This window comes from Micromys minutus, assembly GCF_963924665.1.
Source record: "Micromys minutus genome assembly, chromosome: 2".
Lineage (NCBI taxonomy): Eukaryota > Metazoa > Chordata > Mammalia > Rodentia > Muridae > Micromys > Micromys minutus.
Window position 1 is genome coordinate 27,343,941 of NC_137971.1, and position 144,179 is coordinate 27,488,119.

Sequence of the window (144,179 nt, forward strand, 5' to 3'; positions counted from 1 at the left end):
CTCTTTGGAACACATATCCCCCACCAGCTGCTGGGAAGATCGCTCCTAATAGCTCACAGCTGCATCCCTCACTGGGAATTGTTCTTGGCCCTAGGATGTCAACTCATCCAAAATCAACCGCCCCTAGGAAAGCCAAAGACTCCCTGTTTCAAAGATACTAGTTTCACCCCTACTTTGGTTCAGAGCTATTCAAAAAGGTCTTTCCAGCTCTAAGTAACCCCCCTCCAGGGTTGGGAATGTGGCTGCAGATGCATTTGGGGTCAGACTCGGTCTTGCACAGTGGATATCTCCTTTATGGCCTTACAGGACCATCTCCCTAGAGAACGCTCCCATTCATATTCAGCAGGCAGCTCTCAGAGTCTATTTCCAGGCGACCCTAAGACCCAAGATATTTTTATCAAAATACAACAAAGAAGAGAGTCACAGAGGGTTTTACAGAAGAGAACCTACTCTATGGGCCATTGTAATGCAGATACATGTCCTTACTAATTTGTGCAAACCCATAAAGCTGTGCACAATAAGTCCCACATGTAAGCAATGAACCTGGATTGGTTGTGGTGTGCCAAAATAGCTATCTCAAGTGCATCACCCTAGCTATTAACTGGGGGAAGGCTGCACGTGTGCTGGGGAAAGAGATTATGGGACATCTGGGTACCTCCTCCTAGTTTCATTGTATACCTAAAATCATTCAAAAAAAGAAAGGAAGGAAGGAAGAAAGAAAGAAAAGAAGGAAGGAAGGAAGGAAGGAAGGAAGAAACTAAATCTATTTAAAAATACTAATTAAAAATGTTTCTGAATAATGCAATTCATGGGCTTTTTAAGTTCTCTATTTAAAAAGTTTATGCTAGTTTAGAAATAGAATCATGAGGCATTATTTCAAAAGAGTCAGAGTCTTCCCTGAGCTACTCTGTGAACGTTTATTTCAATCTTTCATCTTACTTTCCTTCTTAATATCAGAATGTGATTCCCTTAAGTGTATGTGAATAGATGCTTCCACATGAAAGTATCCTTATGGAACAAAGTGCCGTGTACAACTAATATTTTGAATGAAATTCTTAAAAGTGAATGAGGCATCTAAATAGCTTAAATGATATCACTAAGGGGCAATGAATTTAGATTAGATCCATATGCATTTGCTTCGGAGAATGAGAATACAATCTGGCCCTCTAAAGTTGATTTGCACACACACACACACACGCACACACACACACACACAGAGTTAAGACTCAATTCTGTACTCTCAGAGGATGGTCATCTCATTCACAATAGCACACCACTTACTTTAGTATTGTCCATCCGCCCACTCACACCACTGTTCACTCACATTAGGTTCCAAATACCATTAAAAATCTAGGGAAAAAAATCTAATCTCTCCTCAAAAAGAGTGAACTTTTCCTTCTTCCACTGGGCCAGGTGTGTGGCTCATTTCTGTAATTCTGGCATTCAGGAGGCTGGGACAGAAAGGTCACAGTCTGGGGCTACCGTGCTCTACAAAGCCACCAGCCTGGCTTTTATGGCTAGACCTGGAGGGGAAAAATAGAGGAAGAAGAAGAGGAGGAAGAAAAGGAAGAAGATGGAGAAGAAGAAGAAAATTTTTTTCCTAGACAATAAAGAGAAAAATGTGCCAAAGATTCTAAAAACAGTTTCTAACATCTTAAGGAACAGCACACTGTTGAATAAGTGGTCAGCCACCCAAAGTTATGACTTTAAGAAGACAATGCTTCAATTATACATCAGCCTTGAATGCTTCTTTAAAATAAGGCTTACCATACAACTTAGAGCAACTTTTATGTTCAATGGAGATCTGGAGTACTAATTAATACATGGATTTTTCAATCCACACCTTCAAAACTTTAGGAGTAAGTCTTGAAGTAGAACATTGTAGGTATGCTGCCTCCCTTCCCATGAGTAAATGCTGGGTTATTGTGATGAGACCAAAAAAAAAAAAAAAAAAAAAAAACAAGATGACCTACCTACAGAGGCTGGAGGTGAAAGCTCATTGAACATTTCTGGCCCACACAGCTTCATATTCTGCCCTCAGATGGGCATTAATGTAGCCACCAATGAAAGAAAAATGGACAGTTGGGGCTAGTGACTTTCTGTACTATAGATTTACTTTTATGAAGATCAGTGCTCTATCTATAGTAATTAGATTTTTTCTCTAAGCACTTATAGTTTAATATGATTCTATGTATTTAATAGAAGACATGCAAGAGAGGAGACTGCACCAAGTCTAGGGAAATACAGTGTTTATTTACATGGCAGTCCTTCTAGTAATTCCAATTCTATTTTTTTCTTCTTAATCTCAGATTGGGTTTTCTTTAAAATCATATAAACTATTTAATTTAAATAGCGTCATTAGTAAGCAGCGAGCCTAGGTTTACATTTACCCTTTTGAGTATAAGAGTGAGATAACCCAGTCACAAAAGAACAGACATAATATGCAGTCACTGATAATTGGATACTAACTCCAGAAAGCTCTGAACACCCCAGAAACAACTCACAGGCCATATGAAGCTCAAGAAAAACAAAGGCCAAAAAATGAAAGCCTCAGTCCTTCTTAGGAAAATAAATGTATAGCACCCTCTCAGAGTGTGGTACACCTGGACCTTAAACCATTAATAACCCAAGAGCTAAGAATATAGCCTTGTGGCAATTTTTGGTATTCAAAGATCATTATGCTTAATCTATACTCACCAAGAAATCTGTTTCCATGTTACATTCTGTCCTACATGTATTTTATGCTTATGGATTAGGGATTTCAATGCATGCTATCAAACCTCTAAAAGAATTAAGTACTGACATAAAATATTCATATAGTGTTATGCCAAAATGTCTTTAAAAATCTGTATATGTATCCCTCTTTTTTAAAAAAAATAATAAAGTTGTAAGAGAGAGGAAAAAAAAAAAGAGTCTCAGTCTGGCCATCTTGGTTCAGTAGTGCATCCCCAAATATATAATCAGAAACAGTGAACTTTTCGTGGACAAAGATTTCAGTCACAATGGTGTAATTTATGTGTAAAAGTAAAGATAAGCCAAATGAGCAACGCTGGGGAAATAGTTACTTAAATTCCACTATGTCCTATGTTTTTGAAGACTTCAAATCAGCATAGAAGGTTACTAAGTCATTGTGTTGCATGAACAAAGGAGAACATACATGGGCCTGAATCTGATGTGGTGTTAACTGTCTAAAAAAATATGCACGGGCTCACCATTATAGTTGAGTGATTGCTGTGAAAAACACTGACCAAAGCCAACTTGGGAAGACAAGTGTTTATTTGGTTTGCACACGCCAATCACAGTCCATCATTGAAGGAAACCAAGTCAGGATCTCTGCAGGATTGAAGGCACATGAGACCTTGAAGAAACATCACCAACTGGCCTGCTCTCCACCACCTGCTCAGCCTGCTTTCTTATACCACCCAGGACCACTTGCCCAGAGGTAGCATCATCCACAGTGGGCTGAGTCCTCTCACGTCAATCATTAATCAAGAACACACCCCCTTACACTTGCTTACTAGATCTCCAGATGTATTTTCCCAGCTGAGGTTGCCTTTTCCCAGATGCCCAAGTTTGTGTCTAATTGACAAAAACTAACCAGTACATCAACTAAGTAGCAACAACCAACAAGAGAGAAAATAATACAACATCAACAAGCTGGAGTCTTAGAGCTGACAATTTATGTGACCTTAACCCTTTCCCTCTAACCTGTCTGCATGTGACGGGTTACAATGAAATAAAGATTATGAACTTTATACAATAATTCAACTCTTTTTTTTTTTTTTTGACTGAGCTCAGAGATCTTCCTGTCTCTGTCTCCTGGGTGCTAGTATTAAAGGTGCACATCACCTGGGCTCAGCAATAATTCCACTTTCAAAGGTGATTAGGGATAGTCAGTGGAGGGCTTGTCTATGAATGTCCAGGAAGTAAGAAAGTCTGTTCTTCCACTGAGTTTCAAAGATCAAGGTCATAGAGCTAGAGAGATGGCTCAGTGGTTAAGAGCACTGACTGCTCTTCTAGAGGTCCTAAGTTCAATTCCCAGCAACCACATGGTGGCTCATCTGTAATGGGATCTGATGCCCTCTTCTGAAGGCAGCTATAGTGTATTCATATAAATAAAATAATAAGTAAATCTTTAAAAAAAAATAATCAAGGTTACACAGGGGAGGAAAACCTGGGAGCCAGAAGTGAGAAATGAGAAAACCTTGGCCAGCCTTAGCAGCCTTATCGAGCTCCTGTGTCTGGGTGGGGGTGGGGCTGGGGAGAGACAGGGATGAAGAATTGAGCTGCTGAACCGACTGAAATTTAATTTTCATTACACAGAGGAAAGAGAACTCAATCCGCTATTTTGTTGATACAAAAACCGCCATTGGTTGTGACATGCATCATTAATTTGTGTCCCACTAAGAAAGAAGTTATGTCTCAAATGGATCTATGAAACAGTCCATTCTCCGCTCTTAAAATTTTTATTTTGTTTTTGCTGAAATTCTCTGTCGGCTTTTTGGGACATAGATTTTTACTACATGTCACTGTGACAAATATATATAAAAGGGAAACTAAAACTGATTGAGAAATCTATGGCATAGATTCATATAGATTGTATCCTAAATTTGTTTTTCTCCACACTTGTTATGATGAGACAAAGTTTATAAACTCTATGCGATAATCCAACAACCCCCACCCCAGGTGGGAAATACAATGTTTCTCCACTATCCTTATTACTGGGTCCAGGTTCTCTTCCACAGTTTTTCCCGCCATCCTAATAAGACTAATGTGGGTGCAGTTTTGATGGGGACTTTCGTTTACCTCAGTAACAAAGTGTCCTGTCACCTCCTACACTCACTATTTCTCTGAGCACATTTCTGAGGAGACCATGACTGAGAAGCAACTCCTGGAAACAGCCACAAAATACCTAATAATGCGTGTGCATTCCCCTTCTCTTCCTCATCTTTTTGCATGTTGCTAATTAATTACAAACTTTTTCTAAATGCATTTTCATTTATGTGTGTGTCTCACATGTGTGCAGGCGCCCAAGAGGCCAGAAAGAGGGCATCAGATCCTCTTGGACTAGCGTTCGCACATACACAGGCAATACCGACTATGTTAGTATTGCTAGTAGGACAGGTAGTAATTCCAACATTTTCTCAATGAGCTCCTGCATCCAGAGATACTCACTCTTACATTGGACTTAACTCAATGTGGCAATTTGGGGGGGGGGGGAGATTGCTTTTTCTACACACCAGAGCTCACAGAATGAAACTGTGCCTATTCCACTGGTTGGGCTCTCCAAAGCACAAAGGGGAGCAGTTTGTGCTGTTGAAAGGCATCCAGCTGAGAGTTTTATAAGCAGTCTGCCTCGGGATAAGATCTAGTGTGGCCTAACCATATCTGTAGAACTGTGCCCTTTGAGCTGTCGCTGTGAATAGGCTTCACACAGGAAGTGTCACAGAGCCCATCTTTTTGTCCCTTCAGAGAAGACATTTCAACCTGGCCTTTGGTCTTCTACAGAAAGCAATCATAACCTTCTCTTCAGAATGTAGCTAAGCATAGGATAAAACAAAACCAGACGAACAAGCGAATGAAACACAGGGGGAGAGCATACAGAGGTGAGGTTAGCAGCTCCACCTCAGAGTCCAGTTGATAAGAGCTTGGGTCCCAGATTTGATTTGCATATTCTATGAGAAGTCACTTTATCCCTGCTTGACAGAAACTAAGTAGGTAAAAAATCACTTCTTTCTCCTACAGAAAAGTCCGCATACAGTCATAAAGACACTGATAGAAAGCAATGAGCTATTCTGAGCAGGCAGAACACGCTAAATACTAACAGGAGAGTTGGGGGGAAGCTAGGATGAGCTGGAAGACACTAGAGCAGAACTCTCACCTGAGGCCACTTGGAACCAAGTTTTCCAAAGTCCCTTGGGGAATAGAAATTGCTGGTCACCATCATAAGTCTGTCCTGTGGATGCATACTGGTTAAATCCACCAAAGTGTTGCCTTAACAACCTGATTGAATCATCATCCGACTCCTTTATCATCACGAAGTCCTCAGTCCCTCAGAAGCTCTCCAGGGACTCACCCCGTCTGTCCTTCGGAGTTGATTCAGATAGGAAAACCAATCCCCTTTGCCAAAGGTTGGTTTAAGAAGCTGTGTCTCTAGTTGAGCATGCAACTCCTTCTACTAACTTTTGAGATTTCCCTAAGTCAATCTGTGATCTGTTCATTCGTCTGAGAGAAAGCAGCAGCTACTCTGTAGGAATGAATATATAAATACAGCCCCTGTCCAGACAGACCAGACGCAGGTCAGCAAACCCTTCGTTCTATTACAGAAACAGTGCTCTTCGAATGTGAGAAAACAAATCATGTTCTGCGAGAACAAAGGGGATTAGATTTAGAGAGCCCACCTAGGGAAGCCTGCCTGAGGATAATGTTTACAAAGGTGCAGAACCAGGAGTGAAGAAGGGGGAGAAAGTACCCCCAAGACAGTAAAGAGCTACTGTAATTGGATTCCAAGAGTGAGCAAAGGCAGGGGACTCAGGGGGAGACTGAAAAGGTGCAGGGTCACAGGCAGAGTTGAGGTTGAAGCCAAAACACAGCTGGGCTAATTTCTAAGTACAATGAGAAGGGCTAGGAGTCTGATTTAGTCCGATTTACCTCGATTAATGTCCTAAAGGCCTTATTCAAATCGAGGCCTTTCTAGGGGTGTTGGGGTGGGAGGATGCAATATGACCCACTAGGTGGCTATTTTAATTCTCCAGCATGAAGATGGGGGAAGACAAGCTGTGTCAGCAAGATACTGTGGCCATGAAGGTAAGGGTCTTGGGAGAGATTTGGAGGCAAACCCCTCACAGATCTCCTACTTAAAACAACTGACCCTCTGCGTGAACATTTAAATGATGTAGGGCAGGGGGGAGGCAGGGAGTAAAACAGCTTAGGAAACAGGTGAGGAAAAAATTCCATTTTAGACACATTTGAGGCACTATGCAAAGCTGGCGTCCCACCTGCTTTCCCCAGGCTGAGCACCCCCTCCCCCCTTACACATCTCTCTGGTTGTCAGTGTCCGTGCACCCAGGTACCTCCAGCAGTAGAAACTGTCTTCCTCTGTGGCTGGTTCTACTCTCTAATCTTCACCTCTTAAAAATCTTCCACTCTCTCCCCACCCGGAGTTTACTGCCAAGCTATTTGTTGTTGATTTGAACTGCCACTCAACAGCTCCGAATTCAGAATGAAAACCATGGGTTCGCTCACTCCGGGATTTTTCACTCTGACTCGGCCATTCACTGGTTTTGTGAGAAATTGAACGAGGCCTTTAATATCTCTGGAGCCTCAATTTCTTTTCCTGAAAAGTCAGAGTCAGCCCCACGGTGACAAATACAATTAGTTATGTGCTCGATATCGATTCTACTTTCATTGTCCTTTCTTTTTTGTTGTTGTTGTCAAATGTTTATTTACCTTCCTATTCATTGGTGTTTTGCCTGTGTGAAGGTACCAGATCCCCTGAACCTAAAGTTACAGACAGTTGAGCTGCCATGTAGATGCTAGAAATTGAGCCCAGGTCCCTGGGAAGCAGCCACAGCTCTGAACCACTGAGTCATCGCACCTCTCCAGCCCCTTCATTATTCTTTCTTACAGAACTTTACATTTGCCCAGAATAAAAGTGGGTCCAGTTGGCATGCTTAATTTCTGAGCTTCCTTCCCTAAGCTAGAGATTGCCCAGTGACACTGTACAGGTGGATATCAAAAAGAGGGGAATGTGCTGAGGTTTTGGACCACCCTCTACTTCTCTTGTGCACATACTTTTTATGTCCTCTTCCCTCCTCCTCCTTCCCCTCATTTCTCCTTCCTTCTCTTCTCTCTTCCTCTCCCTCCTCCTCTCTCCTTTTCTTCCTTCTCAACTTTCTCTTTCTCCTCCTCCTTTTCTTCCCATTTTGCAATGGAAGATATTGTTCTACCAGCTGACATTGAACTTGAAACCCTCCAATTTCAGCTTCAAGGCCAGGACTACAAATGTGTCCCAGCAACCCCAGCCCCTCATCCTTCTTCGTCTTGCCTTTTAGAAGTAATCTTCGAAAGGGCAGGAGCTACACCTAAGGTTGAAGATCACTAGGCCAAAACACAGATCATGAGTCCTAGACGGCTCCAGCCAGCAACAACAAATCCCTAACAAATAGGTACCTTCTTCAAGCGTTGACTTGATACCTATCAAACAATGTTTCCAGGAAATTATCCTGTTCTTGTACCTTGACCCTCAGTAGACAACTTATGGCCTTAAGGATTCCCAGGCTTTGTCAATCCGTGTCTGTCCATAACAGGTATGAAATAAAGACATTGACCAGGTGTGTGTATGTGCATGTGCGTTCAAGTGCATATGAGCGTGTGTGCATACTACAGTCTCTGTATCTATTTATCTATCCACTGATGAATACTTAGACTGTCCCTACACCTTGACAACTGTAGACAGTGCTACAAGGACGGAGAACAGGCACAGTTCTTCCTGAGGTGGAAATTTCACTTCTCTTGGGTATGCATCCAGCAGAAGGATGGCCAGGCCATGTGGTAGTAAAATTTTTACTCTGGTCTCATTGTTTCTTTTTTTTAAAAATATTTGTCTTAGAGGCCTTTCAGGGAGGGCCTGTTTTTTCATGACTGGAAAAAAAACAAAACAAAACAAAAAACCCTAGATGGTGTTTGGGGATAATTTTGAGATCACTGTTTTTCATACTGTTGAGATCAGACTATACCCTGCTATAAGTTACTCCATATTGTATAAAACAGTGTTTTTTTTTCCAGACTGTGCCTTGCCCAAAGACTCCATTTTACAAGCAGTTTTTTACTCCATTTTGAGGGTGAAGGATGATGGTGGTTCTTGGTGAACCCACAAACAATACCATTTGCCTGGCACAGACTGAAAAATGCCTTCCTCTTGGAAGTGGAATAGGAGTAACTCTGCACATTAACTGAGGTGGGTGGAGACTAAGGGGGCTACATGAACACAAAAATCATACCAGAGAAATCAGGCCCAAGAACTTACTGGTTATACCAAATCAAGCAAAGGGTGTAACTCCCTCACTGGACTCCATAAAGTATCCATTTAACACTGCTAGGAACAACATAGTATCTAATACTCGGTGTGTGCATGTGTGTGTGCCTGAGGATTGACAGGCAGGGTTTCCAGTACCTAGAGTTTCAGCTCAGCTTGATCCCCTACTGTGATGTGGCCTACCCAACTGCCATCTGCCTGCCTGGCTACTCACCCTTCTGGACCTGAATCCGTCTGTTCTGGACCTGGTCCTGCCCGTTCATCTCTGTAGTTGGCTCCATCCTCTCTCTCAATACAGACTGTCCCACAGCCAGGTCTCAACAGCAACAGTTTCTTCCCTGGGGCTGGTATGTGCTCACTACCTCATTCATACCTTGCCTTTACATCAACCCGTTTTCTAAAACCTCTTGAACCTCTGTATCCTTTCTAACCTGCTTTCTCTCTGTAAACTGCATTTTGCATACATATTTCTCTGTGCTGTGCGATGGGAGAGTGAATGCTAATAATTCAGACTGGAATAAAAGAACCTGCATTTGCCTCAGTCAGATTAGCAGTGTAGGCAGGATTGAAATTGCTGGGATTATCATCATCCAATAAATACTGACACTGAAGAAAAGCACAAATATGTTCATCTGTGTATCTGACAGGGCACGCTCACACCACAGACGCTAACCTTTCTCAGAGGGGCAGGCATCAGATGGTTTTCATGATGTTCACAGACTTTAAAGAGCTCTCTGCTGCTTTTTTTTTTCTCTCCCTTTAGCTCCCACCCCACCCCAACCCCCAATCAGAAAAACACAAGATCTGGTGCCCCTTCCCCAAAGGAAAAAGTCAAATAGCACTAATGCTCTAGGAACATCAAAAGCATTGCAACCGGCAAACCCCCACCTTTGGAAATAAAACTGCCAGTGTCTACATTTGAGTATGGGAGCCAGCTCATGGGTATGAGAAGCAACAGACACTTTGCCATTGAGTCAAGCCTCTGACAAGCGCTCCTTAATGAACCCTAATTTGCACAGGGATCTGAAACTTTCCACACTCTTACATTTCATCAGCTGCTTTCAGTTACTTTTAAAGGAACACATTTTTTAATGAGAACTTTCTGATGGAGAATGCAGGGCAGATGGAATTCTTTGAACAATTATTTCTTTTGTTGGTGTCTCTCCCCCCCCCCCCACATACACACAGGACCCACTTGCAATTAAATAAAACAGTAATTAAAACGAAATTCACTCAAAAATTATTGTTCTGGCAATCACCTCCGGGATCCTTCATTCTTTCTTTTCTCTACGAAGAGAATACCTTATCAGATATCCAATCTAAGCCTTTGATTTTTCTAGTGTGGAGACATAAATTGGAAATATTCTGCAAACTTATGATTATAAAGTCTTCGTAATACAGTGAAAATCCAAAGATATAAGGCCATAGGATAGCTGAATTCTCTTTAATTTTTTTTAAATAAAAAGCTTGCACATATTTAGAACACATTGAAGAATTTAGTAGCAGAGTTTAACAGGCATAGGCTGACACGTCTCTCCTAGAGCAGACTTGAATAATTTAGTCAAATTTGCAATAGCGAAAGTACCTTTCTGTGTCTTTCTAAACTGAAAAAGACTGTGCTTAAATCTGACAACTCCTCAGCTGACTCTTTGAGGTAGCTCAGTTTGCTTCAAGGATGACTACTCTTCCTTGACCCTTCCTCCTCTTCCCTCCCCCTCCCTTAACTCCATGTTCCCCAAAGGCACCATCAGCTTCCAACAGTAAAATAGAGCTGTTTCCAGGGCAGAGGTAGACGTTTCAAGCCCTTGTGAGCTATTCAGCAAATTTCTCATTTCCTCTCCTTTTCTCCCTTTATTTAAACTACCATATTTTTTTTCCTTATTATCTTGAACGAGGCCTCCTGATGTTTACCCCCCTGCTAACCATCCACACAGATGTCCCTTAGGGCAGTTAGTGAACCAATTCCAGCTCCCCTGACTCTCCTTGACCTCCCAGAGGCATTTCTGAGGTTAATCCCTACTTCCATTCCTAGATCCCCATTACAAATTGTAATGTAAATATCTCACATACAGGATATCTGATATTCTACCCCTGTGAAAGAGTCGTTTGACCCCCAAAGAGGTCAGAGGTCACAACCCACAGGTTAAGAACCAAAGCATGAAAAGCTACTCAGTGAACTGGGCTCTCAACAATGCCTCCAGGTCCAGATGAATCCTAGCAAGAAAACCCTTGTAAGTGACTTCTGGCTCACCTGAGCTCGACTATAATGTACACATGCATGTGGAGGTCAGAGGTCAATATCTTCAATTTCTTGTCTACCTTAGTTGTTGAAATAGAGTCTCTCACTGAGCATAGAAGTCATCAATTTGGGTCAGTGAGTTTGAGGATCCCCCTGTCTCTGTCTTTCCAATACTAGAATCAGAGTTACACAACCACGCCCAGCATTTTACTTGAGTTCTGTGGATTCAACCTTAGGTGCTCCTGCCTAAAAACCTCATTCCCTATAATGTATTTTCTCCTTTCCTATTTTGTTCTTTCATTTGCTGAGAGCTTGAACAAAGGTTAAGAGTGATTTCATCACCGTGACTAATTTGACAGTCGGGGGACACATGGGAGGCAGTCCACCCAACATAATCGATTGTTTCCTATAAGCATCTGATAAAACGGAAGAGAGTCATGTCTCTAGTTAGGAGAGTGAAGAGATCTAGACATTCCCTTTTGGCACCACGAACTTCCTTTGACAATTCCATCAAGTCCTCCTTAAGGAGAAAGCTGAAGTAAAAAGAACTGTTTGATGAGAAAGATGGAGCTTTAAAATTCTCCTTGTCTTCCTAAGGATGGATTTCCTGTGCCACCAGTATTTTATGTTAAATCTATCCCATTTGAGACAGGATCTCACTGTGGAGCCTGGCTGGCCTGGAAACTTATTACATAGACTAAACAAGTCTCAATTTTTGGTTACATCTTCCAGCATGCTAAAGGTGTAGGCATATACTACTACACCTAGCCCACCAGGTCTGGTCGCAGGAGCTCTTAATCTAATCCATATAAAGGGTGATATGGTGATTTGAGAGTGCTGACAGAGATGAGAAGGCTTGCAGATCCCTTATAAGAGAGAGACAGAGACAGAGAGAGACAGAAAAAACCAAGAGACACCAGGAACAACAGACTCATTGCATTCTTAGGACTTGCCTGCTCTTCTCAATATAATTACTCTCCCTGCACCCCCACCCCCAGCTCTATCTGGCTCCCATCCACTGACTACTCTGTGCCTTACCCGCCATTCTTCCCCAAAACTTGAACTTGTGTTTGGCGTCTTCAACCTCTAACTTTGCCTAAGATCTTCGACCTCTAACTTTGTGTATGATCTTCATTCCCTAACTAATTTAGTCTCTTGTTTAATTAGATTTTGTTTAAACACGAGATTGCTTTGCCTGCACCTACATATGTACATACTCAGTACCAACAGAGGCCAGAATTGGGTACTGAGTCCCCTTGGAACTAAAGTTACAGATGGTTATAATCCACCCTGTGGGTTCTGGCAAACAAACTCAGGTCCTCTGCAATAACAAAGAGAGCTCTTAACCACTGAGCCCTCTGATACAGTCTTTCAGCGACCCAATTCTTCCTTATTGGGAGAGAAAAGTGATTCACCCTGTAAGAAAAGCATGTTGTAGCTAAGTGTGGTGCTTTGTGCCTACAATGGCAGCAAGTGGGAGGTTGAGACAGGGGGATATTACCACAAGCAAAATACAAGCGACAAAAAGGAAAACCACCTGGAGCAAGGTTACAAACCTGGCTATGGCAGGCTAGGTAGCCATGTATGTATGTGAGATGTGGGGGACAAAAACGGGGTAAATGACCATATCCGTGAGAATTCATCCTAAACAGTTTCTCCTTGGAGAAGGAACCTGTAATGGGCAGCTGTGAGTTGTCATCAACCCAGATGATGAAGGTGGTGTAGACTCTTGAATGTGAACTGACCTCTGCTCCCCCACAAGGTCACTGCAGGGCTTTTCTCTGGTGAGCAAAGTAACAAGGGTATTCTGAATTTCTTCCTAATTTGGAAACTTTGCCTACATAGTTTATTTCAGGGGATTATTTTTTTACCTGGAGGTCTTAAATACCAGATTGAACACAAAGCAAGTTCTTTCTAATCACAAACTCATGGAAAGGTAGTTCAGCTTTGGTGAAGTAGGAGGAAAAATTAGTTACCCCCCCCCAATAGACACATGCATAATCCATTAGCCTTATATTTAGTTAGAAAATTCTGTGATCAACTTCATGGAAATAGTTGTGAATTAGGCACATTCATCAAACAGTGTCCACAAGAAAAGCATTTGCCCATAGCTGTTGGAACATGCTGGGACTTAGCTCTAAGAATCAGGCACTAAGGACAAATGTATATCTGGAATAGTTCAGAATCAAATCCCTTTTAAAAGAACAAATAATCAAAATGTGGAAATGGTGCAAGAACCACATTTGGGGAAAATTGGCTCAACTCTGCCACTGTTGAAAATGACAAGAAGTCCCAGTGTCTCATCTGCTGTGTAGCAGGCAGAGTTGTTGGTGTAACAGGCAGTACTGTTAGTATAACAGGCAGTGCTGTTAGTGTAACAGGCAGCATTGTTGGTATAACAGGCAGTGCTGTTGGTGTAACAGGCAGCATTGTTGGTATAACAGGCAGTGTGCTGTTGGTGTAACAGGCAGTACTGTTAGTATAACAGGCAGTACTGTTAGTGTAACAGGCAGTGCTGTTAGTGTAACAGGCAGTACTGTTAGTGTAACAGGCAGTGCTGTTAGTGTAACAGGCAGTGCTGTTGGTGAAATTGGCAACATTGGTGTCATGGTTGCTACTTGTTGGTTTCATAATTTCCAGTGGTTACAACATGTCACTGTCACCTAGACCAGGACATAGAGCCTTGGCAAACTCCTGTTCTTGAGGAAGAATTAAATTTTTGACAGTGATAAAGATAGATTTTCCTTTCCTTTCCTTTCCTTTTTAGATACAGCCTTTTATACAGCCCATCCTGTATTTTTAAACCCTCTATCCTGTTGCCTTTGGAGAGTGCTGAGAACACAAGCATGCCCAACTATGAAGGCATTTTTCTCTTTCTTAGCTGGTCCCGAGACGAGAAATCTAGAGGAAGACAGAAATGTTATTGTGGTTTATGGCTTCAGAGTTTTCCAGTCAATGATCACTTGGTTATTTTATTTATGAACCTGTTGTAGGACAGAACTTCATATCAGGAAGCATACGGTGGGACAACGCTGGCCACTTACTTCAGCATGAAGAAAAAACAAAGGAGAGAGGTGAAGGGAAGAGAAGAAAAGACACCGTAAAGACCCACTCCCTTCCAGTAGGTCCTAAGCTACCTCTTAAGCAACCATCACTATCCAAAATCCCATCCAATAATAAACTCATTAGTGAACTAACCCACTGGTGAGGTCAGATCCTTTATAAGAAACTGTACCCTAACAGCAGATCAGCTAAGGATCGGTACTTTGGGGACATGGTGCTTGGGAGAATTTCATATCCAATCCATAATGTAGAAGTAAAGAAGAACAAAAATATAACCCAAACATGATACAGATGTCTACATAGACATCAATGCCACATGTGTGTTTACATGGTGAATGAATGAATTACATTAGCATCTAAGGGCATCCATCTTTGCTATACGCACTTGGGGGTCTGAACTCTCTAGCTACTGAACTAACAAAAAATAGAACTTCAATAAAGGACAACATTTTACTGTTTCCATGTGACATCCCTGTCTACTTAAAAATTCAAAACCCGGTGAGAGGACATGGGAGCAGGGCAGAGTAAAGGGACAACATCTCAAATGTAAATACAGAGTATCTAATTTAAAAAAATGTAAAAGAAAAAAAAAAAAAAAACCTCAAAACCATTAATGAAAAGAACTACTGTGGATTTAAAAAAGAGAAACTCATAAGGCAGACTGAAAGATGACAAGAAGGAAATTTCCCGGAACACAGCAGCAAACATACCGTGGAGTTGGCTTGAGATGCCAAACTGAACACAGATGATGTACTAGTCCTCACACCCCGGCTTTTATTTATATTATAAAAATAAATGCTTTGGATCATGAAAAGAGGAGAAAGCCTCATCCATAATTAGAAACCATGAGTAATAGTTTGAAAAAAAAACAAATATGAAAGAATAACAGTGTGAAGAACAGAAAAGAACAGGACAGGAGAGCCCTAACTAAGGCTGAATGAATGAATACACGTCCAGGTTTGGTTAATAAGAAATTTCATTGACAATCAGATAGATTGTCAATTCGCATAGAGTACTTGAAAATTGAATCCAGAGGAACTTTTAAAAAATGATGTTATGAGCAAGTAGAACTTAGTTTATGCATTCTATGTAGAACACGCTTTGTGACCCTACAATGGTGGATCAAAATAAAGTGGACACAAATTTTAATGGTGCATATGTAACCATTGGTAAACTCCAACACACATTAAAATTTTAAAGTGGAAGAAATGAACCTTAGGAAAAGGTTGTAAGTGTAGGTAGCAAAACTCTTTAGAAACTACCACATTAATTAAACAAAAAAGATAATCTGAATGTTCTTCAAAATAAAAATATAAGACAGTCTCTTGTCTTGGCAAATATTAACTATTTTACTAGCGGCACTAATAAATAAAACTGAAAAAATTGAGACAAGGTCTCGGTTATGTAACATTAACTGGCCTGTAACAATCCACAAAAAAAAATCTATGTGCTTCCACCTACGGAATGCTAGGATCAAGTCATGTGACACCCCCACACCCCACCTTTACTTCCAGCACATGAGAGGCAGAGGCCTGAGTATTTCTTGAATTCATCTTATGTTCTAATATTATAGATAAGGTTGCCCTTAACAACAGCATATACATAGCTCTTTCATTACTGAATTAAATTTATGGAGTACAGTTCCAAACATGAGCTAAATGTGCAAGGGATAAAAAAAAAAAAAAAAAACTAGGAATGTTGTTATAGTTGTTGATGTCCGTTGTTGTGGCACTTTCTTAATGTCCTCAGACTATGCCAGTTGGCCAATGATTGTAATAGTACCCTCACAAGATTTAAAATGTCACCTCCAGGCTTCTCCATTATATCCCTTCTGGATTCTATTTGAGTTTTATAGATTTTCCCCCATAATATTCATATTTTCATATTGTCTCTTGTGTGACTCATCTGAGGACAATTCCTTGGTAATAAACTAGCTACAAAAACAAAGAAGAAGAAGAAGAAGAAGAAGAAGAAGAAGAAGAAGAAGAAGAAGAGGAGGAGGAGGAGGAGGAGGAGGAGGAGGAGGAGGAGGAGGAGGAGGAGGAGGAGGAGGAGGAGGAGGAGGAGGAGGAGGAGGAGGAGGAGGGGAGGAGGAGGAGGAGGAGGAGGAGGAGGAGGAGGAGGAGGACACCCTTTTAAGAAGTCCTTCCTAAGGTCATGCCGATGACTGTCATCCATGTCACCACCAAAAGTCATGAGGATGTCCATGGTCTGTGCTGCCATCTGAAGCCATGTTGATTTCTATGGCCCAGTCTGCCACCAGGGAATCATACTTATATTCATACCCCATGTTGCCTCCAAGGCCATCTTGGTGTCCTGGCCAGTGCTGCAGCCATGGATCATGATGATGTCCATGGCCCCTGCTGTAGCAGAGGGCAGTGATGCTGTCCATGATGTGTTCTGTCACCAGAAACCATGCTGAGGTCCGTGGCACACACTGATACCAGAGGCTGTGTGGATGGATGTCTGTAGCCTGTGCTATCACCAGAGACCACGTAGAAGTCCATGATCTGTGCTCCTGCTCACTGTAAAGGGCAAGGAAGCTACTTTTGCAGTGGTATCAATGATTGCAGATTCACAGTTGAAAAAGAGAGGCATAGAAGGCTTCTGTGACGACCACTACCCCAACCCTACCCTCTAAAGACATAACAGCCTAGAGAGAAAGCTATCAAAGAGAACTCTTTAAAACTGTGATAAGGATGCTGAAGGGTACCTTTCTACAATTGATAGCCTTCTAGTGGAAGTGAAGAGGTAGAAGAACTCAGTTTTCTTCAAGGAGCTGGCCACTGGGTGTTTAACCATGCTCCACTGAGAATATAAACAACACAAATTGGACTTTTTTCCTTCCTATCCTTGAGAGGGGGGTTCACAATGGTGGGGGGCAGACCTGGGAGGGCTGGGAAGTGAGTGTGATCAGGGTACATTACATAAAATTCCCAAGTAATCAATAAAGACAGTATCTTGAGGGACGAAAAAGTTCTTTCTAGCCAGGCAGAGGTAGCACACACCTTTAATCCCAGCGACTAGGAGGCAGAGGCAGGGGTACCTTTGAGTTCAAGTTCAGCCTGGTCTACATAGTGAGTTCCAGGATAGCCAGGGCTGCAGAGCGAAACTCTGTCTCAAACAAACAAAAACACAGAGGCACACAAAAGTTCTTTCTAGACTGTGGGTATGAAATGACATTCTATATGTTTGAGAACATAAAACTAAGGTCCTAGACATGAGGAGTCTTTCCTACATTTAAGGCAGGGAGAACTGACAATTGGACTGACCTTCCAAGCCTGCCCAGGGTTGCTTCCAGTCCAAGTAGCATCTGGGCAAATTAGGGGGAAAAATGACTTCTTCATAAAGTGTCAAGCCCAGACTGTAGACCTGAGGCTCAGTGAGCAGAAAGCTCAGTTCCTGTTTTGGTTACTTCTCTCTTGCAGAGACAGAACACCTAATGAAAACCGCTCCAAGGAGCAGGTGTTTATTTGGCTTGGAATACAAGGCATATAGCCCATCATAGCGGGGAAGGCGTGGCAGCCGGTGGCTCCGTGCATAGTAATGAAAGTTTGAAGTTTGGTGAATCAGAAAGCTGTATTCAGGCAGGAAATGGGGTGTGTTGTAACCCTCAAGGCCTGTCTCCTAATGGTCTACTTCCCTCAGCTAAGCCTCACCGGCAGTGGTTCTCAACCTGTGGGTTGCAACTATTGGAAAACACATATTTACAATGGTCTTAGGAGCCCCCAAACATTTGTTTTCATTGTGACTTCATAACAGTAACTTTGCTACTAAGTGGTGTCTCAGTTCCTAAGACCTTTAGAAATATGGTTTCCAATGGTTGTGACCCACATGCTGAGAAAAAAATGAAAAATCCACAAGGCCCTGAAGCAAGGCCACTACTTGAAAACCAAGTGTTCATATTCCGCATTAAACTGTTCCAGGCTTTATTTTGTCTGCTTGTCAGTGAGCAATCTGACTTTACTTTTTCAACCTGAGTCTGTGTGTATGCAGAAATCCTGGTTTTTCTAAAACAAAACAAACAAACAAAGCCTTTCGCTCTATGTGAAAGATTTTGTTTGAGGAGAATGCCACTTCTGGCTCTTTCCTCAGACTTGAAGGACACCCTGGGCTTAAGGAAATTAGTTTCTATGAAGGTCCCAGGAGTCCAAGGTCAGGCCCCCTGAAAGTAAGCATTGCTTGTGGTAGTGCTTCTGGTTACTGAGAACAGAGGACATGCTGCTAAAGCTGTTCAGTAGTCTGAGGAGGCCCTCAGAGGCTCTCCTTCCTGTCAGTTTTAGCATGTTCAAAGAATGCTCCGGGCTGAGGCCACAGCTCAGGAAGGAAGTACTTGCTGAACGTGCTTGAGAACCTGAGCTGGGATTCCCTAGAAACCAAGTAAAATATCAGGCTCTGTACAGTGAGCATCTATTTCCAACTCTGGGGAGGCAGGGACAGAAGGACACATGGGGGCTTACTGGTCACCTAGCCTAGTCAAAATGGAGAGTTCTAGGTTTAGTGAGAACCTCTGTCTCAGAAAACACGGTGGAGAGTGATAAAAGACACACTCAGTGTTGAAATGTGGCCTCCACACACCCACACATGGTGGACACACCCATAAACATGTGCACACACACATGAAAACATATATATGCATACACCATATATAGAGGGAGAGACTAAAAGAGCTCTCTATCTCCATTTCTTCTCATCCTTGCCCACTGGCCTCTTGCTGGTCCCCCTTCTTCTTTCGGATGTAGACAGACACACGTTTGCACATCAACAGGACATGCTCTCATCTCTCCCAGATGAAGGTAAACATCCTATCTGTCCTTTCTTTGCCTCTTGACAGCTGGATTTCTAAACAGTGTCTGTGCTATGATTAGAACATCTGTGCTCGCTTACCCCATACAGTTCATATTTGGAGTCAAACAGCCCTGTGTTGGTCTTAATGGGTTGGACCTTCAGGAAAGATTAAGTCATGGGTGCTTTCTCCTTACGAATGGGTTTAATAACCTTACAAATAAGGCCAAAAGGAGTAGCTTTGCTTTTTCCACAAATTGAGAGCATAAAAGGCACCATCTATGAGGAATGGGTCATACATGGAATGAGCTTGGACTTCACAGGCCCCATTCTCACGAACCCTGCTTTCTGGTTTTTATAAACTACGGAGTCTGGGACATTTGTTACATCAGCATGACAGACACACATACTCTGCTTCACCACACGTTCATTCACCAGCCTGTGGTAACCAGACTCCTGCACAGACTATCAAATCAACTTAACTCCTTCACTGGCAAACCCACTGGACAGTTTTCAAGCCTTATTTATCCTGACCCTTCGAATCACTGGTTGTCTTTCTGTCCTTGAAACCTTCTCTTTTTCGGTGCCTATGGTTCTGCCACATGAACGAGTATGTACCATGCAGATGGGACTCTAATTTTACCTTGTTTCCCAAGTTCCTAAAACAGTGATCTACCCACAATAGACTCAATCAGTATCTGATGAATTGATTGTTTATTCTTTCCCAGCTCAGTTGCTTATCTGCACATTGTCAGTCTCTCCTACCTCAGCATCCAACCAGTGTTTAGCCTCAGCTTTGAAAGACCAACCAACCAAATACCAGCTTCATTCTTACTTCTAGACTCCCTGAACTTGTACTTAAACAATCGTCATATGCCTAGATAAGATTTCTATTGCTCTGAGAGGGAAAAAAGCTTTACAATACCTTGCGGAGGAAAGGGTTTATTTCACTTTTACCTCCAAATCATATTCGGGCAAGGAGGACAGAAACCTGGAGGCAGGGACTGATGCTGGACCATGGAGGAGGGCTACTCACTGGCTGGCTCCTCATGGCTTTCTCAGTATACTCTCTGATACACCTAGGACCATCATTGCCTAGCCCCTCCCACATCAACCATCAATCAAGAAGATGTTCCACTGCCTTGCCCATAGACCAGTCTAGAAAAAGCATTTTCTCAGTTGAGGTTCCCTTTTCTAAAATGACTCTAGCTTTTGTCAAGTTGACATAAACCTGGATGGCACATCTACTATATCATGCCACAGACATATAGAGGTAAAAAGCATTCTATTTTGATGTGTTGTTAATTTCAAAATACTCATTTTTCTGTATGATGAAAATGTTGAATGCTATATACATATATATATATATATATATGTATATATATATACATATATTTTATAAGCTCATACCAGGTCCAGTCTCTCTGACATAGACATACACACACACACACACACACACACACACACACAGAGAGAGAGAGAGAGAGAGAGAGAGAGAGAGAGCGAGACTACCCATTAAAATATGCATAGTACTATAAGAACAAAATTATGTATCTGAGGGTATAGCTCAGTTCCTAAAGTGCTTACCTAGCATGCACTAACCCCTGTGTTCAATTTCCTGCATTACATAAAAATCCAGGCTTGCTGGCATATACCTATAATCTTATTGTGGTGGTTTCAGTAAGAATGGCACCCATAGGTTTATATATTTGAATGCTTGGTTTCCAGTTGGTCAACTGTTTAGGAAGAACTAAGGATTATAGCCTTGTTGGAAGAGGTGTGGCCTTGTTGGAGGAGGTGTGGCCTTGTTGGAAGAGGTGTGGCCTTGTTGGAGGAGGTGTGGCCTTGTTGGAGGAGGTGTGGCCTTGTTGGAGGAAGTGTGGCCCTGTTGGAGGAGGTGTGGCCTTGTTGGAGGAGGTGTGGCCTTGTTGGAGGAGGTGTGGCCCTGTTGGAAGAGGTGTGGCCTTGTTGGAAGAGGTGTGATAAGTAGGGATGGGCTCACACTAGGCCATCTTTCTGGCTCTCTGCCTGCTGATTATGGATCAAAATGTAAGTTCTTACCTACTTTACTGCTCAAGCGCCATGACTAATTGTGCTTGCTGCCATGCTCCCTACCATGATGGTCATGAACTCAGCCTATGAAACTGTAAGCAAGCACTCAATTAAATACCTTTTAAAAAGTAAGCTGCCTTAGTCATGGTGTTCCTTCATAGAAATAAGAAATGTGACTGAGGCACCAGTCTTTCTGATAGATGGAAATATCAATAACTAAAGATCGAAGTCACTCCAGGCTGGTGAGTTTGGGGGCCAGCCTGGGCTACATGAGATCCTGCCTCAAAATGAAAAGAATAAAACTGTAAAAATAGAATGCTGTTTCATGTACAAAAACTACTAAAATATTTTACGTATTTAAGTAAGAAAATAAGTTTCAGAATTGGGGAGGTTGCCCAGGGAGTAAAGTATTTGCTGTATAAACATGGGGCACTGAGCTCTTCAGATCTGTGATATTCATGAAAAATCCAGACCCTGACATGGGTGTCTATCTCACAACCAGAGAGAGGGGAATAGATCCCAGGGACTCCCTGGTGAGCCAATCTAGCCAAAGTACTGAGCTCCCGGTTTAGTGAGAAACTCTGTCTCAAAAGACAGAAAAGCCACTGAGGATATCCCAGTGTCAAATTCTGGCATCTCCGTGCGCGCACACAAGAGAGTGCTCCTGCACACGTGCATGCACCTCACAAAGAAAGAGAGAAAATATAGTTCACAAACATTAACTTATTTATATAGTTCACAGATGCAAGTGCTGTTTGGTGTTTTTAGCAAGAATAATCACACACTAGACCAGAGCATTTGCTAGTGGCACACAGCTAAAAACTCAACATTCAGACGTCTGTGACAGAGGGTTCATGAATTCAAGGCTAGCTTCAGAAACAGTGAAATCTTTTTTTTTTTTTTTTTTGAAGAAAAGAATACTTTTAATTAAATTTAATTTAAAAATCATATGAAAATACAAATAATAGAAGTCAAAATAATGATAAGATATAGATTTCAGTCTCTGTGGGGTTTCTTGGTAGACTGACATTCATATAAAAATAAAGTCACTTTAACAAGCATGTTTAGTTTTCCGCTAATTAACTGCATTAGACCACGAATCTTTAAAAAAAGCAGTCCTTTGGGGGATCCTTTCATGTCTTGTGAGCATAAATTAAACAAACAGTGTCAACTTTGCCACCTCAAAGATTCACAAATAGGAAGCCCTCCAAATTCTACATGTGATCCACAATGGAAACAGAAGAAAATACACATCAGACATAAAGAAGCAAACAGAAAACAATAAGGTACTCCGAAATAGTTTACTCCTGTGGGCATTTGAATGAAAATCCCCCAGCCCAGGTACTTGAACACTTGGTCCTCACTTGGAGGCGTTGTTTGGGGTGAGGAGCTTTGTTGATGGAGTGCATCAGTGCGGCCATTTGAGTATTTGGGAATTTGAGTATTTATAGCTTCCCTCCATTTCCAGATCGATCTCTGCTCCTTCCTTGCACTGTAACTTGCTCTCAACTTCCTGTTCCTATTGCCACGCCTACTACTTGCTGCCATGCTCCCCTGCCCCCACCAAGGTGGACTCTTATTCCTCTGAAACTGTAAGCCCAAATAAACTCTTTTTTCCATGTGTTGCCATGGTTGTGGAATTTTATCACAGAAACAGAAAAGTAACTACTACAGAAGTACATTATCAAGAGTGAGGTATTTACATGAAGAACCTAACCAAGTTGGGTTTTGGAGGAATATAAGGCTTTGGGAACTTTGGACTAGAGAAGCGGTTGCATGCTACAAGCTGAACAGAAACTCATATTAGTAGCAGCCTGAAAGGCACTGGGGAAGAAAGCAATGTAGTCTGCAGAGGTCCAACTTAAGAGGTTTCAGAGGGCACTAGCATTCACAACTGGGCTAGAGGCCATTTGTGTGACATTTCCACCAAGAATCTGGTTGCCTCCTGCCCTGATCCTAAGAAAGTGCCTGGGACTAAACTTAAAAGTGATGGACAGATTTCTTTGGCCCGGGACATTTCAAGAATCTGTGGTGTGGTTGTTACAGATAACTCTTGTGCAGTTGGACCCTGGGAAAGCAGTAGAAGGACTGAAAGGAATTCTGTAGTTTGTAGAGACATAGAACACTGGAAACCTTAATGTTGCAGTCAATGCATGTGCTGAAAGAGGAGCTGAAACTGTTAAGGACATCAGGGTCATTAGGATAAGCCTTCTATGAACTGAATGACAAGAAGGGTGGCCTTGGGGACAGGCCCCACCCAGCTAAGCCTCCTAATTGTGAATTGCAGCCTGAGAAGTGTTATCTCTAGGAAGCACTTGAAGAAATTAGCTGCTGCTAGGGGCTGGAGAAATTGCCCCAGGGTTAAGAGGTTTAAGAACTGTTCTTCCAGAAAGTGGGTAGGGTTAGTTCCCAGCACCTACATGACAGCTCTTCTGGCCCCAGTGGGCACCAGCACACCTGTGGTGCACAAACATACAGACAAACACCCATATGCATACCATAAAGAAAATAAAATGAGCATTTTTTAAGCTGTTGCCAATGTGAGTCAAGGGTGCCAGGATCCACCCTAAGTTGACAATGGAATTTGGCAGTGTTGTCTACATAGTGCTGACTTTAGATGTATGGACAGAGATGAGGGTGAAGGAGTAATGGGTCTTCTTCCACAGTTTGAGAGAACCGAGGAGGCCTGGTGGTGTGTGGCAAGAAAGTCCCTATGTAAAGGCCCTGAGAGGCCATTACATAAAGCGGTGAAAGTGAAGCCTGGATTTCAGTGGGGACTTAACCTGTGTTGGAGATGCCAAAGCCATAGGATATCTGCCAAGGAGAGCTGTATACATGGGAAAGAGCCAGCCCAAGAGCAAGGTATGCTTTGTAGGTAGCAAAGCTAGAGGGGAAGAGCCATCTACACCCCTTGGTTCCAGAATTGGAGCTAAGAGAGTTGATGTTTTACTTGCTGGGTTCCAATCTTGCTTTGGTTGTTATTTCCTTATTATGCCTCCATCTCTCCCTCTTGGAATGATAATGCATATTTTGTGCCTTTTGTATGTTGGCAGTGTGTAATTTGCTTTTTTATTTACAAATGGTTACAATGAAGGGATTGTCTTAAACTGGGCATGGTGTGCATGCCCTTAATCTTATCATTCAGGAGGCAAAGGCAGGCAGATCTCTGTGGGTTCAAGGCCAGCCTAATCTACACAGAGGGTTTCAGGACAGCCAGGACTACACAGTAAGATTCTAACAAAGAAGGAGAAGGGGAAGTTGGAGGTGAAAGAAAAAGAGGAGGAGCAGAAAGAGAAGGAGGAGGAACAGAAGGAGAAGGAGAAAGAGGAGGAGGAGGAGCAATAAGAGGAGGAGGAAAAGGAGGAGAAAGCTGATTGCTTTGAGTATCAGAGAGACTTTAGACCTTTAAAACGGTGTTGACAAAGAGAAACTATAAGGAAATTTTAAGTTGAACTAAAAGCAATTTGCATTGTGGTATCACCACGAGCCTATGGAGTGTCATAGAGTGAAATGTAGTGGTTTGGCAGAAAATTCTTCCATAGGCTCAAGAAATTGAACAGTTGGTCATTGCCTGGTGGTGCTCTCTGAAGGACTAAGGAATCTTTGGGAGGTGGGTCTTTGCTGGAAGAAATATGCTACTGGAACAGGCCTTGAGGGCTTGTAGTTTTGTTCCACTTCCTGATCACTTTCCCTCCATACTAACATTTTAAGATATGAGCTCAGCTTCCTGCCCTTATTGCCATGCTCTTCGGCCATGATGAACTCTGATCCCTCCTGAACCATAGCCCTAAGAAACTCTCTCTTTGATGTCTTGCCCTGGCAATAATGTTTTATCACAGTAACAGAAGCATAAACTAATATCCCATTGACGTCAACCAAAACGACAAGAAAGATAACTCAATATTGCCAATATGCACATCTATCCTTGGCCACAGAGACAAGTGAGGGCAAATATTAGGAAGGGATAATTTACTCGATAAGGTTTTCAATTTTTACACAAGGAAATAGTAAGAATAGTTATACTTAAAAATAAAAATCCAGAGCCATGGTGGTTGCTTAATTGTGAAAGTAAACTGAGCAGAGTCTTGGTTCCAGAACCTACATGTCATGTGGATATAGTAATTCCAGCTTCGGAAGGCAGACACAGAAGTTACCCAGAGTGAGCCAGCTAAGGAGACTCATCAAAGCATTGAGCTCTGGACTTGACTAAGAAACTTCTCCTCAATGACCAAGATGAAAGAAAGATCAAAGTTGATCACTGATACCAACCTTGGACCTCCACATATACAAACACACATGTGCCACCCACATGTATATGTCTATATCCATGTGAATATGAACACACATATGAAAAGGAAGAAATAAATGAGAATTTAAACTTTATTTTTATATGCTTAGAAATTGGTTTCATGAAAACTTGTTGGTTTGAGGCCAAATACTGATTCTAACACTGAGGCAGTTAGAAAAATTGTTTAAGAACCTTCCTCTGTTTGACAACTGGACGCATATTGATTTCTCAATGAGAAACACAGCAAGGAGACAAAGGTGTTAACACTGCAATCATCAGAAAGCAGACTGTAGGACAAGACAACCTAGTTTCTTCCACAAATCAATGTAATCCTTAAAGGGATGTAGCAGGGAGGGGTAGAGGTTGTGGGTGTGTGTGGGAAACATGGCTCACAGATAAATAGAGGCAATCTAAAGAGAAAGAAATTTTCTCTTCCTCTCGGGACTGTTACTGCCCATGGCTTGTTCAAGAAGCAGCCTGGGGAGTTATCCTTCCTCCCTTACTATGATTTGTCATTTAGATTCCCAGCACCCAATCCTACCCTTCCCACTTCCTTCGGATTAATAGGCTCCTTTTCCAGTGGGTGCTTTGCCAGGGCAGGCAAGACTTTCTCTCCTTCCTTCTCTGTCTACCTTCTCATCAGATTGTCAATCCGCATTATCTTGCAGCAGGAGAGCTGGGCAGAAAATCACAGTAACACTTGTCAATTCTAGTTAGTGTTAACCGTTGGTTACTGGTCAGAAACATGAGGCTGCTTCTAAATTAATTCCCAAATACTTCCCTGACTCACACTTACACCATATTCACCATATCTGTGGTGCTTGACCCCAGAGAACCGAGCATAAGTTTCTACAAACTCAACCCCTCGTGTCTCAAATATCCCCATGCAAAGTGATTTTCTGCCTTGATCCCCACTCACCCTTTCTCTTGCATGAGCCTACTCTATTTGAAATAGGTCAAATGTCTTCTTTCTGATGTTCTCCAGAGCACAGAATAGTTTACAAGGGCTGCTCTACAGAGTGTACAATAGGCAGCTGCTTGGGCACAGTTCGTACACTATTGATCCTACACCTGTCTCCCAGCCACCTGACCTCTCATACTTTCCCTCCTCTACTCAAAGTGCATATAACTTCCCTTCCCAGGTTTCCCTTCCCCAGCCCTGAGTAAATCTGGCCAGTGGAAGATGTAAAAGTTCCACATCTTAGAAAACCAAAATCATGTTCCCCTCTCCCTCAGCTTCCTGCGGTGTTCCAGACATCACAGAAATCGATGTCTTATCTGCTTATCTGCTCCTTGGCTCTTCCTCCCTCCAGGACCAACTCTACCAGTCAGGTCCCATGGTAGTTCTCCTTCCCATTACATAATCCTGATGCCCATTGCCTGTGACCCTGCCTTAGGGCAGCAGCAATTTCGTCTCTTACTAATCTTCAACTTGTTTGCCTCCCCATGTTTAAACTGCAGTTTGGCCACATGGCCATTTAGCAAATTAATAGTGAATTTCACACTAGGGACTATGACCTTTCCAGCCACCAGTTTTTGACTAGGTTTACAGTACCACTTACAGGTTGCTCGCTCTTGTGGAGTAGAGCAGAGGAGCACTCTGTTATTCCATTACAACTCGCCACTATTGTTCGACTGAGCATGTCCTGTCAAGCTAATCATCAGTGTAGCTTACTCTGTTCACACCTGTGTGAGACTGCCAATGACTGTGGTATTTTAATGAGAATGTCCCCTCCCCTATAGGCTCATATATTTGAAAGCTTGGTTTCCAGTGAGTGGAACTGTTTGGAATGGATTAAGAGATGTGGCCTTATTGGAGGAGGTGTGCCATATGCAAGGTATACCCCACACGAAAGGTATTTCTTCCCTCCTCAACGGGCATGTGTCTTCCCACCTCAAGACTCGGGTCACAGGTGTGCCCTCCATTTCCAGACTGCAGTTCATTCCGGGTATAGTGAAGCTAACAACCAACATAGTTACCACAATTCGTTCTCTGTATCTCCCTCCCCAGGCTCAGGAAACATTAAAGAAGAGGGCAGGGAAAGAGGATGGGGAATATGTAGCAAAAAGATACCTCCTGGACATGACATTTTCATTATGCTCATGAACTCTCTACAGTTGTGGATACTCACCCAAGGCCTCCACAATGCTGAGACTGTTAACATTTTATCTTGGAGGGTGGAAGGGCTCAAGAGGCCCCACTTCTCCCGAAGAGACAGGTGATGGTGGCTGGGGAATGGGATATCACTTCCTTTAGTGATATGAGAGAAAAGAGGAAAGGATGGAGTAAAAATGGCTAAGATTCATTGTATGTATGTGTGAAAATATCAAATAATAAAAGCCTTTATTAGTGCTTGTCTTAGTCAATGCTTTATTGCTGTGAAGAGCCACCATGATCATGACAGTTTTTATAAAGGAAAGCATTTAATTGGGGTTGGCTTACGGTTCACAGGTTTATTGTACATTCATGGTGGGGAAAGTGGTGGCACTGTAAGCAGACATGGTGTTCAAGAATAGCTGGGAGTTCTACATCTCTATCCTCAGGCCACAGGAAGAGGGAGACACTGGGCTTGGCTTCAGCTTCTGATACTTCAAAGCCCACTTCCAGTGACACACTTCCTCCAACAAAGCCACACCCCAACAAGGCTACATCTATTCCATTAAGGCCTCACCTAAGCATTCAAGTATATGAGCCTATGGGAGCCAATCTTATTCAAACCACCACAGTGCTTAATAAATATTTGTATAGAAGAATAAATAGACTCTGTTAAGGTCAGTTGTAAGTAAGCAAAAACACCTATAATCTCTACATTTTAAAGAGTTATGTGACTGAAAGATTCTAATCTGACACGCCAACAGAGAGTTCCAAACAAAACTGAGATCCTGTGTACAGGCTGAAGATTCTTCTAAACTCACCCTGACCCCTGGCCTCCTTTACTAAGACCAACCAATATCCCATTAAAAAGTTTCAGCCACAAAATAGGCATTCTTTCCTTGTGATTCATATTACCCAGAAGCCTTTAGTTTCCCAGAATTTGTGTTAAGCAGTAACTTTCAAAGATGATTATGTTTGCCAACAATCCCTGGGGCACCACTTTACATTTCCCTGAAACAAAGGGGATTATTCTGTCCATATTTCTCTTTTCATCTGCCTTTCGCATACATTAGCTTCCCCGCTCTGACATTACGTACCAGCGTGCTTGCTACACTGTGAGAATGACTCCATTATCTTTAAAAACTCAATTTCCCCATAAAATTTTTAGATTTCCTTTTAATTGCTTTATGTGTACGAGTGTTTTGTGTGCACATGTCTAGGCACCAAATGCACGCTTGATAACCGGAGAAGGTGGTGAGCCTCTCTATGGGCGCTATGAATTAAACCTGAATCTTTCACGCCTGTCCTTAACCACTGAGCAAATTCTCCAGCCTAAAGCCACAGTTGCAATTAAGATTTTTAACATCTTCACAAACATCATTTTGTCCAGCCTTCTGGGAAGTACTTTACCATTCATTTTGAGACATCAAGCCTGGAGCACCCAGGTATAATATAAATAAATACATAGGAATTTGATTTTGACCAACTCCCAGTAATTATGTACTAAATTGTATCGGCTTTCTTCCTCATCACAAACAATACCCTTTGAACTCTGTTGAAAGGAAAAAAATGGTATTGTGGTCCTTAGTGATCTAATCAGGTTCCTGCTACTCTCTGCCGATAACTTAGCATTGCTCTTCTCTGGCTTTATTTTTTAAGTTGTTTGAATAACTTATCTGTCACTCCCACATATAGGTAGGTACGTCAAGATTCTAAGTTTCCTACAAAATCAGTCCGAATACAGACATCTCTTCTCTGAACTGTCTGTGATACTATCTTTCTGTCATCAGTGTGGTCTCTTCTCCATATTCTGCATCACATTGTAGTTACTACTGCATGTGTTTTAACTTTGTTACCATACTTTGAATTTTTTTACAAAATTACACATCCTCTTTTTGTGTCCTCCTTAATGGACCTATCCCTAAAGAGTCTATACTAAGTAAATGGGTGCTTTATTAAGAGCTAGAGAGATGGTTCAGGGGTTAAGAGCACTGGCTATTCTTCCAAAGGGCCAGGGTTCAATTCCCAGCACCCACATGGCAACTCACATCTGTCTGTAACTTCAGTTCCAGATCTGATGCCTTCACACAGACAGACATACCTACAGGCAGAACACATGTACATAAAATAAAAATAAAATTTAAAAAAACTTTAGTAAATAATTAAGATAATTAGGGCAAAGCCTTTATTGCATTTGTGCTGCATCTGATATACAACAAAACCACCCTTATTCTCTGGGTCAGGAATATACATTCTTCGCCTAGAAAACATCTTACTTATCACAGATTTATAAGTCTTATGAGAATAGAGACCATTATTTTCTTCTATGTCCTTTATGCTTAATAGTCCTCAGTTTCTCCTCTCTCTCTCTCTCTCTCTCTCTCTCTCTCTCTCTCTCTCTCTCTCTGTGTGTGTGTGTGTGTGTGTGTGTATCTGTTAAACCTTCAAGATCTCAGTCAATGTCTTTCAAATGACCCTCCTAACATTCTTAGGAGTCTATGTCAAGTGCTACAGGTATGCGTGCTTTCACAGGCATACACATATTAGGTGTACATACCTTTCTTTTCACATAATTCCCATTTTATAGATAAGAAAACTCGAGGTCAGAAACCTTTAGATGATCAAGTTACAAGCATTTTGAACATCAGACTTTGCACTCCATAGACATCTACTCAAAACACCACAGTGCTTCGTCATTTCAAGAGGCTCAGAACTCCCTTCCGTTTCTAGAAGCAGAAGCTGGCAGCACTGGCTCTGTCTGTCTTCTTCTGTGTACACTCACACTCCATCCCTTACCTTGTGCACTGTTCTACCTGGAAGAGGCTTCTGCTGGTGGTAAGAACTTTCTTTCTGGCCTTGGGCAGCCATGCTTCATTTTCCCATATGTGAACTAAGAATGTAGGCTTATATCCTTCAATTTGGGTAGTTTTGTAATTTCTCCCAAAATACATACACATTCCAAGCCAGGTGAAGTATTATACATGTTTGATCTTAGCACTCAGGAGGCAGAGGCAGGTAGATCTCTGTCTACATAGTGAATTCCAGCCAGAGCTACACAGTGAGACCGTGTCTTGGAAAAACAAAATCCAAAGCGCATACATATGTCTACGATTTGTGTCTCTCTTGTGTTAAGTACCTCCTTTCTTTCTTTTAATTTGTTTGTTTACTTTCAATTGGTGTTTTGCCTACATGTATTCCTCTGTGAGGGTGTTGGATGACCTGGAACTGGAGTTACAGACAGTTGTGAGCTGCTATGTGGGTGCTGGGAATTGAACCTCAGTCCTCTGGGAGAGCAGCCAGTGCTCTTAACTGCTGCCTACCTCTCTAGCCTGCCACCTCCTTTCCAACAACTATTCAGTTAGCCTAGATTCGTTAGTTTACTCTGCCTTTTTCAAATGTTGCAAGCAATGTACCTTTACTGTAGGGATATCAGATAACACAGTATTAAAAATATTGATAAATAGAAATACCATCATAAGGAGAATATTGTTAACTATTAACACTGAACTTTCAATTTTTATCTAATAAATATATTTTTATAAATTATTTGAATATTTTAATAAAATTATATTTATATATTTCCTTTAAAAGCCTAGTGCTTTTGAAAAATAATAGGTATTTTCAAAGAATAAAGTCTAGTGTGTATTCAAATAAAACCTGTCTATTCTATTCTTCTGTCTAGATATGAATCCTCCCTTATCCTCGAGGTCTATAAGCTTCTAATTGATTTACCAAACCCCATGTACATATACACTGAGAGATTAAGAGGAATAATTAATAATGAAATATAACTGTTACAGAACAGTTACAGTGTAACAATATACACTTACAGCGCTGTGAGCATCTTTACTGGTGCACTCTGGGGCTTTCCTGGATGAATTAAGAGTGACCCACGTGTTAGTTTTGCTGTGCTTCAACTGCTGAACTGATAAACATGACAGTTATAAATGACCAGTGAGCAGAGGGTATCCGGATACATTACTCAAGGGCTCTGCACATTGCAGCCAAGATGGAAGAAGATGGCATGAGATGTTATCACAGCACTCAGAATGGTGTGGAATTTAAAACTCAGCTGTTGTTTATTTCTGAAATTTTCCAGTTAGTATATCCAGACTACACTTGATCATTTAGAGCCTGTGGCAAAATTCTGGGACAGTGGAACTGTGGAAAGAAAAAATACAGGTACAGTGGACTTCTACGATGCTGTGTGTCCCATCTCTGATTAATGAAGGACTCAAAACCTACTCGAGTCAGTTCTGAATCTCCGTTATAGAATGAACAGTTTTACATGCTCTTTCTATGATGAACACTCCCTCTGACTGCCTTCCTCTACTTGGAGCCTAGCCAGTTAGGTAGAAATGAGATTTAGACGGTTGGCGATGGTGGTTTGTTTTTGTTTTTTTGTTTGTACCAGTCTTATATTGCTGTTAAAGAGTCATGTTTGTAGGAGACATGTGTAAACCACAAAAATCTGAAGATGTGAAAACCAGGCTATTTCAGAACACAAAAGGGAATGGATAGGCAAGTTCTTGCTGGGTTGGATGGAGCAAATGGAACTTCATCCTCTGAGAGAGAAAAATTTTAAAAGGGTTTAAGGTATAAGGAAATGAAGAAGTAAAGCAGGGCTGGAAAGATGGTGGGGGGAGGGCATGAAAGCAGTTCTGGGGATGCAAGCACTGGCTGCCTTTCAAAAAATTCAGATTCGACCACCCCCACACCACCTGCAACCACACAGCAGCTCACAAACATCAGGAATTATAATTCCAGGGGTTTCCCATGCCCTCTTCTGGACTCCACAGCCACCAGGCACACACATGACCCATAAACATACATGTAGGTAAAACATCTATATACATAAAGTAAAACAATAAAAACAAGTTGAAGGTGGAGTGAGAAACTGTGTGTTAAATCCCTACCAAAAAAGAAAGTCAGTGTAATATCTAAAAGTAAGAATTGTTTATATGCCCACTCAGAGTGTGGTACACCTAGACCTTAAATCATTAATAACTCAAGAGCTAAGAAGATAGCCCTGTGGCAATTTTTGGTATTTAAAAATCATTATGTCTAATCTATACACACCAAGAAAACTTTGACTGTTTCTATGTTACATTTTGTTTTACACATACTTTATGCTTATGATAACTAGTAATATTTCAATGCATACTATCAAACCTTTAAAAAAATCAAGTACTGACAAAAAATATGTTCATACAGTTTTATGCCAAAATGCTTTTAAAAATCTGTACATGTATCTCTATCTTTTTAAAATAAAGTTGTAAGGGGGAAAAAAAGAATTGTTTATATGGGATTTAGAAACAAGGAGTTGAGGATCAAAGGAGATTTACCCCAAATAGCAGGCGTAAATTGTCCTTGAATTTTCTTACTGATCCTGGGTACCACTGAAACTTCTCTTAAACCCAGCTGGAAGGCTGACAGTGAACATATCCCAGTGTTACTGGAAGTTCAAGGCTAGACCTCTCTGCCTTGCATCTGGTAAGGATGGAAAACTAGTCTGTTTATTGTGTTCCTAATTTTGTCCTTCATCACAGGAAGGCAGTTCTCTGGGTCCAGCTTACCATTTGTTTGGCATGATGGCCACTCTTAGTATATCTCTTATTGGGAACAGCCTCCCGTTCTCTTTGTAAAATGTTGGCACTGAGGCCATCCCTATTTTGAAAGTTTCTCTTCTGCCTTAATGTTACCCCTAAGTTACTGAGAAGACAAAGGAAATTCCAGGCATGTTTTTTCTCTTGGGTGCTGGGTGTCACACCCATGTGACAGGACATCTCCCACACGAGCTCTGTTTTTATTACTATCTTTTTAAAGGGATTCTCTCTCTCTCTCTCTCTCTCTCTCTCTCTCTCTCTCTCTCTCTCTCTCTCTCTCTCTCTCTTTATTAGTTCTTTGAAACTTCTGTATGTATTTTGATCATTTTTAACTGGCTTCTCTTACTCTTTCTAATTCTGGTCCCCATCCTCTACCCACCCAACTGTGCTTTTCCTTTTTAACCCACCAAGTTGTTTCTGCTTCTTATGTTCGCTTGGAGGTGATGTGGGGTCTTCACTAGAGTATGGCCAACCTTTGAGAAAACTGACTCTTTCTCTCCTAATAGCTATAAATTACCAATAATTCCTTAAGTATGGTTGTGGGCTCTGTGCTGTGATTTTTGTCTGGCTTGAGCTTGCTAGCATCTTATTCATGCCGTCACAACCATTGTAGTTTCAGAGGTGCAGATGCCCTGCTGTGTCCAGAAAACAGTTTCCCTATATTCATCTGCGGCCTCTGACTCTTACAGTTTTCCACCCCAGTTCCTAAATGATTCTGAGCCCTGGAAAGAAGAAAAGTAATTTAGACATCACCTTTAAGCCTGATCATTTCAAAGAGATCATTATTCTCCACACCTTGACCAACTGTGGGTCTACTGAGAAAAAAAGAAAGAAAGAAAGAAAGAAAAAAAGAAAGAAAGAAAGAAAGAAAAAAGAAAGAAAGAAAGAAAGAAAGAAAGAAAGAAAGAAAGAAAGAAAGAAAGAAACATCTCTGATGAAGGCTGAGAGATACAATGTTATGTGTGTAACAATTTTATTAGGAGTCTAATACCTATCTATGTAGCAGAGGGGGCTCTGCTATAGGATCTTCTCTAGCAACAAGTTATTTGCCCTAATAATGTTGCTAAATACCTGCTTTAACTTGTGCAGTGGGATTTAAATCCACAGAGTTCACAACTAGATAAGGCTGGTGATTACTTTTCTCCTCTGGTCACATGAATAGCACCTTCCAGCACTTTGAAAACTAGTCTGTGAGACAAGTTACTTACCAAGAGCAATTTACAGATTCAATGTGATCCCCATTACAATTCTAATGCAGTTCTTCATAGAAACGGAAAAATATAACCTTAAAATTCATATAGAAACATGAACAACCCAACATAGCCAAAATAAATTTGAACAATTAAAAAAAACTGCTAGAGGTATTATTATTCCAGATACCAAATTTATGATAAAAAAAAACACCTGTGGTAATAGGAACAGCATATTACTAGCATTAAAAACAGATCCATTGATTAAAAGAATAGGCTTGAGGATGCACATATAAGTCCATACTCCTACAGCCAGCTGATTTTTGACAGAGAAGCCAAAAATATTTTAGCAAAACATACAGTGTCTTCACCAAATGTGCTGGCTAACCTGAAGAACTACAAGGAGAATGAAACCAGATTCTTACTTCTCATTGTGCACCAAACAAGTACACCAAGACCTTAACATAAGAGCTGATGCCATATATCTGATAAGGGGAAAGTCAGCAGTACGCCTGAACTTGTTAACACAGAAAGCACATTCTGAGCAGGACCAACAATTACTAGATAGAACTTCACAAAGCTTCTGTCAGGCAAAGGACACCACCAATTTAGAAAAGATACCACCTACAGAATGGGGACATTAGCCCGTCTGACAAAGTGTTGGTGTCTAGAGTGTACAAAGAAAATTAAGCATTAAAGAAACAACCCATTTTTAAAATGTGGAAATTAAAAATAGAATGGGTCATGAAACTAGACAGAAATACAAATGGCTGAAAAACATTTTTTAAATGTTCAACATCCCTAGTTATCAGGAAAATTCAAATTAAAAACTTTGGGGGGGGGGGATTTCATCTTACCCCAATCAGGACGGCTAAGATAAAGACCTAAAAACCAAAACAACACACACACAAATGGTGGTATAGATGGGTATAGGGAAAGGGAATACTTATTCATTGCTAATGTAAATTGGCACAGCCCCTATGGAAATCAGTGTGAGAGTTTTTCAAGACCCTCAAAATGGATCTACCATATAGGATCCAGATATACCACTCTTGGATACCTATAGAGACCCAAGAGGCTCCACATCCTACTATAAAAATGCCTGTTCATCCATATTCATTACTGCTCTATTCATAGTAGCTATGAAATGGAAACAGCCTTAATGTCTACCCATCGCCGGATGGATGACGAAAATGTGTACATTTACACGATTAAATATTGTTCGGGCGTTAAGAAAAAATGAAGTTTGAGGTAAACGGATGGAGACAATTATTCTGAGTGAGGTATTCCGGACCCAAGAAGTCAAACCATATGCTTTCTCTCATTTGTGGATGTAAGGGTTGAGTATTCAGATACACATTTCATTTGAAATACTCACAGAGGCTGTGAGGAATAAAATGCAGTGGCATAAAATGGTTAAAAGAAATAACAGAAGAGGTAAATGGGGAGGGCGAAAGGCAGAGTAGATGAGGGTGCACAGGAGGAAGACATCACATGGGAACCTACCATTGAGAAGTTTCCCACCCTAGCGTTTGACTTCCATGGTGTCATAAATTACCTGGTTCCTTCGGGGGTCCACAGTTTTATAGTCTCTGTCTGGTCCCGTTACACCAAAACTATCAGAAATTCCATGAATTTTGCAGAATGTCATTGGCCCCATTTCTTGGTTTCAAAACAAGTAAGTTTGGGTTATTTTGGTTTTTATGTCTCTTGGTCATTTTACTTCTGAGAAAAGCCTCAGAAGCTCATATTCATACTAGCTAGTACCCTTCCAGGAAGTTAGTGACGACTGACTTAATTCTCCTAACCAGGCATCACTCATGTCCCAATATTCTTATAAAAATTGTGACTCTAAAGTATATTAAAAAATAAACACTTTCAAATTAAAAACAGCTTATGTTCTGGTGCATGCTAGATAGCATCCCCTGGTTCTATTTTTGACTCATTTGTATACTGTTAATAAAAATGTTTCAAATTCTAATGCACACAAAACTTGCCTACAAAAATTAAATTTTCTTGAGTCATGAAAAGGAATAAAATACAATGCATGAAATTTTAAAACATCATGCTAAGTGAGAGAAGGCAGACACCAAAAGCCATATGTTACATGACTCTATTTATATGAAATGTCCAAAATACAAATCTACAGAGAGATGAAGTAAATTATTAGTTTCCAGGGTGGTGAAAGAACATAGGGGTGACAACTCATATACACAGATAGTGTAAATGTTTTGAAATTAGAAAGGAGTGGTGACTGTGCTTCACTCTACACATTAATATAAAAAATATATAACTATATATTACAACTCAATAAAAAAAATCTAGTGACACCTTCTTGGGGCTTAAGACCTGCTGACAAATTTCAAGTCATAGTTACACAGAAACTATCACATTGATAGCTATATGGAAGATATCACTTCCTAGAGTTATCAAATTTATAGCCTTTTATTCCAATAATGAAATGGATACATTAGAAAATGGTCCAAAATGGTGTTCTGAAATATATGTAATATTATCATTGTCAAAGAGAAAAAAATGTGCATCACTATAAAATACCTTTAGGCAATGCATGAAAATTGATAGCAGTAGTTGTCACAAACGTATAACAAGATGATGGGCTCTTGGGCTATGTGTTCTGATTTTAAGTGAGGAATAAAGTACTTCCATAATAATTTGATATTATATTAATATAATTACAGCATAAGTCAGACTTATAAGTGTTCTCTCCAACTATAATTCTGTGTCTATTTTTATTGTCGGTTCTATTAGCTTTTGTTTCATATAGTTGACATTCTGCTATTAGATGTACACACATTAAAAGTAGCTATGGCTTCTTATAATCCTTTACCATTAAGATCTCCTTAAGCCTTTTAACATTCCTTGTTTTCAACAATGTGGCATTTCAGTTTTCCGGGTTCACAGTGACATAGTATTGCTTTCTCATTCTTCCATTCTGAACCCTTCTGCCTTTTTATGAGAGTGTGTTTGTGTGTGTGTGTGCGCGAGTGTGTGAGAGAGCACACATGCCTGTGTGTATGTATGTATATGTGGCACATGTGTGTAGGTAGATATGTGTCTACAGAGGTCAGAACGGGGGTGTTGTATTATTTGTAGTACCAGTTACAGGTATTAGTGAGCTGCCCATGTAGGGCTCTTACCTTCTAAGTCATCTTTTCATCCTGTTCTCTGCATTTCTATATAAAAAGCCAATTATAGACAGCATATAATTATGGTTTTTCTTTTTCTCCAATCAGATACTTGCTGCCTTTTAGTTGAATGTTTTAAAATATTTGTTCTTAGTTTTTATTGAGATGATCAGATTTTAAATGACTTCATTAGTATTGTTACATGCCTTATGTTCCCCTTTTTATTTTCTTGACTTCCTTGGATCACTGTGGTATTTCTTTTTAATCATTGCATTTATTTTCACTAATTGCTATGACTTCTTGTTCTCAATGCAGTGTTATTTTTAGGTCTTGCAATATATGTTAAAAAATCATAGTTATCTACAAATTTTATATCACCTTAAATACAGTGTAAGCACGTAACAATTGCATACCTTGTATCCTCTGCCTATTTTTTGTACCTCTGCACTAATTATGTCATAAATTTTATAGTATATCATCACTCATCAATATTTCATTTTATATGTAAAATTTGCTGGCCATATTGCTGAGATTTCTGATCAAATCAAAACACAGATGTTTATTAAAACATTTATTAAAATATTTTTGTGCTGCACATGCCTGTGCACACAAAGACACCAGAAAAGAGTGTCTTTTTCCTGCATAACTGTACATCCTGTTCATTTGAGGCAGAGTCGCTCCCTGAACTGGAAACTCATGGGTTTGCTTTCATTTTTGTTTTTTTCTGGGCTGGCAGCCAATGAGCCCCCTGATCCTCCTGTCTCTGTCCCCATGAATGCTGGTGTCACAGGTATACCTAAGACTGTGTCCAGCATCTACATGAACCTGCAGCCTTTAGTAGCATGTTCCTACCTACTGAGCCATCTCTTCACAAGGAAGTATCTTCTAAATGAGAAACTTAAGCAAACTTCTTGCAATACTGAGAGTGTACTGCAGACACTTAAGACCTTAGTAGGACAAGAGAAAATCTTATTTAGAAGGAATTCTGCCAGCTTCTGATTATGATGGTCATTTCATGTGGCAATGCCACTGTGTCATGAATGTCCAAATATTTGGTTAGACATTGTTCTGAGAATGTGTGTGAGCATGTTTCTGGGTGATATTAATGTCTGAATGGTGGTCTGACTGATTTAATATGCGTGGAATTCACAACCTGTTTAAGGCCTGCAGAGAATAAAAAGAATTTTACTCGGTGTGGTAACTTAAGTTTCTAAGTTCTAGTGCTCAGAAGGCTGAGGCAGAAGAATTGTGCAAGGCCAACCTGGGCTACACAGTGAAAGTCTGTCTTACAAAGACAATACAAACACAAAAGTAATACATGTATGTGCACATCACATCCCCCAAAGAAGAAGTTTTGTATTTATTTTTGGATAGTTTGCTTGTTTTTGTTGTTATTTGTGGGTTTGGTTTTGGTTGATTGGTTTTGTTTGGTTTTTATTTTTGTTTGTTTGTTTGAGACAGGATCCCTTTACATAGCTCTATCTCTATGTAGACCAAGCTATTCTTGAACTCATGGAGATCTACCTGCCTCTGCTTCCCAAGTGCTGGGATTAAAGGTATATGTCACCATACATACACCCTTGGTTTTGTTTTTAATAATGAAGAAGTCATACTGCCTGTTCCAAGCTGGGATGATGTTCAATCTTTAAGATAGTACCTATGCTAGCAGCTTTTCTATTCCTATTCCTTGGTAGATTTGCCAGTCTATTTTGCAATCTTCCAAGCTTTTAGAAGATTTGGGGGGAAGGTATATCTATATCTGTATCTATCTATATCTATATCTAATCTACATATCTATCCCATGGGGCCTATTTATCTGAAGAACACTAATACAATTATATTTCAAGGAGATTGAAATTTTCTTTTCTTTACCTGTATTCTTTATTTTAAGCTTTATTTTCAATTATGTATGTGTAGATGCATGGGCATCTACAGAGGCCAGAAGAGGCTGTCAGATGAGCTACCTGACATCTATTGGAAACCAAACTCAGGTACTGAAAGTGTGGTAAAATGCTTTTAACATCCGAGCCATTTCTTTTGTGTTTTGCTATTTCTAGTATTTTTTTATTCATTTGAAGACAAAAGAACAAAACCATCTTCTATTGTAACAAAGCATCAGAGAGCCCGTGCACTGGTTGCTAGTTGCTAAGCTAGAAAAGTGTTTTGTGACACCATCATTGCTGTCCATAGGCATAGTGTTGGGTCACTGACTAAAGTTTCATATGTTTAATAGCAGAGAAGATGTAAAATTTGTCTTCAGGAATGAGAAAATTAATGTACTAGAAATATCTATTTCTGATATTTTGAACTAATGTCTAGAAAGATTAGGAAGTCCAGCTGTATGTTTTACCTTGCAGTATTCAGCTGCAAGAATATAGCCACCTGGACTACATGTTAAGTAGCACTACATGACTACTACTACTTAGCCACACATGACTGAATGCTATGAACAGAAAAGAAAAATGAGCAATCAAGCTGTAAGGAAGCAGAGGCAAAATCAAATGTTTATGATTTTAGTTTTATAAAAGAAGTAGCAGTCATGTCTAAATGCAGTTGCAACAGAAAGGATTTCTTTTAATACAAAGATTTAAAACTAGAAATATTGGTAGACCACCCCCCCCACCCCCCGGAAATGATCCAAAAGAGAATTAAGTGTTATAAACAAGAAAACAGAGATTATTCATCAAACATGATCTGCTTTGGAAAGAGAGGCTAAGAGATGGAACACAAGACAGGCAGTAAAACATGGTTCCGGCCCTGGGCCATCCAGACATATAGCATATGTTATATGTCCTCCTCATATAACACAGTACTAGTTTTCTCACAAGGAAAACTTCCCATGTCTTCTGATGCATGTGTGTATTTGGGTTTCTCTGATCTCAAAGAAAAGGCTTAGATTTTCGTTTTTGTCTCTTAGATGTGTTCTTTGTCTTCCAACATGTTGTATATTGCAGGGATTGCAATAGGGCTTGTTAACCACAAGAGAGGCGATTATGCCCAGTGTGTTACATAAAAACGGTTTCCAACTGTCTTATATAAGTATTGCAATAATATCCATCTGTCATGTAGCATGCTGTATACGTGATCACACAGGAAAATACCATTTGAGGTGACTTTAACATGGCCTGGACCACCAGCTGGTGCTCACTGAGTTGTTCTCCAGCATTTTTAAAAATGCCTGCTAACAAACATATCAAACCTTTCGATTTTTTTGGAATCTATGTTAAATATACCTGCTTTCACTATGCAGAATCGATCTGTCTAGAGAGAAAAGGCATTCTTTTTTCTTTCCGGTGTGCCTGAACTCTCTCCTATTGCCCTCAACTTAGCAGACACTGTTGCTCATGATTCTGAATGTCCATTTTAAAATTCTTCAGCACTCTGAGAAAGCATTTTCCCTAACCTTTTAGATAAATATGTTTGTGTTTGTTTCTCTCAATCACATCTCTAATACCATTCATGTTCACAGCATGGCCACAACTCCTGAACAATGCTGAGACCCTTTTCAGAAAACAAGTGACATCTGTTGCCAGTAATAGAATTCCAGCTTTTCATAATATTCCAATATTTTGTAATATTTCAGAATCCTGGAGCTGCCAATATGTAAAGTCTTTTCTAGTAAGCTCAGTGGTGATATTAACAGGTATGAGATATATGTATGTATACATAGGTGCATATGCATATTTGCATTCATGCATATATAATGTATAAAAGTGTGTAGTCATTGGGGAGATGTACAAAACTTAGTGTGATAGTTACCCTTGATTGGGATCTGGAATCAACAAAAGACAAGCTCTGGGAAGGTGTCTGGGGGCATTTCCAGAAAGAATTAACTAAAGGGAAGAGAGTCCTTGAGTGGGTGGCACCTTCATGATATAGAGATTAGACAGAGGTTAAGACAGTGCTGCCTAACTGCATGACCCTAGCTGCATGACCCTAATTTCATGACCCTAACTGCATGACCCTAACTGCATGACCCTAACTGCATGACCCTAGCTGCATGACCCTAACTGCATGACCCTAACTTCATGACCCTAACTTCATGACCCTAACTGCATGACCCTAACTGCATGACCCTAGCTGCATGACCCCAGCTGCATGACCCCAGCTGCATGGTGCCTATCCTCATGGTGCCTACCAGCATGGTGCCTACCCCCATGGCACCTATCAGCATGGCACCTACCTGCATGGTGCCTATCCGAATGGTTCCTACCCGCATGCCTCCTTCTGTTGCTGCTGCTGCTGCTGCTGCTGCTTCATCTTCTGCTTCCACTGGACTCCAGCTTCTTTAGCATTCTACATGGATTGAAGACCCTAGAAATCTTCTAGACCATCAGCACCAGATGGAGACTGCTGGAGGCACCCAGCTTCCAATACTGAGCTGGGTTCTCAGCCTCTCTAGCCTGAACCCATTCCACAGTCTCTAAACAAATCTACTGAATCCTTTTCTTTTTTTAAATAAGTATTTATTTTTATGTATACGAGTACACTAGCTTTTTTCAGACACACCAGAAGAGGGCATCAGATCCCATTACAGATGGTTGTGAGCCACTATGTGGTTGCTGGGAATTGAACTCAGAACCTTTGAAAGAGCAGCCAGTGCTCTTAACCTCCGAGCCATCTCTCCAGCACCTGAATTTCTTTTATAATCTATCTATACATTCTGTTGGTTCTGTTCCTCTAGAGAATAACACCAAAATACGTATTGCTCACCGAACCATTTTTCCCCAAATAATTAATGAATGAAGTAACAAAACTGAATGTGAGTACAGATCTATTTCTAGAACAAGATAGGGGAATAGCACAAAAAGTTCATCATGGTTTTCTGATTCCACATTGCAACTTTTAGGAAACTTTAGCTGGACATGGCAGTGTATGCTAGTTATCCAAGCGCTTGAAAACCAAGACAGGAAGAAGGACTGTGGCTTTAGGTCAGCATAGGCAACACGCTGGTCTAGTAAGTCCTAGACCAGCCTAAAGTCTGAATATATATTTTATGCGCACACACACACACACACACACACACACACACACACACACATTTTGGTTTCATATGTGTTTAGTATTAGTAACAAAGCCTATTTAAGGCATTACAACAGTGCACAAGGGTGCTGAGAACTGGGTCTGGGAGCCATTGCTAACAACACAATTCTACCCAATCCAGTTTGCAGCCTTGCTTGAAGAAAACAAGCCCAATTGTTTAGGAATATACTTGTGTATGTTAGGAACATACACAATTAACCGAGGTTTGGCCAGCAAATGGACCTCTTGGGTTATTTGGCATTCCAGCACTGTGACAAAATACTTGAGATAATAATCAACTTAAAAGGAGTTAAACTATATTTTAGTTTACATTCATCATGATGAGAACACGTGACAGAGGAAGAATGTTCACAATGGCCAAGAAGCAAGACACAGATAGAAAAGAGACTCTTCAGGGGTACACCCCAAATGCTGCAATATTCTCCCATTAGACTTCACATACTAAAGGTTCCAACACATCCCAACAGCACCACAGGATGCAGATAGTGGCTTCAGCGCATGAGCCTTTGTATATGTTCAAAATTGAAACTATAATTCTTGGGTTTAGATCCTGGCTCTGTCAGGCACCAGGTCTGTGATGCTCAACAGGTTATTGAACCTATTCCTCTGGTCCACATCTATAATATAGATGGAATCTACTTCCCATTTATAAGAATTAAATGCAACACTTGAACATTTAAAGCAAAAATTAGCAAAGACATTAAAAGAAGATCACCTTGTAAAACATACCGTTTTGAGGGCTAGAAAGATGGCTTAGTGGGTTAAGGGTAGCGGCTGCTCTTCTAGAGGACAAGGGTTCTATTTTCAGCACCCACATGGCAGCTCACAACTGTCTGGGCTCTGTGGATACCAGGCACCATGTGATACACAGACACACATGCAGGCAAAATACCCATATACATTTAGAAAGTTAAAAAGAAAAAAAGAGAAAGTTATATGGTTCTGATTTACCAAGGAGAGTTACTCTAAGGCCTTGAAACTCTCTACTCCTTAATTAAAAAGCCATTTCTCAAAACACAAATATTGCTCAGTTTTGCCCAAACTTGCCTTAATGTTTTCTCAGCCAACCAGCACAACACTGCCCTTTTACTCCTATAATATTTTCTAATGAAAAGCATATAATACATGACAGGTTGGTTTCTGTATGACATCTATATTATTTTTTAAAAGTCATGTTTGGAAAGGTCTGGCTGCCACAGCTTCATCAAAGAGCGACAGCCAGCAAGCAAAACTATCACTGGGTACCAACTCTGGAGATGAATTTTGACCATGATCTAGTGGTAACTTGCTAGGTTAAATTGCTTCCACTGCAGTTATACAACTTAATGGACCCAAGCAAGACTGTGAATGGAGAATTTGAACATGCTTTAGTGATTTAAGACTATATAGCATCTTTACAGGAAACTGCTACCATCACCACGACAGGGCTTAAGATGATGCAAATTCCTGACTCAAGGCAAATAACAAGCAGCAGGAGCTTCTTCATCTAAGTCTCTGGCAACCACATAAAAGTACTAGGAGTAGTATTTTATTAAGTACTCTAGCTAATTACAATCAGATACATTTTGCTTTTCAAAGCTACAGCCCCCTTTAAGATTATCAAGCAATTCCTGACCACATGTAGTGGATGTGCCGCTTGGTCTTCATGTGGGTCCTGAACAACTGGAGCAGGGATGGGTTGGGGGGTAAGGGGAGGCTGTCCCAAAAAGCTGTTGCCTGTGCACGGGATATGTTCTACCCAGGGGTATCTCCACCCATTCAGAGAAGAGAACAGGGGATGGGGAAGTATTATGGGAGGGGCTAACTGGGAAGGGGCAGGGGGTGGGACATAAAGTAAATAAGTACTTCCTCCCCATTGACTATCTGGAAACGGACCACCGGGAACTCTCAGGGTGCAGGTACCAGGGCATTGACTGGGAACAGGCTGTTCTGGCACTCATCTGTGCCCAGAGCCAGAGCCGGTCCACCGGCATCGGAGCTCAAGCCTACCCACAGAGAACTGAACACCCAGGAACAATCTCCCTCCTTAGCCTATGGGTCCACAAGACAGACAAGCTCCAGTCAGAGACGAAACGATCACCTAGGATCACAGATAATAAGAAGGCAAGAGGCAAGAGCAAAAACCTAAGCAATGGAAACCAAGACAACCTGGCAACATCAGAACCCAGTTCTCCCACCACAGCAACTAGTGTATATCCCAACATACCAGAAAAACAAGATTTGGACTTAAAAATCATACTTCATGGTGATGATGGAGGTCCTCGAGAAGTTCATGAGTAACTCCCTTAAAGAACACACAAACACTACCTCAGAGTAAAAGGCTGAGAAAAAAAATTTCAAGCAAATGGCTCCAAGAAACAAGCTTAAATAGCCATTCTAATATCCAATTAAATAGACTTTTCAACCAAAAGTTATCAAAAAAAAAAAAAAAAAAAAAAAAAAAAAAAAAAAAAGAGATAAGGAAGGTCACTTTTTACTCATTAATAGAAAAATCTATCAAGAGAAACTCTCAATCCTGAACATATATGCTCCAAATACAAGGGCACCCACATTCATAAAAGAAGCTCTACTTTAGCTCAAAACATATATTGCACCACACACAATAATAGTGGGAGACTTCAACACCCCACTCATCAATGGGCAGATCATGGAAGCAGAAACTGAACAGAGACACAGTGAAACTAACAGAAGTTATGAACCAAATGGATTTGACAGACATCTATAGAACATTTTATCCTAAAACAAAAGAATATACCTTCTTCTCAGCACCTCATAGCACCTTCTCTAAAATTGACCATATAGTCAGTTGCAAAACAGGCCTCAACAGATACAAGAAGACTGAAATACTCCCATGCATCCTATCAGATCACCATGGACTAAGGCTGGTCTTCAATAACAACAAAATCAACAAAAATACCACATACACATGGAAGCTGAATAATGCTCTGTTCTACTCAATGATAACTTGGTCAAGCAAGAAATAAAGAAAGAAATTAAGAATCTTTTGGAATTTAACAAAAATGAAGGCACAGCATACCCAAAAGTATGGGGTGCTATGAAAGCAAGACTGAAAGGAAAACTCATAGCTCTGAATGCCTCCAAAAAGAAACTGGAGAGAGCATACACTAGCATCTTGACAGCACACCTAAAAGCTCTAGAACAAAAAGAAGACAGATACACTCAGGAGGAGTAGATGGCAGAAAAATAATCAAACTCAGAGCTGAAATTAACCAAGTAGAAACAAAAAAGAACCATATTTTAAAAAAATTAATAAAACCAGGAGCTGGTTCTTTGACAAAATCAACAGGATTGATAAACCCTTAGCTAGACTAACTAGAGGGTGCAGAGAGAGTATCCAAATTGACAAAATCAGAAATAAAAGGGGAGATATAACAACAGAAACTAAGGAAATTCAAGAAACCATCAGATCCTACTACAAAAGCCTATACTCAACAAAACTGAAAAATCTAGAGGAAATGGACAATTTTTCTAGACAGATATCAGGTGCCAAAGTTAAATCAGGATCAGATAAACCATCTAAAAAGTCCCATAACCCCTAAAGAAATAGAAGCAGCCATCAAAAGCCTACAGACAAAAAAAAAAAGCCCAGGACCAGATGGGTTCAGTGCAGAATTCTATCAAACCTTCATAGAAGACCTGGGGTACAGAGCCAAAGAACTCTCAACTGAGGAATACCAAATGGCCAAGAAGCACCTAAAGATATGCTCAACATCCCTAATCATCAGGCAAATACAAATGAAAAAAATCCCTGTGATTTCACCTCACATCAGTCAGAGAGGCTAAGATCAAAAACTCAGGTGACAGCAGATGCTGGCAAGAATGTGGAGAAAGAGGAACACTCCTCCATTGTTAGTGGGATTGCAGGCTGGTACAACCAGTCTGGTGGTTCCTCAGAAAATTGGAAATAGTACTACCTGAAGACCTAGCTATTCCAGTCCTGGGCATATACCCAAAAGATGATCCAACATATAACAAGGACACATGATCCACCGTGTTCATAGCAGCCTTATTTATAATAGCCAGAAGCTGGAAAGAACCCAGATGTCTTTCAACAGAGAAATGGGTACAGAAAGTGTGGTACATTTACACAATGAAGTACTACCCAGCTATTAGAAATAATGACTTTATGAAATTCCTAGGCAAATGGATGTAACTAGAGACTATCATTCTGAGTGAGGTAACCCAGTCACAAAAGAACACACATAGTATGCACTCACCGATAAGCGGATACTAGCCCCACAAAGCTCTGAATACTCAAGAAACAATTCACAGACCTTATGAAGCTAAAAAAGAAGGAAGGCCAGAATGTGGATGCTTCAGTCCTTCTTAGAAGGGAGAACAAAATACTCAAGGGAGGAAATACAGGGACAAATAGAGGAGCAGGGATTAAAGAAAAGATCAAAGACTGCCTCATCAAGGGATCCACCCCATATGCAGCCACCAAACCCAAACACTATTGCTGATGCCAAGAAGTGCTTACTAGCAGGAGCCAGATATGGATGCCTCCTTAGAGATACAGTTGAGGATGCTTGCAGCTAACCATCAGACTGAACACAGGGACACAATGAAAGCTAGAGAAAGAACTGAAGGAGCTGAAACGGTTTGTAACCCCATGGGAAGAACAACTTATCAACCAACCAAACATACCACAACTCCCATGGACAAAACACCAACCATGGAGAGGCCCATGGTTCCAGTTGCATATGCAGCAGAGGATAGCATTGTCTGGCATCAATGGGAGCAGAGGCCTTTGGTCCAGTGAATTTTCCTAGTGTAGGGGAATGCCAAGGCACTGAGGTGGAGAGGATCATTTGGAGAGGGAGCACCTTCATGGAAGTAAGTTGGGGGGGAAGAGGGGTGGGAGTGAGGGAAAAGGGGATAACATTTGAAATGTAAATGCAGAGAATACCCAATAAAAATTAATTTAAAAAATAAAAGATTTTCAAGCCATTCTTAAAAATAAATATTTTATCAAGTTATCTTCAAGTTTGTTGGCTGGACTCTTCATTACAACTCTTGAGCTTCCATTTAGTATGCTCTTATTTCAGATACCATAATGTTTAGTAATAACATAATTTTGTCTGTTGAGACTATATTTTCATGTAGTTGTGTATTTATAATCATATTGCAATAAGATTATTACACAATCATTACAATAGCTGTTTGTGTCTGTCATTTGATTTAGCCTAATCATTTCCATCTGAGAATTCCTGTAGTCTGGCATTGCTAGATTGTCTTTTTCCTTGTTGATCTCATTTTCCTGGTTATTCCTAGTTAGGAAACACTGAATGGTGTACTGTGTACACCAAAGGTCCTGTTAAAATTCTCAGAAAAGAATTGGATGGATGGATAAAATCAACTGGTAAACTCAGATTGTGAGGGTTTTTTTTTTTTTAAGATTCATTTATTTTATGTGAGTACACTGTTGCTGTCTTCAGACACACCAGAAGAGGAATTCCACTACAGATGGTTGTGAGCTACCATGTGGCTGCTGGGAATTGAACTCAGGACCTATGGAAGAGCAGTCAGTGCTCTTAACCACTGAGCCATCTCTCCAGCTCCCAGATTGTGAGTTCTGTCTCACCTTTGAATGGTTGCTTCATCATCTGCATGTTTGAAACTTTGGGTGTGTTCTCTGGGCTCTCTCTAAATACATTTCCCTTGAGCAATGTATTTAGGTATATGAAGTCCCAAAATTGGAAGTAAAAAGAAATTTCTAGTTAGTTTGGATTTTCCCCAGTGACCCACCTTTAGCCCCGCCATGCTCTTTGGCTCGTGTATTGGTTTTTTTTTTTTTTTTTTTTTTTCTGCCCCTCAAGCCAGAGAACAGGATTCCCATTTTAGCTAATCACAACACCTCTGCTGTACCAGGCTATATGTGGGACCCGACTCCCGTGAAAAACCAAGATAAAGGAATAAGACCTAGACATATTTAACCTTACAATTACTTTTCATGTTTAGTGTAGAGTTTGGTTTTTTTGGGGGGTGTTATGGAGGATAAAAGCTTCTATTGGGGTGAGGAAACACACATGGTAAGGCACAGAGAGAACCTCTGGAAGGCAGAGGGAGACGGAGACTGAAGTCCTGTTTCTCCCAGGGGTCTAGGAGTTTTAAGAGCCTTTGAAGAATCTTCTTCCACTAATTTAGGTTTGGTCAGATTGAACAAAAACAAATAGTGGCCATAATGTGCCCATAACTTTTTGGTAAACTTGTCCTGATGTGGCCTCAGCCTTGAACTTGTCAGAATAGCCTATCAGCAAGGGGCCTACTGTCAAGAGAAAAAGCCCACCAGGCCCTTAGGCCTTTGTCTCAGGTCAGGAGTATGAGAAAGGGTGATGTTTGCCATCTTTCCCTATGAGGGCAGTGCCAATGGGAAAGTTATGTGGACTTGTCTGGAGAAGTTCCCAGGCATTTACTCCTTAGGCAAGACTTTCATGGAACAGTCAATTACAGCTACACTCAGATCTACCAAAAAAAACTTAGGCCGGTCTAGATATAGAAAAGATGGTTTTCTCTGACCTCCTCTTTCTACAGAGTTTTGGTACATGGTACAGTCAGCTGCACGGTTACATTTCGTCTTACAAAATAAGACTTTACGTTACTCAAGGAATTTTCTTCATTAACTTGGTCTCTTAATCCCTATGAGGTTGTGATTGAAGAGACCAACTTCTAAATTTAAACTAGTGAAAGGCCTCTCAAACTTGAGCTATACTAATGGTTTTCTCCACAGTATCCATTTTGCAGTGGACAGCAGTGGCAAAGAAAATATACATCACCTTGCTTATGACCACGCCTAGCAAGGTTCTTCAGATTCTTGTGATCTTTCACTAAAAAGGGCAAAATTACCCACAACTTTTTTTTTTTTTTTTTTGGAGACAGGATCTCTCTGCAGAATTCTGAAAATCCCAGAAATTACTATGTAGACCAGGCTGGCCTTGAAGACATGAATTGCCACCCCAAGCTTCTCTAACAATTTTCTGAGCTACTCTTCAGTAGGAATTAAAATAGTACTAGCAGTCTTAGTTGTGTGTTAAAGACTGTCACTCACATAGGTAGTTCCAAGGATGCAGTCACCAATGGCTGCCATGTTTAGGACCATAAGTTAAGTGTATCAAAGCCCCCTACTCTCTCTTCAGAGGCACTCAGACTGCTGCCCCTCTGTTATCCCTTTCAGCTTGGAGTAAGTTAGAAAGATGTGCCCCCAACGCACCTAACAGTAGTTAGGATTGGCTGAGAAGCAATATGGAATTAGGAGAGCTAGACTAACCTTTGGTTAGTAGATTTTTAGTTGCTATCTGTGTGGAATGATTCAGTGGTTTTATTATGCTTACTTAGATCAGACCATGAGCTCATCTAAGTATTTCTCCAAAATTCACCTTCCACCATTTATCCTGCGATCTGCTCTGCCATCCTTTCATGGTGTCCTGGATGGCTAGCTTTGTTCCCACATCAAACAGTTGCACTCGCTGTTCCCTCTAGATAGTCTACAAGCTTTTCTGGCTTTTACACTAGAGCAAATTTAACTGGGGGTATGTAACAGACTTGCCGAGTGGCTAGTTAACTGAGGACCATTCACTTTAGACAATCTGGGTATTCCAGTTCAAACAAAAATAAAGGGCATTTATTTAATGGATTTCACACCACATTAGCAAGTCAGAGTTCAACTTCTGTCTCCTGATATATGCCATTATATGCCTTATCAATGGACCCTGTCAAGAATGTTACAGCTTGAAAGATTAAATATCTTTTTAAGGATTTGCTTTTATGTGGATGAGTATTTTTCCTGTACTGTATGAGCAGGCAAACCCATGGAGGCCAGAAGAGGGTGTTGGATTCCCAGCAACTTGAGTTTCTTCCATAAGGCTGTATGAGCTGCCATTCGGGTGCTTCTTATCTGTTTTGTGTTTGATTTTAAGAGACAGGGTCATACTATGGCAGAAACCAGTGTTCTGGGTTCAAAACCAATTCCTTACTACCTGGCTGTGAACTTTCGTACTTAGTATTTTTAAGGTTTCAGGAATGAGATCACCTTCACCTTAAAGGAAGGTAAAAGATACTTTTCACACACAGCAGACTCAAAACCACCAGGCTACGATGCCCCTGCACCTCTGGCATCCCCTATTCTGTAGTCTGGGCTCTCCTCACTTGTTTCCTGCTTCACATGCTCTTCTTACTTCAGCTTCAGCAGTTTGATTTTTCCCCTTGTGCTGCCATTTTGTCTTCCAGGTAAAGAACCTGACTTACCACAGAAGTCCTATAAATTCTAAATGAGTCTTCAGGCTTTGAGGTTGTTTAACTTTTTAGAGATTCAATCAAGTTTCTTGAGACTTTCAAGTTGCCTCTTAGCCAAGATTTCATACCTGAGAAAATCGTGTTCATTCTGATGTTCTTACTAGATTTTTGAAGTCTTCCCTATGGACAGTTGACATAGGGAACTTTTACCTCGTACCTACATTTTTACCAAAGAGTAAGACATTCACACACACAGACAACATATATATATATTAAAAAATCACTTATAATCAGGAGTGCTGCTGCACCTGGGAGACTAGGGCTATAAAGGAACATGCATTGCAGGCCAGGGCTATATTGTGAGTATAATGCTAGTCTAAGTACCTGGTCTCAAAACAAGCAAAAAACAAAACAAAAAAAAAAAAAAAAAAAAAAAAAAAAAACAAAAAAAAACAAAAAAACCCCAAGAACACTTAGAATCTTAAAATACAATCTTTCCACCAGCCAATTATTTCTACCATAAAGAGGTCTGATTGCTCTCGTGACTTATAGTAGCTGTACCCACTGAAGTACTTGTTAAAGAATAGCTTGTATGGGCAGATAAGATGAAGGCTTTTGCCAAGCTTGATTCCTGGGACTTCCATAGTGGAGGGAGAGAACAGACTCCTGACAAGTTGTGCTCTAACCTACACAAAGTGCCACGGTAAACATTTGCATATGCATAAACACAAATGTAATAAATTAAGTAACAAAACAAAAAAAAAACAGCTTGTGGCTCCATTGTTAAGGTAGTTACATAAAAGGGTTTCCCACCAATAATATTCTAGGAAAAACATTAAATAAAATTAAAAATTTTAGTTGTTTTCCTATTTTTGAGATAATGGAATTTAACCACATAATTTCTTACTTTCCTCCTTCTAAGCCCTTCCATATACCTCTCCTTGCTCACACTAGCTTTGTTCATTAACTACTGTTACATGTTTATATGTAATATACATATGCTCAATCTGTTTAACAATGCTACTTGTGTTTTCAGGGTGGACCAGAGTGTACTGGATACATAGTATGCTTTTCCGAGGAGACTTCCACTCAACACTCCCCAGTTCCCTGAAATTCTTTAACATACACTTTGTTGAATTGTAAACACATTACTTTTCGAAATCCAATAGTACAAGTTCAGGAGTTGTACATGAACTTTAAATTAAAGAAGGACCAGAGGGGTTTTATGATAATTTTTCTAAATTTACATATTTTTCTCACACCTGGAAACTGTAGGTTTTATATCCTTTCTGAACAAAGACGTCTATCAAATTATTTTAAAATCAATAATTAAAAAAAGAAGTCAACATTTTCTTTCAAGATTTCCTCCCTGAGGATCGGGGTGATGGCTCGTTTCACTGGGCAAAGTGCTTGCTTTGCAAGTATGAGGACTAGAGTTAGGATCCCAGCACTACACGTGTGCACATGTACACACAGAAACAAATCAAAGACTTGATCTCAGAGAAAGGATCCTGTCACTACCAAAATGGCAATGATGTCATGAATATAAAAGTTTTAAATGTCGATTGTATCAGATTATTAAACACTTTTGGATGTAATGTTTCAGAGGGGATTTTACCTTCCTGTGGAAATACTGCTTCTGATATTTAGATGATGGTATTTTTCCAGATGTTTGGTTATGAGTTAAGAACTAATATATATAGCACCAGGCCATAAATCATACCCTTATCCTGAGTAACTCAAAATTTATAACTCATTTTCCGTCAACAAATCATAAATGAAATGACTCTTCATTATAAAAATGTTTAAGGTCAAAATAGAACTTTTAACTTCTGAAAAATGACTGAGTGTTTTTGAAACACAGACATGGAACACAAAAAAGTTAACTCTGAGAATAAGCTTTACCAAACCAATTTAGACAATAGAATGGTCATGGCTACTTAGGATGGGATTACTATAAATTCGCCTTAAATACACTAAAGCATTTCAAAGTCTGAGTAAAGTTTTGTGGAGGTCTCTGGGTGCATACTACATCCGTTTACTGAAATCCCACATGCCTGCTGAATCCATTCCCAAATACCCTATTCAACATAGCAGTCACTCCACTTTAGGGGCACATTTACCTTTGTTCTACTTTTCTTGCTAGGATGCAAACACTGCAGACAGAAAACTGCTGTTCATCCAAGTGCACGCCGAGCCGAACATCCACAATGCCTGACGTACCACAATAACTACTCATCAAAAACATTTGGACATCTTACAGCCTGTTAATTGAACAAACTAGTCTAAATATGTTGGGTTTTATTAATTCCCTTTGCTGCTCAAGAAAGCTCAGTTTTTCACAGCATATTGGTTAGAATGTCATCCCAAAATAGTAATGTTTCTTGCTTGTATTGAAAGGGGGTAGAGGAAGAACCTCTGAAGTTCCACTGCAGGTACTAGCCATGACACACACCATATGTCACTGCAATGGGGGGAGAAAGACTTGGGAGTTCCTCTGCACTTTCAAGGCCATTTCGCTCGAATGCTCCAGTAAACAATCTAAGTTCTGATGATGGACCAGCAAGGGAGCCCATCTCCCTTTGGAGATGTGTGCAATGTACCCACAGCTTTTACAGAGTTTACTCTAATGGAGTATAACCTTTTCACCAGTAAGAACAGGATATGCCTCTTTCACTAAATAACATAGTCCAAATACCTGTTACACACAGCAGGAACTGATACTCGTTGTATGAATAAAAAGCTAAGAAACAAATCATGAAAAATAATGAACCTTTTTAATTGTTTAAAGAAAAAAATATTCTCCACAGGAAGGTATTTCTAGTCTTATGTCCATTGGTAGCCAAACGGAACTTCATAAAAACACTTCCACAACTCCAACTTTGGTTTAATGTACAACTTTGATATATCTCATTAATGCACACATCAAGAGGCTAACAAATTCATTAATATTCAAGATCATCCAAAATTAACATTTTATTACAATAAACTGTAAAATCCCAGTAGGAAAACTTTACTTGAACCGAATTTCATCTCTATTCTAGTACTTTCAAAACTAATTCTCCCATACACACCCCACAAATAGACACACACACATACACTCACAATATGCACACTTGCAAACTCAATAAAAATGAGGACCATTTAATGGAGACAGAAAATAGATACTAAAATGCTATTTTTAAGTAGGAGTATCATTTAGAAAACTGCACAGAACAGGCAGAAAATCTCAAAAATATACATGACAGCCAGTAAGTAAACACATTAAACATTAAGACTTTTACCGTAAGCTGGATCACTACAAGCCTTGCTCTATTCTGAATCATCTAACCATTGTGACAGATAAGATTCCACATGAAAAGACATAAATTATTTTTAATCTTAAAAAACAAAAATATGAACCCTTGTTAAACATTTCATTTAAAAATATGCAGCTTTATTTTAAATTTAAAATTCAGTATGCTCAAATATGGCAGTTAATGTCTCCCACATACGTAAAAGTTTAAGGTAACACATTTTTTTATAAATTATAAAATGTTTTTAGCTAAATGTTTCATGAAAATTCTCAAATAACTGTCAAGAGTTTGTCCTGTTGTAAGCCCACCAGAATACTAAACATTCGGAGCTAAAAGGTAACAATTTGTGAAATCTTAAGATTCTTGTGTGATACAAGTCACAGAAGCACATATATAAAGACAGCTGAGTGATAAGTCAGTAGTAGTTCTTGCTTTTGCCTAAGGGGCAATATTGATGAGCAATAGTTTGCAAACCACAAGAGGAATTGAAGGGTGACCAAGTTCACTACTCGGTGCTTCACACACCACGCTTCAAAGAGAAACATCCACAGCGAGCTTGCTCTGCTAAACCAATGTAACTTGTATTAACCGATTCACCCATCATCCTCATGCCAATAACAAACATTCAAATCGGCCCAAAGAACTGGCAAAGTCTCTCTGTAGTGCACATGTCCCATACCCGCTCCACAAAAGTGATCCAGTCACTGTTCATCTCCTAAAACCTAAGCTAACAGGCTTTGGAGACATGCACAGTACAAATTTTAGTTTTCAAGAGAACATGTACATGAGTAAACAGAAAAATGATTGCTTAGTCACTAAAATATATTACTAAGGGGCATGTCTCCAAGGACATGAGAATTGCGATGTTATATTCAGAAAGTGTCTACAGAGCCACTAAGAGCCAGAGAACTGTTACTGATGACACTATCCTGCCGTCTTCACACTGTTTAAAGCCACCCACTTAGATCCTGAGACCTGTATTCCACAGTGTAAGAACTATACTAGTAGACTTCCTGTTGCAATGTAATTCCATAGGAAAATCAGCCTCTTAAGGCTCCTACTTAAACAATGTTCCATTACTGTCCATGCAGACTTTAGGGACCCAGACTGCACTGGGTACTATCGTTTCTACTCAGCAACATTTCTCTTGGCCCTAGCCACAACGTTAAATAAAATCCACATGCAAGCCATTTAAGACTACGCTTTAGATGTACCACAAATTATCTAGCAACGTGTAAAGGAACTCAAAGTTTCAAGTTAGAAGTAAACCAAATGGGCTTACAGGTCTGATTCCCTTCAGAAGCCTGCATGTTAAACACTGGTGATTTTTAAATTCTCAATGGAAATGGTGATGGCATTCACTGAACCAAGTCAGCATAAATTACAGTACAATTGGGACATGATCTAAAAGCAAAATGCCAGGAAATTCCTTTTTTAAAATATCATCAAAATATTATATAAATCAAAATACCTTTCTATTCAAGTTTTCACCCATCAAACTAAGAATTCTAAAGAAAATGTATGAATACATACAATCTTCACGTTTCTTTACACAACTGCATGCTACTCAGCTTATTTCTTAAGATGGGTCACAGACAACTTCATGTAACATTAAAATTCCACATTAATGGCCTGCTTACTTCTAAAACATCACAAGTCATCTTACTGTTTCATTCAAAGGACATGCCTTAGTCTTTAAGAATATTAGAAGGGAGATTATATTTGAACCCCACTACTCTGGACAAGTCCTGATGAACCTCCCATGTACTGATGGCCAACTGCAGAGTTAAACAGAAAGCCACAGCAGACCAGAGACATCAAGCCCATTCTCAGGGTGGGGAGTGGGGGCTATCTTCAGACATCGGACTTGATAAAAGAGAAACAAGCACCATTTTCTAAGAACCTTGAACTGTTTACTGTGCCTGGAATAACTTATTAAGTGATGACTAAGGCTTAAAGTGCTCTTCTAAACCATGAGTAGACAGGTATGTGTCTACCAAGATGACAGAAAGATGCTTTGTTTCGAAGGACAGCAAGGAGGGGGGAAAAATAGATAAAACATACAGGAATTTTGTAATCATATTTGTCTGCCCATTACTGAACATTTTAATGGACTTAAGCAATTTGAATTATAAATACTCTCATTTAATAAAACACCCACACAATGACAAGAATGAGACTTTAATCAGTTTTAAGTGGAGTTTATAACACTAAGAGATAAAGGGTTGTTAACAAACACAGTAACAAATGGACATCTGATTGGTATGAGGCATTATCCTGTACACGTCATACTTGTGTATCCTCAGTGCATAGCATTTACACACAGAGCCACTGCTGCACAGCACAAGAGTATCTGAAGAGGCTGAATCAGGGTAAGGCTGTTTTACAGACTGGATTGTTTTAGTATATATATTCTATATGAAAACAGATCGAACTTTTGAAGTGGCAGGTATAGAAGGCAACTCTGCCAAATACTAGAGTAAAAGCCCCCAGTTTAGTGCACAGATCCACCCCTTCCATCTGCATGCATGACACATTAACAGTATTTAAAGGTAAACGAGGCACTTTGTGGCAACCACAGCCATCGTTAGGAACATATTGCACAAATTTTCTAAAACTAAACATGTAACTTGTAACCTACTTTTATTTTTAAAGCTGAAACATTTGATGCTGCCGGTAAACTCCACTTAAGTTTATAACCTGTGCCACAGCAAAGAACGGTGACGCTATTTAATTCAACTATCCTTTTACAATTATGGCAAAAAATGTCCAAGAGGAATTACAGAGGACTTGGGATGTACGGGGCCCAACTGTAAGCCTTCTTAAAGGTGATGCCTTCAAGTCATTTCAGACACGTAAGCTGCTGCACATCCAAAAAGTCTAAGAAAGCATTCCAGAAACACGGGAGAGATTACCTACAGAATGCATTTCAGGCTAATCGTGAATACTGTCATAAATAAAGTTTTAAGTAGGACTCAAAAACCTTTCAGTCATAGCAATTCTTGTCAAATTCTATGGGGATGGTAACTGAAATAAAGTAAGGAGAGTATGTATAATATATATATTTATATATATAATATATATAATGCCATTTTTCCATTTCCAATGACTACACCATAAAATGTAAGCAAGGCTTCTCAAAAACACTGAAACATTCAAAATCAAACCCTCATTCAGACCTTCACATTCCAAAGGAAAATATTAACAGTGCAACAGCCCACTGCAATGTCATTATTCATGACCTGGCCCTCTGTGTTACATACTGGAACAATACAAGTTATAGTTTAGCATGCTGTGCCCAGAACTAACAAACAACAGTGTTCATCACTATCTCCAAAACATCAACAGCTGCTTTTCATTTTAGTCAGCTACTTTCAGCTTTTAGGAAAGACAAGGGGGTATACATATTTCAGTGGTGAGAGATCTCAGGAAAAGTTGACTCTAACTTTATCACTTTATCAACAGTCAATATTCATGTATCAATGTTTAAATATAAATGTGTAAATCCTAAGCTTTGTTACAATTTTAAAAACTTTATTGGTTGAGTGAAACTGATGAGGTATGGAAAATACATCAACATTATTTTCTAAGGATGTTTTAGATGACATTCTGCCTAATCTACTTACCATCAAACTATAAATGCTTCTCTAGTGGGTCCTATGCAATCTGTACTTGTAAATTAACTAGGTCAGACCACAGCTAGTGAACAATTTCAGCACCAATAAGTTATTGAAAATGGGACTTCACACCATTAAGAAATATAATGGCTGGGTATTCAAATGTCAAGGTCAAGCTATATATAATTTGAAAGACACCAAACTCCTGGGGGAAACTCCTTTCTAACAGTATCTTCACGTTGCCATTACAATAGTAGCTGTACTGCTGTGAACTGTATGCAGTCTGGGCATATCAAACATAGGATATTTAAGAAGTGAAACTGAAGCCCTAATCCCAACTCTACCACTATAACCAAGTGACTCAGCACTGCACATTTATAGAGATCTATCCTTTCAATAGCAAGTCGATAAAGCATCTGTAGGACAATTTCTACTGAAAAACTCAAATGCCTTATTATTCGTGCAGTGCTGAAAATTTACTGCAACTCTAATTTCTTTTTTAACACAAACAATGACTTTTTTTAATATACACATTATATGTATTCAGTATTCAAGTAAAATTCCCTAACAGTTAATGACATTTAAAAAATGTGCAAAACTGCAAAACTCATTGTAATAGAATGTGTAAGGTCAAAAGGGCGGGACATCTGACAGCCATTGGACTGAGGACGCGCATCATCAATCTCTAGAAAAAAAAAACCTGCTTACTGTTGAATCTCAAGTTGAAATTTCCTGTGAAGAATTACAAACTATTGAATGAAAAAAAGAAACTGGCAGCCAGCACATGAAACATCCACAGTAGGTATATGATTGAAATTAATAGAAATAAATGCAAGTTGTTGACTGATGTAGGGACTAATAGCATCTGACTCTTAGCACTGGCCTTGGCTACACAGGAGATGGAGCAGTCATTACAACTGAGAAAGCATACTGAATAAATCATTGTCAAATTTTCTGTTTCCAGCCCATTCTTTGTTCAAAGCCTCCACGTTTGTATGGTTAAGTCACTGTTGCTGTGTCTCTTATCTACGACCACTTTATTTTTATATCCCTTCATTTGTGAATTTTTAAGATGCTGGAGATGGTTCATTCCTGTACCCCAACACAAATGTACTCACTCTAGCTGCCTTTTCTAGCACCAATATGCTCTTTAAAACGCACAAACAGCAGGACAGCGGCCAATCTCTCGGATGTCCAGATTAGTAAGTGGAGCATGCTAAAGAAAGGTGCATCTAAGGAGCTGGAGATGGTGTATGGTCCAGAGCCAGCTAGAAACATTCCTTTCTGAGCATTCCCTCCAATCCCCAACCCAAGTGCATGCATTAGAATGTAGCAAAACCCTGCAGAAACTTCTCTTAGCCAACTGCAAACCTATCTGTTGCCACAAGTGCAAAGGGGTAGGACGTGAACCTGGGAATCAGAGCTCTTCAGCCACTTCAGCTGGTGACAGAAAATAAAGGAAAAACTCCTACGCATACACATCAGTCTGTCTCCACTGTTTATAAAACTGGAATAAAATGGGAAAGTGCCATCTTTTATTTATCCTAATTGAATTTTAAATGTCCTTTTGACACAAAAAGGTATATACATGACACAGCTACACAACCTTTTTTAACTGGACAACAAGTGTCAAAACCCTGTGGATGTATAGGGTGAAACAAGATTGGTCAGGAGAAGAGAATTGTTCCTATAACTGCAATCTGACACAATGTCCTATTGCCATTTAAAAAAAAAAAAAAAAAAAAAAAAAAGGTCCATTTCAGTTTATTCAAGTTTTTTCCCCCATGGTATTTTATCCCTCTTGACAAGAAAAAAAAAAATCAGACTTTTGTAATTTGTGAATGCTGATCTTCATCAAAGGGTTCGTTCTCTGGATCAGAGTCAGTGGTGTCAGAATATCTATAGTGATCAGGTTCATTGTCACTAACATCTGGAGTCACAGAAGTTGAACTGCTAGCCTCTGGATTTGATGGCTCCTCTACTGTTTTTGTAAAGTATAATTTCACCTAGAGAAAGAAAGTTTAAAATGAAAACGAACAATTAGAATGAGTTCTATATTAGCAAAGACATTCTGTTTTTGCAGATTTACTTCAAAGTACTATAACAAAATGAATTCTGAAGGGCACTGCTTTTCAGATGACCTTAAGATTGCCTACTGTGTACTCAAAAGACATGCTGACGAGTTGAGAGCTCTTTTTAAACTACATCAGCCATAAGCACTGCATGACTCTAAAAGTGCAAACTGAAGGCAATGAACTCACTAAATCACAAAATGCAATTTATAAGTGCTTATGCTTCAAAAATGTTTCTCTTACCATCTGAGACAACTTTATGTTTACATTAGTGAAACTATACAATACTGATTAATAATAATGCACACAAGGTCAACTAGCTCTAAAATCTTTATCTAGAGAGAATGAAGGAAGCTAACAGACCACTCAGTAGTCCAAAGATGGATCAGTGGCCTTTACATGCATGGCTGCAGCATCTGTTAAAACTAACTTCTTAATTTCCACTAAAAAAAAAAAAAAATGTCCAGGCAACAAGCTAAAGGACAGTCTCTGGTGAACAGCAGATAGGAGACCAGACTTAAATCAGATGAGACTACCTTTTATATGTGCTAACCACGAGGCTCACATTTCCTCTCACTGCCACTTCAACCCCACGGCCTTTCCCTAGTTCCCCAGCCAGTCTCAATTTAGGAAGTGAGCTGGGTGGTTAAAGGAGAGCTCCGATTACATCTCTGTGCTCAGTACCCCACACCTTCACATCAAGACTGGGTTCCTGTGACTCAGTGGAAATGCCTTCAGCCACTGAAATGTACGAGCTCATGCATGCTTCAGAATTCTCATCTACTCTTCCTCCTTTTCCCAAACAGCTGTTCTGTAGACCGTGTACAGTTTACATATGTAAATCTGCTCATTTCACTCTCTGCTCACCATCCACTTGGCCAGACCATCTTTGCCAGCTGCATGCTTCACATTGATACACTTGTTCAGTGACAATGAAAACAGCTGTATCTACAATAACATCTTTATACTTCGTTACTGATTGTTTTGTAGTACTCGGTGTTCATCACTCACGTTAGGCAAGCACTGAGGTGTATTTCCGGAAATATATTAAAACAGTAAAACTAGAGAGAAATACATTTTAAAAGCAAATGGTTGCCAGGTGAGACTGAGGCACACCAATGTTCAGGGCCAGCCTGAGCCTAAATACTAAGACCCTATCTAAAGAAATCAGATAGCAGATGGTTGATGGGAAAAAATGAAAAGCTGAGGATTCTAGAGGAAACTTAAAACATACTTGAGATCCAAAGGCATTGAATATTAGGTCTATGTTCACTTAACATGTGTGAATGTCATTCTCTATTTTTATTAGCAGTATTATTATGTTATAATAATATAATAATCTATGGTTGAGTTTGTTACATGTGAATGAAACAAACAAAAAAAAAAAAACAAAAAAAGAATTTAAAAAGTAAAGGCTCAAGGGGAGGGGAGAAGAATAAAGAGAGCAAGTGAGGTAATACACAGAAAAGGAAAGGCTACACAACCACTTGGGAACGCTACACACTGAACAATACCAAAAATCAGCGAGCTCTTCAGCTTCACAATTGTACAAACACACCCCCAACCCCAAAATGGTTTTAACTAACCTTAAAATTTGGAGAAAAGTATCGGTTGGCCTTGTCTTTGTTTGCTTTGTCAAGATCGTTTTTTGTCAGGGTGAGTACGAGGTACTCCTTGTCGTTATCTGCACGCTCTATACTGCAAATGCTATCGATGTCCTGATCACAAAGACTTCCATTTTCCACTTTTTCTGAGGTTTCTTCTGGTCCTGGTATGAAGAACGTATTTACCCAAAAGTGAAACATTTTGTCCTAAAAAGAAAAGAAATAAAAGATGTATTTATTTCACTTATTTAAAAATGTCCCACAAATAGTCAGCATATAAACCATATGTGATTTGATATTCTAAAGTGAAGGCAAACACCTTGTGGAATAATCACCAGTGAGGTAATTCACTAGTTATCCTTTCTAAAATTTTTATATAAAAAATATAATCATGTAAAATCTGGTATCTTACTTTTATCTTAAAATCCTAAGAAAACTATTTCCTATTCTAATACTGGATTTTACAAATGTTCTGAGTTCACAGGTATGTAGATAGAAGCAAAGATCAGGTATCACTGCTTCAATAGAAGCCCTAGAAACTTTAGAATAAGTTCCCTATGGCAACTACATTTTTGCCAGGATACATGTATGCGCACCCTGTATATGCCTGGTGCCCATGGAGGCCAGAAGAGGGAATCAGATCCCCAAAGACTAGTGTTACAGATGACTGTAAAACAGCGAATGAGTGCTGAGAATCAAACCTGGGTCCTCTAGAAGAATACCCAGGACTTCTAACAGCTCAGACATATTACTGATCTCAATTATTTTAATAAAGTTGTTCAGTTGGCAATTATATTTCACTTAGAAGAAAACAAGATAATACTATTTAAACTTGCAAAATGTGGCTCGTTGTGCACTGATTTTCTAAAACTTTTTATTTAAATCAGAACAGGCATATAATTAGGAAGGAAAAGCTATGATAAATGGAAACGTATAGAAAGTAATCTAAAATATAAAAATATATTATAAATATCCAATTTTCCGAGATTAGGAGTAAGAAACAGCACATCTTTAAAACTACAAGGAGACAGTGAAGTAATTATCTACTTTACAAACAATATAAAGCCAAGGGAGGTGATTCCTGCCTATGATCACAGCACTTGGGAAGACTGCTTTATCTGAGGCCGACCTGGACTGCTTAGCAAGTTCCAGACCAGTTTGAGCTATAAAGTAAAAATCTGTCTCCAAACAGACACTAACAAAAGAAAACAAGGACAGAAAAAAAGCACACAAGCGCGCGCGCGCACACACAAACACACACACACACACACACACACACACACACACACACACACACACACACACACACACACACACGGGGCGCGGGACATTTTATGTGAACCAGAGTGTGATAAGAAGCAGGAGACATCAGGCATGACAGACGCCTTTAATACCAGAATTTAGCATGCAGAGGCAGGCATTCTGAGTTTGAGACTAGCCCTGTCTACAAAGCAAGTTTAAGGCAGCGAGAGCTACACAGAAAGACCCTGTCTCAAACAAACTAAGTAGGAGGAAAAACGGAAAGACTTTCAAATAATTTTTGAAATATTTGCTCACACTTATTGTAGTTTCGGAAAAGAAACAAAAACCCCTATAGCTGAAAGATATTTATATTCAGCTCTTGATCATGAGAGGTAGAAGATTAGTCCATGATAAAATATTGTGCTTTTTCTTCTTTAACTATATAGATACTAGAAAAAGCAAATTATCTCTCCTAATAAACTGCCCTGATATTAAAACATTTTTAGTAAGTGAGATTTCCTTTTATCGCTTTTATAAAAACTCTGAAGACTGAAAAAGGAACTCCCCTTCCTGGCCAAGTACTACCCTGTATGCTTCACAGGGACTGATTCTGCACCAAAAAAGTGTCTTCCTGTTATCAGATGAAACTTGTACACCTTAAGACTCATTTTCATGTTCACACTCAACTAAGGATACTACACCAAGGATAAATGTTCACACCAAAGACGCTAGAGCTGAGCTCTCGCCTTCTCCTAAGTGTATCTCAAGCCTCAGCAATCCTGAAAATGTTAATCAGTTCCCCCCCCCCTTTTAAAATTACTTTTTCTTCATAGCCATCTTTTTCAACTAAGTAATACTGACTAAATACTCAGTAAATCTGGGGAAACAAAATATAGTCTATAGTCTCAAGAAACATAACCTAAATGAGTAAAAAGCATGGCTGTGTTGCAATAAGAAGACAGAACAAATTAAAAAAGCCAACAAACGAGGGGTTGGAGTAGGCAGTTCTGCTCACGTGTCCTACCAATATCATAGAACAAAACAGTAAACAGCTCAGTAGATGGCAGGCAGAGAAATAGTCTCTTCTTAAAGATTAATTTCCTAACCATAGGCTTTAAGCAAACAGTCTATAGTTACTCATTAAGGGATGGCTGTTTCTACACAATAGAACTGAAGTGCAAACCTTTTTGAGCATCTTGTTCTGTTTGTGGAAGAACTCTACTTTGATATCACCACACACAGGCAATGGCTGAGGGAACTCAAAGTACATAAACTTATCCTCCCGTCGCGTGGGTCCTGAATTGGAGGAATATATCTTCACCTTTAGCTGGCAGACCACAAACTGAGGATCTACATGGTCAAATACATATAGGATCATTTCACAAAACATGTTTTCAACACTCAAATCAGAAGCTATTTTAATAATAAAGTAACAGAAACATACACAAAATGATAATTCTTCATGTTGACTGCTTATCTAAAACAAATCAGTAGAAATAAAATAAAATCCCAAGTAAGAACCTCTTCAATTTTGAACACTTAAAGTTCTATTACAGATATGAAAACCAACTGCTACTTCATAAACAGTAAGTTCCAAGACTAGACTCTAGCAACATATTAATAAAGCTTTACATTAACATTATTCAAAAGACCCATCACAACCTACTTTAAGCATAAAACAATTTAAACAATTTCCTGGGACTTTTGTGAACTACATAAAGGCAACTTTAAAAAAAAATTTAATAAACTATAAGCCCAAGTCTTTATAATATAGAAATATAAAATAATCATCAACATTCTTTTGACCCCCAGTCCACAGGGTTTTGTTTGTTTGTTTGATTGATTAGTTAGTTGGTTTGGGTTTGGTTTTTTTTTTTTGTTTTGTTTTTTAATGTGGCGCTCTATGTATTTGTTATAAACTAGGTCACACTCTCCCCACAGAAATCCAAGGAGGAAAAGCAGTCTTGTGGCCCTGGAGACAGCAAGGTATCCTAGGGCAGGTCACAGGTATGGCTGGTCCTTGGACAGCTCCCACCTCTTCATGGGTGGAGCAGGTGTCACTGCCTTCTTCTCAGAGGCTGCCATAGCAGAACTCTCAGCTGTCTTGCCCAGCACCAGGGCCTTCTGTGAGAACATGATGATTGAGGGAAGCACCATTTCCCAGCGGCCATCACGAGTACAGTAGTAATTGTTGGACAGCTTGTGACTGGGGCCCACCGGGAGCTTAGGAGGTGGCTGAGTCCCCAGATGCCCAGTTCCGTAGCTTTCGGATAAGGCGAGTAGCTGACGCCATATCCACTCCCCCCGACTCCCCCACCCCCCCTTGGGTTTGGTTTTTAACAGGTTTCTTTGTTTAGCCCTGGCTGTCCTGGAACTAGACCAGGCTGACCTCCAACTCACAGCTATCCCCAACCTCTGCCTCCCAAGTGCCGGCATTATTAAAAGCACGTGCCACCACCACCCAATCCCACATTTTTAAAAACATATTATTTTTTACTAATTCTTTGAGAATTTCAAATAAGCATTCAGTGTATTTTGATCCAATTCACTTCCTACTTCACTTCTCCCTCTAACTCTTCCTGGACGCACCACCCAGTTTCCTCCTTAACTTCATGTCCTCTGTGGTTTTCCTTATTGAGAAACCCACTGGGTCTAATGTGTGCTGCCCATATCTACATGGGTGTAGAAACCTAGATTTACAAAGTCACAATCATGAGAAAAAGAGAACAAAACACCCTAGATGTCTGCAGGAAATACAGCAGGCTCCAAGGGAAAACTACACAGATTTTTTTTCTCTCTTAAACACTGCTTTCATTAACAATTATCTGGTTCCAATCCAGGTCTGTTTTAAAATTATTGCCTAAGTACAGTTTCACAAACATCATTATGACTTTTATTAGTCAGTCAACCAAAAGATGGTTAAAAATGTGGAAATAAAAAGATGTTTTATTTCTAAAATGTTCTCAAATTCACATATAACTAGAGATAAACAGGAGACCAGTATGTTAGAACTAGAGGGTGTGTATTATTTCTTTGAAGATAAAAAGCAGATTATTATCAATGTCAACCATGACTGGGAACAATGCAAAGCAAGTCAATCTAAGTAAAATTCTGATAATAAAAACATAAATGGTTTATGTATTCAGCATATAAAGGTACTACTGCAGCATTTCATAAAAAATAGGGTCCTCAGTAAAAGCCTATGGGGCTGATGGGGTTATTCCGACTGGATTTACAAGACACTTATTGTGAAACCCACCCCCAAAAGGAGGAACATCCCATCAGGAATCTGTCAATACATTTTCCTTCATAGACTACAATTTCAAAGTGGAATGAGACACTTTATTAGGCTTTATACATAAGTGGGATGTCACACGAGGCAAATGAGCAAAGTGTGGTTTCAAAGCTCTGGTAAAAACTATCAGGATAAAAAGCCTGATAATCTTATTAGTGACTTATTCTTCTAGCTCAGAATTTGGTACTACTGATTTTAGGATTTAAAAAGAAAACTGAGTGTATAATTTGGATTTCAACTGAACACCACCTAAGGTGTACATTTCCAAGGCCCGAACAACTGACAAGTGAATTACAAGCCCATAGTACTTAGAAGGTCCCCTAAAAACAAGGTAAAGTAATTAGCCTGGCCATGCTGCTTGTTGGCTGAATGTGGACTTTGGATTAGGACAGCAGCTAAACACTTTACATAGATAGGACCATCCTAATGACGGTGTGGAGGACAGTGGTGCAGAGTGATGTAGATTATGACAGGCTATGGTGCATGCTTGGTTGTGTGTGTGAGGGGAGGGGAGGCTGTTGAATGATTTTAACTTGGTGTCTGTGGTGGTTTGAATGAGAGCGGCTACAATAAGGCTCATAGATTTGAATGTCTGGTCATCAGGGAGTGGCACTACTTGAGAGGGATTAGGAAGTGTGGCCTTGCTGGAGTGTGACTTTTTAAAGGAAATGTGTCCTTAAGAGGCGGGCTATGGCTTCAAAAGGTCAAACCAGGCCCAATGTCTCTTTGTTCTTACTTCCCGCAGATATAGAACTCTCAGCATAATATCTGCCTGTGTGGTGCCATGCTTTCTGCCAAGTGGATAATAGATTGATCCTCTGAAGTGTAAGCTAGTCCACATTACATGCTTTCTTTGATAAGAGTTGCCTGGTTGTAGCATCTTTCCCTGACAATGTCCTCAGCTGTAGTGCACAGTAATGAATAAACAGCAGCCACTGAGAAAAATGACCTCCTATATACCGTGAGCTTCCCATTGGGATGGAGGTCCTAACATCAAAATTCTAAGAATTCTGAGACACATGTCTAAAATATAACTTCTGCTATGTTAACTCTGTTCTGAAGAAACGACAGGATCTGGATTTGACAAACGAGCGCATCCAGACAGAGAAGCAAAGAAAAAGTCATAGCAGAGAAGACGAAGGCTGCCAGCTCCTGGTCCATCTGCAGAAGACACTATCCATTTCATCACTACCTTTATCTGTTTTACTGACAGCTCCTCTTCCTCAACACAACTTGCCTGTCCTCTTCCTTAGTCTTCACCCTTTTCTACCACAACATACTAAAGGTTAAATTATTATCCCGTTCCCGACGTTCTCCAAACAGACATGAGCTCTCCCTAGACTCGAGCCTAGTCACATCACCAAGTACCGCAGCTACTGAGCAACCTGAGCTGGACACCGAGGGCACTCCTGTGCACTCTAGCTCTGGCCTCACCGCACACATTCATGAGCACCTTGTTTTCATTAGATATAAAACAAGTTTAAACCAATAAACCAAAGTGATACTGTTTATGTCTCCAAAATTCAAATGCACGTTTCTGTGAAACATCTACCTGAGTAAGATCAAACCTTGAACACAATCTTTAGATATGGACAACTAAAGAAAACCCAAGCAAAGCCCATGTCACTGTTCTAGCAGCATCTGCCAAGTCACATAGCTGACTATCCTTCCCTCCTACATTACAACTATTACAACTTTCTAAAAAACAGAGCACTGTCCTGAAAATATAGCTGAAGTCCCTAGAATCATCATGACACCAAAATCTAAGTCCAATGCATCCCATTCAAAATCCTGTAACAGCAAATCAAATCTTATACTTCTTGTCCAGCTTTCCTGCTTTACTTGGGTCATCTTATTCCTACTGCCTGTAACAGTTCCTTCACACTTAATGCCAATCCAAACTGCACGTGCTCTCCAATGACAGACTTTCTTCATGAAATTAAGTTTCCAAAACCTTTTTGTGAACATAGCAGCTATAATTTATGCATATGAATCCCAGGGGCTGTATTTAATATAACTTCAATATATAGTATTAAATCCCAGCACATAAATAGGTAACTAGAAAATTTAAAAGATTAAAAGAATTTACCAGTCACTATTTTTTAAGTCTAGAGATGTAAACATAATGTTGTGCGACTAAAAGCCAAACAAAACAGTTTAATCAGACAGCTGAAGCAGAACTGATAAAGGTCAGTATACCTTATAGGATTCCTGGGCAAAGCCTTTCCTTCTTACCTCCATCCTGCCCTTGCTTGGCTCTTTTATCGATACCTAAACTATAGGAAGAACATGAGTTCTCGTCCTTTTTCCTTCTCAATGAACCTAGTAAAGTTCCTAGGCCAGATGCTTTCAATAGTCCATTGTGCCTTGTACTAATGTTTTAAAACTTATACTAATATAATGACTCTGTATCAAAGTTTCTTAGACCTTTCCACAAGCTACAGAAATAAACCAGGAACCTTTAACAAAGTTGTCCTGCTCATGGGCAATCACACCTATCTGACAAAGATAGATGACTACAAGAAATTCATTTTTCTCTATTATTTTAGAGAGAACAAGTTAATTTACCTAAGTATTTCATGGAGGCAAAAAACTAAAATCATTGACAAATTGCAAACATCCATAAAACAATATCAAGGAATTCTAATAAGTGACATATATCTAATACTAGGACATTATGGTGAAAATACAATAAAATATCTTAAGTATAAAACATGATTGACTACTCCCAGATGGCATTTTAAGATGTTCAGTGTCAAAAACTGTTAACAGAAAAAAGATAAGGGCTGGAGAGATGGCTCAATGGTTAAGAGCACTGATTGCTCTTACCAAGGTCTTGAGTTCAATTCCCAGCAACCACATGGTGGCTCACAACCATCTATGATGGGATCTTATGCCCTCTTCTGGTGTGTCTGAAGACAGCTACAGTGTACTCATATAAATAAAAATAAATCAAAACAATTTTTAAAAGGAAAAGAAAGAAAAGATAGTACAGCAGCCTGGCCTTCTAGGACTGCCTAAAATTCTTCCATACATTTTCCATAATATCCATTCCCCTTTTACTAAGTAGCTGCTTTGAGTTCAGGTAGTAGGCTTCTTATTCCTAGAGTTCTGTAGCTAAGAACTCTAGCCAAGAACAGCAGGAAAGGAGAACAAGATCAAAATGAGACTAGCAGGGAGGTGGGAGGTAGGCCAATAGCTGCTAAATTAAGAGAAATTTCAAGCAGACACCAGTGTCATGACTTCATACTTATCAAGATTTCTTCGTTTTACTGACAAGTAAACTCATCGAGGAGATGACATGGCCATGTCAGGGGCTGAGGGCTGGAACTCAGAGCTACATGCAGGTTTTCTCCACATATCCTGACTCACATCCTTTTACACTTTATATTTGAAGGCTGATCCTACAGTCTCTCTTTTTCTGTCCCCATGACATTGAACATTTGTTTCCCTCAGATGAAGGATTTGGTCGTGGCCAGAGGCCATTCTCACACTGGCCTGTCAGAGCGTCTTTCAGTTATTTTGTCAGAACAGAGACTGCATCTGGTAGTTATAACATAGACTATTTCTCCCACAAATATAGTCGACTTCAAGAACACCAAAATTCATTGGGTTACCTTTCTTAAATCAATGAGCTGAACAACTGAACTAATTAATTTCAACTTCAGAAATACACTCCTACACAAGTTTTAACCTGGCAAATTTATTTCTAATTTCTTACATATATATTTAGATATGGTTTAGAGGAATAAGAATTTAGAACACTTACTGCAAGTTCCGCCACTGAACATTGGAATAGTTTCAAACATCATCTTGTGAAACAGCAGTGCCACTGGTCTGTAATCCAGGTGGTTCTTTAACAGGTAGCTATAATAATACACATAGCGCCTCTGACTGGGAATAGTGACTCCCTGGTAGACCGGGGACAGAAGAAAAGGAGATGTCAAATTCAAAAGAAAAACATTAGTACACAGAACTGCTATAACTCGGTTATTCCAACGTTTCTCCTTAAGTGGCTAACATTTAAATCTAACTCAATTAGAATAAATAAGCGCAATAATAAAAGAAAGGAAAATATCAGATAGTCTTAAAATATAGTTATTAAACATCTCATTTATTCAAATATTAAATAATGCTCTGATCTCTAAACCCACTAAGTAAAGGCCACTGTATATTCAGACAGACAGACAATGGTCTCTGAACCACAGCTACCCAGGTTCCTCGCAAAGAGACAACCAATGGCCTCTGTCACAGCTGCTTATACCTAGGTCCCTCACAAAGATGGATTTATTAGGCATATTATTCTTTACAAACCTGTTAAGCAAAAGCATATCAGAATCAGCACACTAGAGAAAAATGTGCTGCCTCTGCACAGGAAAATCAGTAGAAAATGAAATTCCGACCTTAGAGTAAGGGTGTGCAGCTGAATAATAAACACATTCAATACAACCTGTTAACAGGCACTAAGGAGTACCCTTGTGCTATATCCATTCCTTGGAGAAATCAGGAAAGCATAAAATGGCTTAGAAAATATTACAAATATTTTAAAAGTCACAATCCACATGATATTTAAAAAGGAAAACTAAGCAGGAATAGAGTCCCACACCAGTAATCCTACCACTGGAGGGGCTGCAGTGGAGGACTGTTCCAAACCAGCCTAGGGTTTACAGTTCCATGCCAGCCAGAAATCAATCAATCAATCAATCATCAATCTCTTCCTTTACAAACAAACACACACAGCCTGTAAGCATGAGCAACCCAAAACCCTTGTATATATTCTTTCTTTGTTCTTTAAATATTGTTAGTGTTTTTGCCTACATATATGTATATGCGCCATATGTACAATTGGTCCCACAGAAACCAGAAGGCATACATGGAACTGGAGTTATGGAGTTTGTAGGCCATTACATGGGCACTGCGAATTAACCTGGGTCCTCTGCAAGAGCAACATTGCTCTAAACCAGTGAGCTATCACATAAGCCAACCTACCCCACGTACATATACATTTTCAAAAAGCACCATGTAATGATACATGTGCTTACATCAGCACTGGGGAGGTAGAGAGGGATTCTTGGGGTTCACAGGCTGGCTAATTCCAGACCAATGAAAGATCCTGTCTGAACAAGATGAATGGCACCAGAGGATGGATCCCCAAGGAACATATGATTCCTACACAGACACACAGACACAACACACACACACACCATGTGTAACAATTCATATTATATAAAGCTAAGCAAATTAGGGTAATCAGTAGACAGAAAATGGATGAGAACAGTTGTTTTTAACAACATGAATTTATGAACCATATTAATTCATTTCTAGCCAAAAGATTAAATTAAATTTAAGCTATAAAAAGCACGTGGTGGCACATGCCTGTAGTCCCAATTCTTGGGAAGATGAAGCACTCTGAGTCAAAGTTCATCACTGGGCCACATAATGAGACCCCATCATAAAATCTTTAAACAATTATTTAAAAGAAACTCAACGCAAGTCAGTAAGAGTGGGTTGTCAAATTAGTAGTTGATAATGTTCGGATGTTTTTTTTCTTGCTCTCTAGTTTTTGGTACACATTTCACATTTATGTACAGCAATAAACAGTTCTCAACATTATAGGTTATCTCAAGTGATGAGAAGAATGCCAATTATCACAAGCATTTATATGCTTGTCTTTTTGAAAAGAGCTGGGTTGATAAGTAAACAATACTCAGACCCACAGCAGTTGTGTGAACAGAGCTCAGAGCTTAAAGGCAGTGGTGATGCAGAGGGGAGCTTGCATCACCTAAAGGCCTAGGCAGCAAGGCGGGGCTGGAGCTGAACACCAGCTAGGACTTAATTGCCTGGCTAAGCACAACATGTGTTACATTATTTATCTTTTGAATCAGTTACAAAAACCCAGATTTAACCCTAAACGTCACTCAAAACACTGGCTGTTTTTTTTTTAAGTCAGAATTCATCTGCTAGTCCAAATAGTTCACATTTCCTCAGTTCACTCATTTATATCTTTACTTTCTACTGGTGAATCATCTCAATGTATCTTTCTTCAAATGGCTCAAAAATTATTTAAGAAAATAGCTTTACATTTCCATTACGACTTGGATTAAACTTTAAACTGCAGCTCTACTCAACTGTCATCAAAAACAGGTAACTTTCTAGACTTGTGGGGATTTGTAGTTAGTCTAAGGAGTTATTAACCTAAGTAAGTGGATACTGTGAAGCATTACTAATTTATTACTTTCTTCAGTGTGTACATGTATTGTACTTTGTGTCTCCTTAGAGTACATACAAGATTTCTAGCACTGTTTTCTTTTGTTTTCCTTTTCTAGCTTTTGCTTAACAAACTTGAGTCCTTTTGGCACAGAAGTTCATAAATGCTTAGTATAGAGAGTTATATGGAGGGCATGAATCTTATAGATCCATAATACCGCCCTAAGACTACTATACTGGATTAGCATAGCACAACACAGTACATAATGTTCATCTTCTATGCATTCTGTGTCTAGATGACCTTCTATAAGGTAAATTCACATCGTAGATTTTTTAAAGAAATAATTTTCTATTTGAGCAAACTTTCCTAGTGAACTGGAAAATATTTTCTATGTCTAAGCTCATAAATATAAATGCTTCAACCTAAAAAGTATTTGCTTTAAGAGGGAGATGTACATTCTGAATGACCACAATAAATCACTAGAATGTGGTTATTAATATTATGACAACAAGCAGTAGTTACTGTAGCTACTTTCCTATATTCAAAACATATTATGTCCATAACATTGCAAAGTATGTATTACCACATATTTTATGTTTTAAGACAGGGTCTCATTATGTATCACAGGCTGGCCTCCAAGTGGTCACCCTAGTTCTTCAACCTAGGTGACAGGCCTCTGTGACACTACAGCCAATTATTATAACCTCAATTTCCCCTGGCTTCAAACACACTGCAGTATCTGATGGTGGCTCTGACTACTGCTCCTCTTGATTCCCCAAGCACACTGCAGCCAGCCTTGTTGCCTCGATTTTAATAAGAATAGGAAGACTGCATGCACATGATTACCTTGCTCAAACCCAGTATCGGACCTGAATAAATCTGACTCGGGTGACCTGAAAACAGGAATGCTACACGATTTAAATGAAGCGATAACTTCTCTTAATTCAGTTTTTCCCTCCATGAAGAAGCTCTAAAGTTTGAAATATATAATGCTTCAGTTCTATGAACTATAACTTACATTCCTCTGTGACAAAGGTGACACAGATCATTTCTGGTCAACACTCTTTCCTCACCCGGATTTGCTTCAGAAGCTATAATGATAGCTTTGTGGTTTAGAGGTAGGTTTTGGGCCTATTCTTCAATTCAGATACATGACTTTGTAAGAGGACTCCATTCACTAGAAAAGCATTTGGTTCAAGAGGTGGACATGGGCTGGAGAGACGGCTCAGTGGTTAAGATTGCTCTTCCATTGGCCTGGAGTTCAATTCCCAACAATCACATGGTGGCTCACAATTATCTCTAAGAGAGCATTGGATCAGATGCCCTCTTTTGGTGTGTCTGAAGACAGCTACAGTGTACTCATGTACATAAAATAAATAAATCTTTAAAAAGAAAAAGAGGTACACCCTTTAAACCAGGGAAATCAGAGCATGTTCTAGGAATTTCCAGTCAAATGGGTGTTCATTTCCCATTGCAGTTAAAACAGTCAAAATATCAACTATACAAGTAAATAATTCCCCGTGAAGTGGGTAACATACTTGTCTTACTGAATAAAAGATATGAGTCTTTGTTCCTTGAGCAGTTACTTTATCCATGGGATATTTTTTCTTTATAGGAAGTAGCTACTGTTGGACTTCTCTGTAATATTCAAAACCTAAAGTACTGCTCGGGCATGAAGAACACAATGAAGAACACAATTTTATGATCAGCATCATATCTAATCTGCATCATGTCGAGACCTGGTTATATAGTACTTTGAGAAGCTAAACAAAGTCTACAATTTTTTCACAAGAATATGCCAAGTGCCTCCTTCTTTAACATAAAAAAGATGAATTTTCTTCAACTTCTTATGGTCCCTCCATAGTTAAAATTACAAATATAAGCAAAAATAATACAGACAATTCTAAAATTATTAATCCCCTACGAACTACAAAGCATATTTAAGCATTAATCTCCAGAAGTTCACACTTAAAGCACAGATCCAGAAACACCAAAGACAAGAAGTGACACAATGTAAGTTGAGGAACTCGTAACTAGCACACAAGATCCCATTGTACACACTGCCACTCTGAGTAATCAATTATACTAAATGTAAGATACTTCCAGAAAGAACTTCTCAGTTGTATTAAGCAGCTCTACCATACTCAGCTAAGTTTCTTATGAGGAAAGCAAGCTAAAATATAGCCATCATTTTACTACCATTCAGACTATCAGGCAAAGGAGTGGTGACTTTTAAGGCTTGTTTTCTTGTTTATTCTTTCTTACTAGTGCATTTCATTATGACATTTCCACGCAGAGGCATCGTCACACTTCCTTCTGAGTCACCTCCTTCCCTCCCCCAAGTAGCTTCTCTTCTGCATTTCATGTGGAGCCGGCTCCACTCTCCACTTCACCATCTTCCCTTCAGATGTCTCCTCCCCCAGAAGGTCTCCTTTCTAACTTGACAGTATGTGTACCTCCAATTCAGGTTCTTCCCATGAGAGAAAACAAGTTTTTTTGATCAGGTTTGTTTTACTTGAAATAATGATTTCCAGTTCCATCCTCTTTCTATAAATGCCATGATTTTATTTTTCTTTACATTTAAAAGCTTTAAAAACAATTAAATTGTAAAAATTATAAGGAAATGCACAGCAATATATTTACAAGACCAGCAATCTCTTCCTGGAGAGATTTTAAGCTCAACCTGGAGATTAAACACTCTAAGATTTTAACCTGGAAGGTTATTAAACACTGATTTGTAGAGAAAAGCATAAAACTGAGAAGCCTTTTAAAACCATCAGCAATACTGAACCTTTCAGGAAAGCCTATAAAGAGGTAAAGTCCTCAACAGTTTCAAAGTTCCTTTTCAGTCCAGACTTTGTAAACTTGATAATATACACAGATATTTAACAACACGGCAAGAGACTTGTTGGTCCTCTAAATGTTGTCTCAAACTGACTGACACTGTCACAAATCACAACAGTTCACTTTTCTGGGTCTTGATATTATCTATAAAGAAGCATTCCTGGAGTGGGGATAGCTTAAAGCTTTTATCTGTATCTGGTTTTCTAATGCTATTGTAGCTTAAAATGCAAAAGCAACCATTTAGTAAAAAACACAGCTTGGTCAACAGTATCTGTTCATAAATTCTTTGTTTTTAAATAATCTAAAGAATAAAGGTAGGAAACACATAAGGATTCTCCTTTAGGTCTGTGTATAACTTATCCAAAACACTTGTCTCAGTATATCATGCATCAGCTAAGCACAGTAGATCCTACCGATGTGGCTGTAAGATGCTAAATTACTTCTAAGCGATAAATGCACCCACCAGCTCCATCTCTGACAATGTGCACAGCTCTGCACCTTCTATTTACATTAGTCTATCATTTTCATGTGAGAGAAATGGCAAAAGATGGGGAGTGTCTGCTGCTAAGAACAGTTCTATGAATACCAAATGACACTAGAGGCTTCACATTTCACTCACAAATTTCCCAAGACATCCTGATATTTCCACAAACACTCTCCACTCCCTTCTAGAGGGAAACAGAACTAAAGCCACCAGGCTATAATGACTACTTTATACTGTCAGATTAACATCAGCCCTCACTTCCTGACATGAGCCTCCTGCATCTAACCTGGACTTGAAACAGAGAAACTTACAGAAAAGTTGCTCTCACCCTTGAACATAATGAGACAGAATACCCCAAGTGGTTTCCATAGCCTGACAGCTCACCACTCTCAACACACAGCTCACACTCTGAAGAGAAGGGAGAGGGACAGGATAGGTGACAGAAGAGCTTAGAGAAGCCTAGACCATTTCACAATCATTATTTGTCTCAAGTAAAAATCCTTGCCTGAACTGGCAACAAACAGAAACAAAGCAAAACAAAAAGGTCATGTAGTTTAACATGATAAATCAGTCAAACAAGGGCTGAGGATGTAGCTTAATGGTAGAACGTGAGTCCTCACCGTCACAAAAGGGAAAAATGGGAGCAAAAGAAAAATGAAAAAAACAAAACAACAACAAAAACAAAAAACAAACAAAAACAGAAAAAAGTCAAGTAGCTGAGGTTTCTAGCAGGAAATAATCTCATCCACTTCTTCAAAGCAAACACTACTCTCTCAAAATATATGGTAGGCCATAGAAATATCAGAAGTACTACTTACCAGCAATTGAATTCTTAGTGTAATGTGTGCAAAGCTTCTATCAAATATATGCATAGCAATAAAAACAAATGAATACATAATCAGCATATATATACATATATATACGTATATATACATATCAGAAAATAGCAATACGAAGAGAAAAACTAAATGAGCTGATTACAAGCTTGGGAAGTGCTGGGCACATTTTTGTATTCTGTAATGGAAGCACCATAGAGGCCAGCCTCAACTCTATGGGGAGATCCTATCTCAACAAAAGATGTTAGCTTAATAAACAGATGTACAAAAAAGTTCTATTAGATGAGAAAAATAAGAGCTAGACATCTAGACTGCACAGAATAGCAGCAAGAGTCAATAGTACATAATACTGTGTGCCTTGCAACTGCTCCAGGTAGGTCTCCAGTTAAGGAAGAGGGTTGGGACTCCAGGGATGAGGGATACAACTGTGTAACCACATTGTAACATTTCTCAAAGGATCACACATGCTCTGTAAGTAGATTCAGAATCTATTTGTCCATTACACCTCAATAAAAGCAAGAGGGAGAAAACCTGTTTCCCAATAAATTCTTGGTCCACAAAGAGGAAAGGGGGAAAAGTAAACAGCTTACCTTTTTGTCTCTGGTCCTTACTTCCCCATAAAAATCTAGGGCCTCTTGTGCCTTTAAAAATTTGCCCCGATGCAATAAATATGCACAGATCATTACGCCAGTCCGCCCCTTTCCAGCTTTGCAGTGAATTGCTGCAACATGATTGTCGTCTTCACTTAGCCACTGGTCAAGGTCTTCACAAAAGGGTTTGATGAGTTCTAGCTGTGGTGGGTTATGGTCTTCAAAAGGGTACTGTGCAACTGTTGCAAAAAAACAATCCCAATGTAAGAAAACTTTACATTTTTATTTAAAACATGTTGACTTTAAAAATATTACATATAAACTTACTGGTGCTTAAAAGAAGCCTAACTTTTGGGGAATTTTAATTTATTACTTATTAAACTTACGTTTTAAAAAGTCTTTTACTAATTCGTAAATGTATTAGACAAGAACAAACGAGCTTTGTGCTCCTCACTCCGGGAAGGGGAATATGTACATGAAGGGAACAGGACACAGCCTATCAGCACAGCTGAATCCAAATGGATGTCACCAGGCCTCTTGCCAAGCACTGACTTCTAATCAGGAGAAATAACAGATATTTCTACATCAGCACCAGACATGCTCTGAATAAAGTATGGGTTGCTAATAGAGTCAACTATGGAAAGACTGACTTTTCTAATAAAATTACCCAGTGACTTCTTTTTAAAATGGTATCTCTCACAAATATAATTGTATATACATGGCTTGAGACTAATCAGTCACAGAAAAACATCTGACTGAAATAAGGTTTACTAAATTAGGTTTCAGATCTTTTTCACGTGAATTTAGGTAAGAGTCTAAGACATCTTTGTTCTCTATAGTCAGAGTTGAGTTTTTTTTAAGACAAGGTGCTATTGTCTAGAAGCAAGACCTCAGTTCTATTACTACTGATTTTTAATCTTACTACTATCTGTTTTTATTCAACCCTACTGAGATCCTTAAATCCTGACCTGAACTTGAGGGATGTAACTTGGTTTACAAAATGCTTGATTAACAGATGCTAAGCCCTGGACTTATCTCTGCTGTGAGTAAACTCACAACTGACGATGTAGTGCAAGTCTGAAATCCTAACAATTGGGAGGTGAAAGCAGAAGGATCAGAGGTATCAAGTTCAAAATCACCCTCAGCTAAATAATGAGTGCAAGGTCACCCTGGGACACTGAAGCCTTGTCTTAAAAAAAAGTTCCTGGCTATATTACTGTTCTAATTATCTGCCATATATCTAATATATAAAAATTATGACATATTCTGAAGCAAGACATCATAAAATGGTTTGAGAACAGTCCATTTAATACTTCTCGTGACAGAAAAGCTCTACAGTTAACAATGGCATCCTACAATCACAAAGGGGCTGCAGGCTAGCTTTCGCTTCATCATCTGCCTAACTGTGCTCCCAACTTCATTTCCCCAGTGGTACACAAAAACATTCAAGAGTCTGTTAAAATGTACACTTAAAGCTAAGTGAACTTCAGCCGCAACAAGCTTCCGAATGAGCAGGAGCCTAGGTCTGTCTATCCCTAAAGAGATGGCTCAGCAGGTAAAAGCACTGCCTTACCTAGGTCCTGAGTTCAGTTCCCAGCAACCACATGGTTGCTCACAACCATCTACAATGGATTTCAATGCCTTCTTCTGGTGTGTCTGAAGAGAGTGACAGTGTAATCACATACATAAAATTTAAAAGAAAAAGAAAAAAGACAGAAAGAAAGACTCTGCAGAAACTGCTCTCGCTTAGTCCTTAGTGCTGCACAGGTCAGAGAACTGGCATTCTATTGTGGCTGTTTTACACTTTCTTAACTCTATGTATGTCATTCTTCTGTGCAGAAAAGTTAGAATGGCTCCTCGTCAATAAAGCCCCTCCTATTCTAGCTTAGTCTAGGAACCGCTGCTGTCCTCAATCTATTCTGCAATTTCCTGACAATTGGTAGGTCCTACAAAACTCTAAAATTAAATTCACTTTTTAAAAGTGCCAAAGACCATTCTTAAGATTTTTATCAATAATATTGATAATTATCACCAGGCAGCAAAAGACAGCCTATCAGTCCTTAGTGATACAGTATGCTACGGTTATGTTTCTACATACCTCTGCAGTTAAATTTGGCGGTGTCATAATGTCTCTCAGCACATCTACAAGAAAGTTTAAATGTGGCATAAAGTTACCTTTCACACTTGGAAGGAAGAGTATCAATGTCACCAACATTTATGCTAAGCGATTTTACAGGAACTATTTCAGTTAACTTCAACTATTCTGAAGTAGGCACTATCATCATTCTTATAATCAAGGAGATCAAAGCTCAATAAAAGGTTAAACACATGCATGCAATTTGTGTGCATATATTCATTCACACAATCTGTGACGACAACATGCAACTCTTCCAATTTAACTGCACGGACCCTGTAGATTTCTTAGATGAGGACTATACAGGACTTTAGAACACGTTTTTTATTTCACAATACCTGTGGATGGTTATGCTCAACATTATCTTTACCTGACAGAAGAGCATATACAATCTTAAGCCATTATTTCAAATGTACATGCTAAAAACAGAAAAAAAGAACTTGTAAAAGACAACCAAATGATACTAATTTACTTAACACAATGCTTGCTAAAAATTGTAAACCAGACCTTTACTCTTTTATATACAAATGTCACCATTTCCAATAATCTCTCAGTGTACAAATTTTAATATCAGATCACAAAATAACTAAAACCCACTGATAGTAAATACTGACACCACAAGACATTTAGCTTTTCAGTAACACTAACCATTGCTACTCTGCAGTAAGAGGCTATGAAAGAAATAAATAGGCTCAAGAGGGGACCCTACATATTAGTGGGTCAGAAGCATCCTGGTGACTCCAACTACTAAAGAAATTGGACATTTAAGCAGGGAGTGTTGCCACAGTCTGTAATCCTAGCACTTTTGGAAGAGTTACTAGAGAAGATTGTATCTTTAAGATTAGCTTTTGCTATTTATTGAGTCCTAGGCCAGCTTGGGATACATAACAAGTTCCTGTCAAGAGGAGGAGGGAAAGGGGGGAGGGGGAGGAAGAGAGAGACAGAGAAAGGGAGGGGAGAAAGAGAAGAGGGGGGAAGGAGATGAGGGGGGGGGAGAGAGAGAGAGAGAGAGAGAGAGAGAGAGAGAGAGAGAGAGAGAGAGAGAGAAGAAATTACTGAAAAATAAAAGTGTTTTAAAACAAAGTTCCATTACTCCTTAGCCTACATCTCAAACCCACATGTATTTACGTAACACAAAGAATATGTATTTGTTTTGTTTTCAAACTGAAATTTTCTACATACCAAAATAAAACTGATCCAAGACTTCCAAATAAATTGCTGTGGGCCTGCACTGTGCACCGAAAATCTGCACAACTCCTCAACTGTATTTCAAAACCCAGTCCACATGATATGTGAACAAATTATGCATAAACTACAGCCCATTGGATCAGACCTGAGGCAAATGGACTTTTGTATCTTCCCACCCTCCCTCCATCTCTCTCCATCTCTCTTCATCTCTCTCTCTCTCTCTCTCACACACACACACACACACACACACACACACATCTTTTCTTTTAGTATATTACCTGGTGTACTATTTTGCTAAGAAAAAAGTTTTAGATGATGACATATGTATCCTTGCTAAATAATCTTGTCTGTGTTTACCTAACAATGAGACAGGAAAAACAAAACTAACACATTCACAAAAGAGCACATTTACATTCTCTTTTTTTCCCTGAGTCAGGATCTCTTATACCCAAGACTGGCTTTGAAACCCCTCCTCCCTCCACTTCCAAGTGCTAGAACTCCACAGGACAGCCAGGTTGTGTGTGGTCTTCTTAAGACAGCCAGGCTGTGCAGTGGTGGGGAGCCCACAGTGGAGCACAGTCAGGAGGCACATACCCTAAGAAACTAGTTGTGACAGCTTACCAGAACACAAATGTTAAGTTTCCTACAAGTCAGCTTTCTTAATTTGCCACACTTTCTGATTGCCTGGTTTGAGATCTAGGGTCAGTGAGAATAATTGCCTAGCACAGGTGATGTGGGAAAGGGAAGAAAGGGAAAGGGACGGAAGAGATGAGGCAAGCACTCTCAAAAGTTTGGTTTAATGAGCAAGCCTGTTTAAGGTCACCATTACAGACTGGTTGTCATGTGTCCGGTTAAGCAGTGATATAAAAAGTAACGTAGTGACAACTAAAGTCTACAGGATATGCACACCTTACAAGTGACATCCATTTTCACCCTCACAATCATGTGACAGTTTATATCCTCAGTGTATATATGAAAAATATGTATACATGAAAAAGCTAAGATTTGTTAAGGTCCTTAAAAGCTTTCCTAATCACAACATGCAATCAACGTAAAGACAACTCAAGCTTAGTATACTTGCTCAACAAAATCCAACAACTTCTATTACTGTTTCATTTAAAATAATAAAAACATGTTTTAAATGAAAAGGTAGTGACAAATTTTACAGCAAAAACATGAGCAGTATTGTCACTGAAAACAGACCTTGAAAAGAAAAGGAAAAGAAAAAAGCATGCAGCTCTTTACAGGCAAGCATAGGGGTTTCAGCAGGGATCTGCTGGGGCTGCTTGAGTAACAAGTGTTCAAGAGAAAGGGCCATAGGGTAAAGAAGAAAACTTCCATGTTGGTTAAAATCTCTGGCATATATCCAAAATTCACATGGGGTTCCTTTTAAATTTCTTATAGCAGTAAGTCACTCCACATACTAAAATGGAAGACAGCAAAATAACAATTTGGATTTAAAATTTTCCTTATAATTAAAGCTTAAACGACCTTTTTGTCTTTATTTAAACTGGCTTATATAAAAAGAGAAATGAAAAAACAAGGAGATGTTTCCCAAGGTGGCAACTTAAAGCAAGGGGAGGAGTAAATTCAGACAAGTTCACAGACAACTGGACCTTGCCATAGAGCTACATGGTGGAAGATCTCTTCACTCTGCAGTGTTTACAGAGATCATCTTAATAGAGAAAAATGAATCAGTTAATGCTTGCCAACCATGTCAAATGGTAGAATAAAATAAAAACTTAAAATCTGTATCCTCTAAGCATGGAGCAACAAAAATGGGGGGAAAAACTCATACAAAACTGATTGCCTAATGTTGCTCTTTCTCAAAATCATTGAGTGATTATTTTGGTATAAACAGACAAGCCAGTGATTATCAGAGTTTACATTGATAGTTCTTCATTCACAGCACAACACTGCTGCCATAAAAGGCTTCACAAACTATGGATTACACAGATGTCCACTGAAAAATACTTTAGGATCTTCAGATGTCTATATTTTTCAAGGAAAAAAAATGTATACTATGTGTAATTCTTATCCTAAGACAAAAAGAAATAAAACATTTGCTGTTGCTAGTGTCACTTGCCTAAAATCAGATACTCTATAGGCAGGGGAGGGAGTGCTCAAATTAAAACACTCAACCTTGTAGGTGTTAAAACTTTTGAAGTAAATAAAATGAAGAACTAACAAGCAAACACATAAAAGGGACTCTGGGGCAAACAGTGGGTTATGATGCCCCTGCCTGTCTTTGGCCACCTCACTTGACTTCCTAGGCCTAATTCCCTGTCTGTAAGATAAGAAGGCACCGTTAAACAGCCCTTCAAGACTTTGCCATTTTGAAAGCCTGGTTCCAGTGACAAGGGGGTAAGTTCACACGCACTTAAGGTTGCTCTCAACTAATAAAGAGATAGTTCAGGTCCACCCAGGGCTGCCTCTAACTATACTAAATTACAACAAAGGAGATAGCATAAACCTAATCCCTAAATTCTAAGAGCAGGAAGTCACTATACACAGGAATGAAAAGAATTTCCTCCCTGTGCTCTGGATCTGTTAAACAGGCATAAAATTTCAACTTAGGCAGAAAGTGTCATCTAATGTCTTTCTACTTCCCTACTGGGATCTCTTTAAATCCCCAATCCTGACAGTGTGAGTCCAAAATAATTCATTTAATCAATTCCAGCTTTCAACAGTTCTTGTCCTGTTTCAGTCAATGTCTGAATGCAGCTGTTCAAAAACAGTTTTGTGGTTCTCCTAACCACCTTTTATTATAACCCCACCTAAGCCAGCACATATCACCACCTGCCCAAAACGACTCATCTGCCATATTTCAAATACCATTATGCTATCAATCTCCTGACTTGCCATGGCCCATCCTCCCAGGTTTAATAGATAATATTTTGATTAGTAAAAAAGCCACGGGAATATTTCACAATCTTTACATTTATGTTTACAAAAAAAATTCTAAAATTAAAACAAATAAAACAAACTCTTTTTAGTCACTGGTATATAACAGACAAGGGATAGAAGATATCAGAAGTTAATAACAGCTCATACATATGGTCCTTTATAAAAGCTTCCTGTGAGGCCCATTTACTCTGTCTATTGTTCTCTCCTGCTCCAGCCTGACTCACACAGGCTCTAAGGCCACCAGAGGGCTAGAACTAGCCTTATGAGCATGTATCTGCATAGTTCACCATGGCTGCACCTTTCTAAATCCCAAGACAGCAAAAGTGAAGAGAAATAATACTGGTAACAACCACACATGAATACTCTGAACATGAATACTCAAAACAGAATATCATTAAAGACTGAAAGAAAAAAAAGGAACATCTAGCACTCTAACAGGTCATAGAAAATCCTCCATCCTTCTAGGTAACAATTCAAATAACTCCTGGTAGCAGAACAGAAAATACTTGTACTTATATCTGATAAAGTCTACAGAAAATGATTAATTGCTAATTGGTATTATGCCACTGCATAAAATTGTCCTGTTATATAATTCATAGACAGAAAAATAAAAGGACATAATAAAAAATGGTAATTTATATCTTTTAAATTTTTTAAAAATGCTCACTATTGGGAAAAATAAAAATGGTCTCTTCAAAGACAAAAGGTGTTTAATGATTTGTTTTCCTTTCCTGTTTTCACATCGATACTCCAACAATCAAAAAAAAAGTTTAAAAATACATCAATAAGTTCTAATGGACAATCCCTAAAATCCTACTAGATAACTAAAAAATAGTGCATAAGGTATTTAGGTTATACACAGAAAATAGTCAAATAGCTATTTCAGTAAGTTGATCAACATACATAGGAAACAAAAGTGCGTCCACCCTGGAGTCTGTCTCTATAGAAGCCATCATTAACCTAACAGCAGCTCCGCTGTGGATTACATTTAAATTATCACATGATTATGGGCTCAAGGGTGGGCAAGGCGCCAAGTCTTTTAAAGCAGATCAAGTAACAGGAATCTGCGCCAAGGCTGCCTCATCACCACACAGAGATCCAACAATTCTCTCTGGCAGACTTCAACTGTTCTGAGGAATCCAGAAGAACTTTTATTTAGTTCTATTAACACAGATACAAATGAAAAGCATACTTACAGATTGTATATCTTGTAATGGTTTTTATGCTTTGAATCCAAAAACCTTAAAACAAAACAAACAAACAAAAACCACTGTTAACAAGAAAGAGCTAACATTTCAAATTACATTAATACTGCGCAGGACTAAAGCAGATTTATTTACCCTAATCTCATATACTATTAATAACCCAAATACATATCCCCTCATTCATTAATAATGATTACATTACACAGATTTATACAATCTGAAGTAGAGCTGGCTTTATCAAAAACTCTTTTCGTATCTGTCTTCAGTCCAATAAATTGCAATCATGCCTTGATAAAGCAATCTTAGAAGTTCCCAAGTGCACCCAGCTCATGCCAACTTTCATGAAAACCATAAGCAATCATGTGCTCTTAAAAAAAAAAAAAAAGATATAGGAAAGGTCTAAGTAGCAATGTAATCCTGCACAAAATTTATCAAGCATTTGTCATATGTATACTTTCTCTTGTCCCGAAGGAGATAGGATTTACATTTTACAGGGAAGGGACTTGAATCTCAAAGAGATTCTTAGACTTGTCCAAGGTGTAAAGCTGGTAAATGAAAGAGTCAAACCAAGGACCAACCACTCCTTCCAGTCAGGCAGGTACCAAAGCACTTATTACAGACCAGGTATTATTTTAAGTACTTTATGTATGTAAATTTGCTTAACCTCAGGCCTGTAACAAAAGACTCAGCAAGACCTAATGGTGAAGAATTAATTATAGGACAAAAGGAGAAAACACAGTTTCATGTGGTGGTAGATGAACCTGAACTCCTGACCCTCCTCCCTCCATCCCTGGAGTACTGGGATCAAAGGTCTGTATCACCAAACTGGGTTTATGCAGTGCTGGCAACATTAAAGCTAGAGCCTCAAGAAAACATTTTGCCAGTTAACTACATCTTTAGGTCCAGTATGAGTTTCTAAGTAAGACAAAAGTATAAATAGCTAATAAGAAGACAAAGATACTGCCATTAACAACATTAACTCTTAAAGACAATTATACCAAGTTTGATTTTCAGAAAAAATTACTTCCAGCCTAGAAGGCTATACAAGACACTATAAGTTAAGGGTGAGTATATAATAAAGGTACTGGCTTTATTACAATATATACAAGTTGTTTCTTTTCCATACATACACTATTTCAGCTGTAAAAGAGTGAAAATCATGAAAAGTAATAAAAATAGGTTCTGGGAACAGGGAGCCCAACTTGCAAAAGTGAGAATCTCAAGGATAGTAAAGGGCTATCTCAGGCTGCACACACAGGAAGGCATTTAGTTCAGAGTTGTGTAGATCAGGAATATTTAGGAGTGGGAGAAACTGATAAGCACCCAATGTGCTCAATCACTGTAAGGTTTACAGTGTGTGTGTGTGTGTGTGTGTGAGAGAGAGAGAGAGAGAGAGAGAGAGAGAGAGAGAGAGAGAGAGAGAGAGAGAGAGAGAGAGAGAGAGAGAGAGAACAGATCTCTTGGATATATAGTATAGTTTCCAGCTGTGTTTCATGAGAGGTCTATGTGTACAAACACATCTCTGAGTATATGTGCATCTTGTGCTTTTATTTTTATTTTCTCCTACCAATCTGTTTGCTTTTGCTTTATTTTACTCTATTAGTTTTTTAGATACCTGTTTTCTAATATAAGAAAGACAGAAAGGGTGTGAATTTGTATGGGGGGTGCTGGGGGCAACTAGGAGGAGTTGGGAGAGGGGAATCAGAATATATTATATAAAAAAAATCTACTTTCAATTTAAAAAAGAAAACCAAGCGGTATAACACAATACAGTTGTGTCCCAGTCAGGTGCCTGAAGTGGGCATATCCTTGAAATACATTATAAAATTACAAGAAAAATACATCAAAATAGTAGGATCTTTATATCTTTTAACTTCTGAGATTTTTCTTTTAAAAGATATCTTGAAATGGCTGATTAGTTCTCTTTTACAAATAATTTTTAAAGGAAACTACAGCTGTAGAAATGTCAGGAAACAGGGAGAAAGTGTTCATGTAATTTTAGAGTTTACATCAGACAAGGAAGGAAATACTGGCATAGTGAGATACGATAATAATCTTTAAAACATTTCGAATGTTTCATTTCATCAACAGCCTATGAATCTACAACCCAATCTAAAAGACTACAGGGAGGACTTAAAACCATGGGTAATATAAAGTATTCTAATTTTTATTAAACACAAAGAAAAGTGGTGTTAATTTTTAAAAGACAAAAACATGAAGTCATACTTTGAAGATTCAAAAAAAGAAAGAAAGAAAAGAAAACTAAACTCATTAAGTGACATGGTGCATGCATGTTACCACTACATGCTTGTAAAACTAACACACAAAACACAGCCAGGTCTATAGAACTGAGTTTTAAGTCAGCTGGGGTTAGAGTTAGACACTGTCTCAAAACAGCAACAGCAATCACAGCATCAAAGCTATGGACTTGGTAGGACTCTCTAGAATTCTCTTTTTCCAATAAACAGATTATTCAAGAAAAAAATTAGCTGCAGAGAACTCACAAAGCTCAGTTTTAAAACATACATACATTGTCATCAAAACGTCAGAAGTGTTCCTGGATGAATTCAGGTTAGTAGCAAAGTGGTGTATAAGAAGGAACACAAAAACAGTATCAACTAAAGGTCGGAGTCAGGCAACAGAACAGAAAGAAAGTAGAATTCTATAGGTTTGAGTGCTATATAATGCTGGAAACAGGAAGAAGGCAGGGACCCTAAACCTTCTCACTTCTCTATTCTCTGTCCAAGAAAAATGCCTATTCAATGGTAGTAGATATATAAACAATTCCTCAGAAGTATTCTGCTTGATAACTTAAGCAAGGCTTCTTCTTGGTTATTTAAGAACTAGCAATAGAAAATATATCTTGTAATTATATACAATAATAAAGCAGAATTTGCAATCAGTAATTCTGAGCAAAATATAACCCATCAATTTCTGTAGTCAATGCTTATCTGAATCTATTGGCACAGAAGGCACTATAGAGCTGTGTCTACAAAGGAATCAATGCAGTTTCCTCACAGAACTCATTAAGGGCAAAACCAACCTAAAAGAAAAGTAAGTTGAAAAGAAAATCAAAACACACATAAACATCAAGTATGCACACTGTACCCAACTAGATTTATAAACAAAAGAAATTAACTGTCCAAAGTTCTGGAAGCTAGAAAAGTCCAAGAGTATTCAAACAAATAAAAACCACAGCTTTTTATATGCAAACAGTTACAATTTTCTGAAAGGGGGATGAAGTATAAAAATTTCTTAAGAAAAATTTGTCATCTTTATGCCGACCATTTAGCAAACACTGAGGAGATCAGAGGCAGGTATTTCTTTTCTCTTTCCTTTGTTGTTAGACACTCATTTCTATCAAGGTACAAGAGAACAGTAGATTCTTCAAAGATCTCACTGGAAGATCTGAGAATGCATAGACAGAACCAGAATACAGGTAGGGATGGCAGCGGGAGCATGCACTGCAAGGGTCTCACATCAATGTCCTAAGCAGACTGTAGCCTCTACACCATGTTTCCTAAACTGCTTTCCAAGATAGGAACTTCCTATGAAGCAAGATTCTTTCACGGAGTACTTCCTACAGTGTGTTTAAGTTACGGTTAGTGAAATCATATCTGTGTGCCCTTTAAAAATTGAACATTATGATTTCTTAGCTCTAGCATGTGAGCCACAGCAAGACTAACAGAAGAAAAAGCCCTTTAATAGACACAGTACATCATTTGGGGAGGATAATTGTCCCAGAAAACCTGGTTACTTGGAGACACATTCCCCACTGTCCTCTCAAGAATACTGTGAGTATCAATTTGGCTTTTCAAGTCTGACACACAGAAAGACAAGGGAGGAAAGGGAAGAAAACACTTTCCAAAAAGATACAGACAAACTTTCCTACAAAGACTTATTTAGATAGTAGAGACTAAAATACTAGACAAAAGCAGAGGCAATGCTCCCTAAACTTGCATGTTCTAAAACACCTTTCATAACCACATCTTCCCTGAAGGAACTTGGCTATACAAAGCCCACTCACTACTCTTCCCTCCTATCCCTGTTGAACCGCTTCCCAACTCTCACTTGTTTGTCTGTATGTCTCACTGAGTTTAACTGAAGTTGTTTGTATGAACATGAAAGATTTCTTAGGAAATAAATCTAAATAAACCTCAAGAGTGAATTTTAAAATTGTTGTTATATAAACATATATTTCAAATGCTAAAAAGTATTACCAAAAACCCTCAACAACAAAAACCCACAAAACAGAAAAAAACAAAGAAAAGTAGTTACACAGGAACAACAAGGGTTGTTCTATGACTTTGCAACTAGTTAGGTAGGGGGTGTTTGTTTGTTTTGTTTTTTGAGACAGGATCTCTCACTGAACATGGAGCTAATTGTTTTGGTTAAACTAGCTGGCCAGCAAGCTCCTAAAATACAATCCTCTCTGCCTGCTTCCTGATCACAGAGGTCAAAAAAACATGCGGAGCCAAACTGACTTTTGTATGGGCTCTGAGAATGGGAAGTTTAGCTCTTCTACAACAAAGACTTCTCATGCGATCACTGACAAACCTCTATAGAGACCTGCAGCCAACTTGCAAAAGCCAAGATTAATAATAAATGCTGTATATTTCAACATTAAAAATCTGTGTTCTGGTCACTAATTGTTGCTTCTGAACACACATATGTAGACAGAGAGGAAGCTGTCACCCACCAACTGAAGACATCAAGAGATTTTAAATCTACAGCCTTCTGTTCTGTACTTGCCCTGCACCCCCTCCTTTCCCTTCCTTTTGAATCTTTCAAAGAGCCCAACATTTAAAGATAACAATGGAGATTAATTACATACAAGAGAATTTAGAAAGTCCCTATACCCAGAAAAGGCCCAAACATAAAAGATATTTAATTTAATTTAATTTACCATTATTTGTGTGTTTAGATAGTCTGCCTAAATATATGTCTGTGCACCATTTGCTTATAGTGTACCCAGAGTTTAGAAGAAACTATCAGGTCCCCTCAGACTAGAGTAACAGGCAGTTGTCCCCATGTGGTTGTAGAGGATTGAACCCAGGTCCTGTGGAAGAAAAACCAGTGTTCCCAACCATTCAGCCACTGCTCCAGCCCCAAAGATCTGCATAAGATCTTTGCATGGGTCTAGCATAATAGATACCCAACTCAGAAAACCCAGCAGAAAAGCTGGGCAAATGTTGGAAAAGAGGAGAACTGATTTCTGGAGTTTCAACCACAGAAGACTCAGATTCATTTTAACCACCCCCCCCACACACACACTTTACAAGACCAAGACCAAACATACATACATACTCACACCCCAAAATAAGTGAGGATTACTCAAAAAGTAAATAAGTCAAAAAGTCAACAAATTGTCTCTCAGAAAAACCAGAAAGCAAAGATTTGTGTGGTCTTAATGATGCTCAGAAAGCTAAAGAAAGACATGGATAAGATAAAGAAATAAAGAGAAAACAAAGAGTGAAGTGTGATGGTACACATCTGTACGGCATTCAGAAGTCTGAGGCAGGAAAAGTACAGTTTCTTAGTTATTAAAAAAAGGTTGGGGATGGGGGGTAGGAGGAAGGCATTAACAAGATGAGTAGCTCAGAAGGTAAAAAGATAACTCTCACCAAACCTACAGATGAGTTTGATCTCAAGGAACCATGCAGTAAAAGGAAAGAATTATGTTGTCCTCTGACCTCCAAAAGTGTGGCACAGCACACCACCCCCAACACACAAAAACAAATAAATAACATAACATTTAAAAATTTTTACCAGGACTAGAAAGGTGCTTTAGTCAAAGTTTAGGGCCCTAGAACCCACATAAAGAACAAAGTACAATAGCACATACTTGCAACCCCAACATCATGGCTACTGCTGAGACTACTGTTCCCTTCATAACCAGAGGTATGGCCTTGTTGTGTCGTAGAGCACAGAGAAATGCAGCTGGTGCCCAACCAGAAGCTTCAACACTACTGACTAGCATTCATGCTATTTTGCACACTACTGGAAGAGAAAAGTAGTCATCCATATAACCAAGCTACAAACTCTGTGACCCACAAGAGAGACCTGCACGCACACAGGCATATATATTGGTCCAATATTGGCATAAATGTTATGGGAATAAACAACCACTTTCTAAAAATTGGATTTAAGTCCATTCCTTAAAATAGAACCCATGCCTGCCACTGCTAAAGCAGCATGGGCTAAGGGAAAACCTACTACTATTATTTAGTCTACTAAAGAAACAGAAATATTCCTAACATACTGCTCTCCCACAGATGATTGCATCAGTCAGCCCTCATCAGAGATTATTCTTTGTGCAGTAGATGATTATTAACACAGAGACTCACAACTGAACAGTGTGTTAGGGTTTGGTCTGTTGCATTCTGTACCCAAAGATTTAGCCCCCCGCCCACCCAAGTGAATTTTCAAAACTTGCTCTTTAATTTAAAACTGTTGAGGTTTGGTTTGTTGTTATTGTTTTTTTAAAACTGGTTATTTTATTTATTTACATTTCAAATACTAGCCCTTTCCCAGTTTCCCCTCTGAAAACTCCCTATCCCATCCTCTCTCCCCCTGCTTCTATAAGGGTGCTCACCCACCTACCCACCCACCCACTCCCACCTCCCCACCTTGGCATTCCCCTGCACCAGGGCAGGGAGCTTTCCCAGGATCAGGACCCCTCCTCCCATTGATGTCTGATGATAAATATTGACCCTGGTTGCCTATGGGACAAGGTGATCCTCACACATGTCAAGTGGTGCTATGTATAAGATGCCTACAGCTTATAGCTAGGCTAAAGAGGTGAGGTTTGGGTTTCCAGGCTTGGGGTCTGAGGCAGAAGACCAGGAAGAAGAGGCAGTAGAAAGAAGAAACCAGGGGTAAGTGATTCATCAACACATGGCCATGAGGGCTCGCCAACTGGAGTTAAAAGTGACCTAGAAGAAAAGCTTAGAACACATAGGCACAGGGAAAATTTTCTTGAACAGAACACGAATGGCTTATGCTCTAAGATCAGGAATCGACAAATGGGACCTCATGAAATCGCAAAGTTCCTGTAAGGCTAAGGACACTGTGAAAAAGACAAAATGGCAGCCAAGAGATTGGGAAAGGATCTTTACAAATCCTACATCTGATAGAGGGCTAATATTCAATACATACAAAGAACTCAAGAAATTAGACTCCAGAGAATCAAACAATTCTACTAAAAAATTTAAAAAATTGGGTACAGAGCTAAACAAAGAATTCTCAACTGAGGAATACCAAATAGCCAAGAAGCACCTAATAATATGCTCAACATCCCTAGTCATCAGGGAAATGCAAATCCCTGAGATTCTACCTCACACCAGTCAGAATGTCGAGGATGCTGGCGAGGATGTGGAGAAAGAGGAACACTTCTCCACTGTTGGTGGAGTTGTAAGCTGGTACAACCACTCTGGAAATCAGTCTGGCAGTTCCTCAGAAAATTGGACATAGTATTACCTGAAGACCTAGCTATTCCACTCCTGGGCATATACACCAAAGATGTTCCAACATATAACAAGGACACATGCTCCACCATGTTCATAGCAGCCTTATTTATAATAGCCAGGAGCTGGGAAGAACCCAGATGTCCTTCAACAGAGGAATGGACACAGAAAGTGTGGCACATTTACACAATAAAGTACTATTAGAAACAATGACTTCATGAAATTCGTAGGCAAATGGATGGAACTAGAGACTTTCATTCTGAGTGAGGTAACCCAGTCACAAAAGAACACACATGGTATGCACTCACTGAAAAGCAAATACTAGCCCCAGAAAGCTCTAAATACCCAAGAAACAATTTACAGACCTTATGAAGCTCAAAAAGAAGGAAGATCAGAATGTGGATGCCTCAGTCTTTCTTAGAAGAGAGAACAAAACACTCATGGGAGGAAATACAAAGTTAAATAGAGAAACAGGGATTAAAGAAAAGATCTACAGAGGCTGACTCACCCAGGATCCCCCCGCCCCCATTGCAGCCACCAAACCCCAGCACTATTGCTGATGCTAAGAAGTACTTACTGGCAGGAACCAGACAGAGATGCCTCCTCAGGGGCTCTGCCAGAGTCATACAGATACAGCTGTGCATGTTTGCAGCTAACCTTCAGACTAAACATGGGGACCCCAATGAAGGTGCTAAAGAAAGGACTGAAGGAGCTGAAAGGGATTGCAACCTCGTGGGAAGAACAACATTATCAAGCAACCAAACCCTCCAAAACTCCCATGGACAAAAACACCAACCATTGAGCACAAATTGAGAGACCTATGGCTTCAGTTGCATATGTAGCTGAAGATAGCAGCTTCTGGCATCAATGTGAGAAGAGGCCTTTGGTCCAGGGAGGGCACGTTTTCCCAAGGTAGGGAAATACTAAGGCAATGGAGTGGAGAGGGTGATCAGGAGCGAGTGCACCGAGTGCACCATGAAGACAAGTGAAGGAGGAAGGAGGATGGGAAAGGGGTGGGGGAAGGGGTAACATTCCAAATGTAAATACATAGAGTATCTCATTTTAAAAAAGGAAGGGGGGGAGAGTGTCCCAGATGAAACATGGCAAGCTGTAACTTGGGGTTACTCATAAGGAAGTGTATACTAATAGATTAGAGGGCAGATAACTGCCCAGCTCTAGTGCTCATTAAGACTTATTATAAACAATTATAAAAAGTTCTGTGTCTTTTATCTGGAAACCTAATGATCTAAGGCAATAACCCTAACCTCCACATGAGATTAAACATAATCCCCACATAAGATCAACACCGCATACAAATGGAGAGACTTTGGAGCACTCAGTTCTAAATGGAATGTATATATCAAACCCTCTCCTCAAGGTTCAGGATCTACTCTGAGGAAGAGGAAGAAAGATGGTAAAAAGCTAGAGGTAGTGAATGACTCTAAGCAAACAACAACTTCCAGATACAAGAGGGGTGATACACAAACTCACAAACTGCCTCAGCCTGTACAAAATCTGCTCAGGTCAAACCAAAAAAAATCCCAGCACTGAATCTGAAGCAGACACAAAGCCCTACCTGTAGTGGAGAAATATCTGCAGCTGATACCTGAGAAACAGAAAAATCAGTCTTCTGCACTAAAGTACCGTGTCAGCTGTACTTCTTTTTTTCCCTCTTTCCTTCTCAAAAAGAAAATCAACACAAACCAATAAGACAAAGAGTGACAAAACAAAACACGACATTTGGCAGAATGGGAGGTAGGTTAAGATCTGGGAGGAGTTGGCGGAGGGGAAAGAATATAATCAAAATATATGAAAAAATCTTAATAAAAACTTAAATAGAACAATACAGTAGTACGTACTTGTAATTCTAGCCATGGCTGAAAACTACAGTAAGTGAAAAAAAGAGAGAAAAAAAAGTATCAGAAGAAGTGAAAGGTAGATTTGAGCCCAAAAGTTATAGAAATAACCAACCATCTTTTGATTAGATTTAAAGTCCGTTCTATAAGATAGAACCTATATCTAACATTGTCAAAATGAAGCCAAGAGCCTGTGGCTAGATGGGTCAAGGACCCTGGGGAAAACTTACTGCTATTAATCGGCTAAGTGGACACAGCAATAGAATGATTCCTGGTGACTACTGCCAAACCAATGAATAGTGCATGACTCAGCCCTCATCAGAGAAGCTTGTACAAAGACCCACAACTTATCAACCTGCAAAGAATAAGACTTCAAAATGTTCAGCTCTAAATGAAATAAATGGCATTCTGTATCACACCCTTCCCTTCAAGGCTCAGATCTATGTGGAAGAGGGAGCAGAAAGACTGTAAGAGTCAGGTGGTAGGTGACTTCAAGGAGACAGTGTTTTCAAGTCACAACAAAGCAGATGCACATATGAAGTCACAGCAACCCTAACAGCATGCACAAGACCTGTGAAAATACAAGCCAGAGAGAAGCAATGACCTACCCCTAGCTGAGGTACTATTGGCATTTTACTACCAAGAGAGGGAAATCAGTTTTCTTTACTAGTAAAAACCATATTCTACACCAGCAGTGGTTGGCCAACACGAGCTGGATCTAATGGGGGGGGGGGGGGGGGGACACAGACACAACATAAAGTTGTATGGGTAGGAAGACTGAGGAAGATCTGAGGAGTTGGGGTAGGAGGATAAATATGATCAAAATACAGAAAGCAACTTACTGAAGAAGAGTAAAGAGATTAACTAACCTGTGAGACACCATCAACCGGGCTAATTTGGAGATCTCAAGGGTTCCAGAAAAATAATTACATGCAGAAGTATAATAAAAAACTCCTCAAATTTGATAAAAGATAGAATATAAAAAACTTCTGGCTCAATGAATTAAAAGTCACAAAAATTCAGAGACTTTCTAACACAGGTCACACAATCAAACCATCAAAAGACAAAGGCAGGCTAGAAGTGTATCTCATTTGATTAGAGAGTTTGCCTAACACATACAGAACTCTGGGAATCTGTCCCCAGCTCTACATTAACTTTTTATGGTGGTGCACTCCTGAAATCACAGCACTGGCCAAGTGGAAGCAGGAGAATCAAATGTCTGAGTACACCCTTGAATATATAACAGCACTCCAGGCCAGCCCATACTATGTGAAACTCTCTGCTTAGAAAGACCCTTAGTCTCAAATGCAGAGAAAAGCAACTTGTCACAAACAAAGGAGCCCTGGTATCACCAGATTTTTTTCCCCTCTCAAAAATCTTGAAGAGAAAATAAGTCCTAGAAGATTAAAAATATCCAGCAAAACTATCCTTTAAAAATGAGAAATAAATTGAAATATTCCCAGAGAAACAAAAGTTACGAAAACTTAAAAGAAATACTACAGATAGTCCTTCAAGTGGGAATGAGAGAATATCCACAGCACTAAAGTTTAACAAGGAGTTATGTATCCTCAGATGATACATCACACTACATACACTCCATGCCCTTGTCTGAAACTCTGGACAGCGACAAACTGTATGTACATTTTCCCTATACATATTTACTAATGAAGTTAATAAATTAGACAAGATAAAACATTAACAGTAATATTAAAATATAACAATTTTAACACTATAATATAATGAAAGTTATATAAATATGGTACTTCTCTCAAAAGAGGAAAGGCAAATGATATGTTTAAAACACTGTTAACCACACCTAAGCTCCAACTAAATAAATCCTCAGATGAAGGTAACTATAGCAACTTGAAGCTACAGTATTAAATGAAGATCTCTGAGAAATAACAATTATTATAATCATGAAATCTAACAGTAGTCTAATTTCAGTTTGTAACCCCACATTTTGTTCTCCAAATGATTTTAGATATGGTATTTTTAAAAATCGAATTATTAGATAATGGATATACAGCATAAAAAAATACAACTTTGTGACTTTTTTTAAAAAGTTAACATGAAGCAAGGGTGGAGCTGTCCAAGAGCCAAGGTTTGAATGCTACTGTAGGTAAAGTGGTACAAATTAAAATCAAACCATTATAACTTCAGCATGTTAAATGTAATCTATGGCAACCACAGGGAAAACAGCTCCAGAATAAAAACCCCAAGAAATTAAATCATTTCATAACATCAAATAAATACAAAACACATTCATTCAGGCAAATCAGAAACAAATAGCGAAATGTAGGATATTAACGCTCCCTGTATCAGTAAGTGTGACTGAATTAAGCCCTCCAACCAAAAGACAGAGATGAGCTAGAAAAATGGCTCTGCAGTTAAGAGCACTGACTGCTCTTCCAGAGGTCTTGAGTTCAATTCCCAGCAACCACATGGTGGCTCACAACCATCTGTAATGGGATCTGATGCCCTCTTCTGGTGTGTTTGAAGACAGCAACAGTGTACTCACATACATGAAGACAGATTTGCAGGAAGCATATAAAAGACAAAATCCAACAACATGCAAAACTTTTTAAATTCACAGGCATAAGTAGATTAAGAGAACATTAAAAAAACCTACGTAATAAGAGGTAGATTAGTATAAAAATACACTAGATACAAAGTATGAGATAAAAAAATAAAAGTACAAATGCAGCAGGAGGAAAATTCTAATAATTGTAAGCATTTAGACATCCAGTAAGGCACCATCCAAATACATGAAACAGCTTGGTACAGAGGCATATTTTTATAATCCCAGCACTTGAAAGGCTGAGGCACAAGGATCAAGTGTTCAAAGCAAGCCCAGACTACATAAGACACTGTCTTAACAAAAACAAAAATAAATCCAAATATATAAAGCAAAATTTAACAAAGTGAAAATAATTCTAAAGTAATAATTAAATACTTTAATACACACAACACTTCAACACAATAGTAGACAGACAAGAAAAAGTAAACCAAGTCAGCCTGAAAGACTCACCACTCACAAACTCGCTCACACACCTACTCACTCAAGACAACACCCTGCTCAGCAACAGAAGACATACCAGCTTCCGGATAAACTGTATGTTCAGAAACAAATAAACTTAATTAGTTTAAATAAAAAAACTATTAGATATCAAGTCAAGAATACAAATAAATAGACATCAAGTAAGGTATTTCTCTTTCTACAACAGAATATTGAAAACTAGTACGAGAAAAAGTAAAGTTTTCAACCATTTGTTCTACATGATTCCTGTTTATTGGAGACTAGAATTCTATGACGATCCTATGGTGTGTTTTAGAAAAATGTTAGGATATCAGTACTCTTTTTTTTTTCAATCTTTTAAGATTTTTACTTTATGTGCATTGTATATTTTGACTCATGCCAGAAGAGGGCATCAGATCCACGAAACTGGAATTACTGGCAGTTCTGAGCCACTATGTGGGTCCTAGGAACCAAACCAGGGTCCTCTGCAAGAACAGCTAGTTCACTTCACCTCTAAGCCAGCGATTCTCAATCTTCCTAATGCCTTTAATACTCTAATATAGTTCCTCACATGGTGGTGACCACCAACCACAAAGTTATTTTTGTTGCCACTATTATGAATTGTAAAGTAAATATCCTCAGGCAGTTACAAGAGGGTCTCAAAGCCCAACCCCACAGTGACACACATCCCCCAACAAGGCCACCCCTCCTAATAGTACCACTCCCTGGGCCAAGCATATTCCTTGTCATGGCGTCTTTTCATAGCAGTGAAAACCTAACTAAGACACAGTCCTTAATGGAGAAACGGTAACTTATTTTGTTTCTTGCCAAAGGTTAGGCATTACACAACCCTAGTTGATCCATCACATAGAAATGTTGACTTCAGTTTTGACAGCTTTCAGCTTTTAAAAATAAGCTAGAAATACAGGTTTTTGCATGAGGCTTCGAAATTTTTAAATATTCTAGATTTGTCCAAGAGTTTCTAGATTATGTTCCTTGATGTACAGGAAAACACAGATATTACAGAAAACAGCTTTGAGTATTGCATGGCAGGAAAGTACCTGGGAATGACTTTGAGTTCAACCACCAGAACTGCATCCCTCCCCCGATTCAAAAAAAAAGCTTTCTAAAAGTTGAACTTTTGGGACTGCAGAGATGGCTCAGCAATTAAGAGCACTGACTGCTCTTCCAGAGGTCCTGAGTTCAATTCCCAGCAACCACATGGTGGCTCATAACCATCTGTAATGGGATCTGATGTCCTCTCCTGGTGTGTCTGAAGACAGACAGCTACAGTGTACTCACATAAAATAATTTTTAAAAAAAAGGTTGAACTTTTGCTGGGCAGATCACCACATGATTATACACTGAACACTAAAAATGGAATCAAGAGGCTCAAGATCAAGACTGGTCTTAGCTACGTAGTGAGACCCTGTCTTAAATAGAAACAAACAATAAAGAAGAAAATTACTTTGGAATCTCACAGACAGGGACTCAACTTTCAGACTCTTGCTACTACTTCCAAGTTTGGGGAACTGAAAATTCTAACTTCTTTTAAGGCACTTATAAAAGTGAAACAGGGATTAGATTCACTCTACAAACTTAGTAATATGGTATATGCAAGCCAGTTATACGGTAGTCAGAACACATAAACAATAATAAGTGTACAGAAAATGGTATCCACTCTTCAGTAGCAAAGCTAGTTTGTGCCCATAACATTATTATTGTCTAGCACACTAAATCTCCCTATGAGCAGGAACATAGCCAGCAGGAGTGAAGGCAGCCAGGAGCTTTCAGGAGTGAGAAAAAGGTTCAGAATTCGGTATCAGTAGTGATTGCATCACCTCTGGCTATACTGTAAAAATACAAAATGCCACTCAAATTAGAGTTCAAAAAAGGGACTGTTATGGGGAACTCACTTTAATTTTTTTTGTAAAGTAGAAAAGAGGCAGGTAAAATGAGGAAAGGAGCAAGAAAAGTTAGAATGAAAAAACAATATTCTTTCCCATTCATTATTATCATTATCATTCAGTATTTCCTATTCATTATTTAATGGGCCTATAAATAACATGTTTTCAAGTCTTATTTTTAACTGATAGTCAATAATGACACTAGAGTAACAAATAGTTCTTTCCTATTGAAAATCAACACACAGGCAGAGAGATGGCTCAATGGTTAAGAGCACTGACTGCTTTTCCAAAGGTCCTGAGTTCAAATCCCAGCAACCACATGGTGGCTCACAACCATCTGTATGAAATCTGATGACCTTCCTCCCTCTTCTGGTGTGTCTGAAGACAGCTATAGTATACTTATATATAATATATAATAAATAAAACTTTAAAAAATTAACACACAACCAAATTTGATTAACAAATGTACAGATAACTAAGAATTGAACATTTGCAAAGTTTCTTCAGAAAGAAAATATATGTGCTAGCTGCCAAGAAACAATACTCTTGAATTCGTAACAGGTTATACATGAGTATACAAGAGGGTAATTTTTTCTGTTAAATCATTATGTCCTAAAACTGAGCTCTAATTGTTATAAAAACTATAAGCAAACTGGGCTTGGTGGACATGATTGGCCATCCATAGGTGGAAGTTTAAGAATCGAATCCAAAACCAGCCTGGGCTATACATTAGTCAGCCTGGGTCATATAGCATGCCTCGACCTCAAAACACATAAAACTTAAAAAACAATTTTGTACACATAACTCTTTCATTTTCAAGATTTCCTAAATTAAGCTCCATGAAACACTGTCTAGAAAGATGAGGGTTAACAAATTATAAAATGAAACCAAGAGAACCCAGATAAAAGGTGTCATTGTACTAACATTCTGCTTAAAGGGTAGTTTGCCTTTGTTACATCCACGTTTTCCTGAGTCATTGGGGGGCAGAACAGATCACAAGATACGCTCCTTAAGCACACTATGCACCAGTCTATTCGAAACTGCTCAAATTAAAAAACACAAAACTTTCATACTAGCCTACGGGACAATGTGAAAGCACAAATCAAGCCAAGTGGTGGTGGTACCTATTTTTAATCCCAGCAATCAGGCAGAGGCAGGCAGATTTCTGAGTACCAGGTCAGCCTGGTCTACAGAGTTCCAGAATAGCCAGGGCTACAGAGAAACCCTGTCTTAAAAAACAAAATAACAACAAAAAGAGCTAAGAGTAATAGCGTATCAGAACAAAACATGGTTTTGTATCACCCCTCTAAGTTGCAAACAAAAGAAGAAGAAGAAGAAGGACTGTGGGCCTCCATAGCCCCTCCTGCTCTGCTGTCAGCCCACTCCGTAGACTGAGCAAATCTTCTGTAACTAGAAAGCCAAGTTACAACTCCCGCTGTCTCTCCATTTCCATTGTTTTTATGAATCTGGGATCTCAAATGGAGAAGCTAAATATTTTTCTCAAATTTCATCTCACCTATGAAATTTTGCTTATCATGACATAATGTATTTTCCAAACCTTTATGCATAGGACAATTAAGCATGAAGATATTTGCAATTTAAGTTTACTTCAATCCAAGTAATGATTTGTTTGGGGGAAATAAAAGTATGCAAACTAGATAAAATTAAAATATTTTAAAGTATCTTTTGGACACCCTACTAGACAAAGCAAAGAAAGATTAAGTGCAAAAAGTTTTTTATTAATAAAAAGCAAAGATGTTATAATTTCAATCTGAAATCCCCCTCTCAGCCCAGCTATGGAGCCTTTTAGAAGTGCAATCTGGCTGATCAGTCACTAAGGGCAGATATCTGAAAGATTTCTCTGGTCTCTGCTTCCTTCCACAACCATAAGGAGTTACTGCCCCAACAGTCCTTCCCCAAACTCAAGATACCATGGATGGAGGAATGGAGTGCCTCTGACTTCCCTCCTCAACCCACACAGCCAAAATCCTCCTCAAACCATGAGGCAAACAAAACCTCTCTTCCAGGCTATCTGATATGAAAATGAAAACACTTGTACTGAAATGGTATCAACTTTAAAGCAAAAGAAGCAAAGCACCATTGATTATAACTAGTATCACCAATATAGTGTGAACAGATTGAAGTAATCAGTTATTTAGATATTGGACACGAATGTTTTTTGAAAAAGTCAATCCTAAAAGAAATTTTAATTAATTATTTGTATGGGCCAATGTGATGGTGATGCCTTTGGACCCAGCACTCAGAGGCAGACAGACAGATAGATGCCTATGAGTTCAGAACAATAAGGACTTTCAGGCTGGCCAAGGTTACTTAGTTCAGACTATCTAAAACAAAAACAAACAAACAAAAATCACACACAAAAATATTTGTAATTATTTTAGTTTGTAGAAAAGAGCTTATCTTCCTTTCTAGTCACTATTCATCCTTTACTACAAAAGAGGGTGGGGAACTGGTAAAAAGAAGTTATCCAGGCCTTAATGGTCATTTATCTTAACAAACAAGACAACAACAAAAACCAAACAGAGAACAGTTTTATACCCAGCTGATTCTCCATGCTGCTATGCTAAAAATATTATAGGAAGAGACTAAAAGAACAACTAGCTAAATAATACAAATAAAAGATTTCTTTAAAAAAAAAAAAAAGAAATCTAAGAAAACCTGTAAGGTTAAATACAAAACAAAACCTAGATATAGCTAGATAGAATTAATTTCAATCTTAGTTACTAATTATAAAATGAATGTGGAAATCTCTTAATTTGCAAGCACAAGTACAGGAATCATGAAACCAGAAGACTCAGGACCAAACTAAGTTTCCAACACAAAATATTTTTAGTTAAGTTACTACAGTATAAGGTCTAATGACCAAAGGTAAATGTCTAGAAACTGAAATTGTAACCTGAAGGGTAATCTAATCTCCCTCACAATTCATACTTAATAGAAACGGATATAAAATTAGTATGCCAGATTAGTCAAAAAAATTACATAACCAGAAAAATTCCCCTCTATTTAAAGTACTTGTGCCCTTTTCAATACAGCTGAAGTACTAATTTGATTTGGTTAAACTGATCCTTGGCTGAATATAAAATTGGTGTGAATTAGTGTATTTTACCAGGCATAACATGAAAGCCATAAACAGTTCTGCACCAAACAGTAAATAATTATCTGGAAACCGGTATCCAGCCAAACTTCCACTTGCCATGCTCTGCAACCTTCAATTCAAAAATTAACTTTTTTCTGCGGCCTATTTCTTTCTTTCCAACCCTGACTATTGAGCTGCTGTTCCTGTGGGCCTACCATGGTAAGTGCCCTTCCACTGTGTACTACCTAATTATGAGGAGGTAAATGTAGTCACCTATTTTTAATGACTTTTAAACATTAGCTCTGACAGTGTAACCTAAAGTTTAGTGGAAACTACAAAGCAGTAAGTACATGGGTTTGGGGCTTTGCTTTGGTAGACTTTCATAGATGGTGAAACGTAAACTGAACAAATCATAAATAACACTATAATATATTATCCAAAGGAGCAAAACTTACTAGAGTAAAAATTAACCACTTAGAAAACTGACAATTAGCTCATCTAAAGGCATAAAATCACTCAGTACTACAAAAAGCATCCTATATTTGCAAGACACCCTGTAAGTTACAAAGTACTTTCCCACCTATTTAAATCTGCATAATCACAAAGTAGTTTAAAGTCTCAGGAAAGATACTTTACATGTAAAAAGAAAATAATCCAGAATTTTAACTTTTAAATTCATTCAAGCACTTCAGAACCGGCATAGCAAATAAAGCAAGACTCAGTATTGATGAATTATTAAAATATTATAGTTTGTAACAAAAATTTACACTTACTCATACAAATGTATTTTTTATTTGAAATTAGAAAATAAGGCTAACTTGTTCAATAGGCAATTTATATATTCTTAGGTCATAATGTATTTTTAAGTGGACTTTAAGAAACACTTTTCTGAACTAAGTGACAATTACACTTGAAATTTTTGTAAAATTATGAAACTCAACATTTAGTCTTTTGAATGTCCAGCAAATCCCTCTATAATCATTGTATACACTACTACAGATATAAATTCCACATAAAAACACATTGGTCACCCATGCCTCAGTGTGAATAACTAAACAAACCTACTCGAGCAAGGCCTAACCCAAATATAAAATTAAAACCTTGTACTGTAACAGAAGCCAGGGACTAACCTGGTAAGAGGCATCTTATGGAATTAAAAAAAATCAGCATGACATAAATAAACAAGATTATGTATCAAGTCAGTTCTTGTCCAGTGAATTGCATCCAGCTGAGAGCTATCAGATACCTTCCTTAGGTTAAAACTTTCAGAGTATTTATTACCAAAACAAAACAAAGTCCATATCATAATGCAAATACCATTCTGTTTTTTTTTTTTTTAGGAATCTTTTCTAAGTAAAAAACATCAATATAATTTATTAATATATGAAATAGAAACTCAAGAGTGCTTACCTTACTACATCATCAATATTGTTCCTGTATACACCTTCAAGTCTTTCTGCAGGAAATCCCATAGCAATAATATTTGGATAAATATCTGAATTATTAAATTAAGGAAATGCCTAGAATATACAATGATACAAATATGCATGCATTTGAAACATTAGCTTCTCCCACTATAGCTATAATTATAAAAGGTTGCCAAATGTACTTGCCTGCTCCTGAGCTATATAACCTGGACAAGTCACTCACCACTCTTAGACTTCAAATTCCTACTCCACAGTGATTCAGCTGCCAGAAATAATCTCCAGTCCCTGACACCTGTGACGTCATAATACTCAACTGAGGTTGAAGCCTAGCTGCTTTCTTCTCATCGATGTAATACCTAGCGTGTAGTTAGGATGTAATTAATACTTAGTGTGTCCATTAGTTTGGATTGTGTTACACATCAGTTAACATAAAACCATCTTTATATTAAAAAAAAATTTATTTCCCATTAACTAAGAATCTACACTTCAATAAACCATGTCCATCTCTCTAGCTCTCATTTGTTCTGGGGTTAAGTCAATTCTCTCATAATTACCTCTAAGACTTTTCACATCAGCTATACCAAGTTGCCTCCTTTAAAAACAGCTACTAAAGACCTCTTGCCTGCATATTCTGGGTACCTTTGCCTTCCACATCTAACTCAGTAATCAATCTCCAAGCCACTGAGGTGGCGTTGGCCACAGATGCTACAAAGGCAGAGCATCACCTGTGATAGCCAAATGTCTTTAATACCAACTCACAAGACTTTAGGTAAAAATGTTAACAGAGGTAATATACATGGACAGGGTAAATAAGATCATGCAATAATAAACGAGACAAATTCAAGTCTGTAGGACATGACTGAGCAAGTCAAGTTATAGCTTTAGGGTTCCTAATGTCTTAAGTGCATGTGTATAGATACATATAGAGTTTAATAACAGTTTCTGCACCAGGAACAAATTTTCTCACTGTAAGAATACATAAATCCATCTCAACCAAAGAATTAGAAAAGTTCAAATAAAATGATTATCACTAATATGTCACAAACATGTCATCTACTATTCTAAATTAAGAAAAGGGTCACATCTAAAAGTACAGCTCTTCTTTAATTATAAAAATGTACTGGTTCAGTAATGGGGGAGGAGAGCAAGCAAAGAGAGGTTTAACCAAGACAAGGGCAATACAACTTCTGAATCACTTTTAAAATAATTCAACTTTTAATACTGAAGTTTTCAATAAAGACTGACTTGTATTGTAAAAAAAAAAAAAAAATTTTTTTTGAGCACAAACGTAAGAAAAATGGGAAATAAAATCAAATGACTGAGTTACAAGAATGGAGCCCCAAACAGTGATAATGATCACTACTTTGAAAATCCCACCCAAAACATAAATTAATTTTGGGTCAAAATATAAATCCAGAGGTTAGAAGAGCTAGTTCAGTGACAGAGGGCTTTCTTTACCTGGCATATGCAGAGAGTCCTTGGTTGTACCTAGCACACACAAAAACATATACACAGGTATGTGCACAGACACTTAAGAATTCACATAATTTATGACCCTTTGCTAAACAATGCAACTAAGAAATGAATTTTATTAAAAAAAAATTACTACTATTTTCTGTGAAATGTGGCCATTCTGTCTAAAACTAACTTCAAACTTAGCTTTGTGCTATATTTATGAACTGAACAAGTTAGTAAAAGATTGGGTTAACTTCCTGACCTCTTTTCTGTTGTTGCTGCTAACCCCAGTGCTACCTCTGGGCACTATCCCCAGCTTAGTTCCCTTCCTCAAGAAAGACAGGCACACGGACCGACAGTAGCACTAGAAGTACTACTGTGTTTAAATGAAGAAGTTTTCAGGAGAGATTAGTTCTGTGGAAGTATGTATGAAGCATCACCAAGTTGAGTATTATGTTGGGTAGAGCTCACAAGAGCCTTACCATACACTGGTGACAGAAGAGAACACATGGGTGTTTGAAGAGATGACCCAGCAGTTAACAAGTTAAACATACTTGCTGCTCTTGCAGAAAGAGGTACAGGTTTGGTTCCCAGCACCCATATCGAAGCTTACAACCATCTGTAACTCCAGTTCCAGCAGATCCCATGCCCTCTTCTGGCCTCTGTGAATACCAGACATGCCTATTGAGAAGACACATGTTTGCTGGCATAACACTGATACACATAAAGAATAAAACTTATATTAGAAAGATATACTTAAGGGGCTAGAATGGCCTAAGCAAAGAACTGCAGGAGAAAGACAGATGCAACTAATAAAGACAAACAAAAAGGATGGCATTTACATAAAACAGACACAGGTTTAAGGATGCTGTGGCAAGTAGCTCAATTTAATCAAGCATATACACAGAAATGTTCATAGTCAAGAACAAGGAGCTCTCTGCAGAGGAAAATCCAGATCACAAGCCTGCCTGTCAAGTCAGCAGACATCAAGACCTTCCCGAATTTACCATTTCTGGAATTTCTTCCCTTGTTGTCTGCCAGTGCTTTTAACCAGTGGCACTAAAAGCTTACAGGTTACATATTACAAAGAAAAATGCTTAAGAAAGAAATGGGGGTGAAGAGAGAGAGAATAGGTGAGAGGAGGGAAGGGGCGAAAAGGAGATTAGAGAAAAAAAGAAAGACAAGGAAATATAGGGGCTTTCAAACAGCAACAGTAAACTGCAGGTGGTAATGGCAGGCAGTTTTCTGAGTTTGAGGCTATCCTGTTGTAGAGAGTGAATTTCAGGACAGCCAAGTCTATACAGAGAAACCCTGTTTTGATAGGTAGGTAGACAGACAGAATATAGACTATGAAAATGTTTAATAGGTTCCAGACCCTATTCTAACCATGGAATAAATATTTCCATTTCATACAGAACACCAACTTTGCAACATAGAGCTGGCAACTTGAGGTAAACCTCTCAATCTCTGAACTTCTAAAATGCTTGCTTCATTCTCATGTAAAATAACAGTACTTCATTCATTAACTTGCTTGCTAATTAATTTGAGTAAGAAATTTAAAAATATCTTTAAATGTATAAAACTGCAATGGGCTCTGTAGCTGTAACAAGAGGTTATTATAATTAGAGCTCTTCACGTCAGATGTAATGGCACAAATCTACAATCCCAGCACTTGAGAGGAAGTAAGTTCCAAGCCAACCTGGTCTACATAGCAAGTTCCAGGCCAGCCAGCCAGAGGTATAAAGCCTTGTCTCAATTAAAATAAAACAAAAACAAACAAAACAAACTACACCCTGCAGATACTTGTATTCAGGCAGCATGGCACACAACACTGATCCCAGCAATCCCAGTACTAAAGAAGCTGAAACCAGAGGGTAGCATGCTAAAGGCTAATCTGAATATGCGAACACCGTATGAAAACATTAACTGATAATTAACTGATTAATTGCAAATAGTTTTTCTACTTAATAACATCTGGCAAAAAAAAAATCTCTAAAATACAACTATAAAAAATTTATGTTTTCATTCTGTTCCAGCGATATAGTTGAGGAAAATAAACCACAAAAGTATAGTCTACGAAGATTCAGAAGTACAGAAGCAAACCATGGTATTTAGCAAGGCTGGTAAAACAGTAATTATCAATAGCTTTAAAAACACTAGGCCAGGCCTGGTGGTTCACACCTGTAACCCCATCACTGGGGAGCAGAAGCAGACAGATTTGAGTTTCAAGGCCAGCCTTGTCTACATAGAGTTCAAGGCCAGCCAAAGCTATACAGAATGTTGTGTAAAGAAAAGCACAAATAAATAGATAAAAACTCCATTTGTGAAAAGATAACCATATCAAACACTGACAATGGCTATAATGTAGACATGCACTAACGTTAACTAACATAATTTCCAGTGACAAACTGTCTTTTTGTGGGAAGAGGGGTGTTTTTGCCTGAACTGTCTGCAGCTTGCCAAGAGGAAAGCTAAACCCTCTTGTTCCTCCTGCCTCCCCTAAATACTGGGATTACAGGCACCCCACCCAAAAGCCAGTAACAACTTTTGAAACAGAACCAACCTGGCATGGTGGTACGTGACTATAATGCCAGCTATTTGGTAGGGTGAGGCCGAAAGTTCACAAGTTCCAGGCTTCCTGGGCTACATGTCTGTTTAAGAGTAGCCTGGATCAGTGAAGGAAAACTTGACTCAAAAGTAATGTAAAAACAAGATGATTTCTTAGCTCCATGGTAGAGCACACATGGAAGTCCCTGGGCATCCCCAGCACATTTTTTTCACTGAATCCTTAAGTTTTAGAATCTTTTAAAGTGATTCCAATCTTATATACATATAGATATGAATAAACTCAATGAAAAAAAACTTTTAATTTTTTAATGAATAAAGTATTCTGAATTTCAACTAGGTTTAACTTATCAAATTCCTTATAAAGTCAGCAACTCTGAAGTCCAAAGTAAGGTTTTTTTGGGTGTATTTACTGATGGCTTACATCCCTACTAGCTTTCCACCAAGTTTTTCTTCCTAGAAGTAAATTATGAAATAACGTAGACTGGAGAGATGGCTCAGTGTAAAGAGTACTGGCTGCCCTTCCAGAGGTCCTGAGTTCAATTCCCAGCAACCACATGGTGGCTCCCAACCACCTGTAATGAGATCTGATGCCCTCTTCTGTGTGTCTACAGACAGTGACAGTGTACTCATACATAAAATAAATAAATCTTTAAAAAAAAAAGATTAAAAAAAATAAAGGCTCATCAAGCCTATAAGAGATCCTCTAAAATTTTTAATTTCTAATGAGTTTATAGAACAATTAGCTTCTTCTTCCTGGGTCTCTGGAAAATATGAAAAGATTGGTTTCTAGTTTCAGAGCTCCACTGCAATTAAACTACACCCAAGTGCGCACGCATATCCATGGACACACCGTCTGATTTTCTTACCACTAAAAAAAAAATCTAAGATTGACCACTAATAAGCAAATCAAGCAAAATATGAATACAACTTCTCTAACAGCCTTCAGAAGTGCAGAAGTCAAAAAATGTATTAGACACATTAACAGCTGTATAACAACTAAGCCAAACACAAACTCCAAATTGTCTACAGAAAAATCATAGCGGTACATATAAAGATTATAAAAAAATTAAAGCTATAATTGACTCAACAGTAGCATAACGTTCAAAAGAGATCTCTAATGCTCTAGTCTTTATATTTGATGTTAGACCCTTAAGTTACTCCTGCAATAGACTGCTTAGAAACAAAACAAACACTAGCTTTAGCTACTTTATACTCATGCAAAAGACATTAAGGTCTCTAACTTACAACAGGAAAGATAGTCCAATGTTCCTGAAGGACAGAACAGTAACTCAAGAACAAAGCCCTGTCATATTTAGTGCCAATTCATTTAGTAGTAGCTGCATCTGGGGGAAGAAAAGACCCAAAACATTCACCTGCAATGCCTTTGCAAGTTCAACACTGAGAATGCAGAGATCAGGAACCACTCCACAGGTCCTAATACAAATGTATCCCTGACAATAGACCATCCTCCTTCAATTTAGTCAAAATTGAAAAAATTTTAGTTGCTTTAACAACCAAAATTTGCCCTTCAAAGTAAAACTCTTTGAGACAATTTAAAACAAGAAAAACTCCAAATGTGTGGGCTGAATTAGTTCACTTTACATATGACTTTAATGTAATACATGAAATAAATTTCTTTACCCTATATTAACAGCCTAGAAATCATCTTTTGCAAGTGGTATAAATAAATTTGCCCCAATGAACTGTTTTTGACTAAAGAAAAATAATATGAACCAGAAGTAATAATGTAGATTTTCAATCATGAAGACATATATACTGCCACTCACTACTATAATAAAGTCATTAATGATTTTATAATTGCCTTGTTTTAATATTGTAAAAAGATTCCTATTCCCACTGAAAACATTTAAATCATAATCAACTTTGTATCTGTGAATTATAAAATTATTCCCTGAACACTGAAATTATATTTTAAAATATGCTAGTCAAAATTCACTTTAGAATATGAAACTTTTCTATTAACATTTTAGTTGTATTGATAGAAAGTAAGAACAAGTCTTTGGGGGCTAGGGACATAGCTCAGTGGTTAAGAACACTGGCTGCTCTTCCAGAGGTCCTGAGTTCAATTCCCAGCACCCACATAGTGGCTCACAAGCATCTGATCTGATGCCCTCTTCTACCATGCAGGTATACATGCAGACAGAGCACTCATCCACATAAAACACATAAACAGAGTCTTTGGTGCATATTTAAATAGACTTTACTTTTTAAAGTAATTTAATGGAAGGGTACAATCTTTTGTAAGAAAATAATTACTGCCACTGTGGGAGAAAGCACCCCTGTAATTTGTAATCTTTATGTTCAAAGAACATGATTTAAAATCATAGGAAAAAAAAACTAAAATTGTTAAAAAAAAAAAAAAGAAAGAAAAGGAAAAAAAAAAAAAAAAAAACAAAGAAAGTCAATGGTTCCAACTGATAAATAAAATGCTGGATCATACAAGGGTTGGCCAAGGTGTAGTGTGACATCCTCCTGTAACCCTGGGAGGCAAAGGCAGGGGAAGTCTTGTGAGGTTCAGGCCAACTAGGACTACACAATGAGGCCCTAACAGAAAAAAAGAGAGGTGGAGACAGAGAAAGTTTAATAAACAAGATAAAAATACCAGTTAAATGGAAGAAATAAAAATAAAAATAATGAGGCAGAAATTCCTTTAATCCTCCACACTATCCAACTATGAAGTAAGCAGAATGGGAAATAATTTCTAAACTTTCAGTATTTGGGTAAGAGCTGCACATGACATGAGGATCATCTATATCCACACTAAGCTCCTATGCAAAAAGGCCTAAAAGTTTTCGAGACCTGCAGGGAAGTCATTCTAGTCCAAGTCCAGAAACTATACTGACAAAGCCTTCTTCCTCCCAGGCATTAGTCTGGCCAGCAGCTTACATTCAAAAACTACAGGCCCCAGGCACAAAGTTGGGTTTAAAATTACAAATCCAAATATTTAAACTTAAAACATTATTTTTAGCTAAAATACCACTTGGCACATAAAAAAAAAAAACCCTAGATATAATAAAAACCTAAAATTCATCAGCTATATTCAGCCATATTAAGGCATTTTAAAGACTTATACAGTAAGCTAACATCAAGTACATGCAAGTACGATGCAAAAGAAAATGTTTGCATGAGGAAGCCCCTTTATACACAGATAAAAACTTAAGTTTGAAGAAGGGAAAATAGACACAGGACTTGAAAAATACTCAAAGGAAATGTTTACAACCGCTTACTAAATCAGTCCCCTCACTGAGTTTTGTATTATCAATTCTTATATAACGTGTTAGAAAACCTAGTTTAAAAAAAAAACAAAAACAAAAAACCAGAATTTTGTGTTATTTAATATATCAAGTGCCGTGAAAACGCGACACTCTTGTGCTGAAGCATGGAGACACCCCAGTAAAAGTGAGCGGCCAGAGTCAGGCTCGGAGCAGCATCTTCAGCTCCTAAGCAGGCCCTTAGTGGTTTAGCACAATTGATAGCATACCTTAAGTTTCACTTTTACAAAGGCCTAAAACTTCATCTTAGGTCTTAAAAACTTGTAATTAGATGATTCCAAAAACAAAAGTGTCAAAACCACTTACTACCACTAAATTATCTTAATGTTTTCCTACATTTGAAGAACAGACGGCAGGCCTGGCTATCAGGACGCCGCACGACTACAACCTGTGACCTTTGCAGTAATAACAAGCATCTTTCTAAGGGCCTTCTCTCAGTTTCAGACGCATGCGATCACAATACGGACATAACGTAGAAGAAGACGTATCACAGTTTTTAGTATACTGTAATTTCATCCAAACATCCTACAGACTACTCCACAGAAGCTACTCAGGACTGTGTTTTCCTTCCCCGGGCAGCAACAAGAAAACAGTAACAAAATAACTAATGCCACCACTAATTTTTATTAGAAATCAAGACAGCAACCTTACACCTAGATGAAAATTTCAAGTTTAAGTTTCACTTTATTTGGGAAAAAATTGAACTTAATAATAAGCAAGTAATTTGGATTTTGTTGTTAGAAATTTTTTTTTGTTTTTTTTTGGGGGGGATGGAGGGCTTGACTTGGTTTTTAGTTTTTTTTTCTAAGACGGGGTTTTTTTTTTTTTGGTAAAAACTGAACTTCAACTTACTATGTGGCCAAGAGTAACTGAACTTCTGAATTCCTTGAGGACACTTCCAGGGTGTTAAGGTCACACCCAGAAGTAACTTTGTTTATAAAATAAAAAACTAAGTTTCTATCACTTTGTTTTAAATAGTTTGTGCAAAATATATTAATATAAATTCACTGATAAACAATTAATGGTTAGCTTATATGATTAAAGATTCTCTTTTGGTATCTGACTTAAAAATGACATTTTTCACCAAATGTTCATACTAATTATCAGTGCACACTGATCAATTAATAGTGCCACAAATACAAGCCAACTATACAAATATAAATCACATGATTAAAATTATGCAACCGTAACATCATGACAAGCCTGGATTCAGAAGGACAGCAACAAAGCTATGCCCACTTTAGTGTGAAAATTGTTTATTCAAATTACTTCTATTCCACATTAATTTCAACTCATCAAAATACTCCAAAATAAGTGAAATTAACATATCAAAGGTATTTGGGGCCTGGAATACTAATACAAACCTCAAATATTTAATATATATTATATATAACATGTGTGTGTTATTTCACATAAGTTATATAAACATTAAGTATTAAATGTGCAGTAGATTTCCTAGAAGTAATTTTAAGTGGAGGCATTTCAAAGCTCTAATACTTCAATTTTTTTTTGTTTCTATTTAATTGTGGGTTTTGTAAAATCTGAATCATAAAAATTGTTCCTGTGTTACCTTAAGTCCACTACATGATAAAAACCAGTAAAGGGGAAAAATGAAGAAATCTTAATTTATAGGTAAATTATGTATTGTTGATCATTTCAATTATGAAGCACTATGTAAATTATTCAAAAAGACACCTCTTTTACTTCACCAAGAATTAGAAAGCAATGTGAAGTTTTGAAAAAATAAACAAAAAGGTGATTTTTCTCTTAGAAGTCTCTTTATAAAAGGAATTTTCTTTAGTAAGCAAATGAGCTTTTAATTCATAGGCTTAATCACTGTTAATCTATTCAACTGAATTACAGTAGTGAATTACTATTTGCTTTTTTTTTTTTTTTTTGGTGAATATGAAGCTATCATGTCAAGTCATGTCAGCTTCAAACAGTCATCAGCATACCTAAACATCACCCCTGACTTCAAGAACCAAAACTCTAAATCAGTGCTTAAGTTTCCTAAGAAATTAAAATATAAGGCCTTGACATTTTATTCTGTGTAAAGTGAGCAGCAAATGAAATTGTAAAATTAAACGGGAAAAAAAAAACCATAGCAACTAATCTATTCCTAAAACACTTATAACTATGCTTGTCATCCTTAGAAATAAACCAAGAAATTCACTGCCCATTTTACTGCCTTGGTTCCTGTGCACCTTCGGACTAATGAAAACTCGTGTGCTCAATTCAGAAGCGTCACAGCAATCCCAATTTTTATTTTCGGTAAGTAAAAACACTTTAATTCAACCAGGCTAACAATCAATGCAAAGCTTTGAAAAGCAGGTGAATGTGCACCCAGGAACTTCAGTCAGGACAGCCCCATTCTCTTCATCTGGAAAAAATGTCATGTTTTTTCTTACTCCTTGTCAGAAATTTGCCCCTTTACAGAAGCACATTTAACTTCATCCCATCTGAAGAAACAAGGTTTAGAGTAAAGAAATCTAAGACTAAAGAAGCTGTTAAACAACAGTAACATTAAAGAAACTAGCAGCAAAGTAACTCCCTAAACAATTACAAAGAAAACTGCTCAAACAGGAAAAAAATGTTTCAGACTCCTCTGACCTGAACCTAGAACTCAAGGTGTTGTATGAAGTTACCTAAGCTGTCCTCAAACAGAACAATCCTCTTGCCTCAATCTGCTGAAAGACAGACTTAGTCAAATAAATCTTTTCCTTACTAGGGACATCTTTAGTGGGAAAGTTCTTAAAAGAAACATAAGCCCCACAATAGTCAGAAAACCTAGGACCCAGCTCTGCCATCCAGCAACAGTTGACCTTGGACTATACCTACATATCAGACACTTCCTCTAGCATTAAACAGATCCCAGGTCCTGCAGATGTCTCAGAGCATAACAGCCTCAACCCACTGAGTACAAGCAAGCCTTCTACTACCTCACGTGTGACCATGCTCACCAAAAGCAAACACCTACGAGTCACAGCTTCACCTGACATCAAAGATGGAAACTCGGGCAGGTGTCTGAGCTGTGTCTGGGGCCTGGCTAACTCCAGAATGTTATTTACTTTCTAGCAGGCTGCCTTTCTAATTCACTTGTCTACAAAATCAATGTATTTCCTATGACTGTGAGCTCAGTGGGTATAACATGAGAGCTGAGGGGATGGTCCCATGGATTAAGCACTTTATTATGCAATCACAAAGATCTGAGGTCAGAGCCCTAGCACCAATGTCAAAACCATGTATAGTGAGTGGTGCTCGCACATCCTTGTACGGTGTGTATGCCTGTAATCCCAGCACTTGAGGGCACAGACAAAAGACAGGCTTGCCATATGGTAAGCTCCAGGTTCAATGAGAGACCCTGTCCCAAATGTTGATTGCTAGCCTATAAACGTGTACATAAACACACAGAACATAACACAGTTAGCTTGGATAATGTAATACCTAAAAACTTTACTATCTCTCCAAAATTCATTCTAAATGTAAAAGAAAAAATTTAATTCTATTTAGTTGAGAGTAACATAAATATTCAAAAAACAAGTCTCATTAAAGAAGAAAAAATTTAATAGAAAAAAATCTGCATTTGTTCCAAAGCAAAAATTTGTTTCTAACATTAAACATGTATATTGATTTTATGATTCACTTTTAGGAATATATCTTATTAAAAGATAACCTGTTTCAAAGCAGAATTCATACCCTTATGTAAACCTTAAATAACTGTATCCTACTCAAAGGTTCAAAAGCAAACATACAAATTAAGTCTGCATCAATAAAAAGAAAGAAATAGAAAGAAATAGAAAGAAAGAAAGAAAGAAAGAAAGAAAGAAGAGCAATGTGTTTGTCATAGTACAGATACCGACAGAAGAAAAAGACAGAAACTGGTTCAGACAATGTAGTAGGTTCAGATATCAAGATATGCAACTCAATTTCATAATGTGTTATACAAAAACACAGCTAAATTACTCAGGGAAAGCTTTGCAAAAAAATAAATAAAAATCACAAAAACACAGTCAAAACAGTCATGAATCATTACAGCAGCATCCACTCTATATTTCAAAGTAGAAATACCCCTGAAAATGAAGATGCTCCATTGCTGAGGAAGGAAGAACTATTCCATCACATGCAGGTAGGTGGGCCTTAAGCTTACTCCATTCTTCCCTCCACTTGATAAGAAAGAAAGCCTGTGGGCTTCTAGGATGGCTTAGCAGGCTCAAAGGCACTTCCTGCTACCCTACCGACCTGACTGCCATTCCCAGTGTCAAAGGGAGGAAGGAGAAAACCAACTCCAGAAAGCCGTCCTCTGACCTCCACACTTATGTCCTGTTCGGTTCCTCCCATTCCAAATCCCAAATAAATTAGTAATTTTTAAAACTATAGTATGGGAAGGAAAAAAAACTCCGCTTAGCATTTTCTTCTCATTTCAAAGTTCAAGTTATATTGAAAATCCCGTCCCAATGTGAAAATGGGGACAGGATTCAGGGTTTAACGCTAACATTAAATTCTTGCTATAGTTCACTGCAAATTGTATTAAATAATATATATACATACACATGTCTGTTGTAATAAATGTCAACTGGCAGAGCGGAAAGGAAATGCTAATATATCCTTACTGGTTAGAGTTTACATAACTGAGTTATACACTAGAAGTCCTATTTCTTTGTGAAAAAGAACTGTGATACCGACCAAACATGGCCACAAGTTCCAGACAAGCCAGGGATACATGGTGAGACTCTGACTCATAAGAACAAATATATTATCTATATCATAGATCATATATGCCTATACGTTGTATATAAATATTATAAATATGTTATGCTATTTATATTCATCTATATTGAATATAAGAAAATTTAATCTTACAAGATGGTTTTTAAATTTATTATTCAAAAACTAAGGAAGTTTTCATGTTCCCTTAAAAGTTGAAAACAAATTTTTCGATGAGCATGATTAAGATGAGCATGATTAACGTTGCTTTGAGCAACTCTGAGTGACATCAAAATCAGACATTACACTCAAAAGTTCCTAAAAGAATTCCCCTATTTTAAAATAAAACACAATAGCCTTACTCAATTAAAATCACAACAGGTCTCAAACTGAACAACTACATGAACCCTGCTCACCTCCTAAACAAAAATGCAAACATTTTTATGTAAATAATTGGAAACTGTCAAGGACAGAAGCTATGATTTAAGTATTTACAATGAGGCAAGTATAAGCACCAAGGTAGTTATGTGATTTAGTTGGCTGTTCCAACAGGGTCTTTTCCCTTAGCTGGCTTGGAACTCACGCTGTACAATAGGTCAGCCTCAAGCCCACTTATGTAGTCAGTGCAGGCTAACCTAGAATTTAGCAATAGCCTCCTGCCTCTTCCTTGCTGGTATCAGATAAATTTTTGTGGTGAGTACCATTATCCTTCCCTTATTTCAGGTAAAAAGTATGACTAAGAGAAATTAAATAGCATACTTATCCAGCTCTGTGCCAGAGCCAAGATCACAGCACAGAGACCCCATCCGCCTAAAACGAAGAGAAATAATTATAACTTCAGAGTGTAGATAAGACCAGCCATATTTTAATATAAAAGACGAAATGTTTTAAAATGGCCTCCAAAGCAGTCTGTTCTTTAAGGAGAAGACCCATTTTACAGAACAGTAAGTTGGTTAACTTGATACTTACACACATACACATAGAAAATATTTAAGTTAGAGCACTGTTCGTATTAAACATTGGCTTCTGATTATAACTGTTTGACTAATTACTCAAAACATAGCAGATTTACAAGTTTTTTCACAACACACACACACACACACACACACACACACACACACACACACACACACACACACGGTCATTAGTGGGGGCAACTGCAGTTCCCATCTCTCCAAAGTTAATACTACCAACAAGTTTTAAGTCTAGTATTCTAAACGTGTCCACAAATGCCAACTGTTGCAACAGAAGAGTGTACCTGACTATTCTGAACTTAAAATTTCCCAGGCAAAAATCAATTCATTCCTTAAACATGTTTCCTCTGATAATAATGCTCCTCTAAGAAACAGGCTGCTATAGAACTCTTCTGCAACCACAGCAGAGAATACAGAACAAGAAGGTGACACTGCACACTCAGGGCCCTAATTTCATTTCTGCCATCTTCAGCACTAGAGAACCACTGGAACATAGCAAGGCCTATAGAAAAGGACCAGCAAATCCTTGCTAACATGAAGCTACATGGTCTGTATTCAACATCACTGATAACTCAAACAGCAACTGTATCAATTTTGAAACTACCAGATACAAAAAACTTAATATTTGCAGAATTACTTCTGATATAACCATACAAAGTTTCATACCCAAATCATGATCTATGGAACAAATCCTGTAACTTTTCAAAAGAGTGAATCACAAAACCAACTCTCCAATGCTGGTTCTGAAAAATCAAGTTTATCTACAGGGAGAGGAAAAGGGAACAAAACCCGAGCCACCAGCTCTGTGCAGTGAAACTTCTGTTTTACGAGCCAGTAGTTTGTCATGGAAAAAAATTTTGATCATGTAAACTTCTTAAGCTGTATTAATAACTAATACTGTCTCATGGAACAGAATACTTCTAAGATGGAATAGGCCTACAGAAACAAAAAACTGTCCTCAGGATTCTAAACTTATCTTTGTCAACTCTGAATTTGCATATATATCAATATAAGAACACATTTGGGACTTAATAAAAACAGAGACATAAAATATTGAAAACTGAGTATTTACTACAATGTATGTTCAAACTTTGTTTTTTCCTACATGAACAATTTTCTAATCAAGTCATCAAAGTGACTATTTTAGAAGTGGCTTAAAAATTGTCTAAATGCTGTCAAGCTATAAGTAAATGCACAAAAAAAAAAAAAAAAAAAAAAAAAAAAAAGACAAATCTCATGTTGTAACATCTGAAAATAAGAATTGAATTCATTTCCAGAAAGTAAGCTGTATCATAATACTTAAGTATATGTTTTATGTAATTATGATAAATTAGATATAATATTCCACACCAAAATTAAAATATATTATCTGCCTGTCTCCTGTTACTAAAAAATTTTAAAGATCATGAATCACCACTTTCTAAATCTAAGTCTAAAATTAATCAAGTTATATATATTTAATCATTTAATCTTTACTTAATATTTTATAAGGAATCTCAGTCTACATCACTGTTGCTGTGTAAACTGTTTAAATTGACAGTAATAAATTTTTCCCTTATATTGAATTATATATAACTAAAGTTACTCCTTTTGACCCACTTTACTCTTTAAGTTTTAGGAAAAATAAATTTGCAACTTACTGTACCAGTAGTGTGTTTCAGGAACACACTGACATGAAAAGGCACGATAAAGGCTGGAGTCTTTTAAAAGAAAAACTATAGTTACTTACAACAATCACTTGCCTTTAACAAAACAGCTAATACTAATAATCACTATTCTCACTACAAGGTACTAATATTCCTGTGATCAGTAATTGAAAAATACATCTCCCAAACAAAAAAGCTGTACAGAAGCTGACCCTTCCATGTGCTTTAAAGACATTAACTCTTGCAGTCCCTCATTCCTGACTTAAGAATAATATCCAACCAACAAATTCTTACAGGAATTCAGTTTTGCCTTCAGCAAGTAAAAATATCCATCCAACTTACTACTTTCAAAATGGAATTTACCTTGGCCAGCCTCATTGCCAACACTGACCAGCACAAATCTTCAATGACCATTCTAATCCCTGCTGCCTAAACACAGAAAATCCTGATAAGGAACCAAGCAAGCCCTCTAGTTTATCAAAACTAATGGGAGCACCGCTCAGAAGAGCAAGGTCTTCAGTGACTTTTTCCCTACTGACTGGTTTTCACATCAACACTTGGCTCAATCAAACCACAGCTCTAGAAATTAAGTGTTATTAGTCATTTGAAGCAATATTTGATACTGCTTTCTATGCATACCATAACTAAAAGCACAGGTTTGGATTTCTAAGTCACACAAACTGCACGTGCAGAAGCCCATGCACTCTGAAATCAAATAAGGAACTGCAATCACGTCACTGCTCATACTAAAAAATTTACAAAATAATCTTAAAGTCCTATGGGAAAAGCAAAGCAGAAGTGTACTTTGGAAGCTTCGAGAAGTCTGTCTACCAGGCATTCTAGATTTTTCTTTGAATGTGGGTTTTTTTTTTAAAAAATTAGATACCTCACTAATTCCTTCTAGATCAAGATTACTATCATTAATTCACACTAACAGCAAACTGCCCTGAAGCAAGTGACAACTCAGAACTTTCTCCAATTATCTTTCAGAAGGGTCAAGTTCACCCTAGTAAAGCTTTTCAATTAATGCAAACTCAAAAATTAAAGATTCCTTTCAAATTGTATTTTTAGCTTGAAAGAAAATAATTAGCCTGTGTGAAGCCAGTTTTTCAGTGAGTTTCATCTTCATTTCCGAACAAAAACTGGATCAAATTAGCTATGCACTTTCAGCCACTAATGCAGTCCATCAATCCTCTTCCAAAGGAGTTCTCTTCAGTAAAGAAAGCTCCCCATAATGTTATCAGCAGGACATGTATAGACAAGCTGCTGCTGCCCTTCTACCTTAAGAAAATATCTACTAATAATAACTAAGAAATAACTTTTACAAAGAATATCTTATCACCAATTATGCAATGACATAATTTTAACTAAACACTATTCTCAACTTCAAGTCACATAACAAAATCTTGGGTGGTAACAAAAGGCCCAATCGCTTAAAGGCTTTCCCTTCAGACCTGCAACTTGTGTTTTCAAACACCTTACACACTGGCCTCCCAAAAGCTCTCAATTTCTGTCAATACTTCCCACTCTGCAAAAAAGGAGGCCTCTCTTTCCTACCCCTGATCATAACCAGTACCATACCTGAAACTGCAAAGATAAATGCTTTAAACCACGAACGTTTGAAGTACAGAGACCTAACTTTGAGACAATCAGAAGTCTACGCCGTTAAAATTCTTGGGTTTCTGTCTTATCCGACAAGCTGACTCAGTGAATTACTGTCTGCAGAGAGCTAGCATACCTACAGTCTGCAGACCGGGATCCATTCCTGCCACTATGTCTAGATATTCCCTGGCTAAATTATACTTGACATTCTACACAAATCAGGGTAAAACCCACAGATAAGTCAACGGGTAAGAGCACCTGAAACAAAAAATATTAGCAGCAAATTCACGCTACTACTTAAACTTCATGTGAGAGCTGAGTTCAATCCCTGCAGTCGCTTGCCATACACAGACATCATCATCCGAGATCAAAAACGACTCGATCTCCGTTCTATCATGCATGGCAAGGCCAAATGAATGGGACATACTACTGAAATGCAAATTTCATATGCTCCAATAATACACATTCTGGCACTACTGATTTCAAACTACAAAACTTCCACATGCAGCTCCAAAGTTGCAATCACCCCAGTTTAAACTCGCAAGCCTTCTTCTACTCTCAAATTTGCACCGTCTATGCTGAAGATGACTATGCTTATAAAGTTATGCAAATCCGTCCACTAGGCACATTTTAGAAAAATCTTCCAATGCAACCCAGGAAACTAAAAACAATCACTGCAAGATCCTGAAGCAATATGCCTACGTGCAGCACGGACTTTCATTTTAATCTGATCTACATCCTAGATCTAGGGCCTAAGTCACGATCTAGCCGAAATATGCACAACCCCAGAGCGTCTATTTTTTTTTTTTTTTTTAGTTCATTTAGAAGGATGGATTGACGAGCTGGTTAATCCAGCGTACAGTACGCTGCATTAACGGACAATAGATTTTAAGAAACCACAGAGCTCGACAAGAAACCAATCCGTGCCTTGACACTTGCAAGCAGGCATGAGTTCCGTCTAGATGAACTCTCCCTAGGTTGAATACACTGGAAGAGACACAAAATACACGATCTAGAAATGCGACCAGTATCAAACGTTATAGTCACCCCAACTACAGAAAATTTTCGCATCCGTCTACTCCCACGTTATCAGAGTGATAGAAAAGCAAAGAGGAACAGCCGCAGAAATGGATACAGGTCAAGTCTAAGTCGAATCCATCCTCTTGATATCTCCTTTTGTTTCTGCTAACGATCTCTTTGATGATGGCTGTCATGTCTGGGAGCCTGTGGCTGAAGAAAAAGGAGGAGAGAGATGGCAGAAGCTGCTGGTGGCGAGGCTTCTTCTGCAGGATGGAAATGGCTCTGGACTTGGCGGTCGCTGATGCCCCTCGCTCTGCTGCCGCTTGCCCCTGGACCGCAGCCGGGTAATGGCTGCTGCGGCGGCTGCTGGATGGTTGCAGCGGCTGGGCCTGCTTCTCCTCAGCAGCCAGAGGCCTGGCAGCCGAGGCAGCGGAATGGGGAGAAGACGGATAATCCTCGCAGCGGCTGCCTCCTCCGGCGTCCTCCGGAGCCCGGGCCAGGGGGGGTACGGCGGCGGCGGACGGGAGGCTTAACACCGGCCCGGGTCCCTGGACGTGCCGCCGCCGCCGCCGCCGTGTTGGAGGCAGGAGAAGGGGAGAGAGCAACTCTCCGGCGTTCCCAGCCCTGGCAATGGTGACAGGCGACTCCGACCCCCTCCCCGGAGCCGCGGCCGCCGCCGCCGCTTCTCCCCCCCGCTCCAGGAGCGGGAGGTGCAGCCGCCGAGCCTGCGCCGGCTCCCGCCCGAGCCCACGGCTTCCACCGTCTCTCTCCGAAGCTGCTCAGAGGCTGCCCGGTTAGAACGGACGACGAGGAGGCGAGGCCCGCCGCCGCTGCCGCCGCCGCCGCCCGGCCGGCTCCCCGAGGGCGCTGCCCCCGCGGCTGCTCACAGGCGCTGAGAGGGGCTCTGGGCCGCGGCCGCCGCCGTCTCTCATCTCCCTCGCCTGCGCCGGGCCTGGCCTCACAGCGGCTCAACTCTCAAACTTCCATCATGGCTGCAGCTTCCGAGAGGAGAGAGCTGAGCGCAGCCGCGGTCCCGACGCCCAAGCGCGTATCCTGCCGCAGTGCACAAAGAGTCCCGCCACATCACCGTGCGCCGGCCAGCCCGCCCCCTCCGCCGCCCTGCCGGGAGAGCCGGGCGCCTCCGAAGCCGGAGGGGAGGAGGGAGGCGGGCTGGAGGCGGGCGCCGAGCCGGGGGAGGGGCGGGGCGGGGAAGGGCGGGGCGTCGGCAGGACGGGGGCGGGGAGTGCCGCGGAGCATGCGCACTCTGGCCGCGGCTTGCTCCAGGAGCTGCGCCGGCTTCGGCCTCTGCACAGAGAGACCCGGCAAAGGTAGGGCCGGCTGTGGCCGAGTGAGGGTACGCTGAGCGCGAACGCTGAGCGCTCTCAGGTGGATCGGACTAGCTGACCGCGTTGGTCAGTGTCTCAGGGGCAGGATCAGCCCTTCCTGCGTCCGTCCCTGGGTTTCTTCGGAGCGGCTCGCATTCTCTGCCCTGCGCAGTGGTCAGATTGCAGCGCTTCGCTAGGATTTGTCGGCGACAAGTCTTTACCTAGATAGCGCACCTCTCCCCCACGGCGTCCTCAAGGTGTCAGTCTTTACACAAAGAACAACCCCCTATTGTGTCTCCCGGGTGGGTCACCTCATCGGGCTCCGGTTCCCTGCCCCGCCTCTTCCCAGGCAGCTGGGTTCATTTGCCCGAGAGACTAACGCTCCCAGCCAAGCATGATGATTGTGCATACGGGGCGTGTACATTCACATCTCCCCTGAGTTTCCAGGCCCCAAAGGACACCCCTGGGTGGACAAAGTGGATCTCCGTGAATAGAATGCACCTCACACACACCCCTCCAGCGCCCGGTGTGATAGCCCCGCAGCGGAGGGTCCACCAGATCACAGTCAGGCTCCATCTTCAAGAAGATAAGCCTCCCTTCCCCCTTCGTGGCCGCTATAAAAACCCGGCAGAATTGGGTGGCGGTGGCCAGGTTCTGACCCTGTCGGACCCTGCAGGTTCCAGGACCCGATTACGGAGCCCCGGTGTGGAGTATGGGACGGTCGGAAGCTGCAGCCAGCGAGTGGGCGGGGCGAGCAGGCCTGGGAGGGCTCAAAGGCGAGGTGGAAGGATACATGAGCCGCGGTCGGAACTACTTTCAGGAAGAGGTCACGTGTGGTCCTAGTTGGGGAACTTTCCAAATTCCCATTCCCCAATGTGTGTGCTCCTGAGGCAGGAGCTTAGTCCCCTCTGCTCTATTAGATAATCTTCTCCGTCCCCATCCCCCGTGTAGGCAGCTGGACCCTTCTCTTCCGAGTCAGAGCGGAGAGTAGCACCCACGAGCAGTCCGCAGGAGCGCTGTCGGGGCCAAGCGCCTGGGGAGCTGGTTACACAAGCAGCCACATCCAAGCACGTGCCCCCGCCACCCCTCTCTGCTGGCCGCCGCCGGTTTGTGAACGCTGATGCGGAGAGTCCCCAAGCTGTTCATCCTTTTCGCTTGTAACCCATAGAGCTAGCCAGAAGGCTAGGACATGAGAATTCTGCTCTGGATCTGCTGCCCACACCGCGCGTTCCCAACCGTGGGAGAAAAGGCTGGGCCCTAGGGGGTTTGACGCATCTCCTTAGCTAAACGAGATCGACCCTTTTTAGATCTGTACTCGTGGGGCAAAAGGGTATCTCCTGTTGCTGCTGGCTGCTTGGGCTTACCGATGTTGCAACAAACTTCCAGTCACTGCCCCTGAACTGGTGAGCGCACCCCACCTACCGTAGACTCAGCCAAGTGACTTATCTGAGCACCTAGTCAATGGCTGTCAGCCCAGCACAAACCTGTCAAGTAAAAGCTTTCTGCCGGGATTGGCTGACTTGTCGCGGTTGAGAGAGCTGGTTCAGAAATGCCTCTTGAGGTTTCTAGGCCCCTCCTCCCCCACCAGCCAGCCACAAAGCAAGCGATCACCTTGAGCTTGGAGAAAAATGACATCAACTCCGATGTAGGTAGGGATTTCTTCCTTATTGTTCTTTTCCCAGGGGACTTAGTTATCAGGGTGACAATTTGAGTCCTAAAGTATCGCTGACTTGAGACCTAAGCTGAAGGGTCATTTTAGAAATTTGGAGAATAGTAATCAGTTATCATGGGTATTGCAATAATTGCGAGTAGGTGTCGAGGGTTTATGAAGTATAGGAGAAAGAAAATTTCGCTATGTCCACGGCATAGTTGCAGGCAGCCCCTGAAGCCTAGAAGCCTCAAGAGGCCTGGCTCAGAGAGCTATGGGCCATTACCTAACTGCAGGACTGCTAATTAAACCAGGGATATTTACAGTTCTATTAGAGCTCTCTGAAGCTACTCAAACCTTGCATTTAGATGCATCCTTTAAAGATCTCTCCGCAGGAGTTAGTAGCCCAAGCTAAGCAAACGTTGATGTTTATTGCAGGCTGTTTTGAGGCAAGGTTCTGGTCACTTGAGGGAGGGCGGGGATGACCAGTGAGAGCAATCTGAAAACAAAAGATGAGAGGCCTCTATTTGGTTTCTAAAGATGTAGATAAATTTTGCTCACACAGCCTAATCTAAGATGGAGATCTATTTTGCACAGAATCCCCAATGTCAAAATGTTAGCTGAAATGCTTGGTAAAAACCTAAGTTGTGCTCAGTAGAGTGTCTACTACTACTTGATGGGGAGAGTAGGGGTGAAGTCACATCAAGAGAAGTATGTTGAAGAGGGGAAATGGCCCACATTTGTTCCTGTCCCCAGAGTCCCTATTACTAGCATCACCCTCTTTTGCCTCTTCCCTGGAGGCATCTTGTGTGACATTGCTTCTGAATGTCTAAGGAGCTCAGAAATCTTCCACTAAGGAAAAAGAAAGACATTCGCCCCTAAGCTTCCTGATGCCTGGCTGGAGGGAAAAGGATCCTTTTCTGTTTCCAGAGCATCACTCCAGAGCACAGGGATGCACATGGCAGTGCTGCTGGAACGCGACCCCAGCCCATGAGCACCAGCAAGTGAGGGAAGAAAGCTGAAAACCAGCTAGCTCTGCAGTGATGAATGGACAGACAGACAGACAGCATGGGTAGGTGTGTGGCCCCTCTGACATCAGCTGGCCATGCCAATAGCATCAGGTCTTGTTGGGCATTTCTTAAAAAAAAAAAAAAAAAAAAAAACACTACCTTTGACAGCATTATATATGTTTCTGTACAGCCTTTTCAAATTTTTTATTCATGTGTGTGTGTGTGTGTGTGTGTGTGTGTGTGTATGAAAATGTATCCTCTTTATATATGAAAAAATATATATAAATGGCTGTACAGATTTTGCAATACACTGGTTCCCAAGTGCTTCATTTCCTCACCTATCTGGATTCAAAACACCCAAGGGAGAAACAGAAGCTTATAACAAAGGGAGAATTATGTAAAGCTTCAGGGAGACTGACTATATAGAATAATTAAGGAGTGCGATAAACCAGCTTTAATTATAGTTCCTAACAGCTGATTCCAGAACTGTATTGTTACTACACGCAAAAGATTTCCGAAAAAAATTCTTTCTTGGTTTCTTTGATCAGCTGGACACCAAGAACCGGATGTGGATAATATAGTGGTTGCTCTGTGCACAAGCATTTTGTGTGTGAGCACTCTACTACAGTAGTGCCTCTTTCCTTCTGACCCTTCAACTAGAGAGCTCAGTCTAACGCTTTAATTTTTAAGCAAGTGTCTCTATTTTTATCAAACAGCATTTTCTAGATTGTAGAATATAATGGGTTAGGGAGCATACCTGGCTTTGAGTGTCAGCTGCCCTGTTCTACGGTTCTGAAGGCTTTCCTCTACTTACCCTGTTTCTTCCTTTAGTTTTTATTTTTAATTTACATTCACTTGTTGTTTGTGCAAGCACGTGACGGCACATGTGCGCAGGTCACGGCACATTTGTGCATATCAGAGGACAACTTGCAAGAGCCTGTCCTCTTCTTTCACCCTGTAGCTTCTGGTGATCCAACACAGGTTGTCAGATTTGATGGCACACACCTTTAACCACTGAGCACCCCACGATTGTTCTTTTAAACACGGTTTATTTATGCTTTCTCCAGAAGATACCCCTGTGAGTCATTAAAGTACTGTATCCCAAGAGAATATTTTAAATGCCTTCATATATACAAGCTTCCCGTACCCTAAACCTCTCCCAAACCTTTTGCAAATGGTACTCTGTCACCTTTCCTGTCTCAGGAGCCATTCTGTATGAAATCATTAGTCTCAGACAAAGAGGGACTGCACTGGGTGTCTGGAGCAGGCCAGACCTCCTCTGTGTCCATGTGGTACTCAGAAATTGTCACTCAGTGAGTGACACAAAACAGTTATATTTCTGTTCACTTTGGTCTTAACTCCAGTTCTAGCCCTAAGACAGCAAACTTCTAGTAAAAGAAACTATGTTTCAGAGTAACCCAAGTATGTCTAGGTTTTAGGAGTGCCATTGAAATGATCAACAGTACTTCTAGATAATCAACCACTTTGGAGGAAGGAGTATCTTTTTGGAAAGACGACCACCACCAGAGGATTCTTCTCAGATCACGCTTTATGGGAGCCTCTTGATTGAAGGGGAGAGCAGGAAGCGAGGGGCCCCGAACTACCCTAGCTGTCCGCTTATATAGGGAGAATCGCATACGGGGCTAGCCATGATTGGTTGTCACCAGTCTGCCTAGAGGATTGGCCGGAGATAGGTTATGTACTGCGCATGCGCAGGGTGCAGTGCCTTCGCTGACAGGAACATTACTATATATGGAGTTGTTTACCTCAAGCTGTGAGGGAGCCAGCGCCATCTTGTAATGGCGTCCACATTCGGCACCCCACACACTCCTTCCGTTCTAAGCTTTATAGGGCAATGACTGGCCAGCAGGGTCCACATTCATTACGATGAGTCAGTATTGGGAACTTGACTCCTTGGGCTGTTGCAACCTCTTCACAGCACACAAAGTCAAGTTAACCGTGCTGGTGCTTGATAGCTAATTCAATTATCTATTGCTTCACAACAAATCACAGTAAAATCTAGTGACTTAAAGCAACCATCATTGTTTTCCCACAGTTCTCAGGGAAGGGTATGACTGGGCAATTCTTTTCCCCACAGATGTGATCAAGGGACAGACACTGTCTATTCGGCTGTGGGTTTGCCTGGCTCTGCAATGGCCAAGGTAGTTACGTGTCTAGGAACTCAGCTGAAGTAGCCAAAATGACTGAGGGCCTCCCTGTCTTCATGTGGATGTTCCAAAGCTGAGCCCATAACTTGTCTATCACAAAGAGCATGGGTGCAGTTTCTCCTTATGCAGCCGTCGGGGCATATTTTTCAAGAGTATATGGTATAGTGATAAGGTTCACCCTTGATGCCATGTCCTACACCAAGACTTCTGATAACTAAAGAGACACTCTTGGGCCCTATACTTTCTTGAAAAACTTGTGTTTGTTTTTGAGCCAAGTTCTTATACATCCCAGTCTGGCCTTGAACTCACTGTAGCTGACTGTGATCTAGAACTTCAGAGTCTCCTGTTTCCATATCCACAGAGGCTACAAGCATCTAAAGGATGGAGAAATGGGTACTGGTGACACATTCCACAATGATCAGAATTCTCTTCCTTTCTCAGTTCAAGTCTGCTGACAATTACTGTCATAGAAGATTAGCCAGTGAATATTTTCAATTGTTTTTTATTTTGTTCCTCAATCTGCTGATTTCTTAACACACTGCTTAAATTTACCCTAGGGTTAATATTAGTTCTCAAAATATTTATTAAAATTCAATGAAATAAAATTAAACCATAGATAAATATTTCATCCAAATACACAGAAAATATCTGAGCAAACAAACAAAAAAGGAAGAAAGAGCATTTCAGAAAGAGACTGAGATCTCTCTTTATTTATTTATTTATTTATTTATTTATTTGGTCTTGAACTCAGAGATCTCCTTGCCTCTGTCCTAGGATTAAAGGCCTGTACTACCTTACCTGGGCCTAAGCTTTTCATGTATACTATACCTCAAGATCTCCATGTTAAGATCCAGGTCAGAAACTTGTGTCTTCCAGTCTCAAGATCTGGATCACAGATGAGCCCTTCAATTCCTGATTGTAGTTCATTCCAGATATAGTCGGGTTGGCAACCAGTAAAAAATTATGTGTGTGTGTGTCCCAATAGAATTAATTCTAAAAATAAATATAAATATTTATTATCAAAAGAATATCAAATAACCAGGAAGGAAGATCAACTCTAATTTCATTTTTAAATAAATGTGATCACTAAGAACTCTCTAGCATTTGATCTTAAAGGTCTGTACAGTGATTGTCATAAATGCTGTGTGTTATAGGGATTTTGTGTGCTACAGGGAAGCTGTGTGCGACAGGGAAGCTGTGTGCTATACAAGTTCTGTCTTCAGGGAAGCTGTGTGCTATACAAGTTCTGTCTTATTCCAAGTATCTCTTCTCCATCAACTGCTTCAACTAGGTTTTTCACTCTTTCTATTACTTAACAATGTTCTGCTCAAAACATTTTCCCCCTCTGGAAATAATTGTATTTCTACAGCACCACAGCTTTCTTTCACCCTACATAGTGGCAGACTGCTCTGTGATATAAGGATGGAAGACGTCGCAAGGGCCTCCTCATCCATCAACTGCATTGTACAAGCAAAGAAACTAGGACCAGTGGTTTAACATGCTCCTGTTACACAAGACTCAGTGACAGATCCTGGCGAGCCTGGGAAGTTTCCAAATACCAGTTTAGTAAAACAAAAGAAAAACAAGCACGCAAACAAACAAACAAAATGGGGCAAAACCCCAACTTTTATACAAACCTGAGCAAGTTACCATGGGGACATTTGACTAGAGACGGCTTTTCATGGCGTTCTAGCCCTAGAGACCCAGAATATGGTGGATGAGGTGTGATATAAGGATCTGCCATGTTAAGCCTCAAGTTAGTTTCAAGGATGAGGCCCTTAAAACTCAAACCTGAAAATGTGAAATGCCTCAGTCCCTACCATGGTTGGAAAAGTATTTTTCTACAGTGTATGAGGAAGGCACAGGTCAGTGAGGACTGAAAAGGGAAGAAAACAAAGGGACATGAAAAAGATGGTTTTAGGAAGAAAAAGCCAAACTTCACCAAAGAACAAAGGGAAAACGCTGCCACCTGCTGAGAAGTCGGAGTCAGTGAGCTGCCACCATTTCTGTTCCAAAGCATTGAACAGTTTCAGGCAGCCCAGTTTGATCTAAGCTTTCAGCAAGCCTGCTTGTGCTTGGGATCAGATGGTAGCAGCCTGTTTGCCTACCTCCCTTTCTATGAATATTTATGACTGTTATCTCATTAGTAATAAGCCCAAACCCAAGTCTCACAACACTAAGGCATTTATTCAAGTATTACATGCATGTGGGTAAAAGTTTCCAGTGGCTCACCTTTTCTCCTCCCTAGAAACAGATCTCTTTTTTCCCACTTTTATTCTTTACAGTTCTTCTCCTCTTTTGTGTACAAATATCAGTACATATTGGCACCTTTAATCTCCCATTCAACGGGGCAGAGGCAGGTGGATCTTCGAGTTCCAGGCCAGATAGGTCTACTCTCTGAATTCTAGGACAGAAACAAACAACATGGGCTGGAGAGATGGCTCAGCAGTTAAAGAGCACTGACTGTTCTTCCAGAGGTCCTGAGTTCAATTCCCAGCAAACACATGGTGGCTCATAACCATCTATAATGGAATCTGATTCCCTCTTCCAGCATGTCTGAAGACAGCTATGGTGTACTCGTATAATCTTTAAAAAAAAAGATTTATTTTATTTCTATGAGTTTTGTCTTGTCTTTTAATGAAACAATGTGCCAGGATCCATAAAATAAGTTTACAGTACTCCCACAGTAACTGATGGTTCTGGGTTTGCTAACAATCTCTGAAAGTACAATGTAGAGAAACCTAATTCAGACCCAACTTGTAAATTCTATCTTTTCTAAATACAGTAGAAAGAAAGTTCTCTGTTGAGGATCTTCAACACTTAATCGTATTAACATTATTATCAACTTTTTTTGTATTAATGTATTATTCTTGTGGTCTTGTTGATTGTAAGACACAAGATTGTCTGCATTTCAAGTCCTGTGTATTTTACAATATTAAGTATTAACTGGTCAACTTAGCTATTAACTGATCAACTTTTCCTATCATTTTAATTTGGCAGATTAAAATTCCTAAATATGTTTATTCTCCTTCTGTGAAAGGGTCTTGCTATGTGGTCCAGGCTGGCTTTAGTTTCATGGTCCTCTTTCCTCTGTACTGTGATTACAGGTATGGGCCAGCACATCCAACTAAAAGGCATTATACTAATTTTAAGAAAAATTTGCATATATTTATTTTATATGTTACTTTAAAAATGTACAGTTCTTTTCCACTATATCCAGAAATTTGTAAACAAAACAAACAAACAAAAATCAAAAAACAAAAACAAAGTATTTTTTGCTCCAAAACCAATTTCCTTTGACAGCATCTTTGATTTGGGTTTATATTATAAATTAGGCCAAGAAATCTTGACCCTAGTTCTCCAAGACTGCAGAATTTAGCAGACATCTGTTTGCTTTGAAGTTCACAAAGGACAGAAAAGGATTATAAAGCATTTGAGCTTTGGAGCACAGCATCTGTGAACTATAGTGCCTTCTTCCCCTTTAACGTAGAAGACACATTTAAAGAAACAAATACAGAGCTTGCAATAGAAATACTTACAGAGGTTGTCACGAACCAAATTATAGAAATGAACTAAGTTCCTCCCAGAGCTCTGAAGGACCTAAATAAAGTAGTGACAGGGTTGCTCAAAATTAAAGATCCGGGGACTAGAGAGATGGCTCAGTCAGAGTATTTGCTGCCCTTCTGGAGTATCTGTGTTGAGTTCCCGGCATCCATTAGAACATGGCAGTTCACATCTGTAACTCTGGTCTAGGGGATCCAATGCCCTCTTCTGGCCTCCATGGACACTGTACACATGTGGCACACAAACACATATTCAAATATATATATACATAAAGTAAAAATAAATTAAAGTTACATACATCTTAAACCTACAGATTACCAAAGCAACTGTTCCCAGGTCTTGAGAAGCATGTCAGTATCCTCAATAATGAGCTGCTTTCTATGCAACTTGAGAGATACCGGCCCAGCAGTTCTGAGTAGGAACATCATCGGTGAGAATCAGTCTTACTACCATGACTTTAACTGTCATGGGTACCTGCTCCTACATTTCATCTTCCTACAAACCAGTCTAGTGGTTTTCCTAGCTCCTCTTTCACAGTGGAGAAGAAAAGTACAAAGAAAAAAAAAGAAGAAGAAAATGCATCTGGAAGCTGTCCAGTGACCTTCTGTACACCGGGTTCTGCATCTGTGCATTTGCCGGAAGCATGACTAAAATATACCCAGGAAAAGTGACTTCTAGTCTGAATGTGTGTGGACATTTCCTAAATGTTATTCTCTAGATGGAGTAAAACAGCTATTTGTGTAGCATTTACATTGTATTAAATGTTAGAGGTATTCTATGGATGGTTTATATGGAGATCTAAATTCAGGTTATATGTAAATTCTTTGCTTTATATAAGGGTCATGAGCACTCATGACTCTGGAATGAAGAGGGTGGTCCCAGAGACAACCCTCATGGATGCTGAGAGAGGACTGAACTCTGAAATGTAAAACCTGCAGGGAACTAACAAGATAATTGGTAGTGAGAAGCTGATTTTTTTTTTTTTTTTTTTTTTTTTTTTTTTTTTTTTTGGTTTTGTTTTGTTTTAACTAACAAACTCTTGAAAAGCATTCCCCTCCCCAGCCCGGTAAATTGAAAAGAGCCTATCCAAAGGGTCCATTGGCAATTCATTGGAACTAAAACCATCAAGTGATGTATAGAAAGTGACTTGGAAAGTCTGAAAATAAAGAACATAGTAAAGCACGTCCTTTTGCTCACCATCTCCATGTAGTTTGGGGTGCTTCTACCCATGTTTATATAAGAAAAGCAAGGGCTAGAGAGATGGCTTAGTGGTTAAGAGCACTGACTGCTCTTCCAGAGGTCCTGAGTTCAAATCCCAGCAACCACATGGTGACTAACAACCATCTGTAATGGGATCTGATGCCCTCTTCTGGTGTGTCTGAAGATAGTATACTCACATACATGAAATAAATAGGTCTTTAAAAAGAAAGAAAAGCAAACACTAAGGATAGATAGGTGATCTAGTGCCAGCCTTGGCTCCTTATAGAAATACACAAGGTTCATGTATGACATATGATCTATATTTAAAGCCCTACTGATCACCAACATTGTCAGCCAGGTATGGTGACCCTTACCTATGTCAGCATTCTGGAGACAGAGACAAAAGACAGAGTCAGGTGACAGGGACTGGACAAGTTTGAAGTAAGCAAGATCTGCAAAGTGAATTCCAAATCAGCCAGGATTATATATGCAAAACCTACCTCAAAAAGCTAATATAATAATAGTAATAATAACCAACACTTAAAAGTTGCAATTAGGCATTAAAACAATCTATAATATAATAACTTAGATTTTTTAACACATGGGAACATTGTGGTTAAGAACACCTAACAATTTGTTTTATTTAGGGGTTTTTAGGGAAGGGTCTTCTTTGGAGGATATAATGGGGAATATCAAACCACTGTGGTATTCACATCCTTTTGGGTACATTTAACAGTTCCACTTTTTCTGGCCATAGTAGCCTACACCTATAATCCCAGCTGGGGAATCCAGAGTTCAAGTCATTCTTAGCTACACAACAACTTCAAAACTAAGCTGGGCAGCAAGAGACATTGTCTCAAGAAAAAAAACAAAACAACAACAAAAAAAAAAACCCCTGCTACTTCTAACTGTTAATGTTGGGGCTAGAGGGTTTGCTCAGTGGCTAAGAGTGCATGACCTGACTTAGGTTCCCTGAAGGCATGCAGTGTGGCTCAACGCTGCCTATAACTCCAGCTCCAGCCAAATCAAAGCCTCTGGCCCCCATGGGCATCTAAATTCAGGTACACATACCCACCCCGAGATACATAATTCTAAAAACAAATGAACAGCTTAAAGTGTTAATAAATAAATCACCTTTTTTTTAGTGTTTTTTAAAATCTTCATTTATGTGTAGATTTGTTTTGTTTTTGCCTTAATGTATGAGTGCTCTGTCTGCATGGGTGCCTACATGCCAGAAGAGGACATAAGATCCCATTAAAGGTAGTTTTGAGCCACCATATGGTTGCTGGGAATTGAACTCAGGACCTTTGGAAATATAGCTAGTGCTCTTAACTGCTGAGCCATCTCTCAAACCCTGTTTGTTTGTTTTGAGATAGGACTTCTCTGTGTGGCCTTGACTGCCTGGAACTCACTCTGTAGACCAGGCTGGCCTTGAACTCACAGAGATCCAACTGCCACTGCCTCCCAAGTGCTGACTTAGAAGTATACTTCACCACTGCCAGGCTGCTTTCTAATTGAATTCTAACTTAATTTTTATTTAGTTCTGACTCTACAATGTGTTAGAAATGTGTTTTGTGGGTAAGATACAAAAAATGTAGACACATATTCTGGCAAAACTTTCATACATGTGCAAAAATTCACACCATATGAGGATGTTTACACACGTTATTTGAAGCAGTGAAAAAGTAGATGTGCTGGAGAGGTGGCTCAGTGGTTAAGAGTGAGTACTGCTCTTCCAGAGGCACATACAAGCAAGTCCAGTCCCCCAAACCCAAGTCAGGCAGCTCACAGCTGTGTAACTCCAGCCCCAGGCAGAGCATATGACACCTCTGGCCTCTTCAAGCACCTGCACAAGTGCATAGACAAACACGTAGTTAAAAATAACAAAAAAAAGTTATTAAAAATGAGAAAATAAAATATGCATTAGTATGTATAGCAGAATATAGCTCGGTGTGGTGACTCATGCCTGTGCTTGTAGCACTTGGGAAGTGAATGCAGGGGAATCAGAGCTTCAGAGTCATCCTTGGCTACACAGTGAGTTCTAGGCTAGGCTGGGACACATGAAACTCTATCTGAATAAAGAAAGAGAGAGAGAGGAAAAAGATTTGGCTAGCTAGCTAGCTCAGTGGTTAACAATATATACTGTTCTTCCAGGGTTCCCAGCACCTACATGATGGCTCTCAACTATCTTAACTCCAATTTTAGGGATCCAACACCTTCTGGTTTCCTTAGACATTGTATACATACAGTGTATGTGCATACATACAGGCAAAATATCTATACACATAAAAATAAATAATTGTTAAATGTATGTGTGGGGTAGGCGAGATGGCTCAAAAACGACTTGCCACCAAGCTTGACAACCTCAGTTCAATCCCTGGAACCCATACAACTGAAAGGAAAAAAACCAACCTCTACAAGCTGTCCTCTGACTGTCAGATGTGGTCTGTGGCAGACACACACATTATATATTTGTGTGTGTATGTGTGTGTGTGCGCATGTCAGAATGTGATGTTCTCCTGTGAAAGCAGATTATAAACCAGGATAAAAGAGAGTCAGTTATATCCCTTTATCACCATGGAAATATCTCAAGTTTTAGTAACTTCTGGTTAAATCTGGCTCATAGAATAAAAAATGAGCTCATTCCTCTCACATTTTCTATCCTTCTTACAACTCGAGAAAGGGCAGGAAGACGATGGGGCTCTGTGATGTCACCTAAACCTTGGTTCTAAAGCAAAGAGTGTTGAACGGATGTCTAACACAGTCATACCATAGTCACGGTCGTGACATGTGACGTCAACACAGCTGTCTAACACGAGCCGAGGAATTGACTAGGAAGCCGAGGACTTTGTTGTCATATGTTTGGAATCTTGACTTCGTGGAGAGGAAGAAATAAGTTCTTTTCTTAGGTAGTGTCCTGATTGGCTTTCTTTTTCTATTTCTCTTTCTTTCTTTCTTTTAATTTATTTATTTTATGTATGAGTACACTGTAGCTGTCTTCAGACACACCAGAAGAGGACATCTGATTCCACTACAGATGGTTGTGAGCCACCATGTAGTTGCTGGGAATTGAACTCAGGACTTCAGGAAGAGCAGTCAGTGCTCTTTAACCGCTGAGCCATCTCTCCAGCCCCTGATTTGCTTTCTAATGCTGTGATAAACAACATTATTACCCAAGCATCTTGGGAGACTTATTTGTTTTATACATCTTAGAACAGAGTCCAGCACTGAGGCAAGTCAAGGCAGAAAGTGACACAGAAGCCATAGAGGGATGCTGCTTACTGACTTGCTCCGCATGGCTTGCTCAGCCTGCTTTCTAAAGAGATCCAGGACCACCTGCCCATGGGTGGCCCCTTCCCGGTGTGTTAGTCCCTCTCATATCAATCTTTCCTCAAAACATGACCCTACAGACTTGCCTACAGGACAAATCTGATGGAAGCATTTTCTCAGTGGAGGTCCTCTCTTCCTAAATGAGCCTGGCTTGTGTCAGGTTGATAAAAGTCTAACCAGCAGGAGTAGGAAGGATGAGTACAGGAAATACCAGCAGCCTACCGAACGCCCAATGGGGAAGTAAACAAACAACCATCCATAGCAAAAAAACTGACTCTGGCCATCCAGATTGCTTCAGGAATTCATTCTGTGAGAATTAAAAAAAAAAAAAAAAAAAAAAAAAATTAATAGCAAGCATATTCCTCACTTAGTACCATCAATTAATCCTTTTTTTCTGTTTAGGTAAATGTATTCAAACATTCAAATATTTTGAAAATTAATTTCTAAACCAGAAAAAAAAAGAGAAAAAAGAATGAAAGAAGAAAACAAGAAAATTAATTTCTATTTTCTCACTAACACGTTAGAAATCAGAAAATAAAATAAAATAAAATAAGGCTGGAATAAATGCAATGGCAATAGAGCTGGTCCCGGGAAGTATGTCTGTAGTGTACACTTCCTGAGTCACCTGACACACAAGTGTAGCTTCCAACCAGAAGTTCAAAGCCAGAGCGGGCAGTTAAGGAAAATGGCATCACAAGAAAAAGAACAAAAAAGCCTGTGAGATTGCTCAGTGGGCAAAAGGCACCTCCAGCAACTCTGAAGACTTGAGTTCAAGAGTTCAGGTCCTGGAATCCACATGGTAAAAAAAGAGAACCAACTCCTGCAAGCTTTCATCTGATCTTTATATGTATGCCGTCACACACACACACACACACACACACACACACACACACACACACACACATTAAATGTTAAGAAGGACAGGAGAGAAAATAACTACTAACGTGTGTGTGGCTGCCATTTGCCGATAACATTCAGAAATGAGTGAGGTCATGAAAAAGCATGCACATCTTCTAAAGAGCCCTTGTTTCTACAAAGACACTGTGGGTGTGAGCATTGCGGGTAAGTAATGACGAACTGGTTATAGTGATTGGCTGTCTAGCATACAAGTAATAATGAATTGATTACTGTAATGATTGTCTACTACTGTTAGGTGACTTAGCAACCTAAACAGCTCTCGTATATTTCTTACAGCTTGGCCCTGTAATCCCCATCACACCTACTAAACACATCCATCTGTTCTAACAGCTGAGTCTTTATTGTCATTTCTGAAATGTTCTGCCTGGAGGAATTTTCTCAGGTTTTCAGTCTCCTATAAGTACTCTCCCAACAGATTCATCCTGTTAATCCACCAGACATGCCCAGACAGATACAAGCCTCAGTGGTGAACACAGTCTTCTTGCATGGACACTTCCACCAGGAGAGAAGAAAGGAGAGATCGTGTCATCCACATTTGTGTACTTAATAATCAGAATATATATCTGGAAGAACAAAGCAGCAGAACACATGCTGAAACCATGGACATTAAATTGGATTGGCATCTGTTGGTAAATATTTCTCACTTCTGGTTTCATTTGATACTTCTCCACGACTCCATTCTTTCAAGCAAAAGAATTTTTGCTTGACAAATTCTAAAGCTTTTCCTTTTACTTACTGATTTTAACTTTTATTTGTATGAGTGTTTTGCCTGCTTGTATTTATGTGGACCATGTGCATGCATGGTTTGGGTAGAAGCCAGAAGATGGTATCAAATTCCCTGGATTTTGGAATTACAGGTAATTGTGAACCACCATGTGGGTACTAGGAGCTGAACCTGGGTTTTCTTCAAGACAAGCAAATGCTTTTTTTTACCCACTGAGCCATCTCTCTAGTTCCTCCAAAGCATTTCTGAAGTCCGTCACTATTTTTAGTTAGTGTGTTTATTGTACAAAATATTTTCTTTAAAATTTTTATTATATATTATTTTATATAATAAGTGATATATTTATTATATATTATATTTGGCGTGTGGTGCATTACTGTAGGCTTGAGGTACAAGTGTGATGACCAGAGGACAACTTTTGGAATCGAATTTTTCCTACCATTGTGGGTTCCAGTCCTCAGAGCATGAGGTGTGGCAGTACATGCTTTTGACTCGATAAAGAGGAGTTTAATTCTGACATTTGAATGCATGTACATAATGCACTTTGGTTATATTCACACACATTATCATCATCCTCTTCTGTCCCTGCTTTGTACCGGATACTTTTGCATTGCTATAACCAAATGCCTGACAGAAACAACTTAAGGGAGAAAGGTTTACTTGGGGTCGAAGCTTTAGTCCATCAAGGTGGGGAAGATACAATGGAGTTTGTGGCAGTGGGGCCATGTGGCAAAGACTCTTCACATTTTCCTTCTGTGTTCACCATTTTTCTTAGGGTTTCTATTGCTATAGTAAACACAAATTACCAAGAGCAAGTTGAGGAGGAAAGAGTTCAGTTTATATGTCCTAATCTCAACCCATAATCAAGTGAAGTCAGGTCAAGCACAAAGGCAGGAATGTGGACTTAGAAACTGAAGCACAGACCATGGAGGAGTGCTGCTTACTGGCTTACTGCTTACTCCTCCATGGCCTGCCCAGCCTGCTATGGAGTTTTGCACTGACTCTTACCAATTGTGATATAGTTGACATTTTCTTAATCTTTCTGTGTTCCAGCATCTTCATCTTAATTCAGGGTAATAATAATACCCATGTGTTAGGGTTGTGGGGAATGAAGGAGAAGAAGGGGAAATGCAGGGGAGGGATTGGGGAGAAGGAGGGGAAGGGGGAAGAGGGAGGGAGGGAGGAGATACAAATTTGATACATCATAGGATACATCATTGAATACAGATAATGTATTTTAAATTGTAAGGAGCCAAACTGAAGCCATTCTGAATAAAACTTCCATTTTGAATAGGGCTCAAATTAAGTTTAAGTTCCCAAGACCTCCCTGAGTAACTGACATCCCTGGCAAGTTGAGATATGAATGGTAGGCAAGTCGCCCTTCCACAGTTAAATAAACCAACCAATCAGTTTATTCAGGTAAGTGTGCCACGAAGACATGTTCCTAAGGAAGTCCCTATTCCTAAATCCTGATTGGTTGAAAATGTAACTGTATCTTGGCATAGGTGTTTGTGGTTTTCAAGCTTAAAAGCTCTGGAACATTCTGGCTTGAGGGAGGGGGGTTGCAGTTCAGCTCCTGAGTCTTCAACAGCCTTGATCAATCAGTAGAGTAAAGCAAGAGATTTTTTTTTTTCAGGATTACTATGTCCCTTTTTATTCTTCAATAACCATTGGGTGTTTCTGCTCCACAATTGGTTGTATAGATTTCAAGTAAATGACACAGAAATACTACAATTTATGAATAAGCTGTAGGCACTATGTGGGGCGGATTTTGAGCTATTCTAATCCTTTCACCTGTTAAAACCCACACAAATGTCAGTCACTTGCCAATCTGATGTCTCCAGGGCTACTTCCGCTCTGTTATCCTGTCCTCAGGGTGTACTTCTCTTGGCCATATGCTTCCGGTCCATCCAGTCTGATGGCAACCTCCTCCTAGTTCTCTTGTGTTCCCTCTCAAGACCACCCTTCCGCACTTGATTCTAGGTCCAGTCTTTTTCTGCCCAGTCAAAAGCCCAACCATTTTTGTCCAGTCAGGAATTAATTGGGAGCATTCTTTACAGTACATTGGTTACACAACACACATGACAAACCCCAACAGTAACTCCATGATTAAGTAAACTTTTGTAGTCTTCACTGACCTGGTGTTTGGGTTGTGTTGGATCTAAGCGGACCCCATAACAAAGTCTATTCTTTGCTGCCACCCTAATACCCTGGTTTGCTATTGATAAGCTGCTTCAGTACAAGCTAAATAGTAAATTACTGTTAACAAGTATGTGATAGGTGATAAGAAATAAGGTCCTTTAAGATATTAGAATAAGGGATAGCGAGATGGCTCAGTGGTTAAGAGGTCTTCCAGAGGTCCTGAGTTCAATTCCCAGCAACCACATGTTGGCTCCCAACTATCTGTAATGGGATCCAATGCCCTCTTCTGGTCTGAAGACAGCAACAGTGTACTCATAAATAAAATAAGTAAATACTTTTTTTTAAGATATAGAGTAAAAACATCTTTAAAATAGTTTTGTTTTGCTTTTGTTTGTTTTGTCTTGTTTTTCCTTTCTTGAGACAGGGTTATTCTTTGTAGCTCTGGCTGTCCTGAAACTCACTCTGTAGACCAGGCTGGCCTCAAACTCAAGAGATCTGCCTGCCTCTGCCTTTCAAATGCTAAGATTAAAGGTATGCACCACCACCAACACCCAACTTTAAAGATAGTTTTATGTCTTTTATTAAAATAGTTTTACAAAAATACCAGTGTCTCAGTTAAGGGCTTAAGTGAGTTGCTTTTGTCTGTGGAATCCTGGGTTGCTATTTTGAGGACAGTCTAATCACATTCACAAGCTAGATGCTTCTCTTAAGTCACAATAATGTCCAACATTGTGACATGACCAAGAATGCCCACCTCTTTTCCCACCCATTCAAAGTTCTGAGAGTCAGCTTCAAGTGTTACCTCCCTTATGCATTAGAAAGCTCCTGGTGTATGTCTCCCACAGACTAGAAAGATGTAGTCCCTGCTGAAGTGTGTAAAAAGCAAACCAGCGTGGGCTCCCCAACAACCAGCCTCCTTCAGAAGGTACAGTGACATTTAGAATCAAAACCTTATGCTCACTGGCTAGTTTAATCCCTGACAATTACTAATGTTTCATTTTGACTTCAATGAAATTGTTTGTACTTCTACTAGATTTTCTTCATGAAAACATGTGGAAATGTCTGTACTTGTGTACAAGGCCTACCAGTTTTTATATACCAGACAAATGCTCAGATCAGTTGCTGGTTTTGCTGCTGTTTTGCTTTTGTTTGGGTTTGTTTGTTTGTTTTGTCTTTCCATGTAGTTCTGGATGTCCTGGAACTCACTATGTAGACCAGGCTATCCAGGTACCCAGGAAGTACTGCCTCTACTTCCTGGGCGATGGGATCAAAGATATGAAGCACCAAGGCTAGACCTCAGAGCAGTATAAAAAATACAAGGCTTAAACATATAAATGTAACTTATCAGCTGGATAAAATATTGCCCTAAAGAAAAGCCATCCCTGTGTTTACGATCCTTGGTTTATGATCAAACCATATTTCATAACCTTTTCTTCCCATGCTCAGTGTGAGAAGTTCTCTGGAAGGACCTTAATCACTATTTCCATCGTTTGTTTCCTAAAGGAATCAGCAGAGGAAGTGTCAGGCTTACTTAATACTCTGTTTCCTGAAGGGGGAGGGGGCCACATGTATTTATTAATTACAAGCCAAATTTTATAGGTTCTTCTCAGCTGCTGCAATAAAACATAACCAAAATCCTCCAGAATACAAAGGTCTATTTTTATTCAAGAGGACAACTCTTTCAATCTAGCATATTGATGAAGTTATTTTCTACTTATTTAATTTCCCTTTAGATGAAGCCAGGCATAAAGGCACATGTCTAAAATCCCAGCTTTTGGGACACTGAGGCAAAAGGGTCACCCCAAGTTTGAGGCCAGCCTGACCTTATACACTGACACCTGTCTCCAAACAAACAAAAAACAAAAAGAAAAAAGAAAAAACAAACAAAGCAAACCTTGTAATATGGAAGTAGACAAATCGTAGGTTTAATTTCATACTTGTCCTAATGAGCTTGCAACAATGCAAAAGCTTAATCAAACTCTAACATGGAAAATCGTACAGTGGTAACTAGTGTTCTTAGTCACCAACTGGGATCAGCAATAACCTTTTTGTTTCCAAGTGAGTCAGCAGTTAATCTCTGTCCTTTGGGCAGTAGTGGCAAAGGTGAAGTATGACCTGGAGGGACATTTTAGTGCAGGAAAGGAAGAACAGCCTTCAGGAAAGGGGCAGAAAAAGAAAGGCACTACTTTTGAGGATAATCAGCTTCCTCAAATTCCACTGCGTTGACCAACTGCAGCTCACACGTGAGAACACTGTGAGGAAGATAAAAAGGAAGACGAAGCAGAGGGGATGGAAGAGGTGGTTGGGAAGCAAGATCCGTCTGTCTGACAGAGCAGAGAGATTGCCTAAGTGTCAAAGCTCGGTGTTCTAGAGTCTTCAAGCCACTGAGATAAGGTCCACTACCCAGGTTCCAGTACAGTTCGGCAGTTCCGCTCCAATTAGGAGGGTGTGTGACCTGCCGTGACTGTGCTGAAGACTGAGCTCTGGGCCTTGCACATGCTGCTAAATGACTCTTCAAGTATAGTGTTACTCACTGTCTCGAGTCGCCTCGGCGCAGTTAAGGATTTCTTGTGCAGTAAACTGGGCATGGCGAAGGCATAAACTTGTCAGCCCAGAACTTGAGGAGGCTAACACAGGATCCATGGTCATCCTTGGCCACAAAGTGAATTGTGGGCCAGCCTGTGACAAATAAACATCACCAGACAATCAATTTCTTTAAAACGGTTATCTGCAGAAGACAAGCAAACTTCTTTATGTCCCTTTACGTCAGTGGTAAGTATTCAAGACTGCTCAGATTTATTGTATTAATAAATTTCACAAACTGTATGTGAAAGAAGTGAACCACATTTTCTCTTTGATTCAATCTTCTCAAAGTGATAAAGGAAAAAGCAATAGACCAATGGTACCTAGCTCACTTACCATTTATTTACAGTGAAACATTGAGCAAATCAACCAAGGAGGCTGAAGATCAACCAAGTGGTAAAATTAATTCAAAACAGATATGTATATTTGAGGACTGTCAAGATGGCTCAGTAGGCAAAGGCACTTTCTGCCAAGCCTGACAATCCAGGCAAAAATTTCACACCCAGAATCCACACCGTGGAGAGACTCAAATCCCACAAACTCTTCTCTAACCTCTATGTGCAAAATGTAGCATGCAGACACACATATGCATTCTAACTAAATATGCCATTATATTGTTGGATGGATATATGGATATTTGAGCCATGGTGGCACAAATTAATAGTTTTTACACTGGGGAAACAGAGGAATAAGGACCACAGAAATTCCAAGGCCAGCCTGATCTATGTGACATGTTCCATATTAGCCAGGATTACATAGGGAGACCCTCCCTCAATAGGAAACAGGGCAGGTGAAACAATCTGTGGGCTCAGACACCACCAAGGCTGACCACCTGAGTTTGATTGGATATTGGACTGTGATGTTGGAGAGAGAATCCTGTAAGTTGTCCTTTGACCTCTACAGATGTGCTATGGCACACGCATGCCCTTCCCCCATAAATAAACAAACAAATAAATAAAACAAAAAATGGAGCTGGCAGTATAGCTCAGGTAGCCAAGTGTTTGACAATCATAGAACCCTGGGTTTGACCCTTACCACTGGGTATGGTAGAGCATGCAAGAGTCTCAACTTTCAGGAGGTAGAGACAGGAAGGTTATGAGTGCAGGGTTATCTGTGCTACACAGCACATTAGAGGCCAACCTAGGACACATGAACTGTCCCTTTTCTCTATAGACACACAAAACAACAACAACAAAACCAAAACATTATCTGGATCTCTAACGTCTAGTTTAAAAAGAATTGCTTTTTTCCCCTTCTTAACATTTAAGTAAACGTATGTAATCTGTTATTAAATTATGTTAAAGTAGCGTTGAAAGAAAAAGTACTAATTGAATTGGAAACAGAGACATAATACATTGTGCCTTTGTAAATATTCTGACAATTGTCTTAATGTGGTCAAGATACCATAGAAAAAACTGTTAAAGGGTAAGGACATGATGGCCTCGCTGCAAGATGACAGCTGAGAGAAAAAGTTCACAGATAAGGTCAGGGGAGTGGGGGAAAGATGACAGCTGATTTGATTCCCAATGAGGACTTGCAAATGCTCACCATCCCTGTGTCCTAATGAAGGAAAGAGAAGAAGAGAAGAGAGGGGAGGGGAGAGGAAGGGAGGGAAGAGGAGAGGAAGGGAGGGGAGAAGAGAGGAGAGGAAAGATAGATAGGTAGGAAGGTGGTTCATTTCAGATTAAAAGTCCAAATAATAAACGATAACCAGGTAGTAACACCCAACATCCCTTGTTCAACTGTAAACACATAAGCAGTAAGCTTAGATGGGCGGAATCTTACTCAGAAGTCATTTCTCCCTTAATCTGTTATCTACTTGAACATAGGGTTTAGCCCCATTGCACTTCCTGGTTCCCTTTTATTACTTGAATATACATTCAGTGTTTTTGCTTTCTAAGCTTACTGCACTTGATTAATACACTCATCATGAGAGTAAACTAGAGGACAAAGTCTGTGTTGGGTTTTCTTGAAATGTCCTTTTTTTTTCTTTTCACGTTTTTCTTTTAATTGGATACTCTCTGCATTTTCATTTCAGATGTTATTCCCTTCCTTCCCCCATCCCATTCCCCCCCTCCCGAAATATCCTTTGTTAATGCAATTAATATTAATATAAATCTCTTTACTTTCACCTCAAGGAGACTCTTTGGACAAAGGTAAAAAGCAGTAACATTCTTCACCAAAACATCACAAAATGATCTCCAGAATTCAAATCAGCAATGTCTTCCATATTTATATTAGGATGGCCCATTAAGTCCTTCTTAAAGCATTCCTTGGTTTGCCTAATCCAAAGTCCCCAAATCCATATTCTCCCAAACAAAAGCATGGCAGGCCTATCACAGCAATACCCCAGTCCCTGGTACCAACTTCTGTCTTACTTAAGATTTCTGTTACTGTGAAGAGACACCATGACCAAGGGAACTCTTATAAGGACATTCATTGGGGCTGGCTCACAGGTTCACAGGTTCAGTCCATTATCATCATGGCGGGGAAAGTAGGGCAGTGTCTGGACAGGCATGGTGCTAGAGGAGCTGAAAGTTCTATCTCTTCATCCAAAGGAAGCCAGGAGCAGATTAGCTTCCTGGCAGCTAGAAGACAGCCACCCCCACAGTGACACACATCCTTTCAAGGCCATACCTCATCCAAGAAGGCCACACCTAGTAGAGCCACTCCCTGGGCTAAGTATATTCAAACCATATACTGTGTGCATTGAGGGAAAGGCACCCATGCATAGCGCTCATTGAATCAGCAGAGGAATATACCAGGAAGTTGGTTCTCTCCTTCTTCCAGGGATCAAAATCAGTCCTCTGACTTGGTGCTAAGTGCCTTTATCCACTAAAGCCATGTCACCAAACATGTGTGGCTGTTTTAATATTAGACATGAATTTCTGAAGGAATCTGCATAAACACATCAAAATTGGAAGGCACTGATCAATTCTTCCCGTTACATACCTGTAATATAAAACACAGCAATCTAGAAGCCTGGTCCCCGACAAAAGAGGTAGATGTACTTCCAGTCAATGTTTCGTACTCTTCTACATCATATCCATGGCAACTGGAGAGCCAGTGAGATGGCTCAGTGAGTAAAAGCTCTTGCCATGCAAGCAGACAGTCTGCATTTGATCCCTGGAGCCTACAAAACGGTGGCAGAGAGAACCACTCCACAGACTTCTCATCTCCATACACATGCTGTGGCACATCATGCAACCCCCCC

The 144,179-nt window shown here is 39.4% G+C and overlaps 1 protein-coding gene and 1 pseudogene across 2 annotated transcripts; both read right to left on the minus strand.

Moving 5' to 3' along the window:
- Window positions 1-53,605: 53,605 nt before the first annotated feature.
- PTEN (phosphatase and tensin homolog) lies at window positions 53,606-120,689 on the minus strand. Its single transcript, XM_080911593.1, has 9 exons — window positions 120,469-120,689; window positions 103,075-103,159; window positions 84,311-84,355; window positions 78,984-79,027; window positions 76,886-77,124; window positions 69,693-69,834; window positions 63,812-63,978; window positions 61,369-61,593; window positions 53,606-59,716 (listed from the first exon to the last, which is right to left on the minus strand). Exons 1-9 carry the CDS (start codon window positions 120,545-120,547, stop codon window positions 59,531-59,533), a joined length of 1,212 nt encoding a protein of 403 aa, XP_080767719.1. The 5' UTR covers window positions 120,548-120,689; the 3' UTR covers window positions 53,606-59,530.
- On the minus strand, window positions 64,630-64,921 carry LOC308416559 (NADH dehydrogenase [ubiquinone] 1 alpha subcomplex subunit 7-like; annotated as a pseudogene). Its single transcript has one exon. The product of its transcript is annotated as an NADH dehydrogenase [ubiquinone] 1 alpha subcomplex subunit 7-like (transcript).
- Window positions 120,690-144,179: the final 23,490 nt, after the last annotated feature.

Excerpts from the sequence above, each read along its gene's own strand:
- PTEN (XM_080911593.1), bottom strand. The coding sequence starts at position 120,547 with ATGACAGCCATCATCAAAGAGATCGTTAGCAGAAACAAAAGGAGATAT. Across the intron at positions 103,160-120,468 it reads ATTCGACTTAGACTTGACCT|ATATTTATCCAAATATTATT; the intron begins GTATCCATTTCT and ends TTAATAATTCAG. Across the intron at positions 84,356-103,074 it reads AATATTGATGATGTAGTAAG|GTTTTTGGATTCAAAGCATA; the intron begins GTAAGCACTCTT and ends TTTTGTTTTAAG.